Below are 107094 nucleotides of genomic sequence, written 5' to 3'. Positions count from 1 at the left end.
GGAATAACCTGTCAAATAAAGCTTCATTCTTTGAGTAAAGAAGTTTTTTTTTACTACCACCGGTTTGACATCCACAGAAGCTTTGATTTGCACTCCTGTGAGCGTCGCTATGGTTGGTAGTAAAACAAAAATCGTTTTCAAGTAGTAGTTTTGATCTTTGGTGAATAAAATTCTTAGATTCTCTGGTTGAAGATTTGCTGCAGGATGCAGTTCAGAACAGAAATTTGTCTGAATCAGTCTTGAATAACTCTGGAGCATCTTTCAACGTTGGGATTCAAACCTCATTTGGGGAAATTTTTGTAATGCAATGTTGATCCCCCCCGCCCCCAACCAACCACCCCTTCTCCAGTCAATTAAGAAGCACAGGCCAGGGCAAAGGAGAATAGAGTTGGGTGAGAACCACCAAGGTTCAGGCACCATTGTAAATTGATGTTCATTTCTGCCTGTATAAAGAAGGGTAATGAAGAACCATGAAGGTTACTGATGAGAATGAGAGAATTTTTAGGAATAGGAAAAAGGTGAGTAAGCCCAAGAAGATCCTTTGGTTTTGATTGATCTCAAAATCACATGCACCATTTCCATTTTGTTTCCAGAAATGCACATATTTGCCCTTAAAACTTATTCCATTTAAAGTCTTTTCCCATTAGCTATTCCACAATTCTTAAGATAAAAGCAAAATGCTGCAGATGCTGGAAATCTGCAAAAACAAAAATTGCTGGAACAACTCAGCAGGTCTGACAGCATCTGTGGCGAGAAAGAAGAGTTAACGTTTCCAGTCCATATGATTCTTCTTCTGAACTAAAGAGAAGTAAAAAGGTGGTGAAATATATATTGTTTAAAGGGAGGTGGGACAGGTGAAGCTGGATAGAAGGCTAGTGATTAGGTGAAAAGGCAAAGGAGAGATTGCAAAAGATGTCAAACAAAAAGGCCAAAGGGGTATTAATGGTGGTGATACTGACTAAAGGTGGTGCTAATGGTGACATTAAGAGTAGAAAGCAGAATGAGTAACAGATGGCCCTAGTGGGGGTGGGAGAAAAGTATGCATGTTTGCATGCATATATAGTCTATACACAGGCACACTTCTTACAATTAACATATGCATACTATAGCACAACAGTAAAAAAATAAAAACACATTTCATATATCACAGCAGCCTCTGAAAGTGATGACACAGTTACAGCTTTTAAATAATGTTGTATTCGATATAAAAATGCTACCATGATTTGATTGTGTGGTGATATCTTGTCACTTATGAGAAGACTGGTAGAAGTCCAAGCCATGACAATTGGACAGTTCGAGGATGAGAAGTAGCAATGTAACTGAACACCACAGGAACCAGGTCAACATCAAGTTTATGGAGCAGATTTTCTGCTATCAGTGGACCTCAAAAAAGGGGTTAAAAAAAAAAAAGGGGTAGAATCAAACTGATTGCATACTTTGATCCATATCCAGAGTCTGAATTTTCGGGATGGGTATGAGTCAGCAGGGAACACATCCCCACCGCCCCAGCAGGCGGAATGCCATTTCACACTCTAATGAGTATTAACTGACAAAGCGGGACTTCTGCCCATCACCTGGAGGAAGCCCCATCTTGGAGAGCTGCTGGCTAAATCAGTCCCCCCAAGGAACAGCACTGCAGTGGCTGGAAAAGGCACTGCAGGGCCCTGCCTGGAACTAAGTGCCGGGAACCAGAGAAGAGGTAAGTGGCAGGAGTCCCAGGGCAGGAAAGGCCTAGTTGGGGGGTGTTGTTCATCAGGGGGCAAATAGGGCAGCGGGGAGATAGGTTACTGGACATTAAGGGGAGGGTTCCCCCAGTCAGAAGGGGGCTCCTGATGGAGGCATCCCACCCAAGATCAAACTGTTTGCTTGTAGGTTTGTCCCCCCAATCTGTCATCTGCTGGCCAGCCTAAAAATCAGAGGCTGTGCAGGAAATGGCCCATAAGGTGACCATTAAAGTGGTTAATGGAGGAATGTGCACATTTAAAAGTGCAGCTGCCTTCAAACAGAAGCAATTTTGGTCACACAAGTTTCTGAAACACAACTTGTGGGCTTTAGACTTTTGATAGAAAGTCTAAACCTGCTGGAGTTATTTGGGGAGGGAAGAGTAGACATGAAGTGTGTAAAAAGTGGATAAGGTCTTTGAAAAAGTAAATCAAGCCATTCAGATACCATCCTTTAAATTGTAAAAAACTTAGCCAGCCTGCAGTTGAAAAAAAAATCAATGCTTGCAAGTTTAATGGATGGTTATGAGGGCTATAATTTTTGGATTAATGTCACTTGATTACTTCTACAACCTATTATCACAGTGTGGAAGGCCTGTAAGTTAATCAACCAAACTGTGAACTAGCTTGTGGGGTTATGAATATAAATGTTTGTTTTAATAGGATTAATTACTTGAAGGGATTTAAATGTATTGAATGGGCTTTTATCAAAAAGTTTTTTTAAAAAAGTATAATAGATACTTAGAACTTATTTCTCAGTATGTTCCCTGACCCCTGCCTATGGTGGACACTGGGCAAGTTGGCATGGAGTGTAAGGGCAAGAAGTGGGGGCATAGGCTGATACAAGTTGGCATAGGGATTATAAAGGGTTATGGGGATGAGGGTGGTCATGGGTTGGCATGAGTTGCAACTAAGTTGCCATGAAGGTAGTAAGGGGCCATGTGTGGGTGAATAGAGGGGCATGGGTTGGCATGGAGGGTATGGGGGCCACAAGTTGGCATGGATTGGGGGATGGAGTGAGGGCTGTTTTTGGTTCTATAACTATTTGTTATAAACAATTGGGACAAAGTCCCAGAGCACCAAGGTGGGCCTTTTGACAGCCTGTGGCTGTCTCTGAACTCTTTCTGGAAGGGCAAGAGGCATGGGTGTAGCAGGCCTGACTCACCACCATCAACTTCCCTTCCCTTCCTCTTCCCCCCCTCCCCCAAAATGAAAATTAGACCACTTGGGGTGCCGAGGAGCTGGAATTTTCCCAACATGCATTCCTGAATTGTGAGTGGAAATCAGTTCCTAGTCTCAAGATCGCTTAGATAATTTGGCCAGATTCACTGGGCATTTGCACTGGCATTAGCAGAACAAACAACTACCATTTATATAGCACATTTAACATAGTATAACATCCCAATGCACTTCACAATTCTTTAAAAAAATTCAAATATCTCTAATTGCCTCATGTAATTCACTACATGAGATAAAACAGTTCATCTTTTAAAAATTCATTCCTTGTGGCCCACAGAAACCCTGGATGCCAGAAACACATCATACTCCTCACACCCAGCATCTGTTCATGTGCAAATTCTGGGAAGTACTTCAATAGATGTATTCCTGCTGTTTGTGACCAATTACACAGTACAATTACCAATATTTAAGCAATCCTATTGCATGTCTAGCATGGTTTCCAACAAAATGTTCCAGAAATGATGCCAAGGGACAGGGAGTAGCATAATAGCTGACCCTCTGACTACCCCAATCTAGATCAGGCCAAAAGAGAAATCTTGCAGCAGGATCAGCAGGGCATTGGTCCAAAGCAGTTATTATATCTGATTAGTAGGAAACTAGATTAATGTCAGGAGATTGAAAATAATTCAACACATTTAAAATTATCTTGGAAAGTATGTTAACACAAACTGATACAAGGGGCTATTTGGCAGATGGCCACCAATTCCTAAGCCACCACAATGTTGCATGCTTGATTAAATGACACTGATGCTGAAGCTCTTTTTAAAATCTAATTCCATTTTTTTTTTGCTTTGTTCAATTTTACAAAAGAAAACTTATTTGCTCTAATATGTTATGCTGACAAAACTGATTTTCATTGGCAAAGATATTATTCACCATGCAGAGAACATTTGATTTTTCTCTTCGGACTTCCTGTGAATTGAATTGCCTGAATGGAAGGTTTCAACAATATCTTATGACTTTTAAATAGACTTTGTTCCACTTGATTAAATTCAGTGTGAAAGAATACATTTATTGCCATTGATAGTGCTGAGCATTTTACAATATCCTATTGAAAACCAACCAGCTAAGACTAGGCCTAGGTGGATTGCTTCATAACAATAATAGACAAGAAATCAAGTTTGATTTTAAATGGTGAGGTTTTAAATGCGAGGTCCAAAGAGTTGGATGTATCGTTGGCTAGGCCACCTAAAAAAATCCCCTTGAAGACTGGTAGATTTTGAAAAAAAATCCACATCAGTCCCACAGCGTGCCACCTAATTCACTTGGGAAACCCTGCCGCAAAGTAGGCAGACACTGGAAGTTCAAGTAGCATGGAGCAGCGGAGTGCTGCAAATCCACAAATGGTGGTTGTGTGCATCTGCTGACCCTGTGCAAATAAAATGCCCTCTTATTGACCCTGCAAACTGCAGCATGGTCAGCAATGAAAGATAGTCTGAACAGGATTGCTGGGACCATGGCTCACTGATATTCATGATCAAAAAAACCTTTGATTAGCTCAATGGCCCTGATAATATTGACAAAATTGAGACATTTGCTGAGCAAGGAACCATATAGTAACTCATGTCCTATTGTTGTGCCACCAAATAGTGGATGACCACTGTGAAACATTAAAAAGTAGCATCTTAAATTCAATGCCAGAATCTGTTTAATTTGTTGACACCCTTGGAAAATACTTAAACAACACTGGAGCAATGAATCTGCCACACTTTTGAAGCACACTTAGTGAGCCCTAAACTCTACGTTATATATAATTCATTGATGGAATGAATTGTAACCTCTGGATCAATCCCAGAAAGCTTGCTTTTGACAGAAATTCCTGCTCCATCTTTATAAAGGCAGCTCACTTTTGATTTCTGGTTACTATCATGCTTTAACTATGCCTGTTTATTTTGAGAGGGGTTACTTTTCCAACTGATTTTGTGTATATTCCTATAACCAGCTGCACATTGCTAAGCATGTTTCGGAACAAAACTCCAATTCTTGATGTACTCTACACTGACATTCTGTCTATGCCCTTTGCCCAAAATATCTTCTGTTCATCTTAGTTAAAAATGAGGAAACCACAATTAAAATACTTAAAACATCAGCAATTTGATATCCATACCTTTGCCAATCCCTCTTTTTTTTTTTAAATAAAAGACAAGCTTCTGAGGAACCTTCAGTAGTACCTTTAAGGACTGGTTAGGCTGCTCGATACAAGTTACCAATGAGCAGAGCAGACTCTATCCATTACTATCTAAAATTGCATCAAGGTCCCATGTGTGCCATAGGACCACAATTAACATAATAGAATGAGGTGAGGTTCCTGCCTGAAACAGACTAGCAGCTAGGCTGCCCAAGCAAAGGTCCACATATAGCTGAAGGAGGGAATAGGCAGTAAGTATAGCACCATAATTTTACAATGCTACCATGGAGGAGCAATTTGGCCTCCCAATTTCCCCTCTTCCCTTTCAAATCAGTTGTCTATAAATTCTGTTATAATGCTTCAAGAACAGTTGCTGTAATTTCCCACTACTAGCCCATATTATTCAAATGCCATTTTTAAAGGAGGTCATGGCTCATAAAAGGTATTTAGGTAGAGTGCATTTTTTGGCAATATGTTGCTTCCTGTGCAAGTGCACACATGCAAAGACCAGTATCTGTGGGTTGTACCATGGGAGTTCAGCACAAGGTATTTCAGAGGCAGATTATGTTACAATGTTTGTTCCCTCAGTCTGTTGAAGCATTTCTATCACATCTTCAAATCACATTTATGCACAACATACAGTGCAACAGTGATTTGAAGTTACAATTTGAGGTCAGTTCAAAACTTAGCAAGTATTCAGAGATCATCAAGCTGTTTTGTTAAACTTGCTCATGGGATGTGAGCAGTGGCAAGGCCAGCATTAATTGTCCATCCCTGATGGCCCTCGAGAAGGTAGTGATCAAGAGTTCTTAGGGTTTTGGCCCAATGATACTAAAGGATCATCAATATTCCAGGTCTAGATAGTGTGTGGTTTGGAGGGGAACTTGAGGTTGGTGCATTTCCACAAGTCTGCTGCCCTCATTTTTCTAGGTAGAGGTCATGGGTTTGGAAAGTGTTGTTGAAGGGGCCTTGGCTACTTGAACTACAGACCCATCAGTGCAACTCCAAGCAGTGAAGGACTACATTTTAATATTTCATTAATTTTAAATGTATTAACTATTTAAATGTTTGACATTCCAACAAAAGGGAGCAGCGGTCTAATGGAACATTCAATCACATTTGCAAACATTCTGGGCCGAATTTCTTCGGTCCTGAAGAAGTCCCGCTGCTGGGGGCAAAAGTGGGAACTGACCCAGTGCATGGTGGTGGGGGGGATTCTGGGACAGCATTTTGCTGGTGGTAGACAATTAAATAGGCTGCCGCTAGAACTGCCATCCAGTTGAAGATGGTGGCTCACCTCCAAGCTTGCAGTTCAATCAGGGATATCTTAAGAAAAATCCTTTAGTTGATTCTGCAATGATTTGCTATTGACTTTTCCCTCTCAAAACCCACCTCCACAGCACCATCAATTACAAAGGTCCTTGTATCCAAGTAGAAATGATAATTAGCAATCTTTAGATCCCCAGCTCCATTCTATTTTGAAATTAAATAAAAAGTTTAAAATATAGCCATTTACAAAACCTGACATTCCTAATGCCTCCCTGAGACTTGGAGACGAACAGTTTACCCAGGTGCCCTTGTCCACAGGCATGAACATCTGACTTTCACTCCAGAAAGCCAATCTGGACTTCTGTCCCCATAGCAACCAGCCACCCAGGCTAGTCGTTGAGGAGGATTCAGCACAGGTCACATGACCCTTTCATGACTCCATTTTACCATCGTTTAAAACAAGCTTATAAACTGTTTAAGAATGGGGAGACTGTCCCAAGGTACTGTCAAAGGCAGGTCAAAGAGCTGGGGCTAGATAAACAGTCCTCGTAAATCAGTGGAGGGGTGGCTGCCCCTTCAGTGCTGTTATTGTGGGGGCAGCTATCACCACCGGGGTCCCTCCTTGGGTGTGCACACAGAGTTCACCCCCCCACCCCACATCTTGGAACCTGCCAGAAGGCCACCAGGGCTCAGGGCTGAGAAAGTTCAACCCTCCCTTTTCCCATATACAGATCAGTAAAGGCCTGATAATTTAATACTACATACGAACAGACAAAATGGATAGAAGAGCATTTCATTCAGCACATGGGTTCCATGAGCTTCCCTGACATAGAATCTCCTAAGAAAGGTATAAAAACCCATATGCCAGCTTGCACATTCCCAAAGCAGGTATCAGTTCAATCTGGTATTGGCTGCGTTAAAAAAGACTTTGTATTTTTGCTGAATTTTGATTTCTAGCACTTCTACCCAAATTCAGTGGCCAATATCAGAACCTGCTCCTCCTTTTTGCAACATCCAGTGTGACCGGCTCTGATTGCTGGTGCCATACACTGCCAGGAGTTGGGTAGAATGCAGTCTGGCACTCAGCCCCTTCAACAATATCCAAATCCATTACTGCAAAAACATTGCTTGTGTATTTGGTTTTTTTCCTTCCCAGCTAATGCAGCTGATGGAATATTGGCTATATCTTAAGTTATGATAAGCTTACCCCTACATTTATTTATCTAACATTTATTTTCATATGTCATGACAGTGGTTAACCCAAACTGTAATTGTGGAAGGTGATCCCAAAAGACTAATAAAAATCCTGAAAACAGCAGTACTAACAAGGAATATAATTTAATTACCATGACTCAGTAGTCTTGGCATACATTGTCATTCAGGGTTCTTTCAGTTGTACCTTTGAATGGTCAGGTTTTTTTTAAAAAAGCTGTTCTAGTATTGGCATGTGTGAAGTGGAACATCACAATAGACTCCTCCAAATCTAAGCAGCACCAGTGGCAGAGAAAAGCACAGCAGAAATGGCCTGTAAACTCCCAAAATTACCAGTCTTTTAATTTCTGTAAAGAAAACACAACCACTCCATGATTTCTTTATTCACTTGTTTCCTCACTAGCTCTTAGTCAACCTGGCTCTCAGTCAAGCAAGGTCTTGTTCTTAAAATTCTTATCCTTGTTTTCATAGCCCTCTGTGGCCTTTCCCCTCCCTATCTAATTTCCTTCAGCCCCACAACGTTTGAGATATTCGCGCCCCTAATTCTGGACTCTCGCACCCCTAACTTTTGTCACTGCAACCTTGGTGGCCATGCCTTCAGTTGCCTTTGTGTTCCTCTTAAGAGGCTCCTTAAAATATACATATTTGATCTAATATCTCATGGTTTGGTATGTTAAAGGTGCCATATAAATTGTTGCTGAAGTAAACACTTAAGGTTTTGTGCACTGACAGAAAAACAGGGAAAATGAATACAATTCAGTATTTAAAAAGGTAGGAGTCGCCTTGGACTATCTAATTAGAACATGCAAGTTTTTTTTTTAAAAAAGATTGAGATCAGCTGACACACGCAGTGACACTGTTTGTACAGTTGGGCAAACCAACCTTGCTAATTACAGACAAGGTGGCAGTAACAGTACAAAAAGCAGCATTCATAGCTTGGACTAGCTGAATGGCAAGCACTGTAACCAGGATGCCCATTCCTGACAATCCAATAATGTGTAGTTAGAACCACGAATATTTACACAAACTTTATTCTTGTATAAAAATGGATCAGGATAACTCCAAATGCTATTTTCTTCCAGTAGAGGGAGCAGATACATTGATAACTCCTGGGTACAAGATGATCAGTCATGGTTCAGATACATACCCAAGCCATCAGATAGAAACGTGAAGGCAACGAGCCAGGCATGGGTGAGGCCAAAGCCTGTAGTAACACTTTGGTCAAATGTCCTGGAGTGTAGCCAACCCACAGTTGCAAATGTCACTACATTTACTGGAATGATTTAGTTTCATACCGTAGAATCTCTACTTAGCAGTAATTGTAGAATATAAATATTTGAAAGACACCCATTTTGATGCCCCTTGCCTTTCACCTCTCCATGCTCACTCATTCCCTAATGTTTTCAGTTTTTTTTTTTAAAAAAATTCCTTATGGGATGCAAGTGTCATAGGCAAGGCCAACATTTGCTGCCCATCCCTAGCTGCCCTTGACAAGGTGGAGAGCCACCTTCTGCTCTGGTATAGGTACACCCAGTGCTGTAACAAGGGAGTTCCAGGATTTCACTCAGTGACAGTAAAGGGGTGATATAGTTCAGAGTCAGGATGGCACGTAGGGCAACCTCCACACTGCTCTGAAGAACTCCTGCAGCAATGTCCTAGAACAGAGATAATTGACCTCCAACACCAACTGTTTTTCACTATGCTAAATATACTCCAACCAGTGACAAGCTTTCACCCATCCACCACCCCCACCCCCCACAACCCTTCCATTAATAGCTAGTTTTACTAGTGTTCCTTTATGCAACAGTCATGTATAACCTTTACGTCCAGGTCTCACCTCTGGTCCATGTTTGGACTAAGGCGCTGAAGAAGTCGAGTCAAATGGTCCTGAGGAAACAAACTAGGCATCACTGAGCAAGTGGCCCATAACAGCATAGTTGATGTCCCATCTATCACTGCTGATGGAGTGTAGGTTGCTAGGGTGGTACTTGGCCAATTGGAACTCACCTGGTTAGGAATTGCTTGTGCAATTTTCCATTTTGTCAGATAGATCCCAGAGTTGTAGCTGTACTGGAATATCTTGGATAGGGCAAGGCTAGTAAGGAAGTACTTGTTCACTACTTCAGCCAGGATGTTGGCAGGACCTTGGTAGCGTATCAAATATACACAACCGCATCTTGATATCAAGTGGAGTAGAGTAAATCCAACAGGCTAATGCCTGGCATCTTATGTTAGTGGGGATCTCTCACAGGAGAGAAAGATCAATCAAGAACTCAGCACTTCAGAAGGCAGCTATTCACCCCACTGAGCATATGCAGGCTTAAGGCAATCCACTCAATCCCATTTCCCTGCTCTAACGCCTCTAAGAAATAGGGACTTTTAAAATGAGAAGTTTAAGGATTGCATGGAACACTCATGGAACTAGCTACCGGAGTATTTATTTTTCTCAAAAAGAAAGTCAGGGACCAAGACAAGGTCACAAAAGATTGCACTCCCTGATTTGAGGTCACCACTCTACAAACATGCCTGAACTGATAACAGAAAACCTACTGTTGCCCTATGTAGCCCTGTGACCTCAAGCCAGGGTAACAAATAGAGTTGGGGAGGGGAGTGTGGTGTGGTGTGGTGTCCACCCTGACAGAGTACCTATCCTGCATCTATTGATCAGAAGAGTTTGAACAAGTTATTGCTACTGGGTAAGTTGCCAGCCTGAGTGCACAGACAGGAGTCAGGCAGCTGCCTTAAGTGGGGGGGTGGGGAGTGGGAAAGGTTGGGGGGTGCCTTTCTTCTGAAGGTAGATGGACCAGGGAAGGTTGAGCAAGACAGGGAAGTTCCCCAACACTGACTAGAACATAATGCTGCTATCACAAGCAACAGATCAACACTGCCAGTCATCCATCTACCTTCTGGGATCAGTAAACCTGCCATAGCTGAGTGGTTTATACTTGGTCTATTTAGACCATGCATCATATCTAAACTGATACTTCTTACTTTGTGGCTCCCAAATCCAAAATCTTACACCCTGTAGCCCCAAGTTATTTCCAAAGTACCCATCAAATTCCCTTTCAAAATCATTAGTCTCCACTTCCACCACCCTCTCAGGCAGCAAGTTGTGCCCTACACAATTTTATAAGTGTTCAGCACAACTTCTGCATTTTTGTACCTTATTTATGAAGTCCAAGAATTCATGTGTTACTAACTACTCAATACCTTCTACCACCAAAGATCAATGTAGATGAACTCCCAGGTTCCCTTATCCTTTTTAGAAGCATGCCACCTAGCTTATAATCACCTCTTTGCTCCCTGTATCCCTTTTGCCAAAATAGGGCACCTCACTTTGCATTAAACTCCATATGCTCACTCTGCTAGCCTATGTCCTGTTGCAGTCAATTGCTATCATGCTCACTGGAAGCTACAGCTCCCATGCTCAATATCAAAAGTGAATTTGGAAAGTGGTCTTGTTTAGTTTTCTTTTGCATGTGGTGAACTCTGCTACTGAGGATGAGGGTGTTCAGGGAGCCACCTCTCAATTAATTGTCCACCACCTTTCAGGAGTGGATGTGACAGTATAGCAAAGCTTTGAACTGTTAGGTGTAGGATTGCTTAGTGCTGTCTTGTAGGCCTGTATTGCAGCTTTACAGGGTTAGCAAAGTTCAGCATGGTGTTGATCTGCACATGCTTTCATTTGTTAGCCTCCTGGTTTCAAATGGTATGGTTGAGTGGGGAATACAGGCAGATTGACTACCAAGCAGCAATAGTGAATGGAAGGGTCAGTGGTGCTGCATAGAAACCAGCTTGGAGTTAAAAAAACCTAACAGATATCACAATGTGCTCTTAGAGAACAGTGAAGATTGGCCAAGGAGTAAACAGGAAAATAGGAAGAGAAGGTAAAGGAGTAGAAGAGTTGGGGCAAAACCCTATACTCAAGTTCTGCCATCTTTCATTTCTAATGACAGAAGAGGGGAGAGAGAAAATGCTCAGGTGACTGCAGGAGAGCAAACCAACTAAAGAAAAAACATTGAGAATTCTCAGCTAGGCAGTCTGTTTAATAAATAAATAGCAACAATACAAAGTTGGCCAGAGAATCTTGGTAAATGTCAAAATCCTCACCATTGGGAAAATGTTTGGGCATGTTACCTCAAAAGGCAGTCCTTAATAATTTAAAATAAGACAGGAGTGGAGGAGGGAAAAGCCAGGATCATTAAACATGTGCACTGTCACCCAAATATTTTGTCACTTCCTACCTCAAGGCAAAAAGGACACTCCTGTTCAAACATCCATAATAAATCCAACCTTCCATATTAAATCCAATGGAAAGTGCCCATTTTTAATACAAGTATTAGATGTAGGAAAGTACAAAAGATTACAGGTTTAAGTTCCTAACTAATGTGATGTAGATTATTGGGTCAAGGACAAAGGGTGAGAATTTAGATCTCAGACTTGCTTACTTGACAACCACTCCATTTGCACCATTCCCTGTGCCACATTATTTATTTGTATCTGCAGCATTTCACTCACTTGTGCAACAAGACAAATTTCAGGCACAAAATTCAACTGGAATGCCATTACTGCACTGAATTGGAGGGGTGAGCAAACAAGCAAGAATGTCCAAATAGCAAGATTTTAAACAGGTAATGACAAGACAAAAACAACCCACAAGTAATGACAAACTATATCAAAGTCCACCCATCTATCACAAGCTAACAAGATTGAAAAAAAGCTGCAGCACAGAAGCTGTGCAGTTGGAATTGGAATAGCAGCCAAGCTCACTTAATCTGAGCTAAACCAGACAACCTACTTTCCAAAAAAGTTAGGCTGTGACTGAATATTTTTATAAGTTGCATATAGGAAAGTTACATATAAATCCTTGCTCTTGTGCAACTGGGTAATTTTGGACACTAAATAGAGTAGTGCTCAAGAATTTAATTGCAACAGGGCTGCAATGGTCTCTAATTAGAGAAAATGGATCAAAAATTGGTATGGTTTCCAACATTCCTAGATGCAGTTTCATGAATGAACCCATTCTGAAGTGGTACTCGCTGTTGGAAACTACCCATCACCACTGGAAAAGTTGGTGGCCACTCAGAGAAAGGGTACAACATGTCATGAGAATGAGATACATGTCTGGATAGAGTAGGGGAGTGGGGAGGGCAAGTGAAGAAAATACATGGCCCAGCAGTAGCAGACATTCACATCTTTTCCTGTATTTATCCCAGACAAGAAAAATTGTCAAGTCAAACCTGAAGCTGTGCATTTGAATAAACAGCTGGATTGTGTTCTTGTAGTCAGAAAAATCCAAAATGATGCATTTATAAAACCACTGCTGTCTCACCACCTGAAATCTAAGGCCCTGCTACTCAGGTTCAGATAGAACCCTGGAAAGGGATATCAAAATTTTAAACAAAATAGGGAAGCTCAATATCCAGAGGGGATGGAAGATAACAAAATGAGAACAATTCAGCAAATGATTTATATCAAATGCCTTTAGGAGGAGGCAGAATGTCTCATCACTATTCCAGCATTCCACACTAAGTACAAGTCAGTCATTGAGCACATGCAGTAGTCACCCCTCCAGCTCCTTGCCTTGAAAGCCAGTTAATTTTTCAACCTCAAATGAAATTCTCCAACCACTGCCCCCCCCACCACCCCCCCCCCTTCCAAGTGGTGTCAGTGATCCAATTACTGTCTTTTATTTTGCACAAGCTGAACAGCTGGTACTATTAGTTTGCTGAGAGAGTTGTTGGGATGAGATAATGTCAGGGTCCGCAGGAGCTATACCACCATCTTCAGCATTGAGGATGTTCTCCACTAGGAGGCGAGCTGATTCCTCAATACGGATGTTGTCCTGAGGGGAAGCAAGAAAAGGGACAATCAAAAAATGGTTAGGAATAAACTATAGATTGCAATATTAATCCTACTTAGGTGATAAGAAATTGGGATCTTAAAATGTGGCCTAGAAAGACAAACAACAATTTCAACAAGAAACATCATTCAGCTTGGATCCTTTGGCTGCTTGGTGCTTTGAATAGAAATTATGAATTTGGCAGAGACTACGCAAAAAGTGCACATTGCAAGTTAGTTGTTCAGATGATCAGAAGTAATAATTGATCATGTTTAATTCTAATAAAAAAGGTGTCACTTAGCTTTAAAAGTGATGACTGATCTGCTCTCGCAGCATTGTAAAAAAAATCAATTTCCTATTAACTTGGATGAAGCAGTGCACTGCAGCCAAATTTGATGATGCCATAAAAGATAGGTACTAAAACAAGTTTGAGGAGAGAATGAAATGTATAAAAGGATTAGATAGGTTGTGCGTGGAAAGAAGTTAGCAGGTGGAGTATAATGTGGGAAAAATGAGGTTGTCTTTGACAGGAAGAACATGAAAGCAAATAATTTTATGGTTTCTGTCCAGTTAAATACTGTGGTAGAGGGATCTGGGTGTAGTGGAACATGAATCAAAGTTAGAATGCAGATAGAAAGTAATTAGGAAGGCAAATGGAATGGTTGGCCTTTGTTGCAAGAGAAATGGAGTAGGGAAGAATTGCTACAAATTGTACACAGCATTGTTAAGACCACACCTGGAGCATGACATAAGGTATAGGAGCAGGCCATTCAGCCCCTCAAAACTGCCCTGCCATTCAAGATCATGGCTGATCTGCCCCAGGCCTCAACTTCTCTTTCATACCAGCTCAACCCTCAACTGATATTTCAAAAATCTACCTCCATTTAAATACTTTGTGATCTAGCCTCCATAATGCTGCAGTAGAGAATTCTAGACATTCACTACCTGAAGAAATTTCTTCACATCTGTTTTAAATGGAGCATCCTCTTACTCTTAAGGTATGTTCTAGTTCAAGATTCCCCCACTGGTAGAAACATCTTCTCAACATCTACCCTGTCAAGCCACCTCAATCTTGTATGTTTCAATAAGATCACCCTCAATCTTCTAAACTCTAATGAATAAAGGCTGAATTTGTTTAGCTGTTCTTGATAAGTCAACCCCTTCATCTCAGGAATCAGCCTAGTGAGTGAATCTTTTGAACTGCCTCCAGTTCCAGTATATCCCAAATATGGGGATCAAAACTTTACACAGTACTCCAGGTTGGGCCTCACCAACACCCAGTTATAACAAGGCTTCCCTACTTTTAAACAATGGAACACTGTACAATTGAGATTCCATTACAGTAATGGGAAAACAGAATAGCTGCAGTGGGATATTACCAGGGATGTGCAATGAGAATAGAGAAGTTAGGCTGTTTTTCTCTTTCCTGCCCTCCAGGACATTAAGACAGATAAACTACAATAGTGTCAATTTATGCAAGGATTGCATACCTGTATTGCATGTTTGCAATAACAGTGTCACAAGGTGGTGCTGCACTTCTACAGTAGCAAGTCATGTCGCTGCACAAGCCTGGTTACTGGGCAATAATAGGGGCATGTAGCACTTGCTTTTGTACCAGTGGCTAAAAATCAGATATCAAAATATAAAAGCATCTCCAAGATCACATTACTGGCAAAAAAGTAGCTACTATAAATTTGATTTAAGAAATTCACTCAATTTGGTTTGTTAATAGCAATGCTAGAATAAGTTTCCAAGCAATTAAGGGTCAGAATTGACTGATTAATTTTGTATATTCAAATGCACAAGTTAAGCTTTAAATAGGGATGTCATACAAGAGGACAGACTAGAAAATGTTCTTGGGCCCTTCAGTTTCAGGAGAGGTCTATTGGGAGATGGGAACTGGAAAACCTGCAGGTGGTGCAGTTCCCATGCACCTGCTGCTCTATGCTTCGACAAAAAAAAAAATGGGAGAACCAAGATATTCACCCCAACTAGTCCATACTGGCCTTGCTAACCTGTGGTGCAACTTTTGGCAACTGGTGTTTGTACCCTGGAGATTCTTTGTTCATTTACCCCAAACAAACAATGGCTTCCAAGTAATGTGATCTCCCTATACTTCTTACTAAAAAAAACCACCTCATTTGAGTGTTGCAAATTTGCCCATTCTTCAAGTTTATTAATGCCCTCTGGTAATTTGCTATAATCCTCTGCAGTAAAAATACTCCTTCCACCCTCCCAATTTGGGTCATCTGGAAATCGTTCAGAATTTACAGCAACACTCTTGAATCAAAATCTGTGTTCCCAGCACTGATTCGTGTGGAAGATCATTTCCCACCTTCTGTTGCTCTGAATAACTACCCTTTACTCAGACTACTTTGTTTTGAAGTCAGAAAGCATCCATTCTGCCACTTGCCCTGACTCCACATTCATTAATCTTTTAAAATCCAGATAAATTCCATCTATTGCATCATTGTCTACTCAGTTACCTCCAAAGAATTCAATGGAGTTGATTATCATTATTATATTTCTCATTTCTAGGTGTTCTTCTATTTCCTCCTTTCCTACCACTGATGTTAAGCCAACTGGTATACAATTCCCTGGGCATGTTCTGGTCCCCTTTTTCAATAAGAGGAATTGTGCAGCTGTCAGCCCTCTGGCATTACACCCTTTTCTAAATGAACTTTTAGAACATGTAATTATACCTCTTGCTAACTCTTCCTTACATTCTTTTAAAATACATGGTGCAATCCATCCAGACTAGGGATTAAAATAAAAAGGACTTATTGAGAAATGTATTTCTCCATTCATTTCATCATTTAATGTCTCATCTGCCTGCTTCATCTCTTTGGTAAATAACAAAGCAGAATTTAAATATTTCTGCATTTTTGTCACTACCTGATGTGTAAGAACAATTGAGATAGGGGGATACACAGGCATTTCTGCAGCTGTAAACATGGCTCCAGGATAGTATATTGAATCCCAGATGTCAGTGTCAAGGATGTCAGAGCAGCTGCAGGGCATTCTGGGGGAAGAGGGTGGACAGCCAGAGGTTATGGTCTGCATTGGTACCAATGACAGGCAGGTAGAGGAATGAGGTCCTGAAAGCAGATTTTGCAGAATTAAGAAATGTTTTTTTTTTAAAAAGCCTCAAAAAGCAGTAATCTCATGATTGCTCTAGTGACATGTGCTAATGAGCATAGGAATAGGAGGATTGATCAATTGAACATGTGGCTGGAGAATTAGTGTAGGATGGAGGGCATCAGATTTGAGGTACAGGAACTGGTTCTGGGGCATCTCCATCTTGATTCTAAGAATGAAGGGGCAGCAAACATTGGTGGGAGTCATTTACAGGTCACAACTCTAGTGGTAACATTGAGCACAGTATAGGTTGGGAATCTAGTAACATAACATAGGTAACAGTAATAACAGGCAATTTCAATTTACATATAGACTAGGTAAACCTATTTAGCACTAAATGCTGTGGAAGATGAATTCCAGGAGTTTGTACCAGATGGGCTTCTAGAGCAGTATGTTGAAGAGCCAACTAGAGATCAGGCTATTGCAGATTAATGTGAAAGGGCCAATTAATAACCTTACTATAAAAAAGGAGCATTTAGGAAATAGTGATCATAATATGAAGGAAAGCAATATAGTTCATTCTGAAACTAGGATCTTAAATTTGAAAACATGAAACTATGAAGGTATGAGTGAAGTTGGCTATGGTGGATTGGGGAAAATATATAAAAAGATTTGACAGCAGACACGCAACAGCTATTATCTGGTCTAAAAATATACATTTCTCCAAGACATAAAACCCAAAAAGGAAAGGAGCATCAACCATGGGTGGCTAACAAAAGTTAGATTGCACCAGATCAACTGTGGGTGGCTTAAAAGGTTGATAGAGAAATTGGTAAGCTTGAAGACTTGGAGCAAGTTAGAATCCAAAGGAGGACCAAGAAACTGAACAGGAGGTAAATGGGCATGATTAATTGTCATTACAGGGGTGTGGTTGTAGTATAAAAAGGTCTGGTACATCTAGGATGAAGGTGGAACTGAGTACCAGTTCTTCCTGGTGATGTAAGCATGCACATGAACCACACCTAGGGTCAGTCATGTTGGACAGAGTTATGTACACCAGCAAGCATAGACACAGCTCCTAGCTTGTAACCATTACTGTATACTTGTAAATAGTTCTAAGAGTCAATAAAGACAATTAACCTTTGTTTGACTAGGAAGACTTCAGACCTACTGAACAGTTACCAACACCCTACAGTGGTTACAGGGTGACCTAGACTGGGAAGTGAATATTCAAGGATATTTATACTTTAGAAGGATCCCATCAACTTTTTGAACTACATCCCAGGGTGATGAAGGAGACAGCTATAGAAATAATTGATGCATTGGTGGTTATCTTTCAAAATTGTAGAAAATGTAACCCCAATATTGAAGGGGGGGGGGGGGAAGGAAGGGAGCAGTTAGTTTGACATTAGTAGGGAAAATAAAAAGGATGTGATAACTAGACACTTGGAAAAACATGATTTGGGCAGTCAACATGGAGACTTGTTTGACAAACCTGTTGGAGTTCAAGGATGCTGTAGAAAAGATAGAGAACCAGTGGGTGTGGTGTATTTGGATTTTCAGAAGGATTTTGAAACCTACAAAAAGGTTAGTAAAAAAAAATTAGAGCACATGGGATTGATGGTAATACTGGTTGATTGCAAATTGGTTAACATTAGGAATGAATGGGTCACTCGCTAACAGGCTGTTACTAGTGGGGTACTGCAAGGATCAGTGCTGGGACCACATTCACAATCTATGCAAAGGATTTAGGTGTGGGACCAATGTAATATTTTCAATTTGCAGGTGAAAAAAACTAGGGAATTCAAGTTATGAAGAGGATGCAAGATTGAGGGAATTTGGACAGGCTAAGTGAGTGGGCAAGAGCATGGCAGCTGGAATATCATGTGAAGTTATCCACTTTGATAGAAAAACAGACAGTACTTCTCAAATAGAGAGGTTGGGAAGTGTTGATATCCTGGTGTGCTTAATGAGTAATGAGACTACAAGTTAACATGCAGGTGCAGCAAACAATTAGGAAGGCAAATGATGTGTTGGCCTTCATTACAAGGGCATTTCAGTACAGGAGTAAATGATGTTTTGCTACAATTGTATAGAGCCATGGCAAGACTGCACCTGGAGTAGTGTGCAGAGTTTTGGTCTCCAACCTAAGGATATACATGCCATAGGGAGACTGCAAGAGGGTCACCAGACTGATCCCAGCCAGTGATTGCAAGGTTGTCTTATCACAAGAGCTTGAGGAGATTGGGCCAGTATTTGAGTTTCAAAGAATGAGGTGAACTCAAAATTCTCACAGGGTAGATCTAGATAGGATGCTTCTGCTAGATGGTGAGTCTAGAATCAGGGAACAGTCTCAGAATAAGGGTAGGCCATTTAACATCAAGATGGAGGAATTTCTTCAGAGGTGGTGAATCTTTGGAATTCTCTACCCCAGAGGTGTGTGGAAATTCATTGAGCATGTTCAAGACAGATTACTGTCTGGATAGTAATGATATCCAGGGACGTGGGGATAGCAAAGGAAAGTGGCAGAGGTCGATGATGAGCCATGAACTAATTGAATGGTGGAGCAGGCTCAATAGGCTGAATTGCTAACTCCTGCTACTTATTCCTATCCCCATCACAGCCTTAATGTGCCTGATGAATACTTTACTGTTAATGTTTGTTTCTTTGCCTTTGATTTCTCTAATCCTTTATTTTCTCTTTGATGCACTCTTTGTACTTAATATGCACCTCTTTCCCAGCCCACAATTGTTCCCTTTTCTTTATACACCTATGGGACCTCACTAAGTGAGTAATTTGTACTTTGCTTTTACCAGAATATTTTTCTGCACTATTAAAGTGATCAGTATTGTTCAGCAATCTTGTTGACCATTTTATTTCTTAGCTCTGTTCTCAGCCCCTCAAAAAAAAAAATCAGCTTTTCTTCAATCTAATAACCTGGTATCATATGCATGTCCTTTTCCATGATCTAAAGCACTTCATATTGTGGCCTAGATGTTCCCCAATTTCTTTCCTGCACCAAGTTTAAAACGTGTGGGAGGTGCTGTCAAAGTAGTCTAGGCAAGTTGCTCCAGTGCTTTTTGCAGGTGGTATACACAGCAGCCAGAGTGCACTGGAGAGAAGTGAATGTTTAAAAGGTGGTGGATGGGGTGCCCACTTTGTTCTGAATGAGCTTGTGCATTGTTGGAAGAGCACTCTTCCAGAGAAGGAAAGAGTTCCATCACACTGACTTGTGCCTTGATGGTTGTCAGATGGAGTTACTCATCTCAATTTTTCAGCCTCTGATCTGCTCTTGTAGAGACATTTATGTCTGGAGGTCCAGTTTTTGTCAGTGGTGACTCTCTAGAATGTTAATGGGGGAAATTCAAACGTTAAATGCCATTGAATGCCAAGGAGAGGTGGTTACATTCTCTTGCTCAAGTCATTACCTGACACTTCTGCAGCACAAATAAGTGTTACTTGCCACTCATTTGAAGCCAGAATGCTGGCCAGATCTTGCTGCTCACAGGCATGGACTGCTTCAGTATGAGTAGTTATGAATGGATCTGAACAGTTATGGATTGGAACTGAACACTAATCAGCAAACACCACTGATGTCAGGAGGTAGCTCATTGATGAAGCAACTGAAGATGCATGGGTCTGAAGAACTCCTGCAGGGGTGTCCTGGGTTCAACTATTTTCATTTGTGCTAGGAATGACTCCAACCAGCAGTGTTTCACCAATACCTGGCCCTGCTCCACACCACCGCAACCCTTGATCCCTGCCAAACAAAGTTCCTATTGACTACAACTTTTACTAGGGTTCTTCAATATTACACAGTAACATACTGCCTTGATATCAAAGGCAGTTATTCTTGCCTCAGTATATGGAAAACCAGATAATAGTAAAGGCTTATGATAAGTATGGACAAACTCAACCCATGAAATTAAGAATTTAGAAATGTCATGTAGAAGTTTATCAAATGATGATTGCAGAATGTGGGAATCCCTACGGTGCATCTTATGAAAGAACAAAAACTCCAACAGTAACATCTGGATTTTGGAGTTGCTCTGTGCATATGCACATTCACAAACTAAACAGCAATTTTGGGGAGTACTGATGACCTAGGATAACCACAGAAATCCATTCCAATACATTTTGATAGGGAAGAATAGGAGTACCATTGTCACATTTAAATATTTTGGCTCAAGATTATAAGCTCTCAAGTTTGGGAGTTATCTTCCTGCATTCATATCAAATATAGAGCATTCCTCCATGAGGAGAAGTTGCAATTTTTCTCGTGATGAGCTTCTGACCACACGGTTCAGCACCGAGAGATTATTCCTCCTGCCCCACCTCATCTGCAGCTGAAATCCACACCCATGCCTCTCTCCACCTCTTCCAGAGCTCATTCACCTTTGGGATCAGCCATGAAAAATGGATAACAAAAGCTGTTTGAGCCGACAGACAAAGCGGATAGCTTTAAAAAGACCCCTTTGCAGTAGTTAATTAGCTTTCTCAGCCAATTTAGTCATCTTCTCAATACACTCCATGAAATACACTCTCCACAGCTTCAGTACTAGAGTAAAGCTCCATCCAGTGCCCATGTACAGTGCCTCACAAACCCACTTACCTCCAACAGCAACCCCCAAAGCCTAGTATTGCACTTAGTTTCTTACACTAGCCAGTCACATGGTACAAATAAAATCAATTTCAGTACAAAACTAGGCAAGGCATCATTAGGTACATATCTGAAAAGGCTGCCTGGAATTATTTCAAGGGAATTTAAAACTGTAGACTTTCAAGCCTGTCTGGTGAAACCCGATCCCAGAGCTTGAAGGACTGAGTTTTAATCCACTCCCACAACTCAAAAAATCCCTCTTACCTTTGCAGATGTCTCAAACCAGGCAATAAAGCCATTCTCTTTGCAATATTGATCCATCTTGGGCAAAGTATTGCTAAGTCCCTCCTTTGTCTGGTCGCATTTATTTGCGAGTAAGATTGCAGGCACTGGGTTGCCATTCTGCAGCCTCACTTTACTGTCAAGATCATTCTTCCATTTTGAAACTGCTTCAAACGTTGATGCCCTGGATACATCAAAGACTATAAATGCTCCGACAGCCTCCCGGTAGTACACTCTAGTCATGTTACCAAACCGCTCTTGCCCTGGAAACAGAGTTAAACTTTAAAAGAATTGTACTTTCCTCTCCCCTGAGCAAACCCCATCCCACCCACCACATAAATTGTACATGGGATAACAATTAACCTTCAACACCAGATTTTGAATCCACCCCATCTTGGAGATCAATTAAAAAACAATGGAGGAAAGTAGTTGTTGAGATTGGCCGGCATGGCCGGCATGCAGCAAGAAACATTGAGGAAAAACAGTGGCAAGTATTAGAGCATAATGATCCCACATCAACTAAACAATGTTCCAGCTGGGCTCAAACTTGCCCAACCTGCCATTCCTGATGTTAATCTAAGCCTTGCACATTGGAGTCAATATACTTCCCAGCTAATCTTAAAATGTTGATCAAATTTAAAAGAAGAAGAGTCTTGGAACAGGCCAATTCAAAATAAAAAAGTGCACACTGTTCATTTTACAGATGAGCAAAACATGGTACTCACTGGGCAAAGTGTACAGAAAAAAAACTGGTATTACTAGTGCCCATGTTGAGCTTGTATGCGTGCAGTATACTACCTATCACCACTCAATGGACAATGAAATGGTACAACTAACTTATGGATCCCAAAATTTGGGTAGGTAGGGCAGAAATACCAGCATAAAAGCTAATCAAGATCCTGAATTTCAAACTGTCAGCCTTGATTCTAGAGGCAAAGGGAATACTGTTCAGAACATGTGAAATTCCAGAGTATGAACTGAGTAGCCCAGAGTTCCTAGAGAGAAGCTCGATGTATTGCTATCCGGTTGTTGCCCTTTTAAGTAATTCACTAATCTGAAGCAACCTGGTTGTGCCTCAATAAAGCAATCCTGTCAGCAGTGTCCTCATCATAGGATCTTGGATCATGGGACTGAGATCTAAACATTAGCCAAATTCTACTTGATAGAACACAAGGCATGCTATAGAAGGCAATATAAAATACGGCAGCCAGTCAAATGGCTGCTCTAGACAAGCCAAGAAAAAAAACCCCAGATTAACTCTGCAAATTCTTCCTCTTCATTGCAATCCAAAGGATTTTCACTCCAGACACCAGCCTAGAAAACCCAAAAGCAGCACCACCAACCAATAACCCAGGGGAATTAAAACTATGTCTCTGTCTCTCATTGTTGAAGATGTGTTAACACAATTGTATTACCTGCTATTCAAAAACATGGTGCATTTCAAATTTTAGTTTGAACACTAAACCCAAAAGGGCTTTTTCCATTACATGTCTGAAGAGTGTGCAGATGAACAGAAACTTATGCCAAGCTAGATGTATACATCATTTCACAGAAAAGCAAGCACTTCAACATGGTAATAAAGAAATTGGAGAACAGACATGAATACAGGAGGCAACATTAAACTTCCTGAATTGAGGGAAGAAAAATTCTCCTAGGGAATCTCTTATTATGTCAGAATTTTTCAATTGAATCTTACCTCAGCAATAATTTATTCTGGAATAAAAACATACAATTTATATGGCAAGTACAGCAGAGCTACTTGAAGTAGAACATAACTAACCAATTGGCCCTAATCACATACACAATCAGAGCAAAAAAATTCTCATTCCATGCCTCTTGCTGTTCAGAGGGAAACGTACTCCAAATACATGGGCTTCACTGTCTGGGCCAGCATTTATTGTCCATCCGTAGTTGCCCTTAAGGCGGTGGTGATGAGCTGCCTTCTTGAACTGCTGCAGTCCAGTGTAGGTACACCCATAGTGCCATTAGGAAGGGGGTTCCAGGATTTTAAGCCAGTGACCATGAAGCAGCTGTGATATATTTCCAAGTCAGGATGGGTGAGTGACTTGGAGAACTTCCAGGTGGTGGTGCTCCCATGTATCTGCTGCCCTTGTCTTTCTAGATGGTAGTGGGTTTGGAAGGTGCTGTCCAAGGAGCCTTGGCAAATTCCTGCAGTGCATCTTGAGGATGGTACACAGTGCAGTGTGCATGCAGTGGAGGGTGTGAATGTTTGTTGACATGGTGCCAATCAAGCAGGCTGCTGTGTCCTAGACAGTGCAAAGCTTGTGGTGGGAGCTGCAATCATCCAGCCAAGTGGGGGAGTATTCCATCACCATGACTTGCATGTTGTAGATGGTGAACAGGCTTTGGGGAAGTCAGGTGGTGAGTTACTTGTTGCACTATTCCCAGCCTGACCTGTTCTTGTAGCCCCAGTGTTTACATGGCTAGTCCAGTTCAGTTTCTGGTCAATGGTAACACCCCAGGATGTTGATAGTGGGGGATTCAGGTATGGTAATGCCATTGAATGTCAAGGGGTGATGGTTGGATTCTCTCTTGTTAGAGATGGTCATTGCCTGGTACGTGGTGTGAGTGGTACTTGCCAGTTGTCAGCCCAACCTTGGATATTGTCCATTCTTGGACATGGGCTATTTCAGTATCCAAGTTGCGCAGATGGTGCTGAACATTTCCCTTCTTCTGACCTTATGATGGAAGGAAGGTCATCAATGAAGCAGCTGGGCCTAGGGCACTACCTTGAGGAACTCCTGTAGTGATGGTCAGTCATCTCTGTTCCAGGACAACAACCACAAGCCATTTTCTTGTGTGCTAGGTATGACTAACCAGCAGAGAGTTCCCACCCCCCACCATGCCATTGACTAGTTTTGCTAGGGCTCCTTGATGCCACACTGTCAAAAGCTGCCTTGATGTCAAGGGTAGTCTCACCTCAGCTCTTTTGTTTGCACCAAGGCTGTGATGAGATCAGGAGCTGAGTGGCCCTGGCAGAACACAAACTGGGCAGTGATCAGGTTATTACTAAGCAGGTGCTGCTTCATAGCACTGCTGATGACTCCTATTACTTTACTGATGATCAAGAGTAGACTGATAGGATGGTAATTGGCTGGATTGGATTTGTCCTGCTTTTTGTGGACAGGACATGCCTGGGCAATTTCCCACAGCCAGGTAGATGCCAGTGTTGTAGCTGTACTGCAACAGCTTGGTAGGGGTGCAGCAAGTTCTGGAACACAAGTCTTTGGTGCTCCCAAGCAAAGAAAACCACTTCTGTATTCCCAAGTGTAAATCATGAACTCAAATCTTAGTTGCTGTTGCCATAAATGAAGCATTCATTTTTGATCTTGTAAACTAAATATGGGGTTAAACTGCCTTCAAATTAAAGCTAGTGATTCTATAGCCTGATGTGCATAGGAGAGTCTGTTGGCATACTTTAGAAAAAGCCTCAACTTCTATTGCTGGATTACCATTGATCTTAAATCAGCACTCAGGTTAATTTTAAAACTTCCATGGACAGTTTTACCAGCTGCAAGCAAGGTTTCAAATCATTTAGCAGGGAACTAATGTTCAATGATTTGCAATATTATCATGTATTTAATCATGGAATATTTGAGGGGCAATTTCATTATCTTTGCTATGGTTTGCATGCCCATTGCAAGTTTATTTAGCAGCCTTCAGTAGATCATTGCTTCAGCTGGAATGTACTTTTAGAAAGTTTGGAATGATCACAACTTGAGAAACATCACATGCAACACATCTGGCAAGTCAAAATGCAACAAACATCACTGTTCAACTCTGGGCATGTTATTGTTACTCAGGTATGGAGTGCATAAGAGCACAGTCTGGTATGTGGGGTGTACATCTACTCAAGTGTAGAACTTTTGCTGACCACCACTGGGCCATTACATTTTTAATACCTACGCTAACATTTGTGTAATTAGTGGGAATACTTCAGTTTTGTCACTTGAAACAGAATTGAAATGGCTAAAGTGCAAGTCCCCATGGCTAGGAAATACTCTGGATCTGCTCCTGCTTTTCCAATTGCATAAAAAACATGTTTCCATTGCACTTCTGGTTGAAAGAACCTTGACAAGAGTAATTTCCCCAGAAAATGGAACACAGGTAGCCAATACATTAGACCTTGGTTTTACCCTAGTTTATAAAGCCAAGGTCAGATGTAGTACTGATACAACGATGATGTGGTACTGATACAAACACACTCCAATTCCCTGCACTGAACAAAGTGTAGGTTTCAAAGTAATCAGGGGCACAGCCCAGAATAATGCATCACTTTGTTGCACAAAACATCTTGCAAAGCAGATTAGATGGGGGAGGAAAAATGAAAACTGTGCAGGAACCCTGAGGTTGACATTCTATACCATAATTTAAAAATACACAAGGAGGTGTCCTGCTGAGCTTGGGAATTGGTAAGTCTTGCAAAGAGTGGATTATGGTGGTATGGTTGTCGAGGCAACATATTTAATGTAAATTGATAAAATGAAAACAGCTGCCATCATAGGAGGAAATAGTATGTACATCTGGAGTACTGCAGTGCTGGAGTCATGTGCTGAGCAACTATCAGCCACAGAGCAGCAAGAAATACACAAAGTACCAGCATCTTAAGTTAGAAGTTAACACACTTTGTTTCCTGGTTCCCATGAGTCTAATGTGGTGGCAGCAGCGCAATTAAAGTGTAAAACCCAAACATTAAAAAGGTCAAAGTAGATTTTTTTTTAAAAACAGCCTGAATTAGTGCCAGACCCAGAGGGGGTTAAAAAACCCAGTAAATTGAGAAAAAAAAGTGTAACAGCTTCAGCCCATGATGAATTGGGAGGTTGAAATGCAGATTGACATTCAACTAGAAGTGGAAAGGTCAGTGACATCTTTCTGGACAGGAGAGAAAAGGGTTAAAATTTGTTTAGCTGGGAGTTGGGGGTGACAATGACAGCAGAAATCCAGATGAAAATTTCAGCACACATCCAGCCAAAGTCAAATTGGATCTACTGATATGAATCAAGGCCCAAGGCAAGAATCAGTTGAGCCCATTGAATTATTTGAAATTAATGACATAGATGAAATGCTGCTGAATCAGTTCATTTGGGGTTCTGCATACCCTGAAATACAGAAAGATTTAATTGGAAAGGATAAGCTACAACTGTAGGTTGAAGCTGGGTAGACAAGTGAAGACTGATGACTTTACCCAAACAGCTAACTTTCAGTTAAGCAAAAAGCAAGTTGTTGCAGTGAAACAAAAGAATGCACACCAGACAGATGAGGTAGACAACCACAAGTTCAAATGGAATGAGATGTCCTACATATGGACCAAACTGCAAGAGCTTGATGGAAGTCGAAGGCATTGGGAAAAGATCTGCTGAACAAAGAAGGAAGGAAGGTGGTAAACAAGTTAGAGGCAGAGCAATGCAACAGGGTGAAAGTAGTAAAAAAAAAAAAAACATCCGTAGCTTAGAAGAGGATTAGTTTGAGGACACAATAGATATAGGAACCATACTGAATGAAGCAGCTGGATGAGAGTTCCCAGACAAAAATTCTCAACCATTCAGATCAGAAAGTGAGAAATAAACCCACAACCATAAATCTGAAGCTTGATACCAGAGCAAGGAGGAACAAACAAAATCTTGGCTAAAAATTTTAAAGAAATGCTTATCCAAGTAAAGGTGCTCTGAAACCAAACAATGAGGGTTTGGGGGGGCGGGGGGGAGGTGGTGGTAAGACAGAGATGGGATTTGGCAGCTAGGAATAATTCAAAGAGGGACACGTTCTGCATCACCAGATGGTTCCTGTTATCCTAGGGTTGAGCAGTTGCTAGAGCTGCAGCTCACTGCAGTAAGCCACAAGATCACACTGAGGCTCAAAAGGTAGTACACCCATGAAAAGCTGATCAGAAGGACAATCTGGTACAAATCAAGTTGCACCCAGTATTTGGATGCTTTGAAAGATCAAGTATCTGAGAGAGAAGCTAAAATGGACAGCTCAGAATTTGCCTGGATCCCAAAGATCTTTACACTATCCAATTCTGGAAGAGATCACACCAGCATTGGCATTGGATGAAGTATTCAGCCATTTCTGCCATCAAGCTAGCCGTGGAACTTAGAAGCATAACAAGGAACCTTCATTGATGACAACAGAGCCTTTGGTTTACAAATTCCTGCGCCTATCTTTTGGGCTTAAAAGGGGGGCAGGATGTGTTCCAGCAACAGGTAGAGGATGTAAAAGGTGTAGTTCGCATAGATGATACCCAGATCTATGGTATTAGAAGAAAAGATCTGGATCAGAGACATGAAGCCGTCAAGAATACCAGGGAAGCTGGGATCAAGCTAAATGCAGACAAATGCATTGAAGGTGACAGAATGACAGTTTTTTGGAATAGTGTGCACACCTAATGGAATCAAGTAGAGTTCCAAAAAAGTCACAGCCAACCCCAAAATGAAAGTTCCAATAGACAAGAAAGTGGAGAAATTTCCTTGGCTTGGTTACATACCTCCTGAGGAACACAGCAAACTTATGAGAACTGAAAGAAGTTGAGTACCAGTGGTCAGAGTCACATGAGGAAGAGGAGCAGGTGTTAAATTCAAAGTAGTAGTATGCAAGGAGATAAGTCTATCATACAACAAAAACATGTCACTCTGAAAGTAGATACACTAAAGGTCTGGGAGCAGCCCTGATACAAGGGAAGACAGTGCATTCCTATCCAAAGCTCTCAGCTGAGATCAGATATGCCAAAAATTCTGCATGTTGGCAGTCATATGGATGAGAAATTCCATATATCTGAGGGAAAGTACATAGTAGAGACTGATCATCCAGTAGCAGAAGGAAAATCTGTACAGAGCATCAGCAAAACTCTAGTTTACCCAAGGCTTTAAGCTTACAACCTGAAATGCAAACCAGGAAGAGAAATTGTGCCAGCCAAAGTCCCATCTTGGTTGTCACCATAGGACAAACAGGAGATAAAAAAGGTCCAGGTATAAAATTCCAATACCTAGTGAACACAATACCACTAACCAAGACATATTAGATATGAGACCAGCAAAGAAGATTTAGATGCTCTCAGCAAGTGATCCAGGGCTGGCCTGTTAGATACAGCAAGCACAGTAGTGATATAATAGTACTTACTGGTCTATTAGAGACCAACAACTTAAGATACTTTGCTACTGGCTGGATATAGAATCACAACGATGCAGAACTTCTCCAGACAATGCATGAAGGCCACATTAGAATGGAGAAATACAAGCTCAGAGTGTGATCAACTGTACTGGAGACAAAGAAAAACATTGAAAGAATACTATATGCAACCCATGTTAGAAGAATAAAAAGGTAACTACTGAAGTACCACCCAGACCATGGCATAAACCAAATCAAGAAACTCAGTTGCAGGCTGCTATTCAAAAGTTCTGTTTATTCAAAAAGTAAATTTGAGAGCTACAATCTCAGCAATACAAATTCTGTTTGCTGAGCAAGGAATTCCTGAAAGGATGTGACAATGGAACCCAATCCACCTCCAGAGAATTAAGGGTGAACAGTTTTTGCAGTTATGGGCTCATCACCACATTACCTAAGGGGACTCAGGTTTATGGAAAGACATATCCAGACAGTTAAAAGAACCCTCAGTGTGCCAAGACAAAGGATGACCCAAACCTTGCCTTAGGAGTTACTCCCATTTGCAGTTCAAGACTAAGATGGAATGAAATCACTGCAGAGCTGTTAAACAGAGGAAGGGAACATTGACAAGATACTAGCTTCTGGTCACCTGAAGAAAGTAAGACAACTTATTGATGCACAGGAGGTGGTCAACACTTCAAGCATGCTAAATCCTGCCTGAGCATTGAAGATCAAACTGTACACACAGCATCCAATCATGAAAACTTGGAACCCACCAAAAGTTTAAGTGAAGCCAATACTCCCAAGGTCATACATCATTGATACCAAAACAAGTAAGCAAGTGTGAAGGAACAGCATCCTTATTTAACCCACATCCAAGCTAGAAAAAATCAACATTAACCACATCAGCATCATCAACAAGCAGTGTAACATCAACACAATAGTGACTCCTGCAGCAGCAGGAGCAACACAATCACCTAGCAGTATGCCAACTCTGATGAATACCGATTCTACAAGATGGAGGCATAACATCCTACCACCCAAGCAATACTGAATAATTGATGAAAACAAACTATAAAAGACTCATGTTCAGTTTATGAAAGTTGATTGGTAATCAAGAACTTAAATGATTAGACCAATTATGTTTTTTGTTGTATTGTTTGTGAAGAAAGAGAACAAACTGTTGAGAATATACATCTGGGAGTACCACACTGCTGCACTGGAGTCATGTATTGGGTTGAGCAACATGCATCAGTCTCAGTCTACCAGCCACATGGAGCAGAGAGCAGTAAGAAATACACATGAGCCTCCAGCATTTTGAATCTAATGCTTAGCAGGTCTGGTGGCAGCAGCATGACTTTTCAAACTGAAGGTTTCATGCTTCAGATGCTGCCAAACATGCAGAGTATTTGTTCTTATTTTATTATATTGTCTGAGGTTACATTATACACTAATTGCCCAGGTCACTAAATCTTTTCTCCCCCCTTAATCTCACCATTCCTGACTAAAAGGTCAGGTCTTTTGGATTTATTTGTATATACATTCTTTTAATGACCTGAAGTTGAGATGGATTAAAAAATTGAGTGACTGTTTTTCTCCCCACAAAGTACTGTTGCCTGGTGGCAGTAGTCCAGGAACATGACAAAGAAAAGACAGGAGTTGAGACAGCTGTTTGCCAGAGAGGACAAGAATTTTATGTTAAGAAAAGCCAAGGCTGCTGGGACAGTAGTTAACTGAATAGAACTCAGTAAAGTGATCAGTTCAGCAGAGGTGCTAATGGAAGATGAAGTTTAGTGAGCTCAACTACAAAGCAAAGAAACAGTTGAGTGCTGCAAAGAGATAATTGGGCAATTTAATGAAAAAAAAGTGCAACTGTGCCAGTCCAAAGCAGGAAGCCTTTGAGTGTAACTCTTCACTGGTTTGTGTTTCTGTAAAAGAGTGGGAATTGGAATCATGTGTTTGTATGGAGATCATTCCAACCTTTGGGTGTTAGAATAAAAATTAAACTGTGTTATAAGTTCAGACTCCTGTGAATTTGTTCAATAACTTTCCTCCAGTTTCTATCAAACCAGGTTTCACTTTGGATCTGGCTTGTGAAGTATCATCAATTGGGATTGTAACCGTATCCTTTGGCTTATCGTCAAACATAATGGCTCAAACAATTGTCAAAAAGTGACTGAGGCCAATAGTGCCCTTCGTGATTTATATTCAAATATTGCAACCACCTCAGGTAAAGTCAGATGCATGGTTAAACATTGAAAGAGAAGTTGTCATCTAAGAGGATTGTGGATTGTTAGCATCTTCAGGACAGATTGATTTGAAACTTATGGGGAGCAGTAGGAAAGGGGAGGGGAGATAGATCAGCCATGATTGAATTAAATAGTTAAGCAGGCTCAGAGGCTTTACCCCTGCTCTTATTTCTTACATTGTTGATCAACATTAAAAACAGGCAAGGTGAAATTCAACTAATGGTGGGCAATGTCATTGGTTACAGGAATGGGGGACATATTCAGCTTTAGTTACAAGCAGTACATGCCCCCCTGCAAGCTCGTATTATAGGACTATTATTTCAAATATTTGAATTCAACTTAGTCACAGCTACTTTTAAGTGGTTGAAAGATTTTGTTTAGCATAAATTCCTTCTAAGTTCCCACAAGAGCACTGTTATGTCATAAGGGATAGATGTACACTGCAAAGGTCATGGGTTATTGCTAAAATTAGTGATCAATACTAAATTGTCAGGCTAATATGAGGACTAGCATTATGACAATACATCAGCTTTAGAATACCATCCGGTGTTAAACAAAAAGTAGTCATTGATCAAGATCCTCTTCCTTGTCTAAAGGAACTGGCCAGTCACCAGATAAGGCACAACAGCTGGACCACAAGTTTGTACATCTGTTACCAGGTTCACTGTAGCACTTTTCAATAATTCCCCTATGCTGTGTAGAAATCAAACAGGAAGTGGGACATCCTGTGTTGGTACTTAAATACAGGTTCAGTACATGCTGGTTACTACCTACAGTTTCCAGCCTAGAGTACCATGCAAATTCTAATAGTTGGCACCCATGTTGACAAAAAGCAAAAATAGAATTAGAACAGAGCACAGCATTTATTGCTGGGTCTGGTGTTCTAAGTATTGAAAACGAAGTTACCTTGGGGTTGGCTCATTAGCATATCCAAACTTTAATCTCAACATAAGAAGGCAGCAGTATTCAAGCTACTCAAGGGAGAAATTAGTAGAGAAGCCCAAGCTCCTGCCCATGACCACAATGAACTGAACCCACAGGAGGATGACGATCAAGTTTGGCTATGATGACTTTATGCCAAATTTGAACAATATTAATCAAAGCTTAAAACTTGAAGATTGGTCATTAGACTTTATTGGGGTTTGGGCAGGGGGGTGGTGGTGCTGGCATCCAAAGGGACTGCTGCACTGTTGGAAGTATCATCTTTTGGATGAGACATTAAACCAAAGGCCACCATCTGATTCAGGAGGTGCAAGAAATCCCATGACACTTTCAAAAGAGCAGATGGATCTCCCCAGCACCCAGGGCAATTCAGATTATTTGTTCATTATCACAGCAGTTTTTGGGGACCTGCTATATAAAAGTCAGCGACTGCATTTCCCCCATTAAGTGACTGCAAATGGCTGAAGTCCTTTGGGATGGCTGTATAAATGCAAATTCTCTTGGCTTCAGTTCCTTCCAATGAAAATTTACTAGCTATGTTAATTGGTGAACCACAATCGTTTACAACAACCTGCACTGCATCACACAGTTACAAGTAAACTAGCTCATGATTGTATCTTTTTTTGCCTTAAAAGGCAAGGGAGAAAATAATTGGTTTGCAGGTAAGGGGATTTAGTTTCAGGTGGTGCAAAGGTCACCACACAGGAGAGATGTTGGCAACAGAAAAATGATTGGTTGGTTACATTTCAAAATCTAACCATTGCCCCCAGAGCATTTCTCAAATATACTGTTTTTTCCTCCTATCACCCACACAGATAAAAATGGTTTATTAGCTTGTCTGGGTAATCCAAGCATCTCAAGAGCACTCCCACCCATTAGGTTAGATTGAATGCAGTGTCACAGCAGGAATCATGGCAGCCAGGAATGTGGAAGACACTCCAGTCTCCCTTGCAGCAGCAAAGGCACCTTCCAATTAGGGGGGGGGGGGTGGGGGGGTGCGCTGCCATTGTCATTAGGCTCATGAGCCAACTGACACTAATTATCCTTGAGCCCATCACAATTTTAAAAAAAATTAGCCCAGGGATTAAATAGAGGCCACACAGATTTCACATGCCTCCTAAAGGTTACCCAGCAAACTTGTCAAGTTTGCCAGTGGCCTCCCTGGTGGTTCTCTGGACCATGGCATCATGGGGTTACTGAACATGACCACTGCCCTTGCCTCTGGTCACACTGCTACCCCACCCAAGACCTCCACCTTTGGTCCGGGGTGCCATGATCCTGGAGCTTTGATGGGTGTTGTCACCAGCTGCCACTTGGAACTACTGGCCTCTACTTTGCTCTCAATGAGCAGGCAGGACATCCCTGTGATTGAGGGCCCTGGCAGTAGGAGGCCCAGCAGTGGCCATTTGTACCTCTGAATGGTACTTGATTCTGTTAGGCCTACCCTACAGAACTGAAAGCCACTGGTCAGGAAAACCCCCAAGACCCCCATCTGTCTGATGGAATAGAGGCTCGAAGTCAGAATACAAACATTAATTGGTTAAGTTGTGCACAAGTACTCAGGTGCAGTAATGTAGAATATTCTAGTTTTATTATTATGCAAAAGGGAAGTTGCACTGATTTACACCTATTGCTCTCTTGTAGTAAATTGACACTCAGTTCCAGGAAAAATACTAAATCATTTGATATCATTGCCTCTAAGTGAATCTCCAACCACTCCTAAACATCTTTTCTTAGACCGAAAGGAATAAAGAAAAAAAAAAGCCATGATTCCCAAGTAAAGGTATACACTGGCCTGGCATAGCAGGCTGGAGGGGTAGCATACTGCCCCTCGCCTGATGCTTAGAATTTGTCATATCACTTACCATAGCCACACCCCATGGACATTTACTGCTGCAACAAGTGCAAGCTCTCATTTGTGGACAATATAGGAGTGCACCATGACCAATAATAGCTACATTTACAGTCCAGAATCTATTTTCCTATTCATTTACTATATCTCCTGTTGATAATCCTAAATCTACATATCAAGATTTCTCAAATATTGAGGCAACAGCAGTCTTTGAGCTTCCAGGCCTATAAAATGCATACCAGCCATAAGAAATACATCTGAAGACTCAGGTTGGAGTGTGGTAGCTACATATGGCCCAAAATTTAGGTCTCCAGTGCAGCTCAACAAGCATCGTTGGCTCTCTTGAGATTCTGGCACCTTATTATTATTCTGCTCAATATCCAGTTAACAAGTGCAGTTCAGACCTTAGAATTACAAGGTCTATTACAGAAAGTGGGTGATGCAAACACACAAAAGGAAATTAGATGTTGAGCAAAGGTAGGTGACCAAAGCAGCAGCTGAAGACTTTGCCACCAATGGCATTGATGGCAGGAAGAAAACAGAATACTAGAGTCAAGAACAGAAGGGAGGAGGAGATTAAGTTGGAGCATAACCAGAGCAACAAGAATTTTAAATTTCCTGCACTGACAAAGATCACAAATGGTGGGGAGGGGGCTTGCATAGGGCAGGATGTGTTTTGAAAAATTGGAATTGTGGTTGATGAGTGGTAGATTAGGGGAGTCTGGGCAGTGATAGACATGCTGATCATTTCAAAACAATAGATTCAAGGTTAGCAAGTAGCATAGTGAGAGCTGCAGGGTTAGAATCCAATGACAAATTACAAAACAACATCCTTGGAATTCTTTAGTTTAACACAAGGTCATCACTGCAACAACATGGAATTTCTAGGCACCACTGTATACATAAGGCAGTAACTTTTCCTATTTAGGAAAAGGACTTAAAGTGGAAAAAATGCATTAGCCTTTATAGGGAAAAACTTGAAGTCAGCTCAAACATATGTCTCAGGATGGTTAAAAAGCTCAGCTCAAAGCATCTTCTCTTGCCTCACCTATTTGAATGTCTCTAGAATGGAGAAAACTCCTAGCGTTTAGGGGAATTGTGCAACAGTTAAGGAAAGGTCAATTTCACCTCATCAGGAGCTAAATCTTTGGGCCAGATTTTTGTGGAGTCAGGTTGACTTGAAGCCTTTAAAAATGGTGGGCAGGACCCAAATGTGGAAGTCTTGCCCCCATTTATCAGCAGATTCCTTTTTGCTGGTAGGGGAAAGGGTGTAAGACATGAATCACAGGTAGGAAACCAGAATTCAATAGGGCCATTTGAAAACAGATCCCATTTTCACTGTGGGTACAGTCCCTGAAACAGAATGGAAGTCACAAACTGATGGGGGAAAAGAGAATATTAACACTTTTTGGAAGGTGGGGGGGGGGGGTGCGGTGGTGCGGGGAAGAAGGTTCAAGTGCCATGATCTGAAAAACAGACTGTAGCTGTTAGAGAAAAGAGACACCAATGGAGTGCATTGATCGATAAGGTCTCTGGTGTAGCTTAGCGAAATTATCCTATGTTCCTGCAGTTTTGATAAACTTAATAGTTAACATTTCCCAGAGGCTGCTATTACAACCAAGGTAAATGTTTGAGTTTCAAAAGCTCAAAAAACACTTCTCAGCAGAGGGTGGGGGAGTTTGCATTTTCACTGAGTTTTAAAAGATTATGGATTAGCTGTCTGTTGCTACTGAACAGAGGTTTGCTTGTTTTCAATAAATTGTACATGTGTCCACTTAGATGAGTTTCATCTAAGTTTTGTCCCCCCCAGTATCAAGTGGAGTGAGAGCTGTATTAGATTGTTATTTTTTTTCCCCCATCTCCACCTGGCTCCTGAGGTCTGCCCATAGTGGATGATGAGTGAATGGCAAGGGCTGTTATAAAACTGGCCTGATGGGAGAACTGAGGCAGGCCTTCTAACCAGCCCACCACTGAAGGCAGCAGGCCCAACTTGTTCACACCCCGTTTCCTCCCCACCGTAGTGAAAATTGCATGTGACAGGTTTCCCCGAGTCAGGAAATTTCCCGACTCAAGCTACCCAGTTCAATAGTGAAAATCCAGCCCCTTGTGTTTGAAAATAAACTGTTGAGTGTTACCACAAAGCAAGGTAAAATGTGAAGATTTAATTTGCAACTGGAAATGAAAAGTTCCCCTTCAAGAAACTTCAATAGTTTTGAGTACAGAATCCCACATTATGTGCATGAATAAGTGTATAAGGTAAATTTCCACAACTTTAAAAAGCCCTGGGAAATTGTAAACTTAGCCTCTAATTCTGAGATTCTTAAATGTGCCCTCATTAATCACTGACTAGTGAATACAATTTATATACATGCCAACTAAACCTTTAAAGCTGACAATTAGCATTTTTACAAGAGGAGGTTTCAAAACCACCTCACCTCATCTGCAGAGTTCAACATATCAGGCTATTAAATGATGGTAAAAGCAAAATACTGTGGATGCTGGAAATCTGAAACAAAAATAAAAATAGCTGGAAAAACTCAGGTCTGACAGCATCTGCAGAGAAGAATACACAGTTAGTGTTTCGAGTCCAACTGACTCATCAGTTCTGATGAAGAGTCATACAGGCTTGAAACGTTAACTGTATTCCTCTCCGCAGATGCTGTCAGACCTGCTAAGTTTTTCCAGCTATTTTTATTTCTGCTAAATGATAGACCTGTTAAGTTGTTAGAAGCATTGCCATGTTACTTTCTTCCACTGTTATGTTGGCACTCAAGGCAGGAATAGTTTCAGATAAAATTAACTAAAGGAAATAAAATTGTAGATTGTATTTTTTTTTTAAAAAGGTCTCAACACATTAAGATAAGTCAACTTCCTTGAAAGAAACAAACAGTAGTTCCAGCTTCTCTTCAAAAAAAAAAGGATTTACTTATTTGGAAAATATGTAGGGATAACAGGGAGAGGAGACTGGGACTAAACAGATCGATCTTAAAAAGAAACCAGCACAGATACAATGGACAGCTTCCTTCTCCCTATTGTACTATTCAATGGTTCATTCACAACAAGAATATTCATTCAAGTGGCATTCCAGTCACTGCAATTATAAGTGACAAGATCTGGAAATAAGTTGTGATGAGTTGTGGTACATGACTAAGTGTACAACTTAGTAAAAGGGGAAGGGTTTACCATGGAATTATTATTGTACTTCGGAGACTAGAACAGGTTTTAAAACATTCCAAGTTATAGTTGAATTGTAAATATACAGTTCCAAATCTCTAGAGATCATTAGAACAAAAAGCAAATTTCTGCAAAAAGCAAATGAACAAAGATTTTCTTTCCTTCACTGTTACCTCCTACATCAATATTCCAGCTTTCCTCAAACCAAGTGAGCCTCAGTTACATGAGCAACAAGATGAAAACTCAGCCAATTTACAAGTTACAATACTATATAATGGAATGTCATATTTACAAGCCATTTAACTAGCTGTGGTTGCACCAGTAGTTTTACAAGCCTGTCTCGGCCTGTACAGCTCAGCTTGATGACATCAGCCCTCCAGTCTGTTCACTAAGACAATCATTTGAAATTAAAGGGATATTTTCAGCATTCGTTTTGAAATGTTAAATATCACTTGCTTATTTGAGCCAATAATTTTAAATAACTTCTACATTTTTTCCTTTAATTAAAATCAGTAGAATTTACTGCAACACTTCTTGTGACTGGCTGCAAAGCTGAACTTACTCCAGTGTTAGGAAAGAAAAATAGTTTTAAGTTGTATTTGTGGTGTTTGGAATGAGTTTTAGTTTTAAAGTTTAACACAGATACAAATCAAATTTAAAGGTCAGGTTGAGTTTTAGTTTTAAAAGATGCTTGCATTTCTAATGAGTTTTAAGATTGTTGCAGCTAAGTTAAACAAACAAGGAGAGAAACTGGGCTGTTGCCCAGCAACAGGGGTCCAGAGAGGCAGGTCCCTCCCACAGACACAGAACTAGAACAGCAGTCGAGTTCATTTTATTGAAGACAGCTGCCAGGCAGAAGCAGCCTAGAAAGGGCAGATAGTCAGTTCAAACTAAAGTTGATTGAAAGTAGCTGCCAGAGAGAGTTTGGAGCAAAAGGGACAGATAGCAAGTCACAAGCTAAAGAAAAGACCCAAAGAATCCAGGGGAGTGGAACAGGAGAAAGTCCCAAGCAGACATTCTAGTCAAAGAAAGGATAAGAACCTGGAAAAGGTCCTATTAATAAAATTAAGAGTGAGAGGCAGAGAGAAAGGCTCCAAGCTTCAGATTTAAAGAGTCAAAAGCTGCAGAAAGCAGATTTAACAATAGTTTGCATGAGGCAAGAAGGTCAAAAGAAATAACTGAAGGTCTATAACTCTTTGCTATGGGCATGAGAAGCAGTGAGTCAGTAAGAGTGTGTGTGTGTAAGACAGCTTGAATGCATGTGGTGACCTACAGAAGGGATCAGAAGGAGAGTTCCAAATCCTGGAACCCTTGTGGAAAGCATCTGAGAGGAGGTGTCAGTTTGGGAGAAGATTCCAAGGTGACGTTTTGGACAGTGGAGATTAGAATCCCTTGTGTGAAAGGTGGAGTGCAGCAAGACCGGTTGGTTCAGTGTGACAAGTATCTGGGGGAAGTTGAGGAGAGGTCCATAGCATCCATTTAAGGTGGCATGTCACTTGGTTTCAAAGTGTGGCATCTTTGACTACAAGTCACCATAGGTTTACAAAGACTATGTTTAAGCATAAGACAGCTTTTGTCACTTATCCTTACAAATCTGTATATATTTGTAAAGTTATAGTTGTGGGTGAAGGAGTAATGTAATATAGTTAATCTCTTCTTGTTGATGAATGTGTTATGCTTTTCTAAACACTATAGACCTTAATTTTAATCTAAAGACTAGAAATACTCCCCAATCAGCTGCTCTCCGCAGTTTTTAAATGTAGTTTCCCTGCTCTGTTTTAAATAAAGTCCACACTCAGTGTTTTTGTTTAGATCTTTAGTTTTTATTTTCTCTTTAAAAATAGCTTGTTAAGTATAAGATCGATACTGGTGTAAATAATTAATTTTAATAAAGTGTTAAGAGCAGGAATATTACAGTAAATAATAAAAAGATAGCATGGCAAGACAGGTGTGTGTTGCTGCTGCAGCATGTGGGTGTGCTGGACACCAAGGTGATCCAGAGATATAACATATCTATAGTAAGTGTTTGCAGCTCGAGGAACTTCAGATCAGAGTTAAGGAGCTGGAGTCTGAGCTGCAGACATTGCACCACGTTAAGAGGGAGAGAGTTACCTGACACTGTTCGAGGAGGCAGTCACATCCCACAGATTAGATAATTTGAATTTGGTCTGTGATCAGGGACAGGAGGGTGAGACTGCAGGTGATGCAAGTATGGGGGCCCAAGGGGTAGCATTCAAGGAGCCTCAGCCCCTTAAATTTCCCAACAGTTACAAGGTTCTTGCAAACTGTGTTGACGAGAGCAGGGACTGCAGAGAGGATGAATGCATAGTGGCATAGGGAGCCATTCAAGTGAGGGGAGGAAATAGGAGCTTAGTAGTGATAGAGGACAGTATAATTAGGGGATAGATACTGTTCCTGTGGGCATGAGGCTGAAGGCTGTGTTGCCTGCCCAGTGCCAGAGTTAAGGACATCTCAGGGCTGGAAAGGAACTTGGAGGGGGAGGGGAAGGATCCAGTTGTCATTATCCACATTGGTACTATCAACATCTGTTAGTACTCAAAAGGAGGTTCTGCTGAAAGAATTTGAACAGTTAGGAGCTAAATTAAAAAGCAGAACCTCCAAGGTAATAATCTCAGGATTACTACCTGAACCAAGGGCAAACTGGCATAGGGTAAATAAAGTCAAGGAGCTAAATGTGTGGCTCAGTTTTTTTTCACCCATGGAAATGGGCATGGCTGGCTGGACCAGCATTTATTGCCCATCCCTAGTTGCCCTTGAGAAGCTGGTGGTGAGCTGCCTTCTTGAATTGTTGCAGTCCATGTGGTGTGGGTACACCCAGTGCTGTTAGGAAGGGAGTTCCAGGTTTCCAACCCAGCTGTGAAGGAACGGTGATATATTTCCAAGTCACGATGGTGAGTGACTTAGAGGGGAGCTTCTAGGTGGTATTCCCATTTATCTGCTGCCCTTGTCCTTCTAGATGGTGGTGGTCATGGGTTTGGAAGGTGCTGTCTAAGGAGCCTTGGTGAATTCCTGCAGTGTATCTTGTAGATGGTACATACTGCTGCCACTGTCAGTGGTGGAGGGAATGAATGTTTGTAGATGTGGTGCCAATCAACTGGGCTGCTTCGTCCTGGATGGTGTCAAGCTTCTTGTTTTATGGGACCTGCACTCATCCAGGCAAGTGGGGAGTATTTCCTCTCACTCCTGACTTGTGCCTTATAGATGATGGACAGGCTTTGAGAGTCAGGCAGTGGGTTACTCATCACACTATTCCTAGCCTCTGACCTGCTCTTGTAGCCACAGTATTTATATGCTAGTCCAGTTCAGTTTCTGGTCAATGGTAACCCCCAGTATGATGATAGTGGGGTATTCAGTAATGGTAATGCCATTGAACATCAAAAGGCCATGATTGGATTCTCTCTGGTTGGAGATGCTCATTGCCTTATGCTTGTATGGTACAAATGCTACTTGCCACTTGTCAGCTCAAGACTGGATATTGTCCAGGTCTTACTGCATTGGGACAGACTGTTGCTTCAGTATCTGAGTCGTCAAGAATGGTGCTGAACATCTGCAAACAGCCCACTTCTGACCTTATGGAAGGAAGGTTATTGATGAAGCAGCTGAAGATAGTTGGGCTGAGGAAACCCTGCAGGGATGTCCAGGAGCTGAGATGACTGACCAACAACCGTCTTCCTTTATGCTAGGTTTTCTCCAACCACAGTTTTCCCAGGCTCCTTGATTCCATACCAAGGACAGTCTCTCTCACCTGGTGTTTGAGAGAGGAATGGGTTTCAGTTCATTGGGCACTGGCATCAGTACTGGGGTAAAAGGGACTCTGGTGGGATGGGATTCAGTTGAACCATGCTGGGACCAGTGTCCTGGTGAATCAAATAATTAGGGCTTTAAACTCAGTAGAGGGTTCTCAGGAGGGGATAAGGTGGCTTACAAAGCAAAATGATATGGAGACATTGCAGGACAGCCACTTAGGTAATGATACCCAGAATGTGACAGGAAGGGATGGAGTGTACAAAAAAAGCAACAAATAGGGTCAAAGGGCTGGGAGTGGGGGAATGGTTAAAAGACAAAATTAGTTACTCTTTACTCAAATGCACGTTAGTCTCAGAACAAAATAAATGAATTAATGGCACAAATAGAGGTTAATGGGTATGATCTTATGGCCATTATGGGGACATGGTTACAAGGAGATCAAAGCTGGGAACTAAATATTCAGGGCTTATGTGACTTCAAAAGGACAGGCAGAAAGGAAAGGGTGGTAGGGTAGCTTTGTTAAAAATCAGCACAACAGCAAAAAATGAATTTGGATCAGAAGATGCAGAATCCATATGGGTGGAGGTAAGGAATAAAAGGAAAACAACACCGGTGGGAATAGTCTATAGGCCCCCTAACAGTAGCTATGCCATTAGAGACTAAACCAGGAAATAATGAGGGCATGTAAAAAGGTAGTATATTAAATCATGGGTGACTTTAATCTCCCTGTAGCTTGGGAAAATCAAATTGGCAGAAGTAACCACAAGCAAGAATTCAGAGTGTATTTGGGACAGTTTCCTAGAATAATGTTGTGGATCCAACCAGGGATCAGGCTATTTTGGATCTGGTAATACGTAATAAGACAGGTTTAATAAATCTCAGGAGTAATAGATACCCTAGGAAACTGAGTATAACATGGTGGAATTTAGCATTCAGTTTTGATTGTAAGAAACTTCATTCAGAAACAACTGTGCTAAACTTAAATGGGGGCAATTACAAAGGAATGAGGGCAGAGTTGGCTAGAGTGGACCAGGAAAGGAGTTTAGCAGAAAAGACAGTTGATGAACAATGGCAGACATTTAAGAATAGTTCATGACTCAACAAATATATATCCCAGTGAGGAAGAAGGAATGTAGGAAGGGGATAAACCAACCATAGTTAACAAAGTGAAAGAAAAAACATACACAAAGTGACAAAGATTAGTGATAAGACAGGGGATTGAGTAAGTTTTAAAGACCAACAAAAGATGACCAAAAAATGAGGGAGAAAATAAACTTTTGTGGGTAAACTAATAAGTAATAAAAACAGACAGTAAGAGCTTCTTTAAATATAAAATGGGAGAGAGGGGCCAAAGTCAATATAGGCCCCTTAGAGAATGAGGCTGGGGAAATAATGGGGAACCAGGAGATGGCAGAGGAGTTGGATAAACACTTTGCATCAGTATTCATGATAGGAGACACTAGTAGTATACCAAAAATACTAAATGATCATGGAACAAAAGGGGTGGGGTGGAGGAAATAAATACAATAACTATCACTAGAGGAAGAGTACTAGGGAAACTAATGGGGCTAAAGGCTGATAAGTCACCTGGACCCGATGGGTTGCATCTTAGGATACCAAAGGAAATCGCTGCAAAGATAGTGGATGCACTAGTAGTAATCTTCCAAGGATCCTTAGATTCCAGAAAAGTCTAAGGACTGGAAAACTGCCAATGCAGCATCCTTACTCAAAAAAGGGAGACAGAAAACAGGTAACTATAAGCCAGTTAACTTAATATGTCATTGCGAAAATGTTGAGAATCTATTATAAAGGATGTAATAGCAGAGTGTTTAGAAATGCATAATATAATCAAGCAGAGTCAGCATGAAGGGAAAATCATGCCCAACAAATTAGAATTCCTTGAGGAGTAACAAGCAGGATAGATAAAGGGGAACCAGTATATGTAATATATTTGGATTTCCAAAAGGTGTTCAACACAGTACCACACACAAGGCCACTTAAGGTAAGAGCCTATGGTGTTGGAGGTAGTATATTAGCATGGATAGAGGACTGGCTAACAGAAGACTAAGTTAGGATAAGGGGGCATTTTTAGGATGGCAACCTGTAACTAGTGGAGTTCGAGAGGGATCAGTGCTGGGGATGACTTGGATGAGGGAAATGAATGTACTATCGCCAAGCTTTCAGATGACAAAAATAGGTGGGAAGGCAAGTGGTGAGAATGACAGTCTACAGAGGGACATAGGTTAAGTGAGTGGGCAAAAACGTGGCAGATGGAATATAATGTGGGAAAGTGTGAGGTTATGCACTTTGGCAGGAAGAATAGAGGAGCTGAATATTATTTAAATGGATAATGTGCTGCAACTTTCTGCAGTTTGAGGGATTTCAGGGTCCTTAAGCATGAATCCCAAAAATCTAGCATACAAGTTCAGCAGGTAATTGGGAAGCGAGTATAAAGATAGGGAAGTCTTGCTAAAGCTATGCAAAGCACTAGTTAGACTACACCTAGAATACTGTAAACAGTTTTGGTCCCCTTATCTAAGGAAGATATACTGGCATTGGAGGCAGTCCAGAGAAGGTTCACTAGATTGATCCCAGGGATGGAGGGATTTTCTTATGAGGAGTGGTTGAGTAGGCTGGGCCTGTACTAAATTCCAGTAAGAAGAAGAAGGAGAGGTGACCTTATTGAAACACAAGATTCCTATGGGCTTTGACAGGGTAGATGCTGACAGGTTGCTTCCCCTTGTGGGAGAGTCTAGGACCAGAAGGCTTAATCGCAGAGTGAGGGTAGCACCTATTTAAAAACAGATGGAGGAAGTACTTCTCAGAGGGTGGTGAATCTGAATTCCTTACTGTAGAAGCTGGGTCATTAAGTTTTTTCAACACTGTGATACAGATTTTTAATCAGTAAGGGAATCAAGGGTTATGGGGAAAGGCAAGGAAGTGGAATGAGGATTATCAGATCAGCCTTGCTCTCATGAGTGGCTGAGTAGACTGGATGGGCCAAACAGCCTACTTCTGCTCCTAGTCTTATGCTTTTGTTAGAAGCTCATTAACTGACTCCTGTGACTGTTCAGTAGCTACTCTCCAAACAAATCTAAAACATTAAAAGTTAAGATCTATCAAGCTGGGTTCCACTCTGGGATCAGGCTTGTTCAGAGGTAACCTCTGGGATCATAGAAGTCTTACATTTTGAATGTCAGTGCTGTTCTGGTAACATGCACAATCCCTTGCGCTATTGAATCATAAAAATTTAGACTGGGCATTTCAGTAAGGCAGCATTGCTTCTGATCTCTTCCTGTGATGAAGATCACGGGCGTTTGATATCCTCGTCAACATTTATCTTCAACATCTTGATCATAAATTTCTCTCATTGCCATTTGTGAAACCTTGCTGTGCACATACATCCCTACCCCTAGCAGCAAGGACACCGAAGCACCAAATTCTCCAGAATCTCATCTTTCCGGCCTCAGAAAAAGGATACTAAAATCAATATGTCATATGAGTTCAAACAGTTTAATTTAGCGAGGACAGCACAAGCTAAACTGAATAGCTGTCTTTGTTAAAAAGGAGGAAATGCTCCAAACTCGAGTTTCATTGCCTACGACATTGAGTCTAGTCACGGGTCTTCTGTTCCTATAGCTTCAGAACGCGCTATATATAACCGCCCCACCCTCAAGGCATACATCATTCAATGCCACTCCGGCAGATAAATTAGTCCCATCCTAGTAGCTACACCTTGATCTCCCCGATCTAACAAATACCAGGATTGGGATCGCCTCAGCCCACACACCGTGCACTAGTGGTGTTACAGACTTGTTTCTATATCGCAGCGACCACTCAAATAAAAGCGGCAAATTCGAACACCCGGGTGGTCCAGTCTGTTCCTACTAAATGAGACAGTTCCACAACCTTGCAATATTCATCGAGACCAGCGATCCTTGCTCATTCCTAACTGGATTCCAGCTAATGCTTCCACTGAAACACACCCGCCTCAAATAGTCAGGTAGATGCCTGACTAGTTAGAGACTCGTGAAATTTCGCAGCCAGCCGCAAATTCGCAGTAACTGTTTACTGAGGAGATTGCGTTAAACTAAAAGTTTGAGAAACCACAGTCATCGCTCCGCCCTTCAAAAAGGGAGGGCGAGAGGTGCTGGTCCTAGTTTGGGAATGTGGAGCGGGATGAGAATGATTCACTCACCGCTAGCTTTCTGTTCATGTTTAAACCAATGTGCACAAGACACAAATTGACACGATGATATTATGGATTAGTCTGCAGCAACCTTAAAAAGCTACGAAGAAAGACGGATACATCGCTTTATTCTGACAACTGCAGTTAAGGACTTCAGAAGAAATATCCATCGAATTCGTTAACGTTCAAAAAAGCCAATTCAGTGTATAGATCACATATTACTTAATCCCCATTACCTGCTATATCCCAAAGCTGTAATCGAACGATAGTATCTTCTTCCCAATGTAAGACTTTGAGGGCGAAGTCCACTCCGATGGTTGCTCTATAATGCTGGGAGAAAATCTGATGAACATACCGCTTAATAATGCTGGTCTTTCCAACGCCCAGGTCTCCAATCACTAAAATTTTAAACAAATATTCTTTCTGTGTATTCTCCATTGATGCAGTAGGATATATCCCAAGGCTATTCGTCTCACTTTTTTTAAACGCTCTACGCTTTAATCACTTTCAAACCCTCGAAACCAAGTTTTACTCGCTACTAGTTCCACGCATGCTCTCTGTTGAATATTTGTATCTTTCGCGTTTTAAGCCCCCTAGTCCTTTCAGGGAAATTTAAAAGGGCAATGCCTGCAGCTGCCACCTATCAACTCACCACGGTGGGCAAATCTCGTAAAGGTTTAATTGTTTGCACCAGTTACACGTGTGACTGCGCACTCGATTATCAACCTTTTGGGTCAGTGATTGTTAAATATGGAGTTTAAACAGGACTTTTTTTTAATCCTTTAGACCTTTCATGGTTTGGCAGGCTCAGGAGTAGTTCGGAAGCTGCAGTTTCTAATGTCCTGTTACAACATAAATGCAGCAGTGGTTGAAGCCAATAGCACGGAAAAGGAAGCTAGATAAGTACATGAGCTAGAAAAGAAGCATATAAGGTGTGAGCAACTGAGAGTGGGAGGAGCCTCGTGTGGAGCTTGAGCAGCGATGCAGGGCACTGGGTAGCTTGCCCAGGGTGCAGGGGACTGGGCACAGGGGACTGGTTGAGCTATTTAGGATATAGGACACCAGGTACTGGGTGAGCTGTCTAGGGTACAGTGGACTGGGGTCCAGGTGAGCTGCCTAGGGTATCGGGGGACCAGGATCTGGGTGAACTGTCTACGGTACAGGGGGCTGATGACTGAGTGAGCTGCCTAGGGTACTGGGGACTCGGTGACCTGTCTAGGGTACAGGGGACTGAGTGGCCTGTCCTGGGTATTGGTGATGAGTAGCCTGTAACTCTAATTTTATTTGTTTACTCTTCCCTCCTCTCTCCACTTAAATATTTTTCTCATTTAGATGAATATAAAAAAAATCCCCCCACCCCCCCGGTTGATTCTAACCCTTTCAATGCCCTACACCTTATCAGTTTCAAATTCTCACTCCAACCTTAAGGCCATCATTAAATCAGTGGACAAAGGTACTGCTGTTTCCTGGCTGAGGTTGGACTTTATGATGACTACCATCTCGCGCAGACCACAGCTCCACTAGTGAACACCAAGGGCAGAATTATAGCCCCATAAGGGGGTGAGAACAGAGGCTAGTGGGTGTGTAAATCTGCGTCACCAGCCAGCATGCCAGTTTCCCAGCACTACCGCCCGTCAGGCCATTTCCTAAAGGTGGGAACAAGGGCAGAAGGGCTACCTGCCAGAAACAGGAAGTAGCTAATTAAGTTAAATCTATAGCCAGTTAAGACCTATTATGAGAGGAGACTGGAATTTTCCAGTCAGTCTGAAGGCCCTCCTCCCAGTGTGGGCAACAGATCAGCTGCCTGGAAATGCAGGCTGTGGACCCAGTGTTGAGGCAGGCTTTGAGGCCCTCCCCCTATCTACATGGCCACAGCTGTGGCTGCAGGCTGCCCTATGGGGGGTTTTCAGAAAGTTTTTAAAAGTGCTGAGGACATGCCTCAAGATGGAGGTGTCCTTACCTGTAAAGGCAGGCTGCAGCTTCGTCCATGCTGGAGGGAATCATATTGGCCCTCCAGCCTTGAGAGTGCATCTGTTGTCCTTAACTGGACAGCAAGCCACTAATTGGCTGATTCAGGGAAAATCACTGGCGGGTGACTGTATGGGGTTGAGACCGCCATTTGACCCTGCCACCAGGGTCTTGCCCCAAAACCCTGTCCCAAGCCATCATTTCACAGCCCATTGCTGATTTCATCTTCTCCCACACCACTGTGCAAGGTCCCAAACATTACAACCATGTGAAACAACAATTCACGTGTACTTCCTCCAATCTAGAATACTGTATTGACTGACTATGGTGTGGCCTTTTCTACAATGGGAAGACCAAACACAGATTAGGTGACCATTTTACTGAACATCTCCTTCTGCTTGGAACTGTCTTGTGGCTCACCACCTCCCACTTTGACCCCTTGACCTCTCCATCATTGGAATCCTACACTGTCTCAATTAAGTTCAAAACAAGCTTCAGTGGTGATATCTCATCTTTCTGCTGGACACATTGCAGCCTTCTGAATTGAATGACTTCAATGATGCAGAACCTAGCTATACCCTACTTTTTCTTCACAGCAAAAACAGAATTACCTGGAAGAACTCAGCAGGTCTGGCAGCATCGGCGGAGAAGAAAAGAGTTGACGTTTCGAGTCCTCATGACCCTTCGACAGAACTTGAGTTCGAGTCCAAGAAAGAGTTGAAATAATGGTTTCTCTTTCTTTTAATTCTGTTATGGGACATGGGCGTCACTGGCTAGGCCAGCATTTTTATTGCCCATCCCTAATTGCCCTTGAGAAAGTGGTGGTGAGCTGCCTTCTTGAACTGCTGCAGTTGAAATAATTATTTCAACTCTTTCTTGGACTCGAACTCAAGTTCTGTCAAAGGGTCATGAGGACTCGAAACGTCAACTATTTTCTTCTCCGCCGATGCTGCCAGACCTGCTGAGTTTTTCCAGGTAATTCTGTTTTTGTTTTGGATTTCCAGCATCCGCAGTTTTTTTGTTTTTGTTTCTCTTCACAGCAATGGACACTTGCAATGTGGGGAGAATCTGCATATGTCCAGGATGAAAATCTACTTTGTCTGAATTGGTGAAGAAATGCCAGAAAAATGGCCGATTCCCACACCCTGCCCAGAGGAGCACCATACAAATAACTGGAATCAACAAACTAAAAACATGTGTAGCCAGTGAGGATAATATTCTCATCATTAAAAAATAACATGTATCATTGCAGTGCCCACCAGTGTCTACCAGCTTGAAGGTAGCCCATGAACATTGTATTATCCCTTCCAGAGTCACCTGCAACTAAAGGTTGGAGCATCCCATTCCATGTGCTTCCTGGATCTGTAGATGCTGATGTTTGTCAGGCCCTGCAGCAAACCAATCAGGAGGTCCTCTGATCTGATCAGGATCCCGCTCTGTACACTAGTTGACTAAGGATAAAAATTGTGGGGGGCAGTACAAGAAGAGTTTTAAGATCAGCACCTTCAAAAAGTGGAGGGGAACCTGCAAACTTCAGTACCTTGTTTACATGGGAAAAATGTTTTTTTTACTGCTAATTAACTAAGTATCAGGAAGGCCAAAGATACCGTCTTCTGTCCCTGTCACAAACTTTATTGCTTAGCCATCATCATTCTACCTGGCAACTGTCTAAAGTTGAATCAGCCTTTTTGCAACCTTGGTGTTATATTTAACTTCGAGATGAGTGTTCTACCATGTATCCACACCATCACTAACAGAGCCTATTTTCACCTCCATAACATCACTCAACTCCACTGTTTCTTCAGCTCAATGCTTAAACCCTCATCCATGGCTTTCTTGAGGAAAAAACATATTGGCGAAAAAGGCAATCACACGATCCTGACTTGGAACTATATCACTGGTCCTTCACTGTCACTGGGTCAGAATCCTGGAAGTCCCTTCCTAACAGCACTGTGGGTGTCCCTGCACCATATGGATTGCAGCGGTTAAGACTTTTCATCTCTTTCTTTTAATTCTGTTACGGGACGTGGGCGTCACTGGCTAGGCCAGCATTTTTATTGCCCATCCCTAATTGCCCTTGAGAAAGTGGTGGTGAGCTGCCTTCTTGAACTGCTGCAGTCCATGTGGTGTAGGTACACCCATAGTGCTGTTAGGGAGGGAATTCCAGGTTTTTGAGCCGGTGACAGTGAAGGATCAGTGATATAGTTTCAAGTCAGGATGATGTGTGGCTTGAAAGGCAACTCGCAGGTGGTGCTGTTCCCACACATCTGCTGCCCATGTGATAGGAGTCACGTGTTTGGAAGGTGCTGACAAAGGAGCCTTGGTGAGCTGCTGCAATGCATCTTGTAGATAAACACTGCTGCCACTGTGCATCAGTGGTGGAAGGAGTGGATGTTGGAAGAGGTGAATGGGGTGCTAATCAAGTGGGCTGCTTTTTCCTGGATGGTGTCAAGTTTCTTGAGTGTTGATGGAGCTGCACTCATCCAACACCCCTAACTTGTGCCTTATAGATGGTGGACAGGTTTTTGGGAGACAGGAAATAAGTTACTTACTGCAGAAATTTATGTACAGTACAATTTGATAACTTAAACCTTATTAATTACAAAAATGTGCCAACAAGGTGATGTCTAACACCTTTGGTAGCTCTGGAGTTGACTATTCTAAAACAGTCCTGGCTAGTCTCCCTAGTTCCACCCTCTGTAAACTTGAGGTTATCCAAACTCCATTGCCTGTTTCCTAACTGGCACCAAGTCTTGCTCTCCCATCTCCTCTTGCTTGCTGACCCACATTGGCACCGTTATGCAATGCTTCCATTTTCGATTTCTCACCCTTGTTTTTAAATCCATCCATGGCCTCACCCCTCCAGCCTTACAGCTGCTCAAGATCTCTGCAGTCTGCCAATTCTGACCTTTTGAGCATCCTGAACTTCAATTGCTCCACTGTATGGTCTACACCTTCAGCTGCCAAGGGGCTAAGCTGTGGAATTCTCTTCCTAAAGCTCTACATCTCTCTGCCTCACTTTGCTCCTTAATCATGCTCTTTTAACCCCACCTCTTTGACCAAGCTTTTGCTCATCTGGCCCAATACCTCCTAATGTGGCTCACTGTCAAATTTTATTTGATAATGCTTGTAAAATACCATTGGACATTTCATTACATTAAAGACACTATATAAATGTGAGTTGTTATTGTTGCAAATTACACGTCTCAAGAGTAAACTGGATTTGAAATTTATTTGAAACCACAACACCACGCAACACCCTAAGTCCCCAGTGATGCCAGAACAGATCTCCAAATAGAATCTTCAAATGGTTACAGCACACGGGGAAACCATTTGATCCATTGGGTGGAATGACCCCAGAAATGTACTAAATGCGGTAACGGGTGTGAAAAACAATGTTTTACCCACTGGCTGCAATGGTGGGTTTTCACCCATATAGTCCACTTCCCGCTTCATTAATTATGCAGCCCCTGGAAACACGCTGTCTCGCTGGCGGGTGGCCTCTGAATCATCTGCCACGCTGTTAACCAAACCGTTTCCTCACTCCGGGTGCCATATCTAAACTGCAACCATGTACACAGGTCTCAATGCTTGCAGCCCAGCACTGCTCCAGTGAAGACATGGCCCTGAAAGCCAAGAGCTCAGTTACCCATCACTGGAGTGCCTTTTGGAGGCCCGCCGTGATGTCCTCCACTGCCCACTCTGGCCGCAGGATGTCCGGCAATCTCACCACTCCAGCTTGGGAGGCAGTGGCAGTGGTGGTCAGTGCCAACGCTGCACAAAAGAGGTTAGTCATCCAGTGCAGAAGATGGATGAATGACCTCATCCGTTGTGGTGCAGGACAGGCTGAGAAAGGGTTAATAATCCTACCAGATCCTGGGCTTTATAAATACAAAAACGATGATGTTATGATAATCCTGTTTAAACACTGGCTCAGCCTCAACTGGAGTATTTTGTCCAGTTCTGGGCACCAAGCTTTAGGAAGGATGTGAAGGGATTTGAGAGGGTGCAGAAAAGAAAAATGGCTCCAGGAATGAAGAATTTCAGCTACGTGAAAAGATTGGAGAATCTGGGGCTGTTCTCCTTGGAAAAAAGATTGTGGGGTGATAGGTAGAGATTGTTAGAGGTGTTCAAAATCATGAGTGGTCTGGACAGAGTAGATAGGGAGAAAACGTTCCCATTGACTGAAGAAACCAGAATCAGAGGACATGGATTTAAGGTGGTTGACAAAAGGAGCAACACCAACATGAAGAAAAATTTTGTGATGCAGCGAGTGGTTAGAATCTAGAATGTACTGCCTGAGAGCTTGGTGGAGGCAGATTCAATCAAGACTTTCAAAAGAGATTTGGATAATTATCTGAAATGAAAAAAATTACATGGGGAGTGCCTGGAGAGTGGGACTAGCCAAGTTGCTCTAGCAGAGAGTCAGAACAGACACAATGGGTGGAATTTTCTGCCCCTGTTGGTGGCGGGCATGTTTGGTGGCGTGAGCGAACAATATGAAGAGGCCAAAAATCGATTTTATGCCATCATGAAACCAGGTTGCAATCGTCTGCTCCACTTGTCAGCGGTGGGCTGCGTTTCCCAATGCCACACGTCAGGAACCTAAGTTCAATAGTTTTGCATCTCATTATAAGCCCTGCTTACTGGAATCATCCCCCCACGCTGGATCATACTGGCACTCACACTGAGGTGTTTCACAACTGTACATAAGTGATGTGCATCTGGCAAGTTGCACATCCCCCGGGACTTCGAGGTTTGTTGGCCTACCTTGCATCTGGCAGCACTTGTAATCATCAGCACCAGGCTTCACAGGCAGCACCAGATCACTTTTGAGGGGACTCATGGGCAGATCTCCACTTACCAGACCAGCTGTAAGGCGGGGATAGCTTTTCAATGGCTGCTGGGCTGGGGTTTGCTTGGGGAAGAGAGAGAAATGGCCCCAGGCAAGAGAGAGAAATGGCCCCAGGCAAGAGAAGAGGCTGCAGGGCGAAGGCTACACTGGGGAAGGAGGGTATCCCAGGGTGTATGTGGGAACACATGTTGATCTGTGCAAAAAATCAATCTTGAACTCAAGATGGTGAGGGCTGAGGAGGTAATCTCCAGAGAAGATGAGGTCAGATGGAGATATGAGGGTGTGTGAGAGAGTGAGTGGTGATGTCCCTTGAGCTGGAAGTGAGTGACATACCAGTGACTATATGATGACCTTGTGAGTCTAAGAATATAGAGTGATACATTGGTTGACCTACCCTGATGGCACAGATGAGATAATTCATTCGTTTTCTGCACTGGATGGCCAACCACTTGTGTGCAGCTTTGGCATTGACCACCTCTGCATCACCTCCAAGCTGGAGTGATGAGACTAATAAGCATCCTGTTGCCAGAGCGGGGGTGGAGGACATCGTGGTGAGCCACCACGGCATCCAGAATGCATCCCAGGGATGTGTCACTGAAATCGGGGGGGGGGGGGGGGGGGGGGGGGGGGCGGCCGCGTTGCACTCTTCTTGGCTTTTGGGGCCATATCTGCACCGGAGCAAGCATTGAGAACTGTGTGCACGGCTGCAGTTTAAATATGGCGCCTGGTGTGATGAAGAGGTGAGGTAACAATGTGGCGGGCAAATCAGAAGCCGCCCACATCCCATAAACAAATTTTTAAAATCTTTACAAATTCACAAAGAACCCTGTTACGGTCAGACTTGGAGTGAGATGATAGAGAAGTCATTTTTACCCCTCTTTATGTGGCGGTAACAGGTCAAGTGACCTCCTTCGCTGCTGTATCACTCTATGATTCTTCGGACAGATAAGTGGCTATTTGAGTTCTTTGAGTGTAATACCATGAGTCATGCAAAACTCTTAATTATCTAGATAATCAGCCCATATAATTGCTACTTAGCTCCTGCTTGTGAACACAAATTACATAAGAAAATTTGAGGCTAAGAATGAGCCAGTCAAAACTTGTTCCTCGATACTCCAGCTCATCCTCCCTACAACCACATTTTAAACTGCATTAATATCTTAGATTCTACTTCCTTACCTGTTAATTGTCCTTTAAACATAAACATTTCCTAATACATGTTTTGCATTTCTTTTTCACTAACTTCTATCCATGTCCTCATGTTTTACTGGCCTGATTTAACATGAGATTATAATCTAGGTTTGCTATATCTATGAGCCTTTAATACATTTTAACCCCCTAACTTTCTCTCTGCACTGCACGCTTAAAGCTTCTCTAGCCTTTTCTTGTATTTCACTCCCTTAGCAAATGAGCATAAATGCAAAAAATCCTCACTCATTACAGCTCATAATTCTTTTCTACGTCTACCTTTGAGCCATCAGGACAGTGAGAAATTTGGTAATGGTTGTTTTGAGATACCCCGTACTTTAATGCCATCTATAATATACAAAAATGTAAAATGAGAACATTTTAATGTCAGACTGAACTCTGGAAATACTAACATCAAATGATCATTTATTTTCTATCTATGGTGTTTTACATTTTAATCTGCAGGTATTTGACATATCACACGACGGTCCACACTGCAAATTAAGTTCCAAAAATTCTTAAATATAGGTCAGTCACCATAAAGTTATGTATTAGACCTCATCAGATAAGTCAAATTTCACAATAGCAGTCTTTCACTATTCATTTTGTGAAGTCTTGAACACTGCTACCCGACATCAAATGAATTATTAATCAAATTCCTCATCGGTATCAGAAAGTCCTAAACTGTCATCAGATTCATCATCCTCTAGAGCGGGTGGTTCATCTCCCACAAAGATTTCTTTTTTCTCCTGGGTTAAAGGTTTACTTTCTTTATCGTTCTCTTCTTTTCCATTCTTTTCTTTCTCTTCCTTCTTTTCAACTTTGTGAGGTGGCAGTTCAAGTTTGGCCCAGGTCACAGGATCCATTTTTTTAAGGCTGATTTCCACTTTCGTTGGGCCCATATTGACAAAGCTTTTCTCTACATCAATGACCTGAGGAAGGAATTAACTTAAATCAGGATTACTCATTTTTGCCAAGGGCTACAATCCCAGTGAAGGCCCTGCTCAGTGGATACCCTCAGGCCTGTTGCACCACAGAGTAATGCCGTGACATAGTGAAGATTTTTCTCAAAATGCACCAATTGCCAAAAGTTCTCATAAAAATATGGCTATTTTAGGAACCTTTACTTGCATTGTACAGCATGTGATAAGGGCACCCTCTATTGACCAGTTACAATTCAACACTGACCTAATTCAGTTTGTACTTGTATTTATATTAATCCATTTAGAAGGACTTTCCTGCATCAATTATTAATAATGTTAGGCAGCTATAATTTTTGCTATTTTTCTCAATTAACCCTTACATTGCTGGCATATTTGTGTGTCCCTGGTTCAGACACATTATTAGGATTTCACACATAGTGAAACAAATTCTAATTTAGCTGCGAAGACATCATGACACTAAAATATACTCAACAACTGCAAATAAAATGTGTTGAAATCCTGCTTTGTACTATTAGTTACTGAGCTTTAATGTCCTTAAAGTAGAAGACAGATGAGTATCCTATAAGTAAAGGTGTTGGATCATTTTGAATTAATTTAATTAAATTAGCAAAAGCAGCAATAATTTTCATTTAAATAGCATGTTTAACATAAAAAATATCCCAAGGCCCTCATAGAAATGTAATTGGAAGGACAAAATTTGACACTGAGCCAAAAGAGCTATTAGGAGGTGTCATCAAAGGTTTGAACGAAGAAGGAGGTTCTTAAATGATGAGACTGCAGTCATTACATTTTCATTGTTTTATAAACGAATGCATTTCCCACTGTGTTGCTGATAGCAAATTGGCAGAGTGGGATGAGAACAATGAACAAGGTAAAATCAGCAGCCAGGAAAGAAGGTAAGGAGGGTGGATTGTAATACCACAAGCAGGATGCAGATAACCTAAGAACTAGCAAACACAGCATGTTCAGAGCACTAGATTGGCATGGGCATGCAGTTGACAGCAGTTCTAACAATACTCAAGAAGCTCATCACCATCCAGGACAAAACAGCCTGCTTGATTGGTACTCCATTCACCGCCTTAAACATTTACTCCTTCCACCTCTGATGTACAGTGGCAGCAGTGTTTACTGTTCACAAGACGCACTGCAACAGCTCATCAAGTCTCCTTCGACAGCACCTTCCAAACCTGCAACCTCTGTCACTGGGTCAAAACCCTGGAACTTCCTTCCTAACAGCATGGTTGGTGTACAAACACCACATGGACTGTAGTAATTCACGACGGTGGCTCACCGCCATCTTCTCAAGGGCAATTAGGGATTGGCAACAAATGCTGGCCTAGCCAGCGATGCCCTCATATTGGATTGCAATACCACAAGCAGGATGCAGATAACCTAAGAACTAGCAAACACAGCATGTTCAGAGCACTAGATTGGCATGGGCATGCAGTTGACAGCAGTTCTAAAAAGAATAAATTTTTAAAAATGCTGAGTCACTGGCCACCATGGAAGTGAGTTCTAAACACCTGCACTGTCCCAGATTCAATCCCCTGGTATGCATTTATAGCTAATCTCAACTAAGTACCAGGAGAGGTGCTACGATTGGCTGACACTGCTGTCTAGATTCAGATATAAAATATAGCCATTGCTGGGTAATGGGGAAGTATTGGCAGGACACATCCCAGTGAAACTTAGCACCTTTTAGAGACAAGAGAGAAAACTGGAAAAAAAACAGAAAGAATACTTACACCCCATAGATTTAATACTTTGTGAAAAATTTTATCCTGTTCAAACATGATGTGAATAGTCAACTGTAAAATACAAAGAACAAATCTCATAATTATTGTGGTCATCAATTTTCTCTTTCTAACTGCAACTATATATTACAGGTTTTAAAACCAATACAAGGAGATTTTGAATGTGCATTGATGCATCATAACTTGTACTCAGGAAGTACTTGCCGAGATGAATACACCAAAATGAGAGATGTGAAACATTTTCCCAACATCAGATGGGGCTTTGCATCACAACTAATTTAACTACAAAAGCAAAGTACTACGGTTGCTGGAAATCTAAAATAAAAACAGAAAATGCTGGAAACATTCAGCAGGTCTGGCAGCTTCCGTGGAGGGAGAAGCTGAGATAATGTTTAATGTCTGTGACTTCAGCCTGGTACAAAACTACAATTTAAAAGTACCAAGGCAGTCCGGGTACGATAACCTTCATTATGTTTTTTACGATGCTAGAAGTAAGTGGAATGTACCCATCCACTTTCATAACATTAGAAGTTATAGCTGTTTGAGGATCAGAGATCTTTGTTTAAATCTAAGAAAAGGTTGGCTCAAGTCTGGTACCAAGAGCTGACACAATCCTTGAAGTATGGGCTGGGTTTTACGGGGTGCAGTATTCCCCACCCCCTCCCCAACTGAAAAGTCAGTTGGGAGCACAACCACAAAAAAGCCAGTTGCCCTGCAGCCATTTTATGCTCGGAGAGGCGTAATTGGCTCAGGGTGTGACTTCCCCCCACCCCCTTAACATCTGTGGAGGAAATTCTGCCTTGGAGAGCTGCCGCCCAATCCGATTGACCAGCAGTTTGTAGTCCCAGCAGTGCCAGGTTCGAGCGGTGGTTACTGCTGGGACTACAGTAGGTCCCCAAAGAAGAGGAGGTATGGATTTTAGGTAAGTCCAGGGTATTGGCGGGGGCTGACTGGCGGATCCCAGCTAGGGGTAGAGGGAAGTGGGGCTGGGTTTGACAGGCCAGGGAGGAGGGTTAAATGGGGGGGTTATGATATGAACTTGGGGAGTTACGTTTCCAGTGGGCACAGGGGATCCCTCAAAGGAAAGCCCCACCTTGCCTGACACCAGCTCACCCAGTAAAACCTGCTAGGGGTACCTGCTTGGCATAGCCCTCCCCTGCCACAGGTAAAATGGTGGCGAGCAAAGGATAAGTTACTTAGGTGGCCATTAATTGGCTGCTTAAGGGCCTCAATAGGCCCAAGGGTGAGTGGGCAGCCTGACCCCTCCACCATCCCCCCCACTCAACCAGTAAAGTGGTAAATAGGTCAGGGGTGGACAGGAAGGCAACAGGCAGGTGACACACTGCAATTTATGAGCCCCTGGCCTTCAAACATGCCGGAAGAGGCAGTAAAATCCAGCCCTATATCTCTGGCGAGACATGGCCACTTTGCACACTGTTCCTCCCAGTTCCAAATAGGTGATGCACTGATGTGACCCAGCTTAAATCTGTCCTAAAGATTTACCTTCCATGGCCTTGAACTTAGCAAGCATTAGCTCACTGTTATCATTGCACGTTCTCCAAAATAACTGGAGCTAAGCTTCTTAAAGCAGCATCCAATATTCACCAAAACCTCCTTTATGATGTATCTTTTATGGTTAAAAGCTTTCACACAAGTTCCTCAAAAATAAATAAAAATTCTGATTTGTTCAGGATTCTTTGATTTTTCTGTCTATGTTTGTTAAAGGTTTATAAATTCTGGGGTTTACAAGATGTTGCACTTACCATTGTACGGTTAGCATCTATGTAGCTGAGCTCTGGGTTAGAGGTTTTTGCATAGATTGTGATGACCACAACACTGCCAGTCTGGTGCCAGTCATGCCGGCAGCCAACCAGTTTTTTATCCTAAAACAGTAAGATAGGGGCATGGTAAGTATTAGTATGTGAAAAATCCACATTTATGCCAACTGTTCAGTTCAGTTTCCGATTCAAGGATTTGGTTGTCTCAAATTCTTGAAGATACAGCAAAGTAACTATCACACAGCTATGGCAATACGAGTATGTTCTCTTTATACTGTATGATTCATGATTCAATATTGAGTTGAATTTCACACACTGAATATTAATTCTGCTGGTGACAATTTGGGGATGAATTTTCCCAGATAAGGGGAGGCAGGTTTGAGTGCATGCTGGAAGTTAAATACTCTGTAAGTGACATTTGTTCAGGATCATGACATCATCCTGCCCTCTTCCAGGTTTCATCAGGGTGGGATTGAAGGCGAGTGGGGAATCCCCCTCGATCTGTCAGGAAACTAATTTTAAGATAGGTTAAAAGCCAATTAACTGTTTTAACTCTCAGTTCTGGATTTCACAGCGAGGAGACCCGTTTCCCAACCTGTCAGGCTGGGAAGGCTTTGATTAGTGAAACTGAAGAGCTGCAGCCATGGTCAGGTGAGAGGCTGCTGAGCAAACTACTTCTTCATTGTGAGAGTGCAATCACTGCTTGACAGGTGATTGCCAACTTTTTGGGAGATACTTCGCCTCTCTAGTACTTCACTCACCTTCAGCTGCACCTCCCTGCTGCATGCCTTCAGCACTGCTTTGGAGTAACTTATGCAGCCCCACCTTGCACCTCAAGAGAAGAAGCAACACCTCACTGCAGTATCTCAGATCCCTCAGCAGGACCTCCAGGTAAGAGTGAGAAACCCATGGAGCAGCTTTCCCAGGTCTCCTATCCAATCCAATAGTTGCTGGAGCCCCAAAAATGCAAATGCTGATGAGTCTTTGTAACCCATGCTGGGGTCCTCTTAATTAGAAATCCTTTCTTTGACAGAATGGGTGTGTCAACCCACCCACCATCCCTGATTACCTGGGGAACCTGGAGGCAGGAGGCTAATGCTGTGGCTCTGGAAAATTCCGCTAATTAGTCAAATGGGTTGCTGATCCTCAGTTGGTCCTACTATTCTTGTCGGTAATAAGTCCAGAAAATTTCACCCCTGTATTCTAAAAATCTGACTACAGTAATTGTTTTAGTGGTTTGTAGAATTGTGTGGAAACTGGAGAGAGAGTGGACAGAGTTGATTTTTCCGCCATATCACATTGCACCATCTCTCTGTTTGTTACTATTCAGTATGCATGGAAGGGGTGGTGAAGGACTACCATGTGCACAAAACCCACAACTCATACTAACAGTAAAATGGACAGGCCAATATCCCATGCCGCTGAATTAATACAGATGGATTCCTGCAGGCTCAGTGTGAAATACACTACCTGGCACTGACTCATTGAGCGTAACTCACTGGATAACAGCCAGAAACAGGAACCTTAGGCTGAATAACATCCCCCCACTGCTCAGAAGCAAAGTCAGTGTGGAGCTAATATGCTCCACACTGACCCGCCCGGCAGCCAAAAAGCGCTTTGGGGAGGCTAAATGAGGGCCAAGTGGGACTTCGCTTCTCACTGGATAGAAAGTCCCACCCGCTGGAGCTGCCGGTGAGTCTGATTGGCCAGCAGCTCCATCAGTCCTGGCAGTACCAAGAGCATGTCACTGGCCGCTGTCGGGACTGCAGGAGAAGCAGGAAGAAGGCCCATGGATCCCTGGAACAGTTAAGTCTGGGTCTTGGGCAGGGAGGGTTTGGGTAGGTCAGGGAGGGGGTGAGCTTAAGGCCATGGGTGGTTAGTAAGCAAGGGAGGGTTTGATCTTAGGGGACAAAGGGTAGCCTCCAAACAGTGAAACCACCCCCTTTCGTTCCTGCCCTTTGAAGAACCTTTTTTTAAAATTGGGCTGCCCGCTCCTGCATAACTGTCCATGCCAAATGTTTTACAGCGTGGGCAGCATATAAGCAGGGTCCATTAGCTTGATAACTATTCTAATTGACCCTTGATTACTTATTTGAATATGGTGGACGGCTGCTGATTTTGGCATCTGCCCACCCTCTGTATTATGAGGGTGAGCTTAGGGGTTGGTGGGAAGGTGGTGGGGTGCATGTCCCCCACGCCCAAAACACACCCGGTGGAGGGGTACGTAAAATGCAGTCCCTGCTCTGATTTTTCCCTTCATTAGAATTGAAGCTGATTGTACTGCCTGCTGCCCTGGCGGAGATCAGATTGCCCAGCACACGCTGGGAATCACATCTCAATCCTTCCTAACCTGCGTGGTTCAGTTTAACATGGGGAATGCACTTCCCAAATCCTTCCTATGTCACTTTCTGGCTCATCCCTCTTTTGGGAGCAAGCAGAATGGACATTTTCAGGGTTTTATGCACAATGAATTCTCCATCATAGGGAGCTGGAAGTAATTCCTGTAGTAATGTGATTATCTGTGACTATCTTTACAATATCCCTTTGGTTTAAATTATCTCTCATTTCATTATCTTTGAAACTCCTTTATCTCATGCTGGCATGTGGATATTAGATCAATTATAGGCTACTGTAAAAGTGTCCAGCGAACCAGATTCAAACCGCAGCTCTAAATGTGCCAAAACAGGATTTTATTTTTATCCGGACAGGCTCATTTTATCACAGCAGACAAGATAGGATCCCACATGGCACTTACCGCTTCTTTTTTGATCCAAAGATGCTTGCCTTTGGCACAGCCAGGCTGTGCAAGGAAATCTTCAAAGTCTGTAGTCTTTATCTTGCAGCAACTCCAATACTTCATTCTATTATAAAATTAAAAAAAAGAAAGAGAAATTATATTTGGTCCATCAAGCCTGCTCCTCTCTAAGTTCGACATTTAACCTCCTGAGAAAAAAGGCTCAGCAAATTTACTCCCTGCCCTGAAAGTTTACATCAGGCAAAACTCCAAAATGTCCGTTACATGCTGTATTGTATTGAACAGTTACATTCCTTTCAAAACATTTCTATTCTTCACATTTGTCTCTCAATCTCATTACTAAGCAGTTATTCATCCAATTATTGAAAGATTTTGAGGAGCACTGTAGTGGCCTAAAAGTCTCCACAATATTTTTCCAAAGTCTGAAGCCTCTTCTAAGTTTCTTTTACTACAAAACAATAGATAGCTTGTTTTAACTGAAGAATTCAAAGGGCTGAATCTTACCTATTTCGGGCGGGCTGGGCGTGTGCGGAGTCCATCGCCACCCGTGATTGGTTGCACACCATCGTTTTACATGGGCGAACCAATTAAGGCCCGCCCAGCGTAATGCATATCCCGTAGCGCTCAGCGCTACCTGTGCGGGTGGGGGGTGGAGGGAGAGTCAGGGCCTGTGCTCTTTCACGCATGTGCGCCGAAAGAGCGCAGGAATCTCTGAGGCACGGAGCTGCCTCGGGGAGATTAAATTCATAATGAAACTTCTGAATAAAGGAAGTTAAAATTTATTTAAACATGTCCCATCATGTGACAGTGTCACATGAGCTGGGACATGTTTGTGAATTGTGCAAAATTTAACTATTTTATTAACCCTTCAGGAAATCTCATCCCACCCGTGGATGAGGTTTCCTGAAAAACCCAAAGGCCACTTGGGCTCTTTGCCTACCAGCCAACCTTAAGGTTGGATGGGAAGTGTGATTAATTACCTTCATTGCTTTTTTAATGGCCTTAATAGGCTGTTGACAGTTTGGCGGGCGCGCAGCCAAATGAAATATCGAAATGATGTGCAATGACGTCGGGACACATGCCCAACATCATCGTGCATCATTTTACGCATCGGCGTGTCGGGCCCATCCTTGCATGCAAACAGTAACATTCCAGCCAAATATATAAATTATCTTTCAATTTCCTTTCCATTGCTTTCCATGCTCTATTCCAAAGTGCAATGCTGTCCTGTGACTAACTGATAGCAGGTCTGTGAGAGTAGCTGGCATTGTCTGCCCCTCCCTGCTGTTACTGACTCCATGTTCTCTGCCTCCATCATTGCACTGACTGTCTCTCTGGTGTTAACTCCCTCTCTCCTTGCAGTATTTCCCTTGTGTTCCACCCTTTCTGCCAGCAGTGATGCTCTCCCAGATGTTTTATCCTTACAAAGATTTTCACTCTGATGCCCCTCCCCTCACCAATTCTCTGCAGTATCCAGTCTTTTATTCTTTGATAGGATGTGAGCATTGCCCTTGAAAAGTTGGTGGTGAGCTGCCTTCCTGAGCCACTGCAGTTCATCTGGTGTAGGTGCTATTAGGAAGGGAGTTGCAGGATTTTGAACCAATGACAGTGAGGGAGTAATGATATAAGTTCCAAGTCAGGATGGTGTGTGGCTTGGAGGGGAACTTGCAAGTGGTGATGTTCCCATGTGTCTGCTGCCCTTATCCTTTTTGGTGGTACACGTCGCCAGTTTGGAAGATGCTGTCGAAGGAGACTTGGCAAGTTGCTGCAATGTATCTTGTAGATGATACACATTGCTGCCACTGAGCATCGGTGGTGCAGGGGTCAATACTTAAGATGGTGGATGGAGTGCCAATCAAGTGAGCTGTTTTGTCCTGGATGGTGTCAAACTTCTTGAGTGTTATTAGACATGCATTCATCCATGCATGTAGAAAGTATTCCATCACACTCCTGAATTTAATTTTTTATTTTTTTTCTCTTATGGGATGTGGGCTTCGCTGGCTAGGCCACCATTTGTTGCCCAGCCCTAACTGACCTTAAAAAGGTGGTGGTGAGTTGCCTTCTTGAACCACTACAGTCTATGTGGTGTAGGTACACCCACAGTGCTCCTAAGAAGGGAGTTCCAGGATTTTGACCCAGCAACAGTGAAGGAACGGTGATACAGTTCCAAGACAGGATGGTGATTGGCTTCGAAAGGAATTTGAAGGTGCTGGTGTTCCCTTGCATCTGCTGCTTTTGTCCTTCTGGTTGGCAGAGGTCACGGGTTTGGAAGGTGCTGTCGAAGGAGGCTTAATGAGTTGCTGTAGTGCATCTTGTCAGTGTTACATACTCTTGCCACTGTGCGCTGGTGGTGGGGGGAATGAATATTTAAGGTGGTCAAGGGGGTGCCAATGAAATGAGCTGCGTTATCCTGGATGGTGTTCAGCTTCTTGAGTGTTGTTGGAGCTGCACTCATCCAGGCAAGTGGGGAGCATTCCATCACACTCCTGACTTGTGCCTTGTAGATGGTGGACAGATTTTGGGGAGTCAAGAGGTGAGCTGTTCACATCCTTCTGCATATGGACATGCTATCTGAGGAGTTACGGAATGTACTGAACACTGAATACTGGTCCTTCCTTCTCTTCTTGCAGTGAATCGCCCCAATATTCATGCTTCTTTTCATACAATGACTCTCTTCAATAGTCCCTTCCTCCATTCCTATTCAGAAACGCTTGCCCAGGTCATCACCTTCTACAATGCCATGACAAAGTTGTCACCTCCTAGTGTTCTGATACACTGCTACCATGTCACCTGTTGTGGCCATTTTAAGTAGTGAGATTTATGGATAAATGTGATGATACCATTTCCCTGGTATTCAACTGCACCCTGGAGGAATGTTGTAGTCCTGGGGGTGGAACTCCAGCTCACAGCAGGTTTGATGGCAAGTGGGACCGGAAAATCTGGCAAGAGGCCAAAAATCAGAAACCTGCCGGCGGGAAGACAGACAGGAATTTTCCCCTCACCATTTTCATGGCGGGCTGATGGCGGGCTGATGGCGGGTTGGGTTTCCCACTGATCCATGGCACCAACCCAATTTGCATGCATTATCATCTCTTGAATGCTCATTAAGTACGCTGCTCGCCAGAATCATGTGGCCCCTCCCAAAATAGCTCCACGTCAGTGGGAAATTAGACCGGTCTGAAACATGTTTGTATATAAGTGGCATGCAGCTGGTGACTCTTATTTCCCTTGTGAATTTGAGGTGAGTGCAACACTGAAAGCCCACCTCCAGCAGCGGGAGGGGTGAGGTCCACTGTGGGCATTCGGGCATCTACAGTTAAGGGTTCAGCTGAGAGGGTTGGAATATTGACCACAATAACTATCGGATCTAGGATTTTTGGGGGAGGCATCTCTATCTGCACACCGTGGAGTTCCAGGAAGATTGGAGAGTCAATGACAGTCATGGAGTAAGCGCCGAAGCTGGTCTCAAAGTAGTATCCGAGCGTCCAGTGGAAGTTATAATGCAGTCAAGAATCGAAACTGGAAAAGAATCTGGTCGAGAGGGGTTGGAGTCAGCATGGGAGGAGCCCAGGGCTACACTCAACATGCTTGCGTTAAAAACATTGAAGTGAAGTCAGAGCTGAGGTAAAAGTTGAACATCTTCTTGAGAAGGTTCCATTGGAGCCACTGCCATTCATAGCGCTTTCAAGATAGACTGCAGGAGTCATTGGCCTCACAAAATAGTCATTCCATTTCAGTATTAACATACAGGAATGTGAAAATTGGAAATACAGACAACCGTTAAGGAGACACAGCCGCTGCATTTATGGCAGATCATCAATGAAAGCCTCTAACGTGATTTCTCCAACTAGCATGCACAATGGGCCAAAGAGCATCCAGTCATAACTCATCCACAACTAATATTTAATCAGTATGCCATTTCTGAGATTGGAGGAGTGAGTTTGATAAGGTGGCACATGTCATTAAGATGTCCAAACTCTGTGCAATTCAGATGTTAAGCGTCAGGGTTGGCATCTTGGTCACCTCGCTCTGAGTTTGCGCCTTAGCTACAAGGCTGTATCAGTGACAAGGTTAGTAGCCCAGGCACAGCTCAACGCCATGACAGTGGCATATTGTTTGCTGCTGGGAGCTTGACTAACTGTCCTCGTGATTCATTACTCTATTATATCCATCATTCCAGACAGGAGGAGGATCCTGGGGTCTATGCTGCCTTCTTCTTGGTGCTCATGGAATGGAGGAGGAATAGATGGGCCTGGCACCACCAAGCGGAGCTTCGGGAGGAGGCTCCACCTGAGGTTTAGGGTCTAGGGGAGCCCCAGCAACAAGCAGAGGATGAGGAGGTTAGACCCGTACCACAAAGGCAACTCGCTCAACCAAGACAACGCTGCACTTGTCTGCGTTTGTCCAGACAGGTAGTGGATCTGATTCTGTGGGAGGATCTAATGCCCCATGGACTGGGAGGACATCCTCTGCCTGTGGCCCTGAAGATCACCGACACTGTCAATTTCTTTGCCGGCAGATAGCTCCAGGGATCCATAAGGGACCTGTGTGGACATCTCTCAGGCTGCCACACATAAATTCATCAAGAAGGTGAAGATGCCCTACAAAGGCTCATCATTATGTGAGGTTCACAGTTGAAGTTAGCCAGGCTGCTAGACTTAATGATTTTGCAGCTATCTCAGGCTTCCCTAGAGTGCAGGGTGAGGTGGTGGCATTGTGGTATTGTCACTGAACTGGAATTCCAGGGTAATGCAGATGGTGAAATTTGAATTCAATAAAAATCTGGAATTGAAAGTCTGATGATGATCACAAAACCATTGCCGATTGTCCTAATAACCCCTCTGGTTTACTACTGCCCTTTAGGGAAGGAAATCTGCTGTCTTTATCTGGTTTGGCCTACGTGTGACTCCAGACCCACAGCAACGTGGTTGACTCTTAAATATTGTTCATCAACCACAAAGGATCAACTGGCGTATGATCATTGGAAGCACATAATGCATGTCTGTGCCAGTTACCCGGGGAGTTACACTGACTGATATATCCTGACCCACTCACATCTTCGAGGTGCCTCACATATTCAAAGGGCCGCAGCCAATACAGGGATGGCTGCTTGGGGATAAAGGGTAACTGCTCAAACGATGGCACATGACACCTGTGCATCAGCCTCAGAATGTCTCGGAGGAGAGTTTCAATGAAGCGCATAGCTCCACACAATCCATAACGAACAGACCACTGGCATCCTGAAGATGTGCTTCTGATGTGTGGACCGCTTAGGTGGGGCTCTACAGTACACTCCACATAGGGTCTCCTGCATAGTAGCGGTCTGTTGCGCCCTTCACAACCTGGCACTTCAAAGGGAGAAATGGAGGAGGCTGAGAGCTCCGCAAACGATGAAGATCAGGAGGGACAGGAACCTAAAGAGGGAGATGAGGTTCCGCTTCCACATGATGAGGCCATGGAAGAAGCACAGGGTGGAAGACATGCACATGACACATTGACAGCCACAAGATTTCAGGAGAAGTAAGGTTCAGGCAACGGGAGACAGCCACGTTCCTCCTGTCCCTTATTAGCATTCCATTGCTCAGAAAGAGATTTAAAACCAGTCACATCAACAGCAGGTTCTACATTACTTCATGATTCACCAGGCCATGATCTCTGGAAAGGTCAGTGGTGAACCCTGTATCCATGTGCTCTACGGAGTGAAATTTGACACACCAGCTGTGTCAAAGAACTTGATGCAGTCATGGCCACCTTAATGAGAAACTACAGTGGACAGTGAGATGAGTGCATGGTTGGAGCTATCGTCATCTCTTCAGGTCTTATGCCTAGGCACTGCCACTTAGGAGGCACAACGACAGCTATCCTTTCAGGTTGCTGAGCAGCTCTCACACAATGTTGTCTCACATAAAACTTCATTCTTCAACTTCATTCAGCACTCACTCCCAATAAAAATTTTGACACAACTCCCTGACATCACACAATGGTCTAGTACCTATCTTGACTGAGGTTCACACCACATGAATATGATGCTCACAAAGGGAGGTGGGCTCACCCTCACAATAAGAGGGCACATATATGAATAGGCATGATGCCTTCAAATAAACAAACCATTCTCAGTGAAATCAAATGTATTTACAAAAGTGCACCATTTTTACAGTGATGAGCACCTGTGACCCAGAAGTGATGTTAATATTTCTTAATTTTTCTAACCCGACAGCTATGCCTGGGTGCACCCCCGACATTCGCAGCAGAAGTGGAGGCAGCCTGTTGACTACTACATCTTGCTGTCTATGATGGCCTCAGCGGTTGTCCTCTGGTGGCCCGAGGCCTTGAGGTCTCTGGCCTGATAAGGGTCTTGTGCTCAGAGGCAGATGCAGCCTCCTGGCCCTGACCAGCTGAAGTAGATGGGGTCACAGGCAGAGAGGATTGTAAGCAGCTGGGCACCCTTGGAGTGTCCTGTTTGGAGGCTCCAGTGGTGTCCAGCTGATGCTCTTCCTCCCTGTGGGTACCTGAGGGCCCCACCCTGACTCCATGAGGAGAAGGGGCACCTGGAGGAAGTGTCCCGTCCCGGCCCTTGCCTAGCTACTGATGAATCCCGCTAATGCCTATAGCGATGGAGTGCAAGTACAAGCGCAAATCTGGCAAAACCTGCTGGACCAAGGTCTCCAAGGTGGTTGTCACCCTTCCCAAAATGACCTTGAGGCATTTGCATGTCGGAGCCACAACATCAGACAGAATGCGGAGGGGTTCCTCCGTCCTTCCCTCTCACGTGCTGGGTGACTCTCACATCTCTGCCCGATGTCCTGCTGCCTGTCACTGCATTTCCAGCATTGTGTCGGTGGTCACTTGCAGAGGCTCAGCATCTGACTCAGATTCAGCGCGTGTCTGATCTCCAGCAGTCTTCCGAGTTCCAGAGTCCTGGGCCATCATTGCTTCCGACTGCTGTGGAGATGTGTCAGTGAGATGTTCTCCAGAAAGTGACCCTGAGCCTAACCTAGCAGGTGAACACAGTGATGGGTCTTCTTTGGTTGTTCCTCAGGTTCATCCTCTGCGTGGTCTGGCGGCTGGGGTTTATGTTTGCCCTCCTCCTCTGCCTGAACCTGCCGAAGCCTGTAAGAGAGAGAAGGCAGATTTAGTTCATGAGCAGGCACAGTAGAAGATTGCATGTCACTCACTATGAATGTCAGGAGGTGATCAACTAATGTAGGTCTCATCAATGCAAGGTTGAAGGGAGAATCCAATCCCACCTTCTCCACGGGCGTGATCCCTGTCCTCCCCAGCCAGGTCAGCGGCATCCTCCTCGAATTTGGTGAGCTCCTTTATGTCGGCTGTCCCTCCTACGGTCTGGGATCTTTCTCTCCTGTTGTGGGCCAGTTTGGCCTGCATGAAGACGAATGGAAGAAATGTGATCAGAAGGGATGGAGCAGAGGTTGGGAAACATGCATACCTCCTGTGTGTGTTAAGTCGTCCCCAGAAAGGGCTGAGGATAGAGTGTGAGCAGCATGATAGATGAGATGGAGGTGATGTGAGACAATTAGTGGTGATGTGTGTCCTCCACTAATGTTGTGTGCGATCCCTGAAGAGAGTAACCCTTTGAGTGCATTATGTCATTATAAGAGTGTGAGATTGGAGTGAGCTGAAGGTTAACTTATCCTGGTGGAGCGGATGAGATCATTCATGCTCTTCTTGTGCTGGATGGCACTGAGGGGGCGGTTGCCAGTAGCGCTGACCTAACTTGCTATGGCCTCCAAGGCCAGAAAGGTGAGGCTGATGTGCCTCCTGGAGCCCATCCTTCAGGTAAAGCACATCCCGTGTTGGTGTACTCCTTGTACCAATGCCTCGAGGGAGTCAGGGCTAAACTTTGGAGCAGCCTCCTTCTTCTTCTGGTGCGCCGACATCTCTACAGGTCTCCTGCAAGACAGCTGAGCTGGAGAGAGTGGAATGTGTGTGCTCGGGTGGCATTTAAACATGGCACCTGGATCTTCAAAGCCATTAGGTAATGGCGAGGCAGACAAATCAGTTCCTAAACCGCCATGTGATTCGGAGAGATACTCATTTGTTCATAATTAATTGGCTTCTGAGTGCATAATCAGGCGCGATTCCCCACCATTCTGATAGCGGGAAACATGCCGCGGAAACCAACAGCCACAACACTTAGTTTCAAAAATGGAAAATTTCACCCCTAATTCCCAACTCACACTACCTTCGGGTGCAACTGAATTCTGGGAATGATAAATTTACTCTTTAGCCTTTGTTTATGCTTTTCACTCGTCGTTTTCAATATTATAGTTCGGAATTTTTTCTGCCAGACATTGACATACCTGCAAAAATACACAAGTGGGAACATATTGGAGAAAAAATAGGGGAAGGGATGGGAGATCCCAATGGCTCAGTAGGTAATGACACCACATAGTAGCAATCCACATGGATCAAGAAGATCCCAAGTTCTAACCAGAGCCTTTACTGAGTTAGTCAATCTCAGTTGAGATAGATGGATGGGCAGTACAATTGGTCTTCATGTTCCTGGGCAAGGGGGTTGAAAATCAGCAAAAGCTCTCACTTCTGATTGCTATCCATTGATTTCTGCTGTCAAATAAATATGTGGGCATTGGGAAAGAATGGGAATAGCCCTGGCTGTGATGCCCTCCACAGTCAAATAATCTGATAGCATTTACTGTCTTACACATCAAGAACAGCCATTCAGGCAAGATATTGGAGGACTGATAATGCCCATAGAAATGTAACCCGGTAAACTTTAATGATGTAATTGGATGAGTTGTATGTTATTATTTTAAAAACTTACCCTTCATGGAAGATGGGTATTCCAGGATGAAAGCTGCATGTCTCCAGATTGCTCTCTGCCCCATGAAATGTCTGTCAGGGAATAATAAAATATGAGTACCACAAGGAAGCACATGATAAAGTTAAGGGAATGTGGCTTGTCCTGGATCTTTCCTTGTGTTGGTATTTCAATGACCCATAATATGCAGGCCTCAAGTTCCGCTATCTCATCCTAAAATCTCTCAGCACCTCTTCCTCTCTGTCTTCCTTTAAAATGCTTGTTAAACCTACCTCTTTGGTAACTTGTCTTAATGTCTCTTTATGTGGCTCAGTGTCAAATTTGATTTGATAATACTCTGATGGTGCTTTAAAACATTAAATGCACAATATAAGTGCAAGTGTTTTTACCTATTCATGGGATGTGGGTATTGCTGTTAAGACCAGCAATTATTGCCCTTCCCTAATTTTTCCTGAGAAGGTGATGATAAGCTGCCTTCTTGAATACAACTGAGTGGCTTGTTATGCCATTACTGAGGACATTTAAGAGTCAGCCACATTTCCATGGATCTGGAATTACACACAGGCCAGACTTGATAAAGACAGCAGATTTTCTTCCCTAAAGGATGTCTGCGAACCAGATGGGTTCTTATGACAATGTAGTTACATATTCACCATTACTCATACTAGATTTTCACTTTAATTCCAGATTTATTTAATTAATTGCATTCAAGTTCCCCCAGCTGCTCTGGTGTGATATGAACTAATTTCTCCAGAGCAGCTGTTCAGGCCTCTGGATTACTAGTCTAGTAGACAACCACTATGTTACTGTTTCCATAACCACCATATGTCTGTCCAAGAGGGTGGTAAGAGGTGAGGCCCATGGACTGGCAGGTTGTAGATTCATGCCCAAACAAATGCCATACATTTTGCCACAAGAAAAGAATAGCAGTGGAGAAATAGTCGTCACTCGGTCTATTGCCTAGACCACCACCTCCAGAAGTGCATGGCAGAGACCTGGCGTGCAGGTCACCTACCTGAAGTCTTAGTCAGGCAGAGTGGTGTGGGGAGAATGCCCTGACCAAAGGGGAGAAAAAAATATGAAACAAGCTCCTCACTTGAATAAAGGGAATAGAATGCGCAACACACCTTGTTACAGCCAGCATGTTTACACAAAGTGTCCACTTTAACTCCACCACTGGGGTCTTCCTCTGAAAAAGGAGATAATTCAGGTTAAGTACAATCGTCTACTACTTTAACACGGATATGTTACCACTTCTTCTCCCAGTTATCTCTAGCATCAGCCAAACTAATAACTAAGAAGCAGTAGGTCACTATCATTGGCTGAATTTTTTTTTAATTGTAGTGTGATGCTGCATTTGGTCTGATTTAGTAACATGTTAACAGAATGGAGATAATAAAATAAGACAGTATGGAAAGAGAAAAGCCTATTTGGCCCATCATGTCCATTCTTCCATAATATACATACACGTAGCTCAAAGAACATAACGGACCCATTTAATCATCCAAGGGAATATTCTGTAAAAGTACTGATACCCAAAGATAATGCAGCAAGACTTCAGAATATTCATCCATCTTCATAGCTTGATTTTTTATAACCCTGATCTGAGTTGCCTTCCAACAACAAGTCTGAAGGAGAAAAAGTCTTTCCGATCACCAAGCCTACTCTGGCCAGAGCAACGTTTGATTATTCTATCTTGGACTTTCCTCCCATGTCACCTGCTGATCTACTTGAAGGAACAGTGGGCAGAATTTTGAGGTCGGTGGATGGGCACGGTCAATGGGACTGGGAGTGGCCTGCAATCGACCCCCGACCGTGATTTCACACTGGCAAGCCAATTAAGGCCCACGCAGTGTAAAACGCAGCACCTCACTGGTCGGCAAAGGCCGAGTGGGGGCAGGGGCCTGTCGGTCGCCGGGACCAATGGCGACCAGGCGGCTCATTTAAAAATGGTCCCAACAGCCCCAGGAAGGCTGCCACGGAAGGATGTCCAGATGGAGTTGAGTGTGGGTGGAGACGCCAGGTGGGAGGGCAGGTCGGGAGGGCACTCGGGAACCCCCCCCCCCACTCCCCCACTTTTCTGATGAGTGCCTCGTGGTCCTGCTGGAGGAGGTGGCCGCCAGGAGGGACATCCTTGTCCCCAGAGTTTGGAGGAGGAGGCCACCACACCTCAGAAAGTGGGCATGGGAGAAGGTGGCACCGGTAGTGAGCAGCCATGACGTGGTGCAATGCATATGGGTGCAATGCCGGAAGCAGTTCAATGACCTGCTGGGCTCAGGAAGGGTGAGTACCTTGTTGGCATGGGTCAGTGTGCAGAAATATTAAGGTGTGGCCATCCCCACATCGACCTCAGGGGTGTTAGAGTCTGAGTGCCAACTGTCAATGACGCTGGAGCTGGCCAAGGGGGTGATCCCTGGCTGCTTGGACTGAGTGCCTTGTGGCTCGAGGGCCACGACTGCGAGGCGTTCCTCAGGTGGGGTTGGCTAGGCTGCAACGGCGCTCAAGTAGAGTGTGGACTAATCAATGCTCCTCTGTTCTTTCAAGAGAAGACAAGCCATCACCAAGCAGAGAGGGCCCGTAAAGGCAGAGGCCCACCCAACCTCCTGCTGCTCAGCAGGTTTGAGCAGGACGCCCTTGAGCTCGAGAGCTGGCACGCTCCACATGCAACCGGGGGTGGAGAGGAGGGGGTGCCAGACAAAGGTAAGCGTGCAGTGCACAGAGGTGAGAGTTTCAGATTGTGCAACCATTCTAGTGTGGTCTCTTCATTGATGGGAGCCTCAAACCTGGAGCCCCCCTTGAGTATTGAAAGACGATGGCACCGTAATGCAGATTTCCACTGTCTCACCATGGTGCCTGGCATGCTCAGTGACAGCATGGTGACTTTAACTAATGACATGTCCTTGTTCTCCCTTTTAGGTTTGCCAGCATGCACTCGCTCTCTGGACCTCGAAGAGCCACCCCTGATGCCGGAGGACCACCGGACTTCACTTGCACCTGCGTCACACCCTAAAGCAGGCACTAGCGCAGATACCAGCACCTCGGCGGGCATTAGATCGGCAGCTAAAATGTCAGTGCACATTGGTGAGGGCACCTCAAACTTGCTTGAGATGGGGGCAGAGGCAGTGAGTGCCCAGGGCGCCAGCAGTTGGAGGACCGCTGGCGACCAGGAAGATGCTCACTCAAAGGCAGGTAATGAGCCTCTGGAGTTGTCCATTAGGCGGAAGATGCTGGATGTCCAGCAGGATGTGCTGGACAATGTGATGGAGATCCATGAGGTTCTGCGCGCCGCTGTCTCCATTGTGGAGGAGACCATACGGAGCATGAGCACTGCGTTGGCTCTCATGGCTGAATGCGCTACCTCCTCCATTGAGATAGTGGCGACTCTCATGGAGAAGCTGCTCCAGGGACGGAACCAGGGGTTCCTCGGGTTGCTCGGACCTTCAAGACCTCACACAGGCACTGACCTCAGGTGATCAGTGCCGTGTAGGAGATGGATGAGGCACCCAGTATCTCAGCTAGCTGCCCATCCATCCATGGTGAGCAGGGAAGTCCAGAGCAACCTCACATTGGAGCATGAGTTGCTGGTCATCTCTGTGGGCTCCTCTCAGGGCACTCTGGAGATGGCAGCAGCTCCTCTGCCCCTCCGCCAGTGACCGTGGCATCTAATGAGGCTGCATTGATTAGGGAAATGCCAGCCGTGGCACTAGCTGCTCCAACCCAGGTGGGGGCCAGCACAGGCTCCACTGGCCAGAGGATGGCCATCAAGTTCATCAAGGCCAACAAGATAGTAGAGTCAGCAGGCTGTCTCCAATGCCGGTGCCAGTGAGGGGGGTGGCACTAAGACATAACACTCACAACTGTAAGGTTAAGGCACCATGAGCACAAGAGGGACAGGTGATTTTCTGTTCATTTATGTTTGGTTTATATGCCTGTTGGTGTGGACATCAACACCAGTAATTGTAATGTCATAATTTCAATGTGACAACAACATTACATTTGTTTTGGTTCTGATGGCTTGAGTATGCTTCACATTTTTTCTTTCTGGTGCAGCGTACATCAGTATGTAATGCTGGACTTGAGTGTCCGGACACTTTATTGCACAGGCATTGAGTGGACTTTGGGTGCAAATGAAAGATTCATTTCAGACATCCAGGATGGAGGCGGAAGCCCTGGCGTGAGGTTGAAGCTGATCTTTGGTAGCCTAACTGAAGGAGCATTGGATCAAGGAGTCCCTGGTGTCTCTGCCTCCTTGGAGGTTACAGAGGTCTGGCTCCACACCCTCAGCGTTCTACTCACCATGCTCCTCTTCTGAATCACTACTGGATTCATCAACTGTGACTTGTGCAGCTGCATCAAGATCCTCTTCCCCCTGTGGGTCCCCCCTTGCCAGTGCCAAATTGTGAAGAGTGCAGCATATAACCGCTATCAGTGACACCCACTCTGGGAGGTATTGCAGTGCAACCCCTGAAGGGTCCAGGCATCAGAAGCGCATGCTGAGAGGACCTATGGTCCTCTCTATCATCGCCCTTGTGGAGGGATGGCTCCTGTTATACCGTTGCTCTGCCTCTGTTCGTGGGTGGCTGAGAGGCGTCATAACCACCTCTTCAAAGGATAGCCCTTGCCAACCCAGTCAGGCTGGAGCACTGAAGAACCTCGGCACCTGGGAGTGTCTCAGGATATAAGTGTGATGGAAGCTGCCAGATTCCTTGCACAGACTTGCAGAATCTGCTTCCTGTGGTCACACACTATGTGCACGTTAATGGAGTGGAATCCCTTCCTGTTGATGAAAACTGACCCGCTGGTGCCTTGATGGACACACGTGTGCAGTTGATGGCACCCTAGACGCGGGGGAACCCAGTAATCGCTGCAAAGCCTCTGGCTCGCTCAGCCTGGCTGGCCTCGTCTGTACGGCAAAGAATAAAGGTCAGTACCCGCCTGAACAGAGCTTCTATCACCAGTTTGGCACAAATCTTGGCAGCTGATTGGGAGACTCCACACAGATTCCCCTACTGAGCCCTGGAAAGAGTCGGAGGCATAGAAGTTGAGGGCCACTGTGGCCTTCAGAGCCACTGGTGTCCACCCACATAGTTGGAGCTGATCTCAGGCCCAATCATCTGACAAATGGAGGTCACTGTTTCCCTTGTGAGGTGGAGCCTCCTTCGGCATTGCACCCTGGACATATTGAGGTAGCTGCATCACCATCTGTAAACCCTGGCTGCAGGATAGTGGCGTCTTCTGTGGTCCCTTCCCCCTTGGAATTCCTGTTGGCCCTGCGGGGTGCAGGGGTTTGTGTGCCTCTCTCCTTCCACAGTCGCTCCCCTGGAAGCTGCATTGGGAGACTCCACATAGATCCCCCACTGAGCCCTGGAAAGAGTCGGAGGCATAGAAGTTGACACTTGGGCTCCTCTCCCTTCTATCCCTCTCTTCCTCCTCAGAGGAGGTGCCACTAGCGGAGACCACAATCCCCATTACCAGGGTGATGGAAGGCTGCCTGATACCTGGAAGGGTCCACACAGTCTGAATCCTCCGGGGGCCTTGGAGACACCAAAGGGATCTGAAGTGAAGCCTGGAAATGCTAACAATAAGCCCCGAACAGAGATGAAGCTGCCATATACCAATAAGTCTCCAGCAGCAAACTATGTACCAAACTCCCTGCCACTGACACTGGCAATGCTGCTCACCCTTTTTACCGTGCTCGCGGATGAGGTTTCTGAAATTGTCGGCTGGCTGCCTCCCCGTTTTGCCCATGTGACAAGCGCAAAATCGCATGGGCAACAAAAAAATCACCATCCATTGACTTTTTAATGTCCTTAAGTGGCCTCTTAATTATTGGCGGGTGCAGCTCTGGCACCAGCTCAAGCCCGCCAACGTCAGGATGCTCACTTGACGTCATCGCATGCTATTTATGCCTGATCAGGTCGGGTGTGCACCCACCCACGGGAAGTACAATTCTGCGCACTGAGTACCCTTTACTACCTCCCTGAAAGGAAAATCAAGCAATACTATTAGTACTTCCTTAACTTCCAACAACTCTTTCCCAAATCTCTGTCCCTTGCTCCAGAAGTACAGGAACTACATTTCATTGGACCGCTGAGAACTTACTTGCAGAATTTCTGACAGGACCTGCCAAACCAGTGACCTGCACACCTAAAAGCCCAAGGGCATCAGTTGGATGGGAACATCGTCAACCCCAAGTTCCTCTCCAGTCATGCATCATCCTGATTTGGACATATATTCATTGTCACTGGGTCAAAATCCTGGAACTCCATACCTAAAAGCACTGTGGGATTACCTTCAGCAGACAGACCGCAGCAATTTAAGAAGGAATCACCACTCAATTTTAAGCGTAATTAAAGATAGACAATAAATGCTGGTCTTGTTGTGACGTTTACATTCCCAGAATGAATTTTTTAAAAAGAAATGGAATCGTAGGCATGGATTTTAGTTGGGATGCATGTTCTGTGTGGGGCTGATGTTTCGAGAGTGGGAAGATCAGAACATTTCTTGTGTGTCGGTTTTCTGCCTACAGGCAGCCTGGTTGACAGGTTGGAGGTTCGCTGGGTGGGAAATCTGCAGAACAAGTCAAAGCCAAGGAGAGCAGGTAGGTTTAGTAGGGTATGAGAGAGGTCAAGGTTGGGTACAGGAATGGAGCCCAATTGTGGCCAAGATGTCCCATTCACAGACTGGTCCCAATCACTGGAGTGCTCCTGATCATAGGCAGATTGTTTCTGATGGCCCTTGTGGGGGATCAATCATGGTTGGGAGGTCCATTGGTAGCAGGGGCTGCAGATGATGGTTGGGGGTCAGATGGTGTTTGGAGGGGGCTCTATAGTGAGAGGACAAGATGTGTTGTTGGGCCTGGGAGAAACACTCCTGCTCCTCCTGGCCCACAAGCTCTTCTGTAAAGGTACTTATCTCATGGATTCAGTTCTTCTCACCTCCCTTCACCTGCTAGATTCCAAAGGCCAGGAAACCCACTTGAATTAATGAAAAAATAGAATGACTGTTAAAATGAAGGCATGTGGCCTCATTGTAATATTTAAATAACCAACCCATTTCCCGCAAGTGGATTGGTCACCCCTGCCTACCAGCCCCCCCAGTAAAACTAGAAGAGGGCAGGTTTGAGGTGAGTTGGGTTCCTGTTTTAGATTTTTGGAATTTCAAATCTCTGACCTGACTCCAACCTACCTTTTTTTGGGAGTTAAACTTCAATCCTCAGAGATTATTTACTGCTGGTTAAGCAAAGCCTCGATTTTAAGATTCGCATCCTTGTTATCAAATACCTCCACGGTCTCGCCCCTTCCGATCTTTGTAATCTGCTTGAACCTTCAGGATACCTGCGCTCCTCCAATTCTGGTTTCTTGAACAATCCCAATTTTATTCACTCCACCATTGGTGGCTGCACCTTCAACTCCTAGGTCTAAAGCTCTAGGATTCCCTCCCTAAACCTCTCTTGCCTCCTTTAAATTGCCCCTTTAACCATCCTCTTTGATCCAGCTCTGGGCATCTGCCCTAATATCACCTGATGTGCCTTGGTGTCAAATTTTGATTGATAACATTCCTGTGAGGTGCCTTGGGATATTTAACTACGTTAAAGGTGCTATATAAATACAAGGTTGTATTTGTGGTATTTACCTCTCTTTGTGGCTATTTCCTGAGTTGAATTGCTGAACTTCTCCAGGGACTCCTGCAGGGATTTAGAAACTTTCTGAGGCAGTTTTACCACTGGTTCATCAGAACTATCAGAATAAAGAAAACAATGACAACCCATCAGACAGGCTATTGAAGTGTACAACTGTAATAGGTGAATCAGTGCTATCCAAAGTAATGATTTATAACACTGGGGGATTGGGACACCCCTTCTAAGTCAGTAACAGCATTCTTAGGGCAAGTGTAAAAAAAGATTAGATGCAGAGTAAATCTCTCTCTATCCTGCCTTGTCAAGCACACTCAGGTCAAGTGCAGCAGGGTTAGAAGTAAAACTCATTCTGTGTTGTACTATCATGTGCTCCCAGATTGAGAGTGAAGCCTCCAACGCTGTCCCATCATGCACCTTCAGTTACCAAATGCACCCAGTTTGGATACAGCATAGGTTAGCAATGGAGGAAAACTTTACTCTGTACTATTCCATCAAGCACTTCCAGGTTAGGTCTAGGAACATAAGAACAGGAGTAGGGCATTTAGCCCCTTAAGCCTGTTCTACTATTCAGTGAGATCATGGCTGATCTGCAGCTAACTCCACATACCCGCCTTTGCCCCATATCTCCTAATAATCTTTGGATAACAAAAATCTTTCAATCTCAGATTTAAAATTAATCATCGATGTAGCATCAATTGTCATTTGTGGCTGAGATTTCCAAACTTCTACCAGTGTGTAGAAGTGTTTCCTAATCCCACTTCTGAGAGGTCTGGCTCTAATTTTTAGACTATGCTCCCTAGTCCTAGATTCCCCAAACAGAAATAGGTTCTCTCTATCTACCCTACCTGTTCCCCATAATATCCCTAAAACTTCAATCAAATCACCCCTCAACCTAAATTCCAGAGAATACAAACTGAGTTTGTATAATCTTTCTTTGTAACTTAACCCATGGATGCCATGTATCATTCTGGTAAATCTGCACTGCACACCCTCCAAGACCAATACATCCTTCCTAAGTTGCGGTGCCCAGAACTTCTCACAGTACTCCAGGTATCGCCGAAACAAGGCTTTGTTTTGTTAAAGCATGACTTCTACCCCCTTGTATTCTAGTCCTCTCAATAAAAAGGTCAGCATTCCATTTGCCGTTTTGATTATTTTCTGTATCTGTCTAATACAAATTAAACACAGGATAAAATTCCCTCTGCACTGTCCCAACAAGATGCCTTACTAATCTCAGAAGAATGTTTCCTTTACACCAATGTAACAATTCTGTTTCCCAAATAAGTGCTTTTGAACAACAGAACAAGATAGTCAATCCAGTAGAAATATTTGTCAAATTCACAATGGTGAAATAAGTAGCCAAATCTATCAGTCTGCCCAAATTGAGCCCAAAAATTAATCCTAATCTTTTGGGTGCTGTTGTAATTTTGTTGCCATCTTTGTTGTAATTTTGGCTTTTGAATATGAGAGTCAAGCAGGCTTTAGTTAGATTGTCTCTGTTCTTTGTGCCAACTACTGTGTAAATAGATGCCCATGGTACCTTGGTCTTTCTCTCTTCATTGACTCTGCTGACTTGGGTCCCTTGATGATGTACTCAGTGTCAAACTGTGACTTCAAGTTATCTGTTCGATCCTTGTTACACATCATTTCAGGTTTCAGAGGTTCTGGAGGCTTTACGTTAGAGTGGTGGCCTTTCATGCATCCCTGAGGTACAGCAAGAATACTCAATTAAAACAGTCAATCCAGCATTTCATCACTTCATTTAACTTGCAATCTCTAGATTATTGGTTTGAGGTGTATACCTCCCTTCTCTTTAAAGTCAAGCTGTTACAAAAAGAATGGTCCAGATTTTCGCCATGATGGAAAGGCTCTCCGTCGTGGTGAAAATCCTGGAATTGGCCAAAAATTCTAAGTCCTGTCCCCGAACACAGTGGAGTGGAGTCGGGCAAGGTTCACGCATGTGCATTTTACATAGGCAGCTGGCCACTAAGTCACCAGATGCCTCCACTGAGGTGAGATATTGGTAGGCCAGGAGTGTGAAACCTGGAGTGTGCAGATTAGAACGGGTAAGAGGGGGTCTGAACCTGGTGGATTTGTTTGGATAGTCAGGGTACCCCTTTGGAGAGATGAAGTACCTCTTTGGATATGGCCCCAAGACATATTTGGGAGAGGTAAGGCACCTTATGGGATTGTTAATAGTGAACATGATTATGCACTTTTTACACACAAACTCATTGGAACTGTCAAGCTGTCAAATAATTGCCAAGCTGTCAAGGAACTGTCAAAGCTGTCAAGGAGCTGTTAAAGGATACTAGGTAAATTGGCAATGAGGGGGTTAAGGGAAAAGGGTGGGGGGCACAAGTTGACATAAGTTGGCACTAAGGGCATAGGGGCTATAAAAACCCATGATGTGGGGGACATAAGGAGTATGAGGGTCCATGGGGGTTGGGTAGAGGGGCTGGGTTGGCATGGTGATATGAGGGGCCATGAAGGGTATATGGGGGACATGAAGTGGCATAATTTTGCATGGATGGGATATAGGAAGTGTGTGGAGGGTTAACGGGGTGAGTGGTGAGGACTGAAGGAAGTTTTTTGCTTTATTCTTTTCTAAATTTTATTTCAACAAAATGCTGGTGCACAGAAGCAAACTTTCTGCCCAGCCCGCTTCCGCACCTGGCAGCCTCTGCACTCATTTTGGGGGCAGTGGGCACGACTTCCAATCCAGCCCAACACCGCCATCCCCAGGGAAAAAAAATCTGACCTGCGGGCAGCTATTTTCAAAGGTCAGGGTGACTGAGCCAGGAACTCTCCCATCTCTATGCACATGACCTGGGAGCGAAAACCTGGGCCAATATGTTCATAATTTATCAAAATTGTCATTCAAAATAGATTTTGAAGAATCACTACAGCGAGCAATTGCTTATCCTAATGGGAGAATCCTTAATGAGAAAGCAATCATAAACCATTATCTTAGATCTGTTAACACAAACTGTTTGGCACCAAAACCAATGGCACCTAACCCATCGTTCAGAAAAAGGATACGCGAATTGGTTATCAAAGATCAGAGCGCTACGGAGGAATCAAGCAAATGATCTAACTTAATACCGGGGCGGAATCTTCCCAGATTTGCACAAAATGCGGTCGCGGGCAGGAAAAATGATGTTTTACCCGCCAGCCGGGACGGCGGCTTTTCATGCTGTATCATCCCAATCTCATCACATTCATCACGCATTCCCGGAAAACATGCTGCTTCCACGGCGGGCGGGCTGGCTCTCATTCAGCCGCCAAGCCATCGCCTCGCCACTTCAGTATGCCAGGCGTCATGTTTAAAGTCCAGCCAAGCGCACACCTCTCAGTGCTTCCAGCTCACGACTGCTGCAAAGAAGACCTGGTCCTGAAAGGCAAAAAGACTGCAGCCCCCAGGTTCAATGCAGGCCTTGAGCACCTTTTGGATGCAGTGGGGGCTCGCTGTGATGTCCTCTACCCCAGCTGTGGCCTCAGGATGGGCAGCAACCTCATTAATCCGGCTTGGGAGACAGTGGCAGCAGTGGTCAATGCCAATGCCCTGCAAAAGAGGACTGCCACCCAGTGCCACAATGGGGTGAATGATCTCCTCCTTTCTGCCAGGGTAAGTCACTCTTTTCACCACTCTCAACTCACACACTCACAAACCCATCACACAATCATTGGGCCCACACTCACTGCTCATTCTCAGGTGTTTCTCACGTGACTTAATGGGCTAAAGGGCCTCTTCTGCACTGTGATTCTGTGATTCCAGGGACATCACCATTTACTCCCTCATGCACACCTGGATTGTCCATACCCCATCCTTGGGACCTGGCACCACCCACGCATGTCAGGTATACTTATCATCTGGCCTGGCAGGCGTCCTGCTTACACTCTCCCCAGACAAGCAGGCACACAAGAGAGAGAGGTTACAGACTGGTGGAGGAATGCCTGAAATCAAGGTCCTCACGGACTTTGAAAACAGAGCCATCCAGCTAGCCGGTGAGAATCTGGGCTGTTCCTGTGCTGATGGTGAAGTCAGCACTGCTCTACCAAGTGAGGATCCAGCAGTGCAATATCCATCAGACGACCATGCCATGAGTGATATGTCCTGTTTCACAGGCCATTGCCATGCACTAATTATCTCCCCTTGCTTCCGCAGGCCAATGTGGGAAACAGCTGATGGAGTCCATGACCCAGGGCCTCCAATCAAGTCCCTAAGAAACCCGTGAAGAGGAATCTGGAGGCACCCTCTTTGAAGTCCCGCCACAGTGCTCACCCACACCCTTCATCAGCACAGGGACACACACCTCGGTGGGACATAGCTTTACAGTAGCCTTGGGATCACAATCTGGTGAGCGCATCGCATTGTGTGAATTGCAGCAGGTGGCAGCGGGGATTTCCCAGGTGCTCGGCATGGAGGACATCTGGAAGCTGGAAATCTACTAAGTACGAGTCAGATGATGAGCCTCTGGACTTGGTCATGTCACAGTTTCTGGAGCTGCAAAGGCAAGCTCAGGAACATTATAAAGGGATGTCCGCTGCACTCCTCAGATTGCAAGGCACGATGGAGGAGGCCGTTTGCCTTCAGCCTGAGGTGAAAGTAGCAGCATGCCAATGCAGCAAGGTCAACACTGGTAGGATGGTGGCCGCCATGGAAACCTTGGTCCAGGACATCACTCCTGCACTGCGCGGGTTCAACTCCACCGCGGATGCCATAGTTGGCCTCCAACAATGTGTATGCGAGAGGGGGGTGGGGCAGAAAGTTAAGAAGAATTAGTTGCACAGCCTGGGCAGAGGTGTTAATCACTCGTACATACTGTTCACAACTGTCAATAAACTCCCACGAATGTCTCCCTGTCTATGTTCTGATAACCAGTGTTCAGGTATCACTCAGATGTGACACTTTTTTGCACAAGATATAGGCAGGTGTCTCAGTCCAGGGCCTCTTCCCTGTGTTTTGTGCAGCCTTCAGACTAAAGTGATGGGCCAGCCTCACACTCCTTGGACACATTACTGATGCCTGCACCTCGACAGTGCTGGTCATCACTGCCAGAATATCATGGGCAGGCGTCACAGATTTCCAAAATTCTCTCTGTGTGTTCACAGCACCTTTAAAGTGGGGCTGGACCCCATCTCTTCAGCATCTGTCACCAATGACACTGTGCTCCTGAAGGGGTCAGGTGCTGAAGGCAGACAAAAGATCAGACGCTTTTACAGTTTCATGACTGCATCTCTATGATATGGCCCTGATCACAGAGCACAAGCGAGCTGCCCTCGGCCAGACAGGAGTCAGACATTTTCAGGGGCTATGTGAACATCTATGGAGCGTCCTCATTGCATGTCATCATCGTCCTCCTACAATCGAGTGACTATCAGCGCCTCTACTGCATCTCCATGACAGGAGCATTTTCACAGAGGGTATGTACGTTGCCATAAGCCAGACTGGAATCAAACTTTCACAGATGCAATGTGAGGATCTATGGTGTCTCCTCACTGCATGTTATCATCATCCTTCAAAACCTAGCGGCTATGAGGGCCTCCTGAGCGTGCCTGCCTCATCTGGCCAGTGTGAGGGCCTCAACGCTGTCATCAGCACCTTCGAGGACCTCCTCACCCTCATCCCCATCGATGCCTCCTCATCCGAGGAAACCTCCAGCTCCTCCATCTCCTCCTCAGCCAGCCTCTCTTACCGTTACGGTGGGAGGTTGTAAACGGCCAGCAGACGGCAATGATGTGTGACACCCTCTGTGGACTATATTGCAGGGCTACACCAGATCAGTCTGGGCACCGGAACCTCACTTTCAGCATCTCAATGGTCTGCTTCACCAAGTTGTGAGTTGCAGCATGAGCTTCGTTATACATTCATTCTGCTGCAGTCTGAGGCCACTGCACAGGTGTCATCAGCCACTTCCTTGTCCCAAGGAGCCAGCCCTGCAGCTTCCGTGGACCCTGGAAAGCTTCAGGGATCTGTGACCAACTGAGAATGCAGGAGTTTGGACATTCTCGGGATGTGTGCAGACCTGTAGAATGCATTTGCAGTGGTTGCACATTCAGCGAATGGAATCCCTTGCAGTTGACACAGCTGACCATGTGTTGTGACAGAGATCTGAGCGCCACATGAGTGCAGTTGATGACACCTTACATCTGTGGGAAACATGAGACCTGGGCAAATCCAATCGCTCTTGCATCCTGGCTTTCCTGGTCCTGGGCGAAATGCACAAAGTTGTGAGCCCTTGTGAAGATGGCATCCATGGCCTCATGGATGCTTTTGTGGGTGGGGGCTTGAGATATCCCACAGAAGTAACCTGTGGAGCCCCAAAAGGAGCCACTGGCATAGAAATTGAGCGCTGCGGTTACTTTCACGGCCACTGCCAGTGGATGCCCTCCATGTCCCCAGGACACCAAATCCAGCAGTAGCTGGCAGATCTGACCGATCAGTTCCCTAGACATGTGCAGTCTTTGGCAACACAGGTTCTCAGTCAATTGCTGGAATGAAAGGCTGTGTCTATAGACCCTGGGTCTAGCTAGATGCCGACCAGCGACCGTTTACTGTGGCGTGTGCAGGAGCCCTAGCTGCCCTATCTCCCAGAGGGCGCTGCTCCTCACTCTGCGCAGCCAGTTGCCTAAGTTGCTCTCTTCTCCGTCGTCACCGCTCTCTGTATGCCACGAGGCATGCAGCTAGTTCACTAGGCTCCATGATCCTGATGTACTTGTCCTGCTGGAGGAAAGAGAGAGACACGTTGGTTAGCATGGGTGTACTAAGAACTTGTCTTGGTAAAGTCTGAAGGAGAGTGCTGGCCGCCACTTGGGTGGCCAGAGATTTGTGCGCCACATGGCTGTCAAAACCCCACCCACTTCCACCCCACCGATTTCCGGCAGCTTTGCCCATTGGACTGCATGCTATGCTCTCAGCTCAGGTAGAGACATTCTTCTAACCTGCACTGCAAGGCTGCATTGTTAGCTTGAACCATGAGGGTTACTTGCCCAAACCAGGATGATGACATTGCAAGAGGCTGTGAGTGGCTCTGCCAATGACTGCTCCTTGGCCAGCATTAGCAAGGAGATTATACAATGAGACCAGTAGTCCAATTGTTCTGCAGTCCACTAAAATGCTCATTAATTTGCAGTCTGTGCCCAAGGGGTGAAAAGCTCTGAAGCACTTGGTGGCACTTTGATGCCTCCACGTTGCTTGAGTGGGCAGAGAAGCTGGAGGCCCAACACCAATCATGTCAATGTGGCTGCGCCTGAACTGGCTCATCTGCAGAGAAATGGTCACTTTACACTTTATACAAGGGGCAGAATTTTGCCTTTGGCGGGCGGGCTCGACGGGGGCGCTCGGGAAGTCAACCGCGATCGGCACCGGACCACGATTTCACCCTGGCGGGCCAATTAAGGCCTGCCCAGCATGAAACACGAGCGGCAGTGCTGAGCGCTGCCTAGGGCGAGCATGAACTTTGTGCATGCATGCGAGTGAGTGCTTCATATTCATAATCTCCCTGAGGCACAGAGCTGCCTCAGGGGGATGAAGAGATATGGGAAAAAAAAATTAATTAAAATGTAATGAAACATGTCCCCTCATGTGACTCTGCTATTCATGAAAAATTAAAGTTTTTATTTTATTTTTAGTTGCTTTTGGAAACCTCACCCCGCCCGTAGATGAGGTTTCCAAAAAAATGCAAAGACCGCTTGGCCTTTTTGCCTACCTGCCAACCATTAGGTTGGACGGGCAGCAAAAAGTTTAAGTTAATTGATTACTTAATGACCTTAACAGGCCAGCAGCGTACCCACCGACCAAACTATTGTGCGACTGCACGTTGACTTTGGCACGCTCAGCCAACGTCAACATGCTTCATTTCACGCTCGAGCGGGTCAGATGTGCGCCCGCCCACCGAGCAAAACTATCTGCCCAAATTTTCCCTAATGCATGGCCGCATCCCTTATCCATCCCCCCACCAGCCCACATGTGCTTATGTACTCCCTTCAACCGCAGGGCAGCCCTTGCCACCTCCTCCAGCAACACGCCACAACTGCAAGGCAGCCCTTGCCCCATCCCCCAACACGCCTCAACCGTAGGGCAGCCCTTGCTCCCCCCTCTCAATGCACCTCAACCTTGAAGTCCAACAGGCGATCCGGGCGAGCACTCCATAACATTACTGTGCACTCACCTCAGAGTTCCCCTCAAAGTGCAGCCCGCCAAGTGCATGCCTTTTAAACGCTGTTGTGAAACACATTGGCGTGATTGGGCGGATGATCCAGCATGACGGGCAGGGAATGATTCCTGTGGGCTCGGCTTATAATGCAATGCAGATGTATTACAATGAGGTTCCTGATGTCTGATGGCAGAAAACGCAGCCTGCCATCGGTGGGCAGCGCGGATGATTAAAAACTGGTTTCACCGTGTAGTGAAACTGATTTTTGGCCTTCTCACCATATTGTCTGCTTATGCTATGGAATATGCCTGATGCCAGTAGGTACAGACAATTTCGCCCCAGGTTTCAGCAACTTTAGCATCTCCTTGGCAAGACTGGAAATTTCTTTTAAAAAGTCAGGCTGTTGGCCTAGTTAAACTTCATAAAGGATAAATTTTTCACAGGGATTCTGGATCTAGAAAAGCTTTCATGCAGTGTATGTACAAACATTGTTTTTTTAAGTCCATGGTTTGATTTTGTAACGGTACTTTGGAGATTAAAACCAGGTTAATTTGAATAAATAACCTAGGGTGGGAATTGTGTATTTCATTCAGCCACAGTTTACATTCTCATGGAATAATAGGCCAGGATTTTATGGCCTCGCCCGCCCAGGAGATATTACGGTCCCGCCAAACAGAATGCAGATTTAAATGGTTCGCTGCATTCGCCAGGGGGAGACACACCGTGGCAGGTCCATAAAACCCTGGCCATAGAGTCATTTACAGCACAGAAAGGGTCCATTTGGCCAATCGACTCCACGGTCTCCCCGCGGAGTGATTCAGTCAGTCCCACTCCCCCACTCGATCTCGTAGCCCTGCGGGTTTAGTTCTATGAAGAAACGAGCTGGGATGACAGTAGCCAACTGACTGACTCAAAACTAAGTTGGAATAACATTTCTTGATGGATGCTCCATTAAAGCTAACAAAGCTTGTAGTCTCCTGACAATTGTATTTGGTCTAACATTTTTACATCGATGCAACAGACATCCTTGATTGACAGTCTTGTTTGATTTGAGATAATTTTTTTTGATTCATTTGTTCCTGAAAAACCTTTAAAAATTCCTAGGGGTATATATAATTATATAATATATATATAATATAGTAGGTCAAACATATTTAGGTCACTGCTTCTTGGGTCTATAGACATTATTGACTGGATAAGGGAGGGTGTGGGGAGCCTGCCTCACATTCTTCTTTGTAAACAGAAGTGGACAGATCACCATCCTCAGACCGTCATCTAAAACAATCAAAGGGAGAATATACACAGTTGGATACCAATCTTCTGCATTGGAGTTGCAACATGAATTGCAGCTGCAAGTAGACTACAGGTTTAAAATATATCAGCTCCTTCCAGAAAAAAAAATGGAAAAAAAGTGCATAATTGGGTCAAACTCCAAACCACAGACCACACAATGAAAGATATGTAAAAACTTAAAGGCACTTACCTCTAGGACTGCACTACCCCAATATCTGACTGTCCTTTTCTGCAGTGCCCATTTAAAGTAGGTACTTATTGAGGCTGATACACTCCTGATGAAAAACTTGAAATACGACTAACAGGCACTTTGCATGTATTTAAATAATTTGGGGGCCTTAATGAGGGTATTACATGAAACATGTGCTGACCATTTATGCACAAAACTGGATATTGGTGCAGAATGGTAATTTTTAATGAAGGGGATGAGAAGCAGGCTTAGACTTGCTCTTTCACTTTCCCAACTAGTGCTCTGGGTGCAACCATTCAGTGAATCAGCTCTGTGGTGTAGAGATTCTTACATTCTGAAATACAGACTTTTGTACTGTCACATGTACCACAAACAGACTGAAAGATAGTGTGAAAATAAAATTGGTCTAAACAAAATCTAAATGGGAGCACTTCCTGCTGTCTTTGTTGATACATTATCCAATGCCACACTGAGCCATACAGACCAGAAAGGTACCAGGTTTGGCTCTAGTCTTTGCTGACGTTGCTGATTTCAGCCAGTACAATAGAGGCTCTACAATTGGCCTTAGCACATGAGCCAATGATGGCAAAAATAGATAATTCAGCCAGAGTTCCTACTCCTGTTCATATTCTTGTAACTTCTGCTGGAAAATGTTTGTTTGTGGATTTGGGTGACCTTCATGTAAGGAAAGGTCATATGGGATACACTGAGAGTACAGAGGAGTGCTTGTACCTGGAGAAGCACAACGATGTAAATATAATGATGATGAATGAGGCAGAAATTATGGCCAGAATTTTCCGGCTCTCCTGCGGCGAGTTCCCCCGTGGTTTATGTGGCAGGCCATTCAAACTTCCATTCATTTCTGCAGGACTAGAAGATCCCGCCGGTGGGAAGGGCTGGAAAATCCCACTCAATATCGCCAGATCCACTGTCTTGTTTTCATGAGATTTTGCTTGGCAGAGGCCCAAAAATAGCTCTGGCCACAGCACCCAGGTTCACTAAAATTGGAAGTTATGAGAAGGGATAGGCAGCAAATCAGCAATGTCTGGGGGCACCAAAAATGTTTGCAATCCTGAAGCTTGTCTCAACAGCAAGTGGCCAGTGAGACAAGCAGGCCTTTTCATTGATGTTTTTCTCAACAGCCAGAAGGATGCAAAGTTGACAACCACTGATCCTGCTGTAATCCTTTCCAGCCTGGCACAGAGGTACAGTTTGCCCCTCCATCACTGAGCACAAACCCTACCCAAGGGACATTCTATACCAAGGGAGAGCTTCTAAGTCATTATAATACCATCATAATGAGTTGACTCACAAATCTTTAAGTCCCATTGGGCAGAACCCACTTGAACTCAGAGGTGCAGGGGAGTAAAATTGACTGCTTTAATTCCAATATATATTAATTATCATGACAATCTGACTTTACTTGAGATTCCGTATTACTCAGAACAATGAAGACTACTTACCGGGATTGCCAGAAATTCTGAAAAGTCAGTTGTCCTTTTTTTGCAGCAGGACCATCCCTAAATGAAACAGGGAATTATTATAGTCATTCTGTTTTTCTTCCACTTACCCAAACTGACAAGTGTCAGGGTTGCAGGTCTGACTGCTACGGTGGTGTAATGCTACCAGAGCGCACTGGAGCGCCACTCCGGCACCTTCTTTTTAAAGCAAACTTGTCCAACTCAATGTGGCCCGCCAAACTTGTTGGACATTCAGGTAACATATATATGAAAAATGCTGTAAAGCTGCTCAGCCAATCACAGGCTGGTGCGTCCCTGCATTTGCTGCTGATCAGCAAAGAGCGGGAAGGTAAGTTTTGGAGGTAAACTCCAAGGCCCGGAACGCGAGGCAGCTGGAGCAGCAGGGCCCAGTGGAGCCCAAGCAGAGCGTGAGGCAGTTGGAGCACAGGGCCCAGTGGAGCCCAAGCGGAGAGTGAGGCAGTTGGAGCACAGGGCCCAGTGGAGCCCAAGTGGTGTGTGAGGCAGCTGGAGCACAGGGCCCAGTGGAGCGTGAGGCAGCTGGAGCACAGGGCTCAGTGGAGTGTGAGGCAGCTGGAGCACAGGGCCCAGTGGAGCGTGAGGCAGCTGGAGCACAGGGCTCAGTGGAGCCCAAATGGAGCGTGAGGCAGCTGGAGCACAGGGCCTAGGGGAATCCGAGCGGAATGTGAGGCAGCTGGAGCGGCAGGGCCCAGTGACACTGGTGGGATGTTGTAGAGTTAGGAGCTACACATTTGTAATGTTTCATTTTGTGAATAAATTTATAACTGAGTAAAGACTGGTCTCTTCACTGGAGCAGCATCAGGAGTTTAATAAATATATTTCAAAAACACTTCATTGCCTATAAAGCTCTTTGAGGCATCTGGTGGTCATGAAAAGTGCTATATAAATTCAAGTTTTTCTTTTTTCCTAATGCCACAGAGTAAAATATCTTGTCAATACTCGCTGTTTAGGTTCCCATATGGAAAATGATCACTTTGGAGGTGGCCAGAACCCATGAAAGTGTGCTTCATTAAATTCAAGAGAGGAAGCAGGGAAAAATCTGGTGAAAAAATTGTGTAACTGGAATGTTTTATATTTAGATTAGGAAATGTGTGATTTAATTTGAATATGCTCTGGCACCAAATACCTATGAAGCCTGAAGTATGGATCACTGGAAACATATAGTAGGGAGTTCACCCTGGTTACGTTATTTTATTTAGCTCTCGGAGCGCATTCTCTGATTTTAGTCCCAGTAACAAATGGGTGGCTGAGTTTATCATTAGCTGTTAGAATTCATTAGAGACACTTCTCAGTAGACCCAATTAACTCCTTTCTAATTAGGGCTCATGTTTTAACTCAGAGTAGTGGGGCATAGTTTCGTAACTGCAAACTCTTGCCTGCATACTCTCTGTATCACCCACTTTGTAGCATTGAGAGAGAAGCCATGTGTCACACAAGTGTTGGAGGATCAGACTGTATGTTACTTTCATCCTCAGAGGTTGGCTTTCAAGAGACTGATACTAGCAATGTGACATGGCATGAAAGGTTAAAGATGGGGAAAATTTTGAGGGTGAGTAATGAAGCAAGCCACTAAGTCATCACTGCATTCAGCTCACACTCATTTTGATGCAATTCAATTTAGTCTGCTTAGCAGGATTTAATTATATCTGGAAATAGATTTTGAACCTACCTTGAGTGCATCATGGAAGATGGGAACGCCTGAATGGTAACAGCAAGCATCTGTTGGAGAAAGAGTCAAAAGCTTATATTCAACATATTAAAATAAAAGTGTGAAAGGGAGGAACTGTTTAAAATTGTGCAAGATTTCCTGACAGATGGCATCAGGAGATCTGCTTGGTTATATTCTTTATCCCATTGTTCCCCTATCAGTATACACTAATCAAAATACACTAAACTATCTCTTACTCTACCTCATTCTCACCTAGCACCTGGAACATTTTTTTCAGTTGTTCATGGGATGTGGGCATCGCTGGCTAGGCCAGCATGTATTGCCCATCCCTAATTGCCCTTAAGAAAGTGGTTGTGAACTGCCTTCTTGAACTGCTGCATTCTACGTGGTGTAGGTACGCCCATAGTGCTGTTAGGGAGGGAGTTCCAAGATTCTGAACCAGCAGCAGTGAAGGAATGATGATATATTTCCAATTCAGGATGGTGCGTGGCTTGGAAGGGAACTTGCAGGTGGTGGTGTTCCCATCCATCTCCTGCCCTTTTCCTTCTTTATGGTAGAGGTCGCGAGTTTGGAAGATGCTGTTAAAGTAGCCTGGTGAGTTGCTGCAATGCATCTTTTCTCCTTACTTCTCACAGTTTTCCACTTCCTCCTTCAGTCTACAGGCTCTGTCCCAAAGCTTGACTAACTAACATTTTCAATTTACCACATCTTCTCATCTATTCTTCCAAACTCAATGATGCCTACCTGTTGGGCATTGGCCCATCAAATAGATTTCTCCATTTAAATAAATAAATGCTGGGAAAACAAAATGTGGCAATGTAAAACAGTACTGCATTACAATGTGGGAATTAAGATCAGTGTTGAATATATCATGCATTCTGGTTTCCAGCCATTTACAATCTCAGTCCACTCACTTTGAATGTGGATTCAAGGCTGGGAAAATGTTGACTTTAACCAGGCTGGAGATGGATTTGAATAACCTAGGTTCCTCAATTGCCTAAGGGAAGGCTGAGGAAACTTCACAAATAAAGTAATTGTGAGTGTATTGAAGTATGATACCAACATTTTTTGACAGCACCTAAGTAGTAGTGGTGGCGGTGGGGACGGGTGGCGGTGGGGAGGGGGGTTCAAGGAAAGGGGCAGTTGGTGTGGGGGTAGGGGCAGGGTTTGATAAACTGAGCGGAAAACTGTTAGAACCTTTAATGGGAATGGGCAGGCAGGTGGAAGACGCAATTTAAGGCAAAGGTTAAGCATTTCAGAAGGAAATACAAAGTCTCAGAGCACACAGTCAATGAAAAGGCACTGAAGGTTGTGGACAGAATGTTCAATAGCATGTAGATAAAAGCTATAAAAAACAGTAGCATTATAAACAAGGACTTAGCATACAATAGCAAAGTAATGATATACATCTACAAGTTACTAGTTAAATTAAAAATAAATAGTATACAGTGCAAATTACCAGGATGATGCCAGCAATGCGATACTAGAATTAAAAGATGCCACTAGAAGCAGTGGAGCTGATAAGTCAAGAGGAGATTTAATAAAAGCTTTTAGAATAATGAAGGCTTTTGAAAAGATGAACAGGGGCTGTGTTTCCCCTAGCTGGGGAGTCTGTGATATGGAATCTGTGGTTAAAGGTTATGAATTTCAATCGTCATTAAATTAATTGAGACAGGCTAGCAGAAATGTAATTACGCAGAAAGTTGTTGACGTATGGAATATGTTGCCTGACGGAGCAGTTCAGGTAGAGGCCATCAAATCTTTCAAGGTGAAAATGGCTAAGCATTTGAAGCAGCTGTGGAAAAGGACAGAGCAGAGGGAATAGTTTTAGCAATCAGCTAAGGACACTATAGAAATGGGTCAAATATCCTCATATGTTGTAAACTTATCTAGGTTTCACGGAGTGCTACAATAGAGGACAATGCCTTTACTGCCGAGCTATTGGGCCAGACTGGTAATCCAATCAAACAGCGTCACCTTCGGAGGGGAGGGTTAGTGGGGATGAAGATGTGCCTCTGTAAGTGATATCAAATAGGAATAGGAGGGTGACGAACATGGAATATGATGCTGTTAGGATATACTGTCCACAGAGGAATGAAGGCAGTCCTTTCACCAGCACGGCGAGCAGCGGAGAAAGCTTGAACAGAAATGTTCCAAGCACTGTCCTGCTTAACAAGCTTTCTTAACCGGCCTAAAAAAAAATGAAGGTTATTGACAAAGTTGAACAACAAAAGTAAATTATCTCGCGCCCGCGGACACCAGCTAACTCTCTGACGGCGAGAGAGACAGTTTGATTAAACTGAAGATCTTTAGAAAGTTTGTGACTCACCCTCTCTGTTGCTGTGGGGTTCGAAGTGCAGCCCGCAGCCTCGGTTATAACAAAGCTCCGACATCGCGGCACTTTCACTTTGCGTGTGCTTCCCGGGATTAGCAAGCGAGATGCTGTCCTCTGAAGCTTAAGTAGATGTGAGATCTCGATATTCCAGAAATATCTTCTGCCGTCTGGAAGAAATTCCCCAGTGCACAGGAAAATGGAGTCCGGTTGTGCATTGCCCAAAGATAGTCACAACATATGCTCCTATCCGTCACGGATCCGGAGCGGCAGGAGCCGGGCTGACAACTTCCATCCTGGGGGAGGAGCGTAGACAAGACGACAAACAAAAGATAAAATGAAACCTTATTCTGAGCTAACGTTAGGGCAGAAGCTAAATTTTGATATTCCTTGTAACCGGTCCACAGACGGAAATGCTCTAATTCCCCAGGAAATTTCATAGAATCGTTACAGTACAGAAGGAGGCCATCCGTCTGTCGTGTCTGTCTGTGCTGACCCTCTGAAGGAACAATTCACCTGGTGCCATTCCCTGCCTTTTCCCGGTAGCCATGCATGTTTTCCCTTTTCAGATAATAATCCAATTCCCTTTTGAAAGCCTTAATTAATCTTGCCTCCATCACTGTCCCTGACAGTGCATTCCAGATCCTAAACACCGCATTGCATGCCAGTTACCTTAAATCTGTAAGATAAAAGCAAAAAACTGCAGATGCTGGAAATCCAAAACAAAAATACCCGGAAAAACTCAGCAGGCCTGACAGCATCTGCAGAGAGGAACACAGTTAACATTTCGAGTCAGTATTACTCTTCAACAGAACTGAGGAAAAATAGAAGAGGTGAAATATAAAAATATAAGCTGGTTTGGGGTTTGGGGCGTGGGGGGTAGTGGTGGGACAAGTAGAGTTAGGTAGAGGGCCAGTGATAGGTGGAGATAACCAAAAGATGTCTTAGAAAAAAGGACAAAGAGGTGGTGATATTATCTTAGGAATATGATAATGAAAGTACAGATAGCCCTAGTGGGGGTGGGGTGGGTGGAAGGGATCGAAATAGGCTAAAAGGCAAAGATAAAACAATGGATGGAAATATATTTAAAAATAATGGAAATAGGTGGGAAAAGAAAAATCTATATAAATTATTGGGAAAAAAGGGGGATCAGAAAGGGGGTGGGGATGGAGGAGAGATTTCATGATCTAAAATTGTTGAACTCAATATTCAGTCCGGAAGGCTGTAAAGTGTCTAGTCGGAAGATGAGGTGCTGTTCTTCCAGTTTGCGTTGAGCTTCACTGGAACAATGCAGCAGGCCAAGGACGGACATGTGGACATGAGAGCAGGGTGGAGTGTTGAAATGACAAGCGACAGGGAGGTTTGGGTCATGCTTGCGGACAGACTGAAGGTGTTCCGCAAAGCGGTCACCCAGTCTGCGTTTGGTCTCTCCAATGTAGAGGAAACCGCATTGGGAGCAGCAAATGCAGTAGACTAAATTGAGGGAAGTGCAAGTGAAATGTTGCTTCACTTGAAAGGAGTGTTTGGGCTCTGGGACGGTGAGAAGAGGGTAAGTAAAGGAGCAGGTGTTGCACCTTCTGCGGTTGCATGGGAAGGCTCCGTGGGAGGGGGTTGAAGGTAGGGGGTGATGGAGGAGTGGACCAGGGTGTCCCGGAGGGAACGATCCCTGTGGAATGCCGCTGGGGGGGGGGAGGTAAAGGCATCCGCCCTCACACCTTTCTCTCCCTCCCAGAACCATGATAGGGTCCCCCTTGTCCTCACTTATCACCCCACCAGCCTCCGCATTCAAAGGATCATCCTCTGCCATTTCTGCCAACTCCAGCATGATACACCACCAAACACATCTTAACTTCACCCCCCCGGCGGCATTCCACAGGGATTGTTCCCTCCGGGATACCCTGGTCCACTCCTCCATCACCCCCTACACCTCAACCCCCTCCCACTTGAAAAGTTTGGCTAGGGGCGTGTCAAGTTCAGGAGCACAAATCTTCAGTACTATTGCTGGAATATTGTCAGGGCCCATAGCCTTTGCACTATCCAGTGCTTTCAGCCATTTCTTGATATCGTGTAGTGAATCGAAATGGCTGAAGACTGGCATCTGTGATGCTGGGACCTCTGGAGGAGACTGAGATGGATCATCCACTCGGCACTTCTGGCTAAAGGTAGTTGTGAATGCTTCAGCCTTATCCTTTGCATTGATGTGCTGGGCTCCTCCATCATTGAGGATGGGGATATTTTTGGAGCCTCCACTATTAATTGTCTACCACCATTCACAACTGGATGTGGCAGGACTGCAGAGCTTAGATCTGATCCTTTGGTTGTGGGATCACTTAGCTTTGTCTATTACATACTGCTTATGCTGTTTAGCACACAAGTAGTCCTGTGTTATAGCTTCACTGGGCTGACACCTCATTTTTAGGTATACCTGGTGCTGCTCCTGGCATGCTGAGCTGCACTCTTCATTGAACCAGGGTTGATCCCCTGGCTTGATGGTAATGGTAGAGTGGGGGATATGCTGGGCCATGAGGTTACAGATTGTGTTTGACTACAATTCTGCTGCTGCTGATGGCCCATAGCGCCTCATGGATGCCCAGTCTTGAGCTGCTAGATCTGTTTGAAATCTATCCCATTTAGCACAGTGGTAGTGCCACACAACACGATGGAGGGTATCCTCAATGATAAGGCGGGACTTTGTCTCCACAATGACTGTGCGTTGGTCACTCCTACTGATACTGTCATGGACAGATGCATCTGCAGCAGGCAGGTTAGTGAGGATGAGGTCAAGTATGTTTTTCCCTCTTGTTGATTCCCTCACCACCTGCCACAGACCCAGTCTAGCAGCTATGTCATTTAGGACTCGGCCAGTTCGATCAGAAGTGGTACTACCGAGCCACTGTTGGTGATGGACATTGAAGTCTCCCACCCAGGGTACATCCTGTGCTCTTTCCACGCTCTGTGCTTCCTCCAAGTGATGTTCATCAGCTGAGAGAGGGCGGTAGGTGGTAATCAGCAGGAAGGGTCCTTGCCCATGTTTGACCTGATGCCATGAAACTTCATGGGGTTCGGTGTTGATGTTGAGGACTCCCAGGGCAACTCCTTCCTGACTGCATAGCACTGTGCCGCCAGCTCTGCTGTGTCTGTCCTGCCAGTTGGACAGGACGTACCCAGGGATGGTGATAGTGGAGTCTGGGACATTATCTGTATTCCGTGAGGATGACTGTATTAGGTTGTTGCTTGACTAGTCTGTGAGACAGCTCTCCCAATTTTGTCACTAGCTCCCAGATGTTTGTAAGGAGGACTTTGCAGGATCGACAGGGCTGCAATTGCCATTGTCATTGCCGGTGCCTCGGTCAATGCTGGATGGTCCGTCCGGTTTCATTCCATTTTTGTGATTTAGTTTGTTATAACTGAGTGGCTTGCTAGGCCATCTAAGTGGGCATTTAAGAGTCAACCACATTGCTGTGCGTCTGGAGTCACGTGTAGGCAGATCAGGTAAGGCCAACAGATTTCCTACTCCTAAAGGGAACCAGATGGGTTTTTACAACAATCGATTCATGGTCATCATTAGACTTTTAATTCCAGATTTTTATTGAATTCAAATTCCACCATCTGGCAGGCCAATTAAGGCCCGCGCAGTGTGAAACGTGGCTCTTCACTGGCCGGCAAACGGCAGGCAAGGCCGGGGCCTGTTGGCTGCCTGGTCCAATGGCGACCCAGTGGCCAGTTCAAATCGGCACAGTCAGGCCCTGGAAGGCTGCTGGCTACGGGGACAACTCCGGTGTTGTGAGCAGGCGAGTAGAAATTATGGAAAGTAATGCGGCTGCAGACGCCAGGCGGGAGGGCAGGTCGATTGGGCACTCGGCCCCGGTTTTCTGATGAGTGCCTTGCTGTCTTCCTAGAGGAGGTGGCTGCCAGGAGGGTCACCCTTGTCCCCAGGGATGGAAGGAGGAGGAAACCGCACCTAACAAAAAGAGCTTGAGAGGAGGTGACAGTGTTGGTCAGCAGCCAGGATGTAGTGCGGCGCACCTGGGTCCAGTGCAGCAAGAGGTTTAACGACTTGTTAGGCTCAGGAAGGATGAGCCCCGTGTTGGCATGGATCAGCTTGTTGAAATGTTAAGGTCTGGCCGTCCTCCCATGGAGCTCAGGGGTGTTAGAGTCTAATTCCAACTGTCAATGACACCAAAGCTGGCCAAGGGGGTGAGCCCTTGTTGCTTGGACTGAGTGCCTTAAGGCTTGAGGGCCACGACTCAGGTGTGCCTGCAAAATGTCTGTCAGAGGGAGGCAATGGTGTAGTGGTGCTGTCGCTGGACTAATAATCTAGAGATCCAGAGTAATGTTCTGGGGACCTGGGTTTGAATCCCGCCACAGCAGATGGTGGAATTTCAATTTAATAAAAATCTGGAATTAAAAGCCGAATGATGACCATGAAACCATTGTCGATTGTTGTAAAAAACCCATTTGGTTCACTAATGTCCTTTAAGGAAGGAAACCTGCTGTCCTTACCTGGTCTGGCCTACATGTGACTCCAGACCCACAGCAATGTGATTGGCTCTTAATGGCCCTGAAAAAAAAGGGCAATTAGAGATGGGTAATAAATGCTGGCCTATGAATGAAAAAAAAGGCGGGGCTGGCCAGGCCTCAATGGTGCTGCAGGTAAAGCGGGGGGTCATCTATGCTCTTCTGTCCTTTCAAGAGAAGACTGCCCACAACAACATTAGAGAGTCGCAGACTGGTGGAGGCCCTGCTAACCTCCTAATCCTGTCCAAATACGAGCAGGATGCCTTGGACCTGGAGAGGCGCCGTGCACCTCGGCCAACCGGCCGTGGAGATGCTGGGGTGTCAGATAAAGGTAAGAGTGCAGTGCACAGAGATGAGAGTTTCAGATGGTGCAAACATTCTTGTGTAGTCTCATCATTGATGGGAGCCTTGAAATTGCATTCCCCATTGATTGTTGAAGGACGATGGCACCATGATGCCGATCTCCATGGTTTCACCAGGGTGCCTGGCATGCACAGTGACAGTGTGATGACTTTAACTAATGACATGTCCTTGTTCTCCCTTAGGTTTGCCACCACACACCCAATCGCAGGACCCCGAAGACCCACCCCTGACACTAGAGGCCCACCAGGCTTCAGCTGTACCTGCGTCACACCTGCTTTCTGAACCAGGCACCAGCGCAGATACCAGCGTCTCAGTAGATGTTAGATCTTCGGCTAGAATGTCGGTGCATAGTGATGAGGACACTTCACACTCGCTTGAGGTGCAGGTGGAGGCAGAGAGTGCCCAGGGCGCCGGCAGTCAGAGGACTTCTGGAGACCAGGACAATGCTGAGTCAAAGGCAGATAATGAGCCACTGGAGTTGTCCATTAGATCCTGCGAGATGTCCGAGAGGATCTGGTGTGGATATGAGTGCCATGGTCTTCATTATGGAGGTGTCCACATGGAGCATAAGCACTGCGGTGACCCTCATGGCCAAGCGCACTGCCTCCTCCATGGAGAGAGTGGCGAATATCATGGAGAGGCAGCTCAAGGAACAGAATCAGGGGTTCTTGGGTTGCGCTCGGACCTGCAAGACCTCACACAGGCACTGAGCTCAGGTGATCAGTGTCCATGTGGGAGATGGATGTGACACCCAGTAACCCAGCTAAGAACATAAGAAATAGGAATTGGACTAGACCATTCAGTCCCTCGAGCCTGCTCCGCCTTTCAATAAGATCATAGCTGATCTTGTGCTTCAATTTCCACATTCCCATCTAACCCTGATAACCTTTGATTCCCTAGGTGATTATCTAGCTAGGTGCCTGTCCATCAATGGTGAGCAGGGAGGCCTGGAGCGACCTCATGTTGGCATATGAGCTGCTAGTCATTTCTGCGGGCTCTTCTCAGGGCGCTCTGTTTGACGGCAGCAGCTCCTCCGCCCCCCTGCCAGTGACCATGGCATCTGATGAGGCTGCGGTGACTGGGGAGATGCCAGCTGTTGCACTGGCCACTCCCTCCCAGGTGGGACAGCATAGGTTCTACTAGCTTGAGGACAACCGCCAAGGTCATCAAGACCAACAAGACACCAGAGTCAGCAGGCTGCCTCCAACGCCGGTGCTAGTGAGGTGGGGGCACCAAGGCATAATACTTGCAAATGTAAGTTTATGGCACCATGAGCACAAGAGGGACTAGTCACGGGTGATCTTTTGTTCTGCAATGATTTGTTTATTTTAATTGGTCTGCTGTTGAAGACCAGAGAAGGTTTTGTTAATTTGTTATGAGTGTCAACATGAGATCAATTTTGTTTTGTTGTAATGGCTCGAGTATGCTTCACCTTTTTTATTTAATGTGGTGCAAGGTACGCAAGTATGTAACACTGGATGTGGGTGGCTCAAAACTTCATTGCACAGGCACTGAGTGGACTCTAGGTGCAAATGAAAGGGTTCTTTCAGACATCTGGGATGGAGGCCGCAGCCCTGGCGTGAGGTTGAAGCTGATCTGTGGCAGCCTAGCCGAAGGAGGGTTGAATCAAAGTGTCCCTGGTGTCTCTGCCTCCACGCCGTCAGCGTTCTCCTCATCGTGCTCCTCTTCTGACTCACTACTGGACTCATCTGTGGCCTGTGCTGCTGCTCTTCTTCCTCCATTGGGTCTCCCCTTACCAGTGCCAGATTGTGGATAGCATAGCATGTAACCAATATCAGTGACACCTGCTCTGGGGGATATTGTAGTGCACCCCCTGAACGGTCTAGGCATTGGAAGCGAATCTTGAGATGACCTATGGTCCTCTCTATCACCGCCCTTGTGGAGGCTTGACTTGTAACGCTTCTCTGCCTCTGTTCTTGGGTGACAGAGAGGCGTCATGAGCCACCTTTTCAACAGATAGCCCATGTCACCCAGCAGCCATCCATCCAGTTGGGCTGGAGCACTGAAGAGCCTCGGCACCTGGGAGTGTCTGAGGATGTAAGTTTCATGTGAGCTGCCAGGGTACCTTGCACAGACTCGCAGAATCTGCATCCTGTGGTCACACACTATCTGCACATTCATGGAGTGGAATTCCTTCCTATTGATGAAGGCACATTGGTGCCTTGATGGCCACTTGTGTGCAGTCGATTGCACCCTAGGTGCAGGGGAACCCAGCAATCGCTTCAAACCTCTGGCTCGCTCTGTCTGGCTGGCCTCATTTGTACGGTAAGGAATAAAGGTCAGTATTCACCTGAACAAATCTTTTGTCACCAGCTTGGTACAACTATGGACAGCTGATTGGGTGACTCCACAAAGATCCCCCACTGACCCCTGGAAAAAGCCAGAAGCATAGAATGAAGGCTGCTGTGACCTTCAGAGCCACAGGCATGAGGTGACCTCACACACAGTTGGAGCTGATATCAGGCCCAATCATCTGACAAATGGAGGTCACTGTCTCCCTTGAGCCTCCTTCGGCGTTGCACCCCAGACATATTGAGGTGGCTGCATCGGTGCCTGTAAACCCTGGTAGCAGGGTAGTGGCATCTTCTGCAGCTCCTTCATTCTTGGACTTGCTGCTGGCCCTGTGCCCCTTGTGCCTGCACCTCTCCTCCCAGTGGTCCCTCCCCTGGAAGCTGCATTGGGACACCTGACCTCCTTTTCCTTCTGCCCCTCTCTTCCGCCTCAGAGGAAGACCACAATCCTGTGGAGACCACTATCTCCATTACCAGGGTAACAGAAGGCTGTCTGATACCTGGGAGGGTCCACAAGGTCTGAATCCTCTGGGGGCCTTTGGAGACACCAATAATCCTGAAATGAAGCCTGGAAATGCTAACAATGAAGCCCCGAACAGAGATGAAGCTACCAATAAGTCACCAGCAGCAAACTATCTACCAAACTCCTCAATACTCACACTAGCAAGGCTGGTGATCCTTTTTATCCTGCCCTTGGATGAGGTTTTTGAAATTGTGGGCTGCCCACCTGCCCATTTTGCCCATGCGACGAGCACAAAATCATACGGCATTTGGATTTTTAATGGCCTTAGGTGGCCTGTTAATTAATGTTGGGCGCAGCTCTGGTACCCGTTCATGCCCGCTGACTGAAATATCGCCTGAGTGTGCAATAACGTCTGTGAGTGCTCACCTGACGTCGTCACAAGCTATTTTACGTCCAGTCAGGTCAGGTGCACGCCCACCTGTGACACATTAAATTCTGTCCTATATATCAGAAGAAACTGTAGGATGAAGGGTAAGTGGGCTGTGGGAATGTTGTTTAGGTAGGAACATACCATCACCCTCAATGCTTTCAGTCCTGCTGGTAGCCATGATCATACCAATGATTGCAAGCACCGTCTCCATCCTGGGGGTGGGGCTGCATACCCTATCAGTTAGGTGGTACTACTTCTGATTTTGCACCATATTGTCCTGCAAAAGAGAGGACAGTGTGTCAGTGAGCATTGTGCAATATATTTGGATGACATATGTCATTGTTAAATAGCTATGCAAGCTGCGAGATGTGAATGTGAGGCTTACAACAGTGCTGTGTGTGAAGATGAGGTGAGGCTATTAATATTGGTATGCACCATGCTTGATAGAGATCGTTGTTAGGTGAGTTAAGGTGGAGTGGTGAATGGAACAGTGCGAGAGGCTAGTGGTTCCTTTGTAAGGATATGGCATTAAAAGATGCATTCATTTACCTTGACCACTTGTGTGAGGTCATTGGACTTCCTGCAGCACTGCATGCAACATTCTATCTAGGTCCTTAGAGCTAGACAGCTGGCATAGACTATGACAGTTATCTGCCCCCATTGCCCTCCTAATGTCTACAGAGCCTCCTACAGAGGATGTATTCTGGCCTGTTGCACCACCTCGACTCTTCTTGCTCATAAATTCTTCCCCAGCCACTTACAAAGCCTGCTGCAACAGAATGCAACTCGCCTTTAAGAGGTGAGGCTGGCTTTAGGTAGGGCAGGTTAGCTTTAAGTGGTGCTAGACTTGCACAAACTTGGGTCCCTTGCTGAAGCATGCAGCCACTCAGCAACACGCATACTGCTGGCTACACACCACTATCATTTAAATTAGCAGGTAGCACAAAGTTTGTGTGCTGCTGGCATCACAATGAATGGACAGGGGTTAATCATGCATTGTGATCCTACACCTAATTATCGGTCTTATCCAATTTTTCCCTCATGGATCTGTAGGCACTATGATAATCTGAGTTACTGAAAAGAAATTTTATAACTAGGATAAAATTAAACTTCAAACAAGGTTTCAAGTAAAGACTTCACATTTGCCCTCTAGTGGCAGTGACAAATATGATCGCCATGTTCAAAATTGGAGAAAGGGATAAACAAGGAAATTATGGGTCAGTTCTCTTTCATTAGTGATAAATTATAGAATCTATAATGCAGGCTGAAAGTTCTAAGTGCTTGGAGAAACGCAAGTTAATCAGGCTAATTTTTTTTTAAAATTAAGCTTGCTAGTTCTGGGGAATAGAATTCTTCACATGTCCAGGACTCAGTGCCAGCATGCCCGTGTACAAGGCACTGAGGTGGAAAGTAAAGCGCCTTTTACTATGCCCCAGCAGACCAGTGTGATTTTTTTTTGTCCATTTCCCACACTAGCCATTTCTCTGATTAAAATATCAAAATAAAAGCAAATTGGGAAGATTTGTGCAGAAACCATGTTTCTCTCATTTGTATTTTGTGAATATAAACAGGGGACTGGACATCAGAAAATGTCAGGGAGACTTTTTTTTAAGGTTGCTTCTTTCTTCTCAGCTATCCTACTTGGTTCAGGGTCTCCTAGGTAGCCAGAGTTGCCAGAAAATATATGTTTTGAGGGAAGAAGAAACATTGGTTAGGATATCAGAAGAGTTCCTTGATGTTTGACATGTAGTGTGGAATCTTTCACATCCATCTCAACAGGCAGTAGAGGCTTCAATTTAACTTCTCATTTCAAAGGATGCCACCTCCAATAATGCAGCACTTCCTTAAATCAACTTTGATTATATACTCGAACATAATGGGACTTTAAACTCAATATTTTGACTCTGAGGTGAGAGCCACCATAATATATTTTATTTCCTTATTTTGCTTTCAAATGTATCATAAATGGTAAGGTTTTTCATGGAATAGGAGGACCTTGGTATGCAGATATAGAAGTGTCAGCTCTTTGTACTTAGACACATAGAAAAGGGGGGTAACGTTGAGCTCATACAAGACCTAAATTAGGTCCAGACTGGAATATTGTGCACATTTAGGTACCTCATTATAGCATGATAAAAGAAATAGAAAAGTTGCAGCCGAGATTCACTTGTGGCTGTGCTGGTGAGTTCAAACCAGGACTATTTATCGCAATCAGTTTTGTGCTTTCCTTGTATCATTTAATGATTATCTAATTCATTCTTAGATATTATGATTCACTCAGCTTCAATAGCCATGTGATGATACATTCCATACCCTAATAACCCCTCACACAAAAACATTTCTGCTAGCATTCCTCATTATTTCTCTAGTATTAATCCTGAATGTTTACATCCTGTAATAAATGCACTGAGAAAAAAATCATTGGAATATCACACACCTAATACCAGATTATGGTTGAAACATTTAACCATTCAAGAAAGTTGTACCAAAATCAATTCCACAGAGAAGCAGCAGCCTGCGGGTGAGGGGTGGGGCAGAGAAGATACTGAAAGTGATCTGGCTTGTCTTAGCTAGTCTAAAACCTGCAACAAACAAAAGACATTTGCTTCAGCAAATCACTCCATATTTTAAAATGCTATCCATCTCTTTTCCATATTGCTAAGCATATCAAGCAACATCTGTTGAGAGAGTCCCTGCATCAGTCAGTCCTCTTCACATACCAACTGACCTGAGTGTTTTCAGCAGTTTGGACAGAATTTTACAGTCCTCCACCAACGACTTTGAAGGCGAGTGGCTGGGGGAGGCTTGTAAAATGCAGTGCATGGCTTACTCGATGCCTACCTTCCCATCCCTGACCAGTCTCCCATTTTATGGTGGCAGTGGAGGCTTCAGGCTGCCTGGCCATCCTTGGACCAATTGAGGCCCTTTGGTGGCCAATTAATGGCCAGTTGAGTGTCGCATCTTGTCCTATTGCTATTTACCCTGGGCATGGGAAGGCCTCTGCCAAGCAGGTAGCCCACCAGCTTTAGCTGTGCAGGCTATTGTCAGGCAAGGGAATACGCTCCTTTGAGGATCCTCTGCATCCACCAGAGGCACCCACCTACCAAGGTCATACCCTCTTTAACACTCCACCTCACCCAACCCCACCCCCCTCAAACCTGACCCCCAAAAGCCTGCACTCCCCTCACTAGGAACAGCCCGGCCCTGCTGAGCCTGGACTCACCTTCAATCCTGCCCATATTAATTTCTCTTCTTCAGGGGACTGGCTGTAGTCCCACAGTAGTCACCACTCAAATCTAGCACTGCTGAAACTACAGAACTGCCAGACACCTGATTGACTAGCAGCTAAGGCAGGGCGTCTCCCTAGATGGGGACAGGAGTTACCTCTAGCCCATTAATGAGCCGAGCGCCAAATGACTGCAGGGCAGCAGGGATTGTTCCCTGCCAACTCTTCCGATGGCAGAAAAAACCTTTTCATTGAATAAAAACAAATTTCCACCACCTGTTTTGTGGCCCTTCATTTCATAGGAATTACAACACAACGAAGAGTTGAATGAACGAAGGAGGCGGAGACAGAGGAGATGACGGAGGAGGAGACGGAGACGACAGAGGAGGAGGATCCACAAACATCCCCATCCTCAGTGATGAGGGAAGCCCAGCACATCAGTACAAAGGCATTTGCAACCAGAAGTGCCGAGTGGATGATCCATCTGATTTCCTCCCGAGTTCTACAACATCAGATGCCAGTCTTCAGCCAATTGATGATTCATTCCATGTGATATCAAGAAATGGGTGAAGGTAAAAGAGCTGAACTCTAGACTTGAGGTGAGAGTGACTGTCCTCGTTATTAAGATGCCCTAGCAAAACTGGAGTTAATGGAAATAAGGCAGAAAATTCTCAGGAAGATAGTTGGAGGTCAATAATCTCAGTCTCAGGACCTCACTTCAGGCATTCCTCAGGATGGTGTCCCAAGGCCAATAATCTTCAATTGCTTTATCAACGACCTTCCCTCCATCATAAGGTAAGAAGTGGGGTTGTTCGCTGATGATTGCACATGATGCAGTACCATTTGCAACTATTCAGATTCTGAAGCAGTCTGTTCCCATGTGCAACAACACTTAGGTTTGGGCTGATAAGTGGCATGTAACAATAACACACAAGTGACAGGTGTCATGACAACAAATCAAAGCTCTGAATTACTTACAAACATATTAAACTTTTTAAGTAAGAGATGTGCTTCTTAAAAAGACCTACAAGCAAAATCTGGCTGAGAATGTAAAGTAACCATTTCCTGGAAAATTCCTATCTGGATTATACTTGACTGATTAATTCAGAGAGAATATGAAATGTCATACCTGAAAGGGTGTCAAGGCCTACTTCAGACAGAGATACTCGAAAAGGAAGAAATGCAATGCAAAAGACTGAACTTTAATCTCCTGTGGTTGTAGAGGCAATGGACACTGATTATCACATCTTAGCATAAACCATTTCCTGTTGAGTTATATCTCAGAATGTGGAAATGGTCCAGGTTGAAATAAAGCAGATTCTAGACGTAACACAAGTTTGTTTTTCCCTTCCAGGAATACACAAGGAAACGGATTAAAAAACCAGCTGCAAACCTGATGTGTGCTATGTAAAGGTCACACAGAAGAACGTCAACTAGCCATCCCTGCAGCCTGCAGGTAAAAGTCTTCTCTCTCTCAGGCTGGAGGCAATTCAGCAAAGCCACAGTCAAAAAAGAAACAGGACATTCCTTTAGCTAACCTGCAGAACCAAGTGTTCCAACTGCTCAACTGCCAAAGTCAGTTCTACCTGAATCACCCTACTTAACAGCTACAATGTTTCACCATGTACTGCTCATGGACAAGCCAAAGACTGATTCATATATCTTAAACTTTTATTTTTGGTCTCAACTTCTCATTTCTGATGTGTGTGTGTGTGTTGCGTTTTTAAATTGTTTTTCTCGTGTTTATAGTAACTAATAAACTTACTCTTTCTTTGACTCAAAGCCTAGTTAAATTGGCTTTTTCTAAAACAAATACATTTGGACTGGGAAAAGGTATCCACGAGGGAAGGGGTCCTTTATAAATTAACCTTGTTGCGACCAACCGAGGGGGGTTGAATAAAGAAGGGGAGCCAGTTCATTCCTCTTCACCTGGGAGCATAACAGTTTGGGATATCTCATGTGGGATCATAAATTGGGGAACTTGCCCAGGGGCCAGTTGCAGTGCAGAGGCAATGACAGAATCTAAATCTCCCCTTGACATTCAATTGCATTAGCTTCACTGAATCCTCCATTATCAACATCCTGGTGGATTACCATTGACCAAAAACTGAGCTGGACCAGTCACAAAGGTAGGTCAGAGGCTGGGAATTCAGCAGCAAGTAATTCACTTCCTGACTCCCCAAAGCATGTGCATTATCTACAAGGCACATGTCAGGAGCAGGATGCAATTCTCCACTTGTTTGGTGAGTGCAACTGTAATAATTCTCAAGAAGCTCAATGCCACCCAGGACAAAGCAGCTCACTTGATTGCCACCCCAACCACAAACATTCACTCCCTCCACCACCGATACAGCAGCCACGGCGTATACCATCTACACAATAGACTGCAGCAACTCCCTAAACCTCTTCCAACAGAACCTTCCAAACCTGTGACTTCTACCACCTAGAAGGTTAAGGGCAACAGATGCATGGGAAAACCAACACCTGCAAGTTCCCCTACAAGCCATTGCCATTCCTTTGCTGTCACTGGGTCAAAACCATGGAACTTCCTCCCTAACAGCACCGTGTGTGTACCTACACCACATGAAATGCAGCAGTTCGAGATGGTGGCTCACCACCACCTTCTCAAAGGCAATTAGGGATTGGCAATAAATGCTGCTCTAGTCAGCGCCACCCACATCTTGTGAAAAGGATAGAAGAATCAGGCCATTAATCTCAACTGTCCATGTTTACGCTCAAGAGCAGCCTTGTCCCCATAGCCCTTTACTCTTTCTTTCAAGCATCTACATAAACTATTCTTAAATGTTAACATGGCCTTTCAATCACAAACTCCACTATTGCATTCCACAGCCTCCTTTTCTCTGTAAACACCTAGTTTAAGATCCAAATATTTCTGAAAGGCCAATGCACACATCCACTGTATTTTTCCCCACATCCATCACCTCCTCAAAGAACAGTCAGGTTTGGAAAACATCTTTCTTCTGATATTGGTATGAGCAGCTGTATTTATTTTTGCTTCTAGATATTAAATACTTTCATCTTATAGATTATAAAGTTTGCCATAATAGATGTTAAACTGCCGACTTCCATTTTTTTGGAAATGGGTATTGCATTGGACATTTCTTGCACATATCCTCTCACAATAGAAGCTTAGATAATGATTTATCAGGCTTCCACTATTCTTGCAACTCCCACAAGATACTTGGATGGATCCAGTCAGGTCCCTGGCCTGTTAATCTCTTCTCTTTCCAGAAGCACATCAGTTTCCTTTGATGCTATTTGCTTCAACACCATTCTCTGGTAACATTCTAAATCTCCCTCAGTTGTGATAACAACTGTCCAACTTGGTTTCTTACCTTTGTTTTAGGCTGGTGGACCTTCCTCACTATCCAAACCTCCACCACCACTCGAACTTCTTACCAGTGAATATTATTCCCTTATAATCTGGAAAATTTTAAATTGGGTATTTTCCAAAGAACAGAGTCCCATTTTTTTTTAAATTTCAAATTAGAAGGAAATGTTGGTTTAAATTCGATTTGATTTTTAGCTCAATCCTCAAGGGTATTATTCATAATACTACTCCTAAATGGATTATACAGAACAAACTTCAAGATAATGTGCAGTGATAAATTAACCTGGAAAACCAGAACACTGAAAAAACTTTGTATTCTCTGATGATTCAGCTAATTGAGGCAATGAGAAGTTGAGTCATACAGACCACGCAGGTCCTTTGGTAATGTGTTGACTTTAGATGATCGCATTTGACATGTTACAGCCGACAGCCTTACACTCTGTTTAAGCTGTAAATTGCACGTATGGACATGAGTGAGGACAGTTTACCCTCAGCTATGATGATTATTGTGATCTTAGAATCTGTGGTGCTCATTGCCTTACAAATGAAAATTTGGTAGAGGAAAAGTGAATTAACCCAAACGTTCATCGCAGTAGCATGGCTAAAGCCAGAAGCTTTGATTTTCAGCATAAAATGTAGTGCAAACAATTCAGACTCTTCACTGCAAGTATTACACTGGTTATATTTTCTTATTTTAAAGCTTTTATACATTTAAGCAAATTCAACTTTTTTGAGCCAAGATTTTTTTTAAAGCAGGCATATCCAACCCATCTACAGAAATAAATGTGTTAACACATACCTGTATACCTGTGTTAAATTAGATCATACAGTTATTAAAAGCCATACATTATTCATGATTTAGTTTATTATACAATAGTTCTTCTATTCCCTAAAAGTCCTTTTGAATGAAGAACTTTGAACTACAGAAAACTGAAAAAGC

General features: G+C 44.2%; 2 protein-coding genes across 2 annotated transcripts; both read right to left on the bottom strand.

The window, feature by feature from the left end:
• Window positions 1–11605: 11605 nt before the first annotated feature.
• Window positions 11606–45477, bottom strand: LOC121281875 (ras-related protein Rab-38-like). Its single transcript, XM_041194972.1, has 3 exons — window positions 44904–45477; window positions 21354–21634; window positions 11606–13414 (listed from the first exon to the last, which is right to left on the bottom strand). Exons 1-3 carry the CDS (start codon window positions 45103–45105, stop codon window positions 13259–13261), a joined length of 639 nt encoding a protein of 212 aa, XP_041050906.1. The 5' UTR covers window positions 45106–45477; the 3' UTR covers window positions 11606–13258.
• Window positions 45478–53087: 7610 nt separating this feature from the next.
• Window positions 53088–91807, bottom strand: LOC121281874 (cysteine and histidine-rich domain-containing protein 1-like). The gene is made up of 11 exons (XM_041194971.1): window positions 91488–91807; window positions 89159–89208; window positions 87454–87510; window positions 77889–78052; window positions 76345–76448; window positions 69837–69898; window positions 68713–68783; window positions 59910–60015; window positions 57140–57259; window positions 55368–55430; window positions 53088–53610 (listed from the first exon to the last, which is right to left on the bottom strand). Exons 1-11 carry the CDS (start codon window positions 91549–91551, stop codon window positions 53326–53328), a joined length of 1146 nt encoding a protein of 381 aa, XP_041050905.1. The 5' UTR covers window positions 91552–91807; the 3' UTR covers window positions 53088–53325.
• Window positions 91808–107094: the final 15287 nt, after the last annotated feature.

Source organism: Carcharodon carcharias, chromosome 9, assembly GCF_017639515.1.
Source record: "Carcharodon carcharias isolate sCarCar2 chromosome 9, sCarCar2.pri, whole genome shotgun sequence".
Lineage (NCBI taxonomy): Eukaryota > Metazoa > Chordata > Chondrichthyes > Lamniformes > Lamnidae > Carcharodon > Carcharodon carcharias.
Note: the sequence above shows the minus strand (reverse complement) of the source record. Positions and strands in the feature narration are given on the sequence as shown.

Excerpts from the sequence above, each read along its gene's own strand:
- LOC121281875 (XM_041194972.1), bottom strand. The coding sequence starts at position 45,105 with ATGGAGAATACACAGAAAGAATATTTGTTTAAAATTTTAGTGATTGGA. Across the intron at positions 21,635-44,903 it reads ACAGCTTTGGGATATAGCAG|GGCAAGAGCGGTTTGGTAAC; the intron begins GTAATGGGGATT and ends CTCTGTTTCCAG. Across the intron at positions 13,415-21,353 it reads GGTTTGAGACATCTGCAAAG|GACAACATCCGTATTGAGGA; the intron begins GTAAGAGGGATT and ends GCTTCCCCTCAG.
- LOC121281874 (XM_041194971.1), bottom strand. The coding sequence starts at position 91,551 with ATGTCGGAGCTTTGTTATAACCGAGGCTGCGGGCTGCACTTCGAACCC. Across the intron at positions 76,449-77,888 it reads ATGAAGAGAGAAAGACCAAG|TTCTGATGAACCAGTGGTAA; the intron begins GTACCATGGGCA and ends TTATTCTGATAG. Across the intron at positions 68,784-69,836 it reads AACATGCTGGCTGTAACAAG|ACATTTCATGGGGCAGAGAG; the intron begins GTGTGTTGCGCA and ends ATTCCCTGACAG.